This window comes from Aethalodelphis obliquidens, unplaced genomic scaffold (genome assembly GCF_003676395.1).
Source record: "Aethalodelphis obliquidens isolate GAN/ISIS:26980383/991018 unplaced genomic scaffold, ASM367639v1 scaffold36, whole genome shotgun sequence".
NCBI lineage: Eukaryota > Metazoa > Chordata > Mammalia > Artiodactyla > Delphinidae > Aethalodelphis > Aethalodelphis obliquidens.
The window spans coordinates 746,257-890,435 of record NW_020837980.1 but is presented as its reverse complement, the minus strand read 5'-3'; the positions used below and the strand labels follow the sequence as shown (position 1 = coordinate 890,435).

The 144,179-nt window shown below is 36.1% G+C and overlaps 1 protein-coding gene across 1 annotated transcript; it reads right to left on the bottom strand.

The window, feature by feature from the left end:
* Positions 1–46,419: 46,419 nt before the first annotated feature.
* Positions 46,420–123,429, bottom strand: SYT10 (synaptotagmin 10). Its single transcript, XM_027129257.1, has 7 exons — positions 123,076–123,429; positions 100,619–100,976; positions 87,378–87,945; positions 56,778–56,898; positions 52,040–52,211; positions 49,444–49,573; positions 46,420–46,788 (listed from the first exon to the last, which is right to left on the bottom strand). The coding sequence occupies exons 1-7, from the start codon at positions 123,224–123,226 to the stop codon at positions 46,717–46,719; spliced, it is 1,572 nt and encodes a 523-aa protein (XP_026985058.1). The 5' UTR covers positions 123,227–123,429; the 3' UTR covers positions 46,420–46,716.
* Positions 123,430–144,179: the final 20,750 nt, after the last annotated feature.

Genomic DNA, 144,179 nt, shown 5'->3' with positions numbered 1-144,179 from the left:
TAAGGTCATATCTTCTATCATAAAACAGTACTGGCAGTGGCCTCCTGCTCTCCAGGTAAGACAGTGTGATTGTGAAGGCAACTGTTGGAAGTCACTGTTTCCCATATCCCTAGCTTCCTACTCTTCTTGAGAGCAGATCCTTGGACAGACCTGGACAGACATTTGTGATGTGGTTCTAGTAGTTATTCCTAGAAACCCATCCTAGAATCTGCCCCTCCACCTCTAAAATGATTTGGAAGCATTTAATTCCTTTTGGCTTTTATAGAAAGGAGCTCTTTATTGTTTGAAATGTAACTCTGGATGATACAGGGAAGTTGAGGTGCGGATCTCTGCACTTTGAAGCCAATCCGAAGACCTTAAAGGAAAAGGAAAACAGAAACTTCCAAAGAGATGGACTATTGTAATTTGAATACATGGTATAACATGACAATATATAGCATCAAAGCTAGTGTAAAGAGAAAAAATATTGAATTAATAAGCTCTGATTTCAGAGCAAGGTAAAAAGAAATTTTACAAGCATAAATTCATGAGCTTAAGGGAAAAAAGTGAAAAAATTTTCCTATGCTACGTCTTGCCCACTTTGGTGTCTAGATTTTGGTCTTCAAAACTCTTCAATAGAATCAGAGCTTTTAGACAATAGATGATTCTATCTTTAGGATAGGAATATTCAACATAAGTCTACAACATCTTATCATTGTCAAAAACAAGGATGCTTTCATAATTGCTTTTGGGTGGTACATGAAGGGCTAAAAATGCAAGTCTGAGGAGAAACTGCTAGAAGTAGTGACAAATCAAACATCTAAAAGAAAACAATGATTAAAGTAGAACTTGTTTTGTCTGTAAGATGTTCATGATGATACTAGAAGACAAATATTAATTGTATTAGAGAAAACGCCTGTCAAGAACTGTGAAGGCTCTGAGACATCCCTTTTACAAGCTAACACAGTTTCACAGATGCTGGCAGAAGACAGATTCCTGGGTCCAAGACAAAGGACTTTGTTACTCATGGCAGGCAGCATGATTTTCATGTTTGCATTGGTTGTCCTTGCCCTCCACCCCAAGTCCCGTGGTGACAACGCAGAGGCAGGCCCAGATGGATGCTGCACACAGTGTGATTGTGCCACAGCTGAGGAAACCCAAGATTAGGAAGCCCTAATCCTTTGAAGGAGGGGTTGGGGGGATAGCAAACCTGCCCAACTCACCCCACACCCCCACACAGAAAAATTATCTTAATTACCTTGGTCAGGAATCCAATATGTCCTCTGCCCCAAAGGCAGACACTATTTCTATCTTTCAAGTCTGTTTACAATACAGTCATCATTACAGGATTACTTCTGAAAAAAACTCATATGAGACATGTAAAAATGTCATGGAAAATTGCCTCTCAACAAAGTCAAACCTGCAAATGTGAGTATACTGATTGGTGAGTGATTTCCTACAAGGTTGAAAAAGCCAGATTATTCAATTGTTAAAGGAAGGTGATATTCTTTGCTTTATTTGTCTAATACAATCCCCTCTACTCTTCGGGTAGTTCAGTATTTGTTCCAGTATACTTGATATGTAAGTTGAATTGTTGCTGAGTTGTTACTGTGAGAATATGGAATTTCAGTTTAAGGAAGGATTAGGAATTGACTTCAGTAAAGTCTGAATTCTGAACTGCTGAAGGATATTATGCCTGGAAACTGGCCTTGACTTCACTCAGTCCAACAGTAAAAATTCAGGAAAGTTGTGGGCTTATCTCCCACCAGAAAACTACTTGGTAGAAGGGAGATATGATTTTGGAGTCTAGGGTAAGGTAGTGGAGATGTATGAAACATTTGGCAAGAGACTAGGTTGGAGAGTATGAAGCACCCACGAGAATGGCACAGTGAGTTTTGCCCTTGATGGAAACATTGCTCTGTCACTCTACACAGTTGTTAGTATTTAAATCTCTACTGCCCTATGAGTACCTGAGGCCTGGGAAGGCTGCATTTCCTTCTGAGAGTTCCTTCTTTTGTTTTCTATTTTATTTATTCATTACTCTAATTTCTATATTCTTTGCTATGATTTTTACATCTTTATTAGAGTATAATTGCTTTACAATGGTGTGTTAGTTTCTGCTTTATAACAAAGTGAATCAATTACACATATACATATGTTCCCATATCTCTTCTCTCTTGCCTCTCCCTCCCTCCCACCCTCCCTATCCCACCCCTCCGGGCGGTCACAAAGCACCAAGCTGATCTCCCTGTGCTATGTGGCTGCTTCCCACTAGCTATCTACCTTACATTTGATAGTGTATATATGTCCATGCCTCTCTCTCGCTTTGTCACAGCTTACCCTTCCCCCTCCCCATATCCTCAAGTCCCTTCTCTTGTAGGTCTGTGTCTTTATTCCTGCCTTACCCCTAGGTTCTTCATGACATTTTTTTCCCCTTAAATTCCACATATATGTGTTAGCATATGGTACTTGTCTTTCTCTTTCTAACTTACTTCACTCGGTATGACAGACTCTAGGTCAATCCACCTCATTACAAACAGCTCAATTTCGTTTCTTTTTATGGCTGAGTATTATTCCATTGTATATATGTGCCACATCTTCTTTATCCATTCATCCGATGATGGACACTTAGGTTGTTTCCATCTCCTGGCTATTGTAAATAAAGGTGCAATGAACATTTTGGTACAGGAATCTTTTTGAATTATGGTTTTCTTAGGGTATATGCCCAGTAGTGGGATTCCTGCATCATATGGTAGTTCTATTTGTAGTTTTTTAAGGAACCTCCATACTGTTCTCCATAGTGGCTGTACCAATTCACATTCCCACCAGCAGTGCAAGAGTGTTCCTTTTCTCCAAACCATCTGCAGCATTTATTGTTTCTAGATTTTTTGATGATGGCCATTCTGACTGGTGTGAGATGATATCTCATTGTAGTTTTGATTTGCATTTATCTAATGATTAATGATGTTGAGCATTCTTTCATGTGTTTGTTGGCAGTCTGCATATCTTCTTTGGAGAAATGTCTATTTAGGTCTTCTGCCCATTTTTGGATTGGGTTTTTTATTTTTTTGTTATTGAGCTGCATGAGCTGCTTATAAATTTTGGAGATTAATCCTTTGTCAGTTGCTTCATTTGCAAATATTTTCTCCCATTTTGAGGGTTGTCTTTTGGTCTTGTTTATGGTTTCCTTTGCTGTGTGAAAGCTTTGAAGTTTCATTAGGTCCCATTTTTTTATTTTTGTTTTTATTTCCATTTCTCTAGGAGGTGGGTCAAAAAGAATCTTGCTGTGATTTAAGTCATAGAGTGTTCTGCCTAGGTTTTCCTCTCAGAGTTTGATAGCCTCTGGCCTTATATTTAGGTCTTTAATCCATTTTGACCTTCTTTTTGTGTATGGTGTTAGGGAGTGATCTAATCTCATACTTTTACATGGACCTGACCAGTTTTTCCAGCACCAATTATTGAAGAGGCTGTCCTTTCTCCACTGTACATTCCTGCCTCCTTTATCAAAGATAAGGTAACCATATATGTGTGGGTTTATCTCCGAGCTTTCTATCCTGTTCCGTTTATATATCTTTCTGTTTTTGTGCCAGTACCATACTGTCTTGATTACTGTAGCTTTGTAGTATAGTCTGAAGTCAGGGAGCCTGGTTCCTCCAGCTCCGTTTTTCATTCTCAAGATTGCTTTTGCTCTTCGGGGTCTTTTGTGTTTCCATACAAATTGTGAAATTTTTTGTTTTAGTTCTGTGAAAAATACCAGTGGTAGTTTGATAGGGATTGCATTGAATCTGTAGATTGCTTTGGGTAGTAGAGTCATTTACACAATGTTGATTCTTCCAATGCAAGAACATGGTATATCTCTCCATCTATTTGTATCATCTTTAATTTCTTTCATCAGTGTCTTATAATTTTCTGCATACAGGTCTATTGTCTCCTTAGGTAGGTTTATCCCTAGATATTTTATTCTTTTTGTTGCAATGGTAAATGGGAGTGTTTTCTTGATTTCACTTTCAGATTTTTCATCATTAGTGTACAGGAATGCAAGAGATTTCTGTGCATTAATTTTGTATCCTGCTACTTTACCAAATTTACTGATTAGTTATAGTATTTTTCTGCTACTATCTTTAGGATTCTCTATGTATAGTATCATGTCATCTGCAAACAGTGACAGCTTTACCTCTTCTTTTCTGATTTGGATTCATTTTATTTCCTTTTCTTCTCTGATTGCTGTGGCTAAAACTTCCAAAACTATGTTGAATAAGAGTGGTGATAGTGGGCAACCTTGTCTTTTTCCTGATCTTAGTGGAAATTCTTTCAGTTTTTCACGATTGAGGATCATGTTGGCTGTGGGTTTTTCATATATGGCCTTTATTATATTGAGGAAAGATCCCTCTATGCCTACTTTCTGCAGGGTTTTTATCATAAATGGGTGTTGAATTTTGTCAAAAGCTTTCTCTCCATCTATTGAGATGATCATATGGTTTTTCTCCTTCAATTTTTTAATATGGTGTATCACGTTGATTGATTTGTGCATATTGAAGAATCCTTGCATTCCTGGAATAAGCCCCAGTTGATTATGGTGTATGATCCTTTTAAGGTGCTGTTGGATTCTGATTGCTAGTATATGTTGAGAATTTTTGCATTTATGTTCATCAGGGATATTAACTGTAGTTTTCTTTCTTTGTGACATCCTTGTCTGGTTTTGGTGTCAAGGTGATGGTGGCCTTGTAGAAAGAGTTTGGGAGTGGTCCTCCCTCTGCTATATTTTGGAAGAGTTTGAGAAGGATAGGTGTTAGCTCTTCTCTAAATGTTTGATAGAATTCGCCTGTGAAGCCATCTTGTCCTGGGCTCTGGTTTGCTGGAAGATATTTAATCACAGTTTCAATTTTAGTGCTTGTGATTGGTCTGTTCATATTTTCTATTTCTTTCTGATTCAGTCTTGGCAGGTTGTGCATTTTTAAGAATTTGTCCATTTCTTCCAGGTTGTCCATTTTATTGGCATAGAGTTGCTTGCAGTAATCTCTCATGATCTATTGTATTTCTGCAGTGTCAGTTGTTACTTCTCCTTCTTCATTTCTATTTCTATTGATTTGTGTCTTCTCCCTTTTTTTCTTGATGAGCCTTGCTAACGTTTATCAATTTTGTTTATCTTCTCAAAGAACCAGCTTTTAGTTTTATTGATCTTTGCTATCATTTCCTTCATTTCTTTTTCATTAAATTCTGATCTGATTTTTATATTTTCTTTCCTTCTGTTAACTTTGGGGTTTTTTTGTTCTTCTTTCTCTAATTGCTTTAGGTGCAAGTTTAGGTTGTTTATTCAAGATGTTTCCTGTTTCTTAAGGTAGGATTATATTGATAGAAACTTCCTTCTTAGAACTGCTTTTGCTGCAACCCATAGGTTGTGGGTCATCATGTCTCCATTTTCATTTGTTTCTAGGTAGTTTTTTATTTCCTCTTTGATTTCTTCAGTGATCACTTCGTTATTAAGTAGTGTATTGTTTAGCCTCCATGTGTTTGTATTTTTTACAGACCTTTTCCTGTAATTGATATATAGTCTCATAGCGTTGTGGTCGGAAAAGATACTTGATGCAATTTCATTTTTCTTAAATTTACCAAGGCTTGATTTGTGACCCAAGATATGATCTATCCTGGAGAATGTTCAATGAGCACTAGAGAAAAACGTGTATTCTGTTCTTTTTGGATGGAATGTCATATAAATATCCATTAAGTCCATCTTGTTTAATGTATCATTTAAAGCTTGTGTTTATTTATTTTCATTTTGGATGATCTGTCCTTTGGCGAAAGTGGGGTGTTAATGTCCCCTACTATGAATGTTACTGTTGATTTCCCCTTTTTTGGCTATTAGTATTTGCCTTATGTATTGAGGTGTTCCTATGTAAGGTGCATAAATATTAACAATTGTTATATCTTCTTCTTGGATCGATCCCTTGATCATTATGTAGTGTCCTTCTTTGTCTCTTCTAATAGTCATTATTTTAAAGTCTATTTTGTCTGATATGAGACTTGTTACTCCAGCTTTCTTTTGGTTTCCATTTGCATGGAATATCATTTTCCATTCCCTTACTTTCAGTCTGTATGTGTCTCTAGGTCTGAAGTGGGTCTCCTGTAGACAGCATATATATGGGTCTTGTATCCATTTGTATACAATTTGTATACAATTTGTATACAATTTGTATCCATTCAGCCAATCTGTGTCTTTTGGTGGGAGCATTTAGTCCATTTACATTTATGGTAATTACCGATATGTATGTTCCTATTCCCATTTTCTTAATTGTTTTGGGTTCCTTATCGTAGGTTTTTTCCTTCTCTTGTATTTCTTGCCTAGAGAAGTTCCTTTAGCATTTGTTGTAAAGCTGGTTTGGTGGTGTTGAACTCTCTCAGCTTTTGCTTGTTTGTAAAGATTTTAATTTCTCCATCAAATCTGAATGAGATCCTTGCTGGGTAGAGTAATCTTGGTTGCAGGTTTTTCTCCTTCATCACTTTAAATATGTCCTGCCACTCCCTTCTGGCTTGCAGAGTTTCTGCTCAAATGTCAGCTCTTAACCTGGTGGGGATTCCCTTGTGTGTTATTTGTTGTTTTTCATTTACTGCTTTTAATATGCTTTCTTTGTATTTAATTTTTGACGGTTTGATTAATATGTGTCTTGGCGTATTTCTCCTTGGATTTATCCTGTATGGGACTCTCTGTGCTTCCTGGCCTTGATTAACTATTTCCTTTCCCATATTAGGGAAGTTTTCAACTATAATCTCTTCAAATATTTTCTCAGTCCCTTTCTTTTTCTCTTCTTCTTCTGGAACCCCTATAATTCGAATGTTGGTGCGTTAAATGTTGTCCCAGAGGTCTCTGAGACTGTCCTCAGTTCTTTTCATTCTTTTTTCGTTATTCTGCTCTGCAGCAGTTATTTCCACTATTTTATCTTCCAGATCACTTATCCGTTCTTCTGCCTCAGTTATTTTGCTATTGATCCCATCTAGAGTATTTTTAATTTCATTTATTGTATTGTTCATCATTGCTTGTTTCATCTTTACTTCTTCTGGGTCCTTGTTAAATGTTTCTTGCATTTTGTCTATTCTATTTCCAAGATTTTGGATCATCTTTACTATCATTATTCTGAATTCTTTTTCAGGTGGACTGCCTATTTCCTCTTCATTTTTTAGGTCTGGTGGGTTTTTATCTTGCTCCTTCTTCTGTGGTGTGTTTTTTTTGTCTTCTCATTTTGCTTATCTTACTGTGTTTGGGGTCTCCTTTTTGCAGGCTGCAGGTTCATAGCTCCCATTGTTTTTGGTGTCTCTCCCCAGGGGCTAAGGTTGGTTCAGTGGGTTGTGTAGGCTTCCTGGTGGAGGGGACTAGTGCCTGTGTTCTTTTGGATGAGGCTGGATCTTGTCTCTCTGGTGGGCAGGTCCATGTCTGGTGGTGTGTTTTGGGGTGTCTGTGGACTTATTATGATTTTAGGCAGCCTCTCTGTTAATGGGTGGGGTTGTGTTCCTGTTTTGCTAGTTGTTTGGCATAGGGTGTCCAGCTCTGTAGCTTGCTGGTCGTTGAGTCAAGCTGGGTGTTGGCATTGAGATTGATATCTCTGGGAGACTTTCGCCATTTGATATTATGTGGAGCGGGGAGGTGTCTTGTTTACCAATGTCCTGAAGTTGGTTCTCCCACCTCAGAGCGACAGCACTGACTCCTGGCTACAGCACCAAGAGCCTTTCACCCACATGGCTCAGAATAAAAGGGAGAAAAAGTAGAGAGAAAGAATTAGTAGAAGTAAGAAGGAAGAAAGAAAGAAAGGAAGGAAATAATTAAGGAAGGAAGGAAGGAAGAAAAAGAAAAGAAGGAAAGAAAGAAAGGAGGGAGGGAGGGAGGAAGGGAGGGAAGGAGGGAGGGACAGTAGGAGGAAGGAAGGAAGGAAGGAGGGAAGGAAGGAAAAAGGAAGAAAGAAAGAAGATAAAGTAAAATTAAATAAAGTAAAATATAATAAAGTTATTAAATTAAAAAATAATTATTAAGAAAACAAATTTAAAAAAGAAAAAAACGGATGGATAGAACCTTAGGACAAATGGTGGAAGCAAAGCTATAAAGACAAAATCTCATACAGAAGCATAGACACTTACAAAAAGAGGAAAAGGGGAAAAATCAGAAATCTTGCTCTCAAAGTCCACCTCCTCAATTTGGGATGATTCGTTGTCTAAAGGAAGGAAGGAAGGAAAGAAAGAAAATAAAGTAAAATAAAATAAAATAAAATAATTAAAATAAAGAATAATTATTAAGAAATAAAAAATTAAAAAATAAACGAACAGATAGAACCCTAGGACAAATGGTGGAAGCAAAGCTATACAGAGAAAATCTCACACAGAAACATACACACTCACAAAAAGAGGAAAAATGGAAAAAATCATAAATCTTGCTCTCAAAGTCCACCTCCTCAATTTGGGATGATTCATTGTCTATTCATGTATTCCACAGATACAGGGTACATCAAGTTGATTGTGGAGCTTTAATCCGCTGCTCCTGAGGCTACTGGGAGAGATTTCCCTTTCTCTTCTTTGTTCTCACAGCTCCCAGTGGCTCAGCTTTGGATTTGGCCCCGCCTCTTCCTGTAGGTTGCTGGAGGCTGTCAGTTTTTCCCTCAGACAGGACGGGGTAAAGGAGCCGCTGATTCAGGGGCTCTGGCTCACTCAGGCTGGGGGGAGGGAGAGGCACGGAGTGCAGGGCGAGCCTGTGGCGGCAGAGGCAGGTGTGACGTTGCACCAGCCTGAGGCTTGTTGTGCGTTCTCCCGGGCAAGTTGTCCCTGGATCCCGGGAACTTGGCAGTGGCGGGCTGCACAGGCTCCCAGGAAGGGAGGTGTGGATAGTGACCTGTGCTCAGACACAGGCTTCTTGGTGTCAGCAGCAGCAAGCCTCTCCTGCCTGTCTCTGGGGTCCACGCTTTTAGCCATGGCTCATGCCCATCTCTGGAGCTCCTTTAAGCAGCACTCTTAATCCCCTCTCCTCGCGCACCAGGAAACATAGAGGGAAGAAAAAGTCTCTTGCCTCTTCGGCAGCTCCAGACCTTTTCCCGGCCTCCCTTCCAGCTATCCGTGGTGCACTAACCCCTTCAGGCTGTGTTCACGCCCCCAACCCCAGTCCTCTCCCAGTGATCCGACCAAAGCCTAAGCCTCAGCTCACAGCCCCGCCCGCCCCGGCGGGCGAGCAGACAAGCCTCTCAGGCTGGTGAGTGCCGGTCGTCCCCAATCCTCTGTGAGGGAATCTTCCCGCTTTGCCCTCTGCACCCGTGTTGCTGTGCTCTCCTGCATGGCTCTGAAGCTCCCCCCTTCCGCCACCTGCAGTCTCTGCCCGTGAAGGGGCTTCCTAGTGTGTGGAAACCTTTCCTTCTTCACAGTTCCTTCCCACTGGTGCATGTCCCATCCCTATTCTTTTGTCTCTGTTTTTTCTTTTGCCCTACCCAGGTACGTGTGGAGTTTCTTGCCTTTTGGAGGTCTGACGTCTTCTGCCAGCATTCAGTAGGTGTTCTGTAGCAGTTGTTCCATGTGTAGATGTATTTCTGGTGTATCTGTGGGGAGGAAGGTGATCTCCGCGTCTTACTCTTCCCCCATCTTTCCCTCGTCCCCAACATGCAGATTCTTAATGACTGCACAACCATGGAAGTCCCCCTAGCCCAATTTAGAATTACAACCCACCATTCCTAGCACCAGTGATTCCTCCTAATCTGTTCTTTTCATTTAATACCATTATCAGATTCTACCTTATATATTTTATCTATTGATTATGTACAGTTTATTGTCTGACTCTCTGATTAGAATTTAATTACTCTAAGATCTTGTTTATGTTTGTATTTTTGATCACTGATGAATTTTAATTCTGCAGAAGAATGGCTGATATAGAATAACTGCTCAAGCAGATTCAATCTCCAAAATCAACTTGTACCATGCATTTGTGGAATACCTGAAGAGACAACGAATCATTCCAAATTGAGGAGATGGACTTTGGGAACAATGATATATATATATATATATATTTTTTCCCTTTTTCTCTTTTTGTGACTGTGTATGCGTATACTTCTGTGTGTGATTTTGTCTGTAGTCTGTATAGCTTTGCTTTTACCAATTGTTCTAGGGTTCTGTCTGTCCTTTTTTCTTTTTTTGACTTAAAAACTTTTTTTCTTAATAATTATTTTTTAAATTTAATTTAATTTTCTTTTCTTCTTTCTTTCTCTCTTTCTTTGTTTTTGTCTTTCTTTCTTTCTTTCTTTTTCTTCTCCCTTTTATTCTGAGCTGCATGGATGACAGGCTCTTGGCACTCCAGCCAGGATTCAGGGCTATGCTGCTGAAGTGGGAGAGCCAAGTTCAGGATACTGGTCCACAAGAGACCTCCCTATTCCACGTAATATCAAACAGTGAAAATCTCGAGAGATTTCCATCTCAACGCCATGACCCAGGTCCACTCAACGACCAGTAGGATACACTGCTGGACACCCTATGCCAAACAAGTTGCAAGACAGGAACACAACCCCATCCATTAACACAGTGCTGCCTAAAATCATATGAAGGCCACAGACACCCCAAAACATACCACCAGACATGGACCTGCCCACCAGAAAGACAAGATCCAGCCTCATGCACCAGAACACAGGCACTCCACCAGGAAGCCTACACAACCCACTGAACCAACGTTAGCCACTTGGGACAGACACCAAAAACAACGGGAACTATGAACCTGCAGCCTGTGATAAAGAGACCCCAAACACAGTAAGTTAAACAAAATGAGAAGACAGAGAAACACACAGCAGATGAAGGAGCAAGGCAAAAACCCAACACACCTAACAAATGAAGAGGAAATAGGCAGTCTACCTGAAAAAGAATTCAGAATAGTGATAGTAAAGATGACCCAAAATCTTGGAACTAGAATGGAGAAAATACAAGAAACGTTTAACAAGGACCTAAAAGAACTAAAGAGAAAACAAACAGTGATGAAAAACACAATAAACGATATTAAAAATTCTCTAGAATGCATCAATGGAAGAAAAACTGAGGCAGAAGAAAGGATAAGTGACCTGGAATATAAAATAGTGGAAAAAACTACCACAGAGCAGAATAAAGAAAAAAGAATGAAAAGAATTGAGGATAGCCTCAGAGACTTCTGGGACAACATTAAACACACCAACATTCGAATTATAGGGATCCCAGAAGAAGAGGAGAAAAAGATATGGACTGAGAAAGTATTTGAAGAGATTATAGATGAAAAATTCCACAATATGGGAAAGGAAATAGCTAATCAAGTCCAGGAAGCAGTCCCATACAAGATAAATCCAAGAAGAAACATGCCAAGAAACATATTAATCAAACTATCAAAAATTAAAAACAAAGAAAAAATATTAAGAGCAGCAAGGGAAAAACAACAAATAACACACAAGGGAATCCCTATAAGGTTAACAGCTGATCTATCAGCAGGAACTCTGCAAGCCAGAAGGGAGTGGCAGGACATATTTAAAGTGGTGAAGGAGAAAAATCTACAGCCAAGATTACTCTACCCAGCTAGTGTTTCATTCAGGTTTGATGGAGAAATTAAAACCTTTAGAGACAAGCAAAACCTAAGAGAATTCAGCACCACCAAACCAGCTTTACAACAACTGCTAAAGGAACTTCTCTAGGCAGGAAACACAAGAGAAAGAAAAGGCCTACATAACAAACCCCAAAGAATAGAGAAAATGGTAATAGAAACATACATATCGATAATTACCTTAAACATAAATGGATTAAATGCTCCAACCAAAAGACATAGATTGGCTGAATGGATACAAAAACAAAACCTGTATATACGCTGTCTACAATAGACCCACTTCAGACCTAGAGACACATACAGACTGAAAGTGAGGAGATGGAAAAAGATACTCCATGCAAATGGAAATCAGAAGTAAACTAGAGTAGCAATTCTAATATAAGGCAAAATAGACTTTAAAATAAAGGCTATTACAAGAGACAAAGAAAGACATTACATAAAGATCAAGGGATCAAAGCAAGAAGAAGATATAACAATTGTAAATATTTATGCACCCAGAATAGGAGCACCTCAATACATAAGGCAAATAATAACAGCCATAAAAGGGGAAATCGACAATAACACAATCATAGTAGGGGAGTGTAACAAACCACTTTCACTAATAGAAAGATCATCTAAAATGAAAATAAATAAGGAAACACAAGCTTTAAATGATACATTAAAAAAGGACTTAACTGATATTTATAGGACATTCCATCCAAAAACAACAGAATACACATTCTTCTCTAGTGCTCATGTAGTGTTCTCCAGGATAGATCATATCTTGGGTCACAAATCAAGCCTTGGTAAATTTAAGAAAATTGAAATCATATCAAGTATCTTTTCTGATCACAATGCTATGAGACTAGATATCAATTACAGGAAAAAATCTGTAAAAAATACAAACACATGGAAGCTAAACAACACATTGCTTAATAACCAAGAGATCACGGAAGAAATAAAAAAATACCTAGAAACAATTGACAATGAAAACACGATGACACAAAACCAATGAGATGCAGCAAAAGCAGTACTAAGATGGAAGTTTATAGCAATACAGTCCTACTTAAGAAACAGGAAACATCTCAAATGAACAACCTAACCTTACACCCAAATCAATTAGAGAAGGAAGAACAAAAAAAACCCCAAAGGTAGCAGAAGGAAAGAAATCATAAAGATCTGATCAGAAATAAATGAAAAAGAAATGAAGGGAATGATAGCAAAGATCAGTAAAACTAAAAGCTGGTTCTTTGAGAAGATAAACAAAATTGATAAACCATTAGCCAGACTCACAAAAAAAAAAAAAAAAGGGATAAGAGTCAAATCAATAGAATTAGAAATGAAAAAGGGGAAGTAACAACTGACAGTGCAGAAATACAAAAGATCATGAGAGATTACTACAAGCAACTCTATGCCAATAAAATGGACAACCTGGGAGAAATGGACAAAGTCTTAGAAATGCACAACCTTCCAAGACTGAACCAGAAAGAAACAGAAAATATGAACAGACCAATCACAAGCACTGAAATTGAAACTGTGATTAAAAATCTTCCAGCAAACAAAAGACCAGGACCAGATGGCTTCACAGGCGAATTCTGTCAAATATTTAGAGAAGAGCTAACATCTATCCTTCTCAGACTCTTCCAAAATATAGCAAAGGAAGGAACAATCCCAAACTCATTCTATGAAGTCACCATCACCTGATACCAAAACTGCGCAAAGATGTCACAAAGAAAGAAAACTACAGGCCATTATCACTGATTAACAGAGATGCAAAAATCCTCAAGAAAATACTAGCAAAAAGAATCCAACAGCACATTAAAAGGACAATACACCATGATCAAGTGGGGTTTATCCTAGGAATGCAAGGATTCTTCAATATATGCAAATCAATCAACGGGATACACCATATTAACAACTTGAAGGAGAAAAACCATATGATCATCTCAATAGGTGCAGAGAAAGCTTTTGACAAAATTCAACACCAATTTAGGATAAAAACCCTCCAGAAAGTAGGCACAGAGGGACTTTTCTTCAATATAATAAAGGCCATATATGACAAACCCATAGCCAACATTGTCCTCAATGGTGACAAACTAAATCCATTTCCACTAACATTAGGAGCAAGACAAGGTTGCCCACTCTTACCACTATTACTCAACATAGTTGTGGAAGTTTTAGCCATAGCAATCAGAGAAGAAAAATAAATAAAAGGAATCCAAATTGGAAAAGAAGAAGTAAAGCTGTCACTGTTTGCAGATGACATAATACTATAAATGGAGAATCCTAAAGATGCTACCAGAAAACTAGTAGTGGTAATCAATGAATTTGGTAAAGTAGCAGGAAACAAAATTAATGCACAGAAATCTCTTGCATTCCCATACACTATTGCTGAAAAATCTGAAAGTGAAATTAAGAAAACACTTCCATCTACCATTGCAACAAAAAGAATAAGATATCTAGGAATAAACCTACCTAAGGAGACCAAAGACCTATACACAGAAAATTATAAGACACTGATGAAAGAAATTAAAGGTGATTCAAATAGATGGAGAGATATACCATGTTGTTTGATTGGAAGAATCAACATTGGGAAAATGACTCTAATACCCAAAGCAATCTACAGATTCAATGCAATCCCTATCAAACTACCACCAGCATTTTTCACAGAACTAGAACAAAAATTTTCACAATTTGTATGGAAACACAAAAGACCCCGAATAGCCAAAGCAATCTTGAGAAAGAAAAACGGAGCTGGAGGAATCAGGCTCCCTGACTGCAGACTATACTACAAAGCTACAGTAATCAAGACAATATGGTACTGGCACAAAAACAGAAATATAGATCAATGGAACAGGATAGGAATCCCAGAGATAAACCCACACACATATGTTCACCTTATCTTTGGTAAAGGAGGCAAGAATATACAGTGGAGAAAAAACAGCCTCTTCAATAAGTGGTTCTGGGAAAACTGGACAGCTACATGTAAAATTATGAGATTAGATCACTCCCTAACACCATACACAAAAATAAGCTCAAAATGGATTAAAGAACTAAATGTAAGGCCAGAAACTATCAAACTCTTAAAGGAAAACATAGGCAGAACACTCTATGACATAAATCATAGCAAGATCATTTTTGACCCATCTCTTAAGAAATGGAAATAAAATCAAAAATAAACAAATGGGACCTAATGAAACTTCAAAGCTTTTGCACAACAAAGGAAACCATAAACAAGACCAAAAGACAACCCTCAGAATCGGAGAAAATATTTGCAAATGAAGCAACCGACAATGGATTCATCTCTAAAGTTTACAAGGAGCTCATGCAGCTCAATAACAAAAAAACAAACAACCCAATCCAAAAATGGGCAGAAGACCTAAATAGACATTTCTCCAAAGAAGATATACAGACTGTCAACAAACACATGAAAGACTGCTCAACATCATTAATCATTAGAGAAATGCAAGTCAAAACTACAATGAGATATCATCTCACACCAGTCAGAATGGTCATCATCAAAAAATCTAGAAACAAAAAATGCTGGAGAGGGTGTGGAGAAAAGGGAACCCTTTTGCACTGTTGGTGGGAATGTAAATTGATACAGCCATGGAGAACAGTATGAAGGTTCCTTAAGAAACTAAAAATAGAATTACCATACCACCCAGCAACCCCACTACTGGGCATATACCCTGAGAAAACCATAATTCAAATAGAGTCATGTACCAAAATCTTCATTGTAGCTCTATTTACAATAGCCAGGACATGGAAGCATCCTAAGTGTCCATCAACAGATCAACGGATATAGAAGATATATACAATGGAATATTACTCAGCCATAAAAAGAAATGAAATTGAGTTATTTTTAGTGAGGGGATGGACTTAGAATCTGTCATACAGAGTGAAGTAAGTCAGAAAGAGAAAAACAAATACCGTATGCTAACGCATATATGTGGAATCTAAAAAAAAAGAAAAACCTAAGGGCAAGATGGGATTAAAGACACAGCCCTACTAGAGAGTGGACTTGAGGATATGGGAAGAGGGAATGGTAAGCTGGTACAAAGTGAGAGATTGGCATGGACATATATACACTACCAAACGTAAACTAGATAGCTAGTGGGAAGCAGCCACATAGCATAGGGAGGTCAGCTCGGTGCTTTGTCACCACCTAGCGGGATGGGATAGGGTAGATGGAAGGGAGAGAGATGCAAGAGGGAAGAAATATGGGGACATATATATAATTGATATATGTATATGTATATCTGATTCACTTTGTTATAAAACAGAAAATAACACACCACATATTAGAGTATAAAGCAATTATACTCTAATAAAGATGTTTAAAGAAATTAAAATTTAAAAAGAAGAATAGCTGCTCAGTAGATATTTATTGAATAAACTAATGACTAGAGAATTTTCTCCTTTTTCGAAAATCCCTGGCATTTATAGTAAAAAATATATATAAAGCAAAAAAACAATCACGCCAAAATGCATTCTCCTGAAACAGTCACAACTTTATCTTCTTTTAAACTTCTTTCTATGCATCAAAATGTAACGAGCTGGCAGTTGAGACCACTCTACCTGCACTGCTGTGTGCTTATTCTCTTCAGAAGGCAGCTAATATTATAAATCAAATCTTTTGTTTACAATTTCTCTTTAAAATTTATAAAAATAATTTTCTGTTATCATTAAGTATTCTTCTGAAATGTGATTTTTTAGTGCACTATGTGACATAACTTATTTTGCCAAAGTCTTAATTGTCAGACATTCATGCTATTTACTTAATTCAACACTGTTTGATATAAAAATTTGAGGTTTCTAACTTGCTTTGATTAGCTTAACTGATATTTGACCTTATGTTGTCTTGTTTATAATTTATTGTTCTTTAAATCTTTTCTTATTGTTTTCCTTTTTAATGGTCTTTTGCTATATTGACTACTTTGTTTTTTCTCTCTGGTAATTTAGAAAGAGTATTCTTTGTTTTTATTATAGTAATATCTGTTTTTAGGTAACTATAACCAATTATTTTCCATTAATATTTGCATCTAAGCATTTATAAAAACCTCCATGCATTATAGCACATTAAACTTGCCTTTCTTCTGCCAACCCTTCCCCATTTCATTTCCAGATTTTGTTAGTGAAATATGAAATTTGTCTTTCTTATCATTTAATATTTTATATCCTATATTCTTTTTCAAGATATTTTTGTATTATATTAAATTTTATAATAATTTCATATTTATTAAGTTTTTAAAATAGCTTTTTTTCTTAGAGGTAATTCCTTTATACTGTGACTTCTGTATTCTTAAGATCTTTGCTTTTTTCTTCTTTTCTCATTTTGTTAAATTACTTCTTCAAATATTTTGTATTAAGTGTATATATATACTATAGTTCCTGTATACTTGTACATCTAAAAATATCTTTTTCTTGTACTTATAGTTGAATGCAAATTCAGCCTTGTGTAGAATTATTATCTCAATATTTTTCTCTGCAAAACTCAGAGAATATTGTTCTACTTTCTGATCTTAAGAATAAGGTCAATGAACTTTGGGGATACATATATCCTGTACCATACCCAAAATGTGAAGGGTAAGAATGTGCAACTGTTAAAATGTGGTAATTTTTTTAAAGTATAGCTAATCTGTAATGTAAGAGATAAATCATGTTTCCATCTGTTTTGTGACAAGGTGAACACTTGAATATTTTCAGCCAGAAAGCCAATGAAAATGACACAACTGATGTTCTTACTGCCTTCTTACTATCTCTGTCCTGCTTATGTCTTGCATACAGCCTGTTCAAGCATGCTTGCTTGTTTATGGCGACATTGTACAATATTATCATGTGAATACACAAAGTCTCCTAAATTTCAGCTGTGGTTGGATATAATTTATTTCTTGATACCTGTGATGACTTTTAAACTGTGCAATATTTAAACCGTACATAACATTTTCACAACAATTTCTATTCATTCAATTACTAAGTCAAGAATGTAAAACAAACAAATATTTTATTATTATCAAGAAGTTTCCATCTGGTGCAGTATAAGGAGAATACCTTGAGGTTCTAATATGAGGTTATAATTATCTGCTTGTTTTGAAAGTCACGAAAAGAAGAGAGAAATAGTATCTACAAAAGTTTACCTTTAAAACAAGGAAACTTTAAAATAAAACTTGAAATTTTAAAACATCTTCAGATATTTCTCATCATTTTATATGTAAGAGGTAGAAGTCCCTTGTTTGTGTCATTTGTTCTAATAATAAAAATTTACCCACGAAAAATAACTATGATATAAAATATTCTAACAACGTTGGAAATTTTCAGAAAATATAAAGGACATTAAATAATTTTTAAAATCAATACAATTGAGGACTGAATGCCAATTTCATGGTAAAACTATTGCTGATAATTAGAATTATATATTTACAATTATAATTATATTATCTAATCACAACAGGTTAAAATACTAGAATGCACTTGAAATTAATAGTTACTATATTTACTTAGACAACCAAGTCTATATTTAAGAAAGATAATCTACTTCAGAACTATCCCAATGTTTTAGCTTATAAGACAGTATTCCAATAGAATTGTGCAAATTTAAAATAGAATCATAAGGACTAGAATGCTGCATGGCATTGGTAAGTAGATCCTTTTGGATTTATTTAGTAGTTTCTGGTGGAAATATTGGTGTACAAATAAATGACAGATGTCAGTTCATGTAAGACAGTTGAATTAAATATCAAAATTGAAGGAGAGATTCTTAAATTTTATTGTTGTTGAAGGGACAGCTATAAACAACTTAAGAGTTTATTATAATGAGTCAAAGAAATCAAAGTTAATTTAAATAATATCTGTGCTCATAGGTGTGGCATCTATATAAATTTGAATTTTAGTGATGATGTGGAAAATTCATTGTTTAGATTGAACAATGGTGAGGCATTGTAAGGAATTCCAAAATACTCTGCACTTTAAAATATTTTTATGACATTATGCATCTGAGACATGATAGGCATTTTGTTTCCCAAAATATTTGCGAAGAAGGCAAAGGTGTACCATGTAGAAAATAATATTGTTTGTTGGAAACACATTGAATTGTATAACATCATGGGTTATACGAAACAATGTTTCAAAAATGAAACTTGGCTAATAATTGAAGTGATTTGCTGAAATTGGCTTCCAGATTCAGATTTTATCTTTACCTTAAAACTTCTACATCACATTTATTAAGGAGTGGGGATATTGCCTTAAAGCCAATAAATATTTACCTTAAAGTAAATATATAGCCAATCCTCACTTTTCAAAAGGCGAAGCATTGAAGAGAAACATAACCATCGAGGAGAGTAAAGAGGAATTTATGCAAAAAACAAAAAACCCCAACCAACCAAATAAAGAACCAAAAAAACCCACTAAAACTGATATTTCAAAGTTACTAAATCTATAAACAAAATAAAAACTTTTAGACTAAAAATTTTGTGAGATTATTTATAAACTATGTTTTATAATGTAAGAACACTCTCCTCAATCTCTATTCCATCGCTACTTTTGTATGTCAGTTCTTTGGCCAGCAATGCTACTATTTCATTTCCCCATATGATGACTGAGACTGTAGTATAAATAAAATGAAACAGATTTATTCAAAAGGGAATATAGGCATGGGGGACATGGGGACGGTGGGAGAATGAACACAGACATAATTCTTGATCTTGATAGAAGAGAGATATAAAGAGAACAATGCCTATTAATTTTGCATTTACCATTTTAGGTTATAAAATGAAATTTTTATCTCTGTTTAACAGATTCGATTAACCACATTTGATCCACTGATCCAGTTTTGTGACCTGGGAATGTGATATACAACATATAGCAGAATAACTGCTAATTAATGAATTTTTAAATGAATCTCAGTTGCACAGAATTGTTTTAATCATAATGTTTGGCTTGTAGACAAATTGCCTTCATTGGTCCATGCAAGGCCCTCTTTTATGCTTGTTGGTATGGTGAATATACATATTTAGTAGTATAAAGAGCAACTGTGAACTCAAATCTTAAGAACTAGACCATTTCTAGTTATTTATACCTGTACATTTATTCATCCTTATTCTACTCCTCTAGTTCCCACTTCCAAATAAACACTATCCTAAATTTTTTGTTTGTCATTCTCTTTTCTTGGTAACAGTTTTATTGGGATATAATTCATATACAAATCAATTCATCCACTTAAAGTATATAATTAAATGGTTTTTAGTATATTCCCATACTTGTAAAACCAATCACAATTAATTTTATTTTTTTTAAACATCTTAGAGTATAATTGCTTTACAATGGTGTGTCAGTTTCAGCTTTATAACAAAGTAACTCAGTTATACATATACATATGTCCCCATATCTCTTCCCTCTTGCATCTCCCTCCTCCCACCCTCCCTATCCCACACCTCTAGGTGGTGACAAAACACCGAGCTGATCTCCCTGTGCTATGCGGCTGCCTCCCACTAGCCATCTATCTTATGTTTCATAGTGTATATATATCCAAACCACTCTCTCAGTTTGTCCCAGCTTACTCTTCCCCCTCCCCGTATCCTGAAGTCCATTCTCTAGTAGGTCTGCATCTTTATTCCCATCTTGGCCCTAGGTTCTTCTGACCATTTTCTTTTTTTTTTTTTAGATTTCATATGTATGTGTTAGTGTATGGTACTTGTTTTTCATGTGTTTGTTGGCAATCTGTATATCTTCTTTGGAGACATGTCTATTTAGGTCCTCTGCCCATTTTTGGATTGGGTGTTTTGTTTTTATGATATTGAGCTGCATGAGTTGCTTGTATGTTTTGGAGATTATTCCTTTGTCAGTTGCTTCATTGGCAAATATTTTCTGCCATTCTGAAGTTTATCTTTTCATCTTGTTTATGGTTTCCTTTGCTGTGGGGATATTGCCTTAAAGCCAATAAATAGTTACCTTAAAGTGAATATATAGCCAATCCTATTTAAGTTTCATTAGGTCCCATTTGTTTACTTTTGTTTTTATTTCTATTTCTCAAGGAGGAGGGTCAAAAAGGATCTTGCTGTGATTTATGTCATATAGTGTTCTCCCTATGTTTCCCTCCAAGACTTTCCTCCAAGACACCTTGTAAGGTGTCTGGCCTTACATTTAGGTCTTCAATCCATTTTGAGTTTATTTTTGTGTATGGTGTTAGGGAGTGTTCTAATTTCATTCCTCTACATGTAGCTGTCCAGTTTTCCCAGCACCACTTACTGAAGAGGCTGTCTCTTCTCCCCTCTATATTCTTGCCTCCTTTACAAAAGATAAGGTGACCATATGTGTGTGGGTTTATCTCTGGGCTTTCTATCCTGTTCCACTGATCAATATTTCTGTTTTTGTGCCAGTACCGTACTGTCTTTTATTTATTTATTATTATTTTTAACATCTTTATTGGAGTATAATTGCTTTACAATGATGTGTTAGTTTATGCTTTACAACAAAATGAATCAGTTATATATATACATATGTTCCCATATTGCTTCCCTCTTACATCTCCCTCCCTCCCACCCTCCTTATCCCACCCCTCCAGGTGGTGACAAAGCACCGAGCTGATCTCCCTGTGCTATGCAGCTGCTTCCCACTAGCTATCTACCTTACATTTGGTAGTGTATATATGTCCATGCCTCTCTCTCGCTTTGTCACAGCTTACACTTCCCCCTCCCCATATCCTCAAGTCCATTCTCTAGTAGGTCTGTGTCTTTATTCCTGCCTTACCCCTAGGTTCTTCATGACATTTTTTTCCCTTAAATTCCATATATATGTGTTAGCATACGATATTTGTCTCTTTCTTTCTGACTTACTTCACTCTGTATGACAGACTCTAGGTCTATCCACCTCATTACAAATAGCTCAATTTTGTTTCTTTTTATGGCTGAGTAATATTCCATTGTATATATGTGCCATATCTTCTTTATCCATTCATCCAATGATGGACACTTAGGTTGTTTCCATCTCCAGGCTATTGTAAAGAGAGCTGCAATGAACATTTTGGTACATGACTCTTTTTGAATTATGGTTTTCTCAGGGTATATGCCCAGTAGTGGGATTGCTGGGTCATATGGTCGTTCTATTTGTAGTTTTATAAGGAACCTCCATACTGTTCTCCACAGTGGCTGTATCAATCTACATTCCCACCAACAGTACAAGAGGGTTCCCTTTTCTCCACACACTCTCCAGCATTTATTGTTTCTAGATATTTTGATGATGGCCACTCTGACTGGTTGAAATGATATCTCATTGTAATTTTGATTTGCATTTCTCTAATGATTAGTGAGGTTGAGCATTCTTTCATGTGTTTGTTGGCAGTCTGTATATCTTCTTTGGAGAAATGTCTATTTAGGTCTTCTGCCCATTTTTGGATTGGGTTGTTTGATTTTTTTGTTATTGAATTGCATGTGCTGTGTAAAAATTCTGGAGATTAATCTTTTGTCAGTTGCTTCATTTGCAAATATTTTCTCCCATTCTGAGGGTTGTCTTTTGGTCTTGTTTATGGTTTCCTTTGTTGTGCAAAAGCTTTGAAGTTTCATTAGGTCCCATTTTTTTATTTTTGTTTTTATTTCCATTTCTCTAGGAGGTGGGTCAAAAAGAATCTTGCTGTGATTTAAGACATAGAGTGTCCTACCTATGTTTTCCTCTAAGAGTTTGATAGTTTCTGGCCTTACATTTAGGTCTTTAATCCATTTTGACCTTCTTTTTGTGTATGGTGTTAGGGAGTGACCTAATCTCATACTTTTACATGTACCTGTCCAGTTTTCCCAGCACCACTTATTGAAGAGGCTGTCCTTTCTCCACTGTACATTCCTGCCTCCTTTATCAAAGATAAGGTGACCATATGTGCATGAGCTTATCTCTGAGCTTTCTATCCTGTTCCATTGATCAATCTTTCCATTTTTGTGTCAGTACCATACTGTCTTCATTACTGTAGCTTTGTAGTATAGTCAGAAGTCAGGGAGCCTGATTCCTCCAGCTCCGTTTTTCTTTCTCAAGATTGCTTAGGCTCTTCGGGGTCTTTTGTGTTTCCATACAAATTGAGAAATTTTTTGTTCTAGTCCTGTGAAAAATGCCAGTGGTAGTTTGATAGGGATTGCATTGAGTCGGTAGATTGCTTTGGGTAGAGGAGACATTTTTCCAATATTGATTCTTCCAATCCAAGAACATGGTATATCTCTCCATCTATTTGTATCATCTTTAATTTCTTTCATCACTATCTTATAATTTTCTGCATACAGGTCTCTTGACTCCATAGGTAGGTTTAGTCCTAGATATTTTATTCTTTTTGTTGCAATGGTAAATGGGATTGTTTTCTTAATTTCACTTTCAGATTTTTCATCATTAGTGTATAGAAATGCAAGGGATTTTGTGCATTAATTTTGTTTCCTGCTACTTTACCAAATTCATTGATTACCTCTGCTAGTTTTCTGGTAGCATCTTTAGGATTCTCCATTTATAGTATCATGTCATCTGCAAACAGTGACAGCTTTACTTCTTCTTTTCCAATTTGGATTCCTTTTATTTCTTTTTCTTCTCTGATTGTTGTGGCTAAAACTACCAAAACTATATTGAATAACAGTGGTGAGAGTGGGCAACCTTGTCTTTTTCCTGATGTTAGTGGAAATGGTTTCAATTTTTCACCATTGAGGATGATGTTGGCTGTGGGTTTGTCATATATGACCTTTATTATGTTGAAGAAAGTTCCCTCTATGCCTACTTTCTGGAGGTTTTTTATCCCAAATTGGTGTTGATTGTTGTCGAAAGCTTTCTCTGCATCTATTGAGATGACCATATGGGTTTTCTCCTTCAATTTGTTAATATGGTGTATCACATTGATTGATTTGCTTATATTGAAGAATCCTTGCATTCCTGGGATAAACCCCACTTCATCATAATGTATGATCCTTTAAATGTGCTGTTGGATTCTGTTTGCTGATATTTTGTTGAGGATCTTTGCATTTGTGTTCATCAGTGATATTGGCCTGTAGTTTTCTTTCTTTGTGACATCTTTGTCTGGTTTTGGTATCAGAGTGATGGTGGCCTTATAGAATGAGTTTAGGAGTGTTCTCCCTTCTGCTACATTTTGGAAGAGTTTGAGAAGGATAGGTGTTAGCTCTTCTCTAAATGTTTGATAGAATTCGCCTGTGAAGCCATCTGGTCCTGGGGTTTTGTTTGTTGGAAAATTTTTAATCACAGTTTCAATTTCATTGCTTGTGACTGGTCTGTGCATATTTTCTATTTCTTCCTGATTCAGCCTCGGAAGGTTGTGCATTTCTAAGACTTTGTCCATTTCTTCCAGGTTGTCCATTTATTGGCATAGTGTTTCTTGCAGTAGTCTCTCATGATCCTTTGTATTTCTGCAGTGTCAGTTGTTACTTCTTTTTCATTTCTAATTCTATTGATTTGACTCTTATCCCTTTTCATTTTTGATGAATCTGGCTAGTGTTTTAACAATTTTGTTTATCTGCTTAAAGAATCAGCTGTTAATTTTATTTATCTTTGGTATCGTTCCCTTCATTTCTTTTTCCTTTATTTCTGATCTGGTCTTTATGATTTCTTTCCTTCTGCTAACTTTGGGTTTTTTTTGTTCTTCTTTCACTAAGTGCTTTAGATGTGCGTTTTGGTTGTTTATTTGAGATGTTTCTTGTTTCTTAAGGTAGACTTGTATAACTATAAACTTCTCTCTTTGAACTGCTTTTGCTGCATCCGTTAGGTTTTGGGTCATTGTGTTTTCATTGTCATTTGTTTCTAGGTAGTTTTTGATTTCCTCTTTGAGTTTTTCAGTGATCTATTGGTTATTAAGCAGTGTGTTGTTTAGCCTCCATGTGTTTGTATTTCTTACAGATTTTTTCCTGTAATTGATATCTAATCTCATAGCATTGTGTTCGGAAAAGATACTTGATATGATTTCAATTTTCTTAAATTCACCGAGGCTTGATTTGTGACCCAAGATATGATCTATCCTGGAGAATGTTCCATGAGCACTTGAGAAGAAAGTGTATTCTGGTTTGTTTGGATGAAATGTCCTATAAATATCAATGAAGTCCATCTTGTTTAATGTATCATTTAAAGCTTGTGTTTCCTTATTTATTTTCATTTTGGATGATCTGTCCATTGGTGAAAGTGGGGTATTAAAGTCCCCTACTATGATTGTGTCACTGTTGATTTACCCTTTTATGGCTGTTAGCATTTGCCTTATGTATGGGGTGCTCCTATGTTGGGTGCATAAATATTTACAATTGTTATATCTTCTTCATGGATTGATCCCTTGATCATTATGTAGTGTCCTTCTTTGTCTCTTGTAATAATCTCTGTTTTAAAGTCTATTTTGTCTGTTATGGAAATTGCTACTCCAGCTTTGTTTTGATTTCCATTTGCATGGAATACCTTTTTCCATCCCCTCACTTTCAGTCTGTATGTGTCCCTAGGTCTGAAGTGGGTCTCTTGTAGACAGCATATATATGGGTTTTGTTTTAGTATCCATTCAGCCAATCTATGTCTTTTGGTTGGAGCATTTAATCCATTTATTTTTAAGGTAATTATCGATATGTATGTTCCTATTACCATTTTCTTAATTGTTTTGGGTTTATTATGGTAGGTCTTTTCCTTCTCTTGTGTTTCCTGCCTAGAGAAGTTCATTTAGCAGTTGTTGTAAAGCTGGTTTTGTGGTGCTGAATTCTCTTAGCTTTTGCTTCTCTGTAAAGTTTTTAATTTGTCTGTCAAATCTGAATGAGTTCCTTGCTGGTTTGCATAATCTTGGTTGTAGGTTTTTCTCCTTCATCACTTTAAATATGTCCTGCCACTCCCTTCTGGCTTGCAGAGTTTCTGCTCAAAGATCAGCTGTTAACATTATGGGGATTCCTTTTTGTTGTTTGTTGTTTTTTTGTTGTTTGTTGTTTTTCCCTTGCTGCTTTTAATATTTGTTCTTTGTATTTAATTTTTGATTGTTTGATTAATATTTCTTGATGTGTTTCTTCTTGGATTTATCATGTATGGTAGTCTCTACACTTCCTACACTTGATTGACTAATTCCTTTCCCATATTAGGGAAGTTTTCAACTATAATCTCTTCAAATATTTTCTCTGTTCCTCTCTTTTTCTCTTCTTCTTCTGGGATCCCTATAATTCAAAAGTTGCTGTGTTTAATGTTGTCCCAGACGTCTCTGAGACTGTCCTCTCTTCTTTAAATTCTTTTTTCTTTATTCTGCTCTGCAGTAGTTATTTCCACTATTTCATATTGCAGGTCACTTATCCATTCTTCTGCCTCAGTTATTCTGTCATTGATCCCTTCTAGAGAATTTTTAATTTCATTTATTGTGTTGTTCAACTCTGTTTGTTTGCTCTTTAGTTCTTCTAGGTCCTTGTTAAACGTTTCTTCTATTTTCTGCATTCTATTTCCAACATTTTGGATCACCTTTACTACCATTATTCTGAATTCTTTTTCAGGTAGACTGCCTATTTCCTCTTCATTTGTTAGGTATGATGGGTTTTTGCCTTGCTCCTTTATCTGCTGTGTGTTTCTCTGTCTTCTCCTTTTGCTTAACTTACTCTGTTTGGGGTCTCCTTTTCACATGCTACAGGTTCGTAGATTCCGTTACTTTTGGTGTCTGTCCCCAGTTGCTAAGGTTGGTTCAGTGGGTTGTGTAGGCTTCCTGGTGGAGTGGACTAGTGCCTGTGTTCTGGTGTATGAGGCTGGATCTTGTCTTTCTGGTGGGCAGGTCCATGTCTGGTGGTATGTTTTGGGGTGTCTGTGGCCATATTATGATTTTAGGTAGCCTCTTTGCTAATGGATGGGGTTGTGTTCCTGTCTTGCTATTTGTTTGACATAGGGCGTCCAGAAGCGTAGCTTGCTGGTTGTTGAGTGGAGCTGGGTCTTGGCCTTGAGATGGGAGATCTTGGGAGATTTTCACCGTGTGATATTTTGTGGAGCTGGGAAGTCTCTTGTGGACCAGTGTCCTGAACTTGGCTCTCCCACCTCAGAGGCACAGCCCTGACACCTGGCTGGAGCACCAAGAGCCTGTCCTCCACATAGCTCAGAATAAAAGTGAGAAAAAAAGGAAGGAAAGAAGAAGAGAAAATAAAATAAAGTAAATTAAAATAGTTATTAAAATAAAAAAGTATTATTAAGAAAAAAAATTTTTTTAGTAATAAATAAAACAAAACCCAAACCAAAACAAACAAACAAAAAAAAAACTGGACAGAGAGAACCCTAGGACAAATGGTAAAAGCAAAGCTATACAGACAAAATCATACACAGAAACATAATGATACACACTCACAAAAAGAGAAAAAGGGGAAAAAAAATATATCGTTGCTCCCAAAGTTCACCTCCTCAATTTGGGATGATTCATTGTCTATTCAGGTATTCCACAGATGCAGGGTACCTCAAGTTGATTGTGGAGATTTAATCCACTGCTCCTGAGGCTGCTGGGAGAGATTTCCTTTTCTCTTCTTTATTCGTACAGCTCCTGGGGTTCAGCTTTGGATTTGGACCCCCCTCTGCATGTAGGTCGCCTGAGGGCATCTGTTCTTCACTTAGACAGGACGGGGTTAAAGGGGTCGTTGATTTGGGGACTCTGGCTCACTCAGCACGTGGGCAGGGAGGGGTACGGTTGTAGGGCGAGCTTGCAGTGGCAGAGGCCAGCATGACGTTGTACCAGCCTGAGGTGTGCCGTGTGTTCTTCCGGGGAATTTGTCCCTGGATCACGGAACCCTGGCAGTGGTGGGCTGCACAGGCTCCCGGGAGAGGTGGTGTGGATAGTGACCTGTGCTTTCACACAGGCTTCTTGGTGGCTTCAGCAGTTACCTTAGGGTCCCATACTTGTCTCTGGGGTCTGTGCTGATAGCCGTGGCTTGCGCCCGTCTCTGGAGCTCCTTTAAGCGGCACTCTTAATCCCCTCTCCTGACGCACCAGGATACAAAGAAGCAAGAAAAAGTCTCTTGTCTCTTCGGCAGCTCCAGAGTTTATCCCGGACTCCCTCCTAGCTAGCTGTGAGGCACTAGCCCCTGCAGGCTGTGTTCACGCAGCCAACCCCAGCCGACCGAAGCCCGAGCCTCAGCCCCCATCCCCCACCCATCCCGGTGGATGAGCAGACAAGTCTCTCAGGTTGATGAGTGCTGGTCGGCACTGATGCTCTGTGCAGGAATCTCTCCGCTTTGCCCTCCACACCCCTGTTGCTGCATTCTCCTCTGTGGCTCCGAAGCTCCCTGCCTCCGCCACCCACAGTCTCTGCCTGCTAAGGGGCTTCCTAGTGTGTGGAAACCTTTCCTCCTTTACAGCTCCCTCCCACTGGTGCAGGTACCGTCCCTATTCTTTTGTCTCTGTTTATTCTTTTTTCTTTTGCCCTACCCAGGTATGTGGGGAGTTTCTTGCCTTTTGGGAGGTCTGAGGTCTTCTGCCAGTGTTCAGTAGGTGTTCTGTAGGAATTTTTCCACATGTAGATGTATTTCTGATGTATTTGTGGGGAGGAAGGGGATGTCCACGTCTTACTCTTCCACCATCTTGAAGCTCCTCCTCCCACAATTAATTTTAGAACATTTTCATGTGCTCCAAAATTAATCCTGTTCCCTTTGTAGTCACTCCCAGTCTCCTCATCCAAGGCAGCCCCAGTCAACCACTAAACTGCTTTCTGTCTCTATAGGTTTGCCTGTTGTGTACCTTTCATATAAATGGAATCATTACATTTTCTTTTGTAATTGGCTTTTTTCAATTAGCATAACGTTTCCAAGGTTCACCATGTTGTAGTATGCACCAGTACTGTATTTTTATTTATTGCCAAATAAAATTCCATATGTGGATATACCACATTTTACCTTTATATTCGTCAGTTGACAGGCATTTGGATCGTTTCCTCTTTTTTGCTTATTATGAATAATGCTGCTATGAACATTCATGTACAAGTTTTTTTGTGGACATATGTTTTTATTTCTCTTGTGTATATATTTAGGTGTGGAGTTGCTGGGTAATGTGGAACTTTATGTATAACATTTTGAGGAACTGCCAGAAATTTTCCAAAGTGTCTGGCCCATTTTACATTCCTACCAACTGCCAATGAGGATTCCAATTTTTCTACATTTTTGTCAACACTTGTTATTATCTGTCTTTTAAATTATAGACATTTTAGTGGGTGTGAAGTGGTATCTCGTGGTTTTGATTTCTATTTCCCTGATGACTGATGATGCTAAACATCTTTTCCAGTGCTTATTGGCCATTTGTACATCATCTGGAAGAAATGTCTTTTCATATTTTTTGCCTGTTTAAAAAAATGGGTTTGTAGTTTTTATTATTGAGTTATAAGAGTTCTTTATATATTTATTAATAAGATCCTTATAAATACTGGCTTATAGTTTCTCACATTAAGTAAGCTGTGCTTTTAGGCTCTTGATGGTATCCTTTGAAGCATAAAAAGTTTTAATTTTGGTGAAGCTCAGTTTATTATTTCCTTGATTGTCAATGCTTTTGGTTTCATATCTCAGAAACCATTGCTAAATCCAAGGTCAAGAAGATTTACCCCTATGTTTTCTCCTAAGAATTTTATCATTTTAGCTCTTACATTTATGTGTCTGATCCACTTTGAGTTATTTTTTTGTATACTGTGTGAGCTGGGGCTCCAGCTTCATTTATTTGGATGTGGACATCCATTTGTCCCAACACTATTTGTTGCAAAGACTATTGTTTCCTCATTGAATTTTTCTGGCACCCTTGTCAGAAATCAGTTGATCATAAGTGTGAATGTTTATTTCTGGACTCTAATTTCTGTTCCATTGACTTATATGTATATACTTAGTCAGTTATCACAGTTTTAATTTTATTGCTTTCTTAAATTAGTTTGTATGTAGTTTTTGTTTGCAATGATACAACATCCTTTCAAGATTAAAAATTATACAAAAGTGTACACAGAAATTCTTCAGTTTTAAGGTTTCCAGTCAACATTTTGTTACTAAGATTTATCCATGTCATTTGTAACAATAATTCAGTTATTCCATAGTTATGTAACATTTTTTCTTGAATATGCCATACTTTTAAAATCCACCACTTTTCTATAGGTGTGCAGGTCATTTCCTATTTTTATCCCCCCCTATTTTGTACAGTGTTTCAATGTCAATTCTTGATCCTATCAACTAATACACATGGATGAAGTAGTTTCCTCTGGGTATATACTCAGTTGTGGAATTGCTCCAACCTGGATATGTCAGTGTTTAATAGATACTTCCAAATTGTTGGGTTTTTTAAAATTACTCTCCAATCAGAAATGTATTGGAAATTCTATTGGTCTATTGGTCTTCAGAGTTGGGATTGTGAGACTTTGTGAGTTTGTCAATTAATGCCATATGATATATTATCTTATGACAAGCTTGATTTGCATTTCTTAGATTAATGAGGTGGAGAATATCCATAAGTTTATTGCCATACATATTTCCTCCTCCATAAAATACCTCTCATGATTTTCATGTTTTTGCCCATTTTAAATTGGGTTATTTAAGCCCTTATGATTGATTTGTAGGACTTATTTATACAATTTGCAGCTCTTTCTTAATCATATGTGTTGTAAATATCTTATCCTTAATTTTTAGCTTGACTTTTCACTTTTTAAAGGTAATTTTTTAAAGGTAATTTTTAAAGGTTATTTAAGTTTTTTTTTAAAATTGAGGTGTAATGGACATATATTAGTTTCAGAGGTACAACATAATGACTTGATATTTGTAATGTATTACAAATTCTTCACCACAATAAGTCTAGTTAACATCTGTCACCACACATAGTTATATAGGTTTTCTTGTGATTAGAACCTTTAAGATCTCAGCAACTTTCAAATATACAGTATAGTATTAACTATAGTCACCATGCTGTACATTGCATACCCATGACATTGATTTTATAACTGGAAGTTTAATATCTTTTGATTCCCTTCATTAGTTTGACACCCCTTTACCACCACCCCACACCTTCCTCACCTCTGGCAACCACCAATCCCTTCTCTGAGCTTGGTTGTTGTTGTGTGGTTCTTTTTTGTTTGTTTTGGTTTGGTTTGTCTTTAAGATTCCACACATAATTGAAATCATATAGTATCATTTAGCATAATATCCATGAAGTCCAGCCATGTTGTCACAAATTGCAAGATTTCCTTCATTTTTTATGGCTGAATTATATCCATCTATCTGTTGATGAACACTTAGGTTGTTTCCATATCTTGGTTATTGTAAATAATGCTGCAAAACATGGGGGTGCATGAACTTTTCGAATTACTGTTTTTCCTTTGGATAAAAACACAGAAGTGGAATTGTTGGATCATATGGTAATTCCATTTTTAAGTTTTTGAGGAACCTCCATACTTGTCTCCATACATGTCTTCTATCGTGGCTGCACCAATTTATATTCCCACCAACAGTGTATGAGTGTTCCCTTTTCTCCACATTCTGGCCAACACTAGCTATTTGTTGTCTTTTTGATGATAACCATTCTAACAGGTGTGAGGTGATACATGATTGCAGATTTGACTTGCATCGCTCTGATGATTAGTGATGTGTGTGTCTTTTCATGTCCTCTTTGGAAAATTGTCTGTTCAGGCCCTCTGCCAATTTTTAGATTGGATTGTTTGTTTTTTGCTATTGAGTTATATGATTTTTCTCTATATTTTGTATATTAACCCTTTAGATATATGATTTGCAAATATTTTCTCCCATTTAGTAGGTTTCCTTGTCATTTTGTTGTTAATTTCCTTTGCTGTGCAGAAGGTTTTCCTTAATGTAGTCATACTTATTTATCTTTGCTTTGGTTGCCATTGCTTTTGCTGTCAAATTACTTAATGTAATACGATGGGTGTTTTGTTTTAATTTGAACATATTTTGTGTCTTAAAAAAACATTCCCTCCCTCTAAATCATTTATATTTTATAATAGAATTTTGAAAGTTTTTGTTTGATATTTAATGCCATTTGAAGTTGAATTTAGTATGTGAACTGAAAAGGGGATTGGTATTTATGTTTTTCTCTAAAAATAATCATTCTTACAGCTGCCAATTATTAAATAAATAATTCCATTTGTTTTCCCACAACCTAGTATGCCCCTTCTGTCACATGTCTAATTTCCATATGTATTTGACATATTTTTACTCTATTTATTTTGCCAATTTGTCTATCCTCACACAAGTGTCACACTTTTTAAATTACTATAAGTTCAGAATAAACCATATTTTTAGAGTAAGTCTCAACTCTTCCTCTTCCTCTTTCTTTTTCAGCAGGATGGCTGTTCATAGACCTTTACTTTTCCATACACTTTTAAGAATCAGCTTGTCAACTTTCATAGAAAATTTTAAAAACTCATTGGGGGGACTTCCCTGGTGGTCCAGTAGGTAAGACTCTGCACTCCCAAGGCAGGGGGCTTGGGTTTGATCCCTGGTCGGGGAACTAGATCCCACATGCATGCCACAACTAAGAGTTCACATTGCTGCAACTATGAGCCTGCATGCCATAACTAAAGATCCTGCATATTGCAACTAAGACCCAACACAGCCAAAATAAATACATTTAAAAAATAAATATTAAAAAAAAAACCTCATTGGGATTTTAATTGGAGTTGCTTTGAAAAGTTGAGTTGATTTAGATCAATTTGGAGGAATTTTAAATCTTTACATTTTTAAGACTTTCTATATTTTTCCTTGGCTACTTTTAAGAAACAACATCTCAGCCAGTTGTGCTTATACAAAGATCATGAAGATATACTTGGTCTTTCAGAAGTTCTATAGGTTTAACATTTATATTGAGGCCTGATGTATCTGAATTTAACTTTTATGTATGATATGAGGCAGGAGTCAAATTATTATTTTTTCCTTATGGATTTGCAATTGATCCAGTACAATACTTTTCTCCTTTAAGATTCATTTAGGGATTTGTGTAAGGACATGGGATGTACAGAGTTGCATTTCTAGTGGTGGATCTAACAACACTGGATAGTAGAGAGTGACAACTGTGAGAATCTGGAGGTTTCTAAACCAATTATCAAGATTTAAAAAATGTAGATAACAGGGTTCATGGCCTGAACCAGAATAGTGCCAATGGAAAAATAATTTTTATTTATCTATTTAAAAAAATTTTTAAACATCTTTATTGGAGTATAATTGCTTTACAATGGTGTCTTAGTTTCTGCTTTCTAACAAAGTGAATCGGCTATACATATATCCCCATATTTCCCCCCTCTTGCATCTCCTGCCCATCCTCCCTATCCCACCCCTCTAGGTGGTCACAAAGCACCAAGCTGATCTCCCTGTACTATGCGGCTGCTTCCCACTAGCTATCTATTTTACATTTGGTAGTGTTTAAATGTCCACACCACTCTCTCACTTCATCCCAGCTTACCATGTCCTCAAGTATATTCTCTAGGTGTACGTCTTTATTTCTGTCCTGCCCCTAGGTTCCACATGACCTTTTTTTTTCTTAAGATTCCATATATATGTGTTAGCATATGGTATTTGTTTTTCTCCTTCTAACGTACTTCACTCTGTATGACAGACTCTAGGTCCATCCACCTCACTACAAATAACTCACTCTTGTTTCTTTTAATGGCTGAGTAATATTCCATTGTATATATGTGCTACATCTTCTTTATCTATCCATCTGTCGATGGACACTTAGGTTGCTTCTATGTCCTGGCTATTGTAAATAGAACTGCAATGAACATTGTGGTACATGTGTCCTTTTGAATTATGGTTTTCTCAGGGTATATGCCCAGTAGTGATTGCTGGGTTGTATGGTAGTTCTATTTGTAGTTTTTTAAGGAACCTCCATACTGTTCTTAATAGTGGCTGTATCAATTTACTTTCCCACCAACAGTGCAAGAGGTTTCCCTTTTCTCCACACCCTCTCCAGAGTTTATTGTTTGTATATTTTCTGAGGATGCCATTCTGACACGTGTGAGGTGATACCTCATTGCATTTATGATTTGCATTTCTCTAGTGATTAATGATGCTGAGCATTCTTTCATGTGTTTGTTGGAAATCTGTATATCTTCTTTGGAGAAATGTCTGTTTAGGGCTTCTGCCCATTTTTGGATTGGGTTGTTTGTTTTTTTGATATTGAGCTGCATGAGCTGCTTGTATATTTGGGAGATTAATCCTTTGTCAGTTGCTTCATTTGCAAATATTTTCTCCCATTCTGAGGTGTGTCTTTTTGTCCTGTTTATGTTTTCCTTTTCTGTGCAAAAGCTTTTAAGTTTCATTAGACCCCATTTGTTTACTTTTGTTTTTATTTCCATTTCTCTAGGAGGTGAGTCAAAAAAGATCTTGCTGTGACTTATGTCATAGAGTGTTCTGCCTATGTTTTCCTCTAAGAGTTTTATAGTGTCTGGTGTTACATGTAGGTCTTTAATTCATTTTCAGTTTATTTTTGTGTATGGTGTTAGGGAGTGTTCTAATTTCATTCTTTTACATGTAGCTGTCCAGTTTTCCCAGCACCACCTATTGAAGAAGGTGTCTTTTCTCCATTGTATATTCTTGCATCCTTTATCAAAAATAAGGTGACCATATGTGCATGGGTTTATCTCTGGGCTTTCTATCCTGTTCCATTGATCTATATTTCTGTTTTTGTGCCAGTACCATACTGTCTTGATTACTGTAGCTTTGTATTATAGTCTGAAGTCTGGGAGCCTGTTTCCACCAGCTTGGTTTTTCTTTCTCAAGATTGCTTTGGCTATTCGGGGTCTTTTGTGTTTTCACACAAATTGTGAAATTTTTTGTTCTAGTTCTGTGAAAAATGCCAGTGGTAGTCTGATAGGGATTGCACTTAATATGTAGATTGCTTGGTGTAGTATAGTCATTTTCACAATGTTGATTCTTCCAATCCAGGAACATGGCATATCTCTCCATCTGTTTATATCATCTTTAATTTCTTTCATCAGTGTCTTATAGTTTTCTGCATACAGGTCTTTTGTCTCCTTAGGAAGGTTTATTCCTAGTTATTTTGTTCTTTATGTTGCAGTGATAAATGGGATTGTTTCCTTAATTTCTGCTTCAGATTTTTCATCAGTAGTGTATAGGAAAGCAAGGGATTTCTGTGCATTAATTTTGTATCCTACTACTTTACCAAATTCATTGATTAGCTCTCACAGTTTTCTGGGAGCATATTTAGGATTCTCTATGTGTAATACCATGTCGTCTGCAAACAGTGACAGCTTTACTTCTTCTTTTCCATTTTGGATTTCTTTTATTTCTTTTTTTCTCTGATTGCTGTGGCTAAAACTTCCAAAGCTATGCTGTATAAGAGTGGTGAGGGTGGACAACCTTGTCTGTTCCTGTTCTTAGTGGAAATGATTTGTTTTTCACCATTGAGAACGCTGTTGGCTGTGGGTTTGTCATACATGGCCTTTATTATGTTGAAGTAAGTTCTCTCTATGCCTACTTTCTGGAGGATTTTTATCATAAATCGGTGTTGAATTTGTCAAAAGCTTTTTCATCTTTTGAGATGATCATATGGTTTTTGTCCTTCAGTTTCTTAATATGGTTTATCACATTGATTGATTTGTGTACATTGAAGAGTCCTTGCATCTCTGGTATAAACCCCACTTGATCATAGTGTATGATCCTTTTAATGTACTGTTGGATTCTGTTTGCTAGTGTTTTGTTGAGGATTTTTCCATCTATGTTCATCAGTGATATTGGCCTGTAGTTTTCTTTTTTGTGACATCTTTGTCTGGTTTGGGTATCAGGGTGATGGTAGCCTCGTATGATGAGTTTGGGGGTGTTCCTCTCTCTGCTATATTTAGGAAGAGTTTGAGAAGGATAGGTGTTAGCTCTCATCTTAATGTTTGATAGAATTCACCTGTTACGCCATCTGGTCCTGAGCTCTTGCTTGTTGGATGAATTTTAATCACAGTCTCAATTTCAGTGCTTGTGATTAGTCTGTTTATATTTTCTATTTCTTCCTGGTTCAGTCTTGGAACATTTGCTTTTCTAAGAATTTTTCCATTTCTTCCAGGTTGTCCATTTTATTGGAATATAGTTACTTTAGTAATCTCTCATGATCGTTTGTATTTCTGCAGTGTCAGTTGTTACGTCTCCTTTTTCATTTATAATTTTATTCCTTTGAGTCTTCTCTGTTTTTTTTCTTGATAAGTCCAGCTAATGGTTTGTCAGTTTTGTTTATCTTGTCACAGAACCTGGTTTTAGTTTTATTGATCTTTGGTATTGTTTCCTTCATTTCTTTTTCATTTATTTCTGATCTGATCTTTATGATTTCTTTCCTTCTGCTAACTTTGGGTTTTTTTGTTCTCCTTTGTCTATTTGCTTTAGGTGTAAGGTGTTTACTTGAGATGTTTATTGTTTCTTGAGGTAGGATTGTATTGCTATTAACTCCCCTCTAAGAACTGCTTTTGCTGCAACCCATAGGTTTTGGGTTGTTGTGTTTTCATTGTCTTTTGTTTCTAGGTATTTTTTGATTTTCTCTTTGATTTCGTCAGTGATCTCTTCATTATTTAGTAGTGTATTGTTTAGTCTCCATGTATTTGTAATTTTTACAGATGTTTTCATGTTAATAATATCTAGTCTCATAGTGTTGTGGTCAGAAAAGATCCTTGATATGAATTCAATTTTCTTAAATTTACCAAGGGGTTAATTTTTGACCCAAGATATGATCTATCCTGGAGAATGTTCCATGAGCGCTTGAGAAGAAAGTGTATTGTGTTGCTTTTGAATGGAATGTCCTATAAATATCAACTAAATCAATCTTGTTTAATGTATCATTGAAAGGTTGTGTTTCCTTATTTATTTTCATTTGGATCATCTGTCCATTGGTGAAAGTGGGGTGTTAAATTCCCCTACTATGATTGCGTTACTCTCAATTTCTGCTTTTATGGCTGTTAGCATTTGCCTTATGTTTTGGGGTGCTCCTATGTTGGGTGCATAAATGTTTACCATTTTTATATCTTCTTCTTGTATCAATCCCTTGATCATTATGTAGTGTCCTTCTTTGGCTCCTTTCATAGTCTTTATTTTAAAGTCTATTTTGTCTGATATGACAAGCTGCTACTCCAGCTTTCTTTTGATTTCCATTTGCATGGAATATCTTTTTCCATCCCCTCATCTTCAGTCTGTTTGTGTCCCTAGGTCTGAAGTGGTCTCTTGTAGACAGCATATATACAGGTCTTGTTTTTGTATCCACTCAGGCAGTCTATATCTTTTGGTTGGAGCATTTAATCCATTTACATTTAAAGTAGTTATTGATATGTATGTTCCCATTACCATTTTCTTAATTGTTTTGGGTTTGTTAATGTAGGTCTTTTCCTCTTCTTGTGTTTCCTTCCTAGAAAATTTCCTTTAGCATTTTTTTTAAAGCTGGTTTTGTGGTGCTGAATTCTCTTAGCTTTTGCTTCTCTGTAAAGATTTTAATTTCTCCATCAAATCTGAATGAGTTCCTTGCTGGGTAGAATAATCTTGGTTGTAGGTTTTTCCCTTTTATCACTTTAAATATTTCCTGCCACTCTCTTTTGGCTTGCAGGGTTTCTGCTGAAAGAGTATCTGTTAACCTTATGGGGATTCCTTGTATGTTATTTGTTGTATTCACCTTGCTACTTTTAATATTTGTTCTTTGTATTTAATTTTTAATAGTTTAATATGTGTCTTGGCATGTTTCTCCTTAGATTTACCCTGTGTGGGACTCTCTGCCCTTCCTGGACTTGATTGACTATTTCCTTTCACATATTAGAGAAGTTTTCAACTATAATCTCTTCAAATATTTTCTCAGTCCCTCTCTTTTTCTCTTCTTCTTCTGGGACCCCTATAATTCGAAAGCTGGGGCATTTAATGTTGTCCAGAGGTCTCTGAGACTGTTCTCTATTCCTTTCATTCTTTATTCTGCTCTGCAGTAGTTATTTCCACTATTTTATATTCCAGGTCACTTATCTGTTCTTCTGCCTCAGTTATTCTTCCATTGATCCCTTCTAGAGAATTTTTAATTTCATTTATTGTGTTGTTCAACTCTGTTTGTTTGCTCTTTAGTTCTTCTAGGTCCTTGTTAAACGTTTCTTGTATTTTCTGCATTCTATTTCCAACATTTTGGGTCATCTTTACTATCATTATTCTGAATTCTTTTTTAGGTAGACTATTTCCTCTTCATTTGTTAGTTATGATGGGTTTTTGCCTTGCTCCTTCATCTGCTGTGTGTTTCTCTGTCTTCTCATTTTGCTGAACTTACTGTGTTTGGGGTCTCCTTTTCATAGGCTGCAGGTTCGTAGTTCCCATTGGTTTTATCTCTGCCCCAGTGGCTAAGGTTGGTTTAGTGGGTTGTGTAGGCTTCCTGTTGGAGGGGGCTTGTGCCTGTGTTCTGGTGGATGAGGCTGCATCTTGCCTTTCTTGTGTGCAGAACTGCGTCCGGTGGTGTGTTTTAGTGTGTCTGTGACCTTATTATGATTTTAGGCAGTCTCTCTGCTAATGGTTGGCATTGTGTTCCTGTCTTGCTGTTTGGCATAGGGTGTCCAGCACTGTAGCTTGCTGGTCGTTGAGTGGAGCTGGGTCTTAGCGTTGAGATGGAGATCTCTGGGAGAGCTTTCCCTATTTGATATTACATGGAGCCGGGAGGTCTCTGTTGGACCAATGTCCTGAACTTGGCTGTCGCCACTCAGAGGCACAGGCTTGACACCTGGCCAGAGCACCAAGACCCTGTCAGCCACATGGCCATGTATGTCGAGTGTTGCTTGCCTTTTGGGAAGTCTGAGGTCTTCTGTCAGTGTTCAGTAGGTGTTCTGTAGGAGTTGTTCCACATGTAGATGTATTTCTGTTATATTTTGGGGGAGGATGGTGATCTTCACCTCTTACTCCTCTGCCATCTTGAAGGTCTCTCCCGAAAACTAATTTTTAAATGAGATATTATTAGCAGGATTCTATACTCCTTCTTTTCCCATCTTTGCTCTTTTTTCATCAGGTCAGGGTAAATTCAGTATCAGAAGAGAGTTCCTTCTTCTTAGCAAATTGATCTGCAGATAATGCTATCTTATGGCACTTGAAAATATTTACCCCATTCATGGGTTTTAGGTATTAATGATGAGAATTATGTTGGTGATAAAACTAGTGCCTACTATTTGCATAGTGGTTTACATGTTATAAAAATGACATATACTTTAACTAATTGGTAGTTCAGGCAGATACAACTGATCTCAATTTAGGGAAGAGTAAAGGTAATAAAGTTTATACATCTTTCATCTTGGTGATTTATCTAAAGAGGCAAAAAATCCAATTAGCTGTCTTTTTTATTTTTAAAGTGTTATACTGAAAAGCATCAAGTTGCTTATGCTTGTAATTTGAGGCCCAAAGATCTAGATTTGAAGCCCAGTCTCACCATCTACTTTGTGACCTTGGGCTTTCACTTAATCTTTCTTAACCACAATCACCATCTCTGTAAAATTGGAGTGATACAACCCACATGACTTTGGTAAGAATTAAGAAACAGCAAATGTGAAAATATTTTAAAATTCTATAAATATAAGCTTTTACATTTCATGATATGTAGAGAATAAAAGCCCAGACTTACCATTTGATCAAAGCTGTGCTCTGCAGTTAAAAAAAAAAAAATCTCCCCAATTCTTAACTCTAGCTTTTAATTACTGCTTCTGGTTAAGGTACCGCTATAGCTTTCAGTATGCTTTTTCCTTGTTATTCACTAATTTAAGGTGGTTAGATTCATGTGTTGTTGCAGGCACCATTTACATAGAGTAGTGTGATCAATGCCTCTAGGAGTTGTGCAGTTTGGTGGCCTGTTTGTATCTTGTGTTCTCAGTATAATTCTTATCTATTAGTTCCTTTACATCCTGGTTTAAGTTCCTGTCACTGACTCAAGTCTACCTTCTCATTTAAGGTACAATTTTCAGTCATATATGTCCTGGAAATTATAAAAAGCAAACAAACACCACCTCCCCTCAAACCTTGCTCATGAAATGCATACAAGCTAAACAATTAGACTCGCTAAGTGCATTCACAGTTGGGGTTGATTCTGTCCACATAATTTATACTTGTATGTAGAATTTTGGATGATTTTATTTTTCATTTGAAGGAAAAATGAGGTTAAAAAAACATGAAAACTGTTTGGCAAGTGTCCTATTGTGGTTACAGTTCACATTTTTTGTTTTATTTTCTGTAGACATTAATGGATATATCTTCCCTTCATTCTGTATTATTTTATGAAAGTGGATAGATTTGAAACTGTTCAAATCTAACATAAAAATTAATTTAAAAAATAGCATAAATAATGGCTTATCCATGAACTGGATGTCCTCAAATTCTTTCAGATACACTGGTAGTGACAGCACAAAATGATCTAGTATACTGTCAAGATAATAACTCCTGCTTTTTAAGATAAAACACGGTAACTTTTGATTGTACTTTGTATCTCACATATATTTTTATTATATAGTTTTCATTTGTATAGATTATATAAACTGCCTTTACAGATTATAACCTAATATTATATGCCTTCCGCTTTGCAGAATGGAAATCAGTTTGAGATGTGGTCTTATGAAGAATATCTTTGTGTTAAAAAAAAAAAGGAATAAAAACCTCTAAAAAATGAATAAAGGGCTTCCCTGGTGGTGCAGTGGTTGAGAGTCCACCTGCCGATGCAGGGGACACAGGCTTGTGCCCCAGTCCGGGAAGATCCCACATGCTGCGGAGCAGCTGGGCCCGTGAGCCATGGCTGCTGAGCCTGCGCATCTGGAGCTTGTGCTCCGCAACGTGAGAGGCCACAACAGTGAGAGGCCTGCATACCACAAAAGAAAAAAAAAAAAGAATAAAGAAGACAATTCCAACAGAAGAATGAGAAAAGTCTTAAGCAATAAAATTCAAATTTCCAATCAAAATATATGAAAAATGTTTAATACCACTGGATAAAAAATAAATAAAATTAAAACACTGATGAAATATCATTTTTGTTGTGTTTAAATTGGCAAAGATTCAAATAATAATAGTGCCAAGTATTGACTAAGGTAACTGGAAACGCTCATATATTGTTAGTGCAAATATAAATATAAACACTTCCTGGGGAGACATTTAGAAATACTAACAAAAAGTCTTTAAGAGTTGCCATTTGACTAATATTTTTAAGAAGCAACTTAAAAAACTAATCTAAACAGCTTAGATTTCATGTTGGCTCCTCAAACATTTTGGATGTAGGAACTTAAGCAAGGCCAGACAAGTCAGATCATTGACTTCTCATTATCCTGCATTCTAAACAGAGGCATAGACTTATTTATTTGCTTCTTCTTAGGAGTTGTATTTTTTTTAAACAGTGACTCTAGGTACAGAGCATCTGTTTTATCAATGATTATGATTTCCTTTGATTCACTGCTGTGTTGATTGCTTAAAACTAGTTGCTATATGTATAATCCTTATGAAAATATTTTTGAAAATCTGAGGTAAAACAGAACCAAACAAAATAACTGGTATTCCCAACTACTGAATCACCTGCTAAGTTATTTATAGGGAGTTTTTGCAGATGAAAAAAATGTAGCTAAGATGTGTAAATGGCATTTACCTCTCTTAACACTTGACTAATGATTGTTTCATTATACCTTAATGGAAATAATCCAGGACCTTAAGTTTATAATTTTGTTAAAATAATGATATGTATTAAGTGAGTTTTTTAAAGTATATTCAGTTGCTCTAGTTACTGAATTATTGATAAATGAATTACTCTGCTCTCTAATGAGTGCCAAAAATAATGACTATTAAAGAAAGACTTAGCAACATAAATGTCTCAAAATTAAATCTGAAAAAGATGTTTTCTTCAAAGGCAAGAAAAAATAATTTATAATCACTTTATTTTTCAAAATACATATGAAACAGTAAAATTATATTTCAAGTGCTTTCCTTTTTCTTTTACAAAAGTAATCTCATAAACTGTACACTTCACAACAGCTTTGAGGTTTCATTGTTTCATAATTCATCTGAACCTAACAAATATGTTCACACATTTTAAAGAAGACATTGTAAAAATACTGAAATGTGTAACATCTTTTAAAGGTGGTTGCAAAACATTTGTTCTAAGTAATACAATTATATGCTGTCAAATTTCACAAATGGCTGGTTACCATGTACAAAAGCCAGAAACATGAACTTCAAAAGATTAAAAAAATTTTGTTCTATAATACAGAAGTCAAATATTTTGATTTGAACAAAGGCTACATATTATATCACAAACTTCAGTTAAAAAGCCACCTTATGAACAATGACTGAAGGATACAAATATGATGGATCCAAATTATTCAATGTCATGTATGAAATGAAGAATTTTCATGTATTCTGCCAGTTTAGAATAACTGGCAAATATTTTGGAATATTCATTAGTGGAATCACCATATTTACAGTGTGAGATATTTCTATTTGACTCCTTCATTCTTCATTCTTCAATGAGGATCTCACTTCATGTGTTCCATAATTTATCTATATTTTGCAGATGCACCCAATAATTTATCTCAATTGGAAGGGTCAATAAAAAGTTAATGACATAAACTTGAGTTGGACTTTTTTTTATAAAAAAGTATAAATGCAAATATTTTGTATATATAATTGAAATCCACCATCCTGTACAGTAAATAGGGATCCTGTGCATAGCAGACACAAATCACAACAAAATTTCTGAAGAAAATGATCTATTTTTACCCTTTTATGACAAAATCAGGCATAGTTTGCTCTTTGGAGAGGGTATTCATGACCCAGTTGAGCTTCAAAGAAATCATCGTCAGTTTGAGATTAAAACATTTCCATATAAATACTATCTGCAGCTTTAGATCCATTAATGGCAAGTCATTTCCAGTGTTTCAGAAGAGATAAAAATAGGACTATTGTAATCAATTCTCCTTATAGAAGTGTATTTAAATCATTTCAAGCATGAAGAAACCTATCTTTTCTCATATATATCTTCTACTTATTTTTTCAATCACCATTTCTAATATCCAAAATGTTTGCATTCAATAATCTTTAAGTCCCACCTCAGCCCTTAATTTACTGCTTTCTTTTTAAGGTCTCTACAGCATGATATTATCATGCTATTAAGTCAAACCCTGGTTACCGATCTTCATAATGAACAGGGTGGAAATAAAAACAATTTCTTGCTTTGATGAGAAAACCTTTGAACTGAATACTAATTAATTGCCACTGTTCAAATGCACATCCTTTTGGTTAACTGTAATTGCCAGATTACAGGTATTACCAATGCATCTTTAACTAAATTTCTGTTCACTTTAATATAAGATTGAACAAATATAGGAAGTCTTTTAATGAAATAGAAAATTCTTACCTTAAAGAGTATCACTGAATAACATATTGGAAACATTTAGTTTAATTAACTCTCTTTCCCATATAAAATAAAAACTCACTAGTTTCTTTTAAATAATGGGTCTTAGTAGGTTCAGATGAATCACATCCTGAGCCATATCACTGAGTAACTATTAAAATGCTATGTCATGGGTTTTTTGAACAGTGTTAGAGAATTTACTTTCTCCTAAAAGTTAAAATACAAAGCTGGTTTTTGATTTTGCATTCAATATCTTTATTTCCATATGCTTTAACATCTGCATTTAACTGCCATTTAGTTATATAGATTCTTAATTTAAATTATTTTACTTTCCATGCTTTTGTATCATTTCTTTTTGGCAGCCTACAAACTAGAAAAGTTTAAATCAATTAAAGTACATCAGAACAACAAGAGCTGCTTCAAGAACAGATTTAGTTGGAAGATGAATGATTTTCTTAAATCCTCATCACCTCTAGTTTTCTTTCTTTCATTTTTTAAAATTATCAGGTAATTAAATTACTTGGTCATAATTGCAACTAAAGTGGCAAAAAAATCATATGGAAATCCATTCCATGAAAATATATCTGAGACGATATATTCGATATCGAATATTGTTTTTAAAGAGATAAAGAAATAACAATGTTTTCAATGTTAAGATGTTGTGTCCCTTTATTTGCAATAGTCTCTGGCTCTTCTGATAACTCATTCTAAAATGAGTTATATTTTGTTTCATGGATAGTAAAAGTTGAGAAAGAAGTGAAAGTTTGGATTTTTCATTTTTGAAGCAATTAATCATTAAATTAAAGCCTTAAGAGGCTGATAGTTTTTATTGCATTTGCAATTTTAAAATAACAGACATTACAGAAGAATAAAGACAGGTGTCAATTAAATATCACAACCAAGTAGGTTCAAATATATTTTGCTTTTATCTAATACCTGAGTCAGTAGCAATCAGTTGTGAGCTCCCTCCAGTAACTAGAACATGCAATCACTCCCAAAAACTGCATAAGAAAGTGGGTGCTTGGTTCTGTGTTCCCCTCTCTAGTTCCCTGGCACTAGTCCTGATGATATTTTTTACTGAACTATGAATGTATTAACATCCTAAGTTTTATATGTAAAATAAAGTACTAGAAACAGAGCTGACCTGACAAAAAAATTAAAATTGTCCATAAAAGTATTAAGAAACCAGGGTAAAAAAAGCATCAGCTGTTCAGATTTTTGTGAGAAGATTATATACTCCACAAACATTAATATTTTTTCAGACTCAATTTCCTCATTCACCTGATTACTTAGTGAATCAGGTAAAATAAATAAACAAAACAAGAAACAAAACCAAAAAGAACATCAGTGTTGTTATGCTAATTAGTCAACACTTGTTCCTTTTTCTTAGATTTATGTTTGGCAAGTCCCTGAATAAGTCCCTGGAATTAGGTATTCATTATATACCTAAATTGTAACTTCATAATGTGTCAGTGCTGTCATTAAAATGTGATGTTCCACACAAATTAGTGGAGGATATCTGTAACATCAAACCTTATTTTAAATACTGAAATGAAAAACATTCCATCTTCAACCACAGGTAGAAAGAGGATAAGTTATGTTTGTATGGATGCACGACTGTGCAGAGTGATGGTGTATTGTATTGAAAATGGTAGAATTACATTTTTATAATATGAACTACCATTTTAAATGATGCATGAAATCTGAGTTACTAATTTTCTCTCCTTAATCTCTCAAAGATTAACAAATGCTCAGTCATGGTGAGTTTATTCTAATCCCTAGGAAACATTAAAAAAAATTACCTTAAACATTTAATCTACAATAGCCATATTAACGTCTCCTTTTTGGCTGATTGTTTGCATTTTTCATCATAAACATTGACTTTATCTCCATAGGAGGCAAAGAAAAGCATGAATATAAAGCCCTTAAAATATATTTTCAGGTAAAAATAATTATTATACTAAGGAAATAGAGTTGCTAATTAATTGTAAGTTGCAGCAATACCTATAAACAATTGTCTCCAAATATGTTATTTCATTGAATCTTCCCATTTGACAATTTTATTTTCCAGTAAAACAAAGACTTACAAAATGGAAGTGTCATCCTCATTCTGTCTATAGCAAGTGGTTCTTTTAGGCTTGATAAGGTAACCAGGTATGTCCAAAAGGTTTCTTTAGTTATTTTAAATTAGAAAATGTTAACCAGGAATACTTGTTTTCATTAAGATGGCACAAGCATTTTTGAAAAATTTTAGGGAACTGCGTTTGACTTTAAAATGTTAATGTGTAAAATAGTTACATCTTAATTAATAGTAATACCATCATATGAGAGATGCCAACATACAAAATTTCAAGATTTTTGAAACTTTGTATTTTTTAATATTTAAAAATAAAGGATTTTACTAAAATCAAAACTTTGTAATTACTGATAATTTTTTATCAGTAATTTTATCAATGATAAAATTTTCTCATTCTGATGAATATGTTTTTATAGCCTACCTGCAGATTTTCTTGCTTTTTAGTTTTTTTTGGGGGGGTGGGGTTTAACCTTCTCTCTTGGGATAAGCTTGAAATATGCACTATCCATGGTACACATCTCAAAAGTAAGGTTGGGGGTCATTCAATATAGATATATTCCAATAGGGCCCAGAAACAAGACAATAAAAAGTTGACATGATTTAAAGGAAAGTTCTGTCATGTAAAAACATTTGCATAGTTTTTACGACTAGTGACCTGATCCTTGATCCTTATGAAGGCAAATGCCTTTCACAAAAGACTGTGGGTCTGGGCCTTAAGAATTATTTATTTATATTAAATGTTCAAGTTGTATTATTTATGGTATAGTTTTATAATTTGCTGAAAAATGTCATTTTTTTCTTTAAGAAAATACCCACTTCTAAAAATTACTTCTGTTTGAGTTTAAAAGTCCCCATTACTCTGTACAATCCAAACGACAATGAGCACAGACATTTATTGTACCTTTGGTGTCAGTATGCCTATCAGAAATACAGGATCTATGTGATAGCTTTATGTCACAAAATAAACATGTCACAGTACTTGAGAACCTTATGAAGACTCATGAGTTCTGATTCTATTCACTTAGGAATACTAATGCTACATTTGAGATTAAGAGTAATAGAATTTTTAAAATATGAGTTAAATAGTGCTACAGATGTTTGAACTAATGTAACTTTAAGACAATAGAAAATAGTAGCCCAAATAGCTCAATCTCCATTTTCCAGCTACTAAATATTACTTCTTAGTTTATACTCAAAGAGGTTCTTCAAATTATAGTTTTGTTTCTCTATATATTAAAGAACAAGCTTGAAAGAAAAAGTTTTGAGTTTAGCAGAGCCAAACTTCACCAAGAAAAGATTTTGTTGAGAATGAAAGAATATATTATCAGATAAGTAATATTAATTTGATTATTCAAGGATTTAATGCTGTGAGTAAAGTTCAGAATTTCCCTTAAAGTGTATATAGAAACATGTGCACAGCTAGAAATGAACATAGTTTTAATAAAGTCAAAACCATACATATGTGACACGTGCTTCTTTATACAATAGCAGCATTAACTATTTAATTTTAGATAAGTATGGATTATTTTCAAAAAATGTATTCTTTGCTTATGCAAAGAATTCACAACTCAGTGAAAACATTCTTTGTGCTAATTGGCATATGACACAAAGAATAAAAAGCCTTATGTAAGGACCATTTGTATTCAAGTAAAATACATCAAGATGTCCAAAGTTAATAGACAAAAAAGGTAAATAAAAATTGCACATCATTTGTTCATTATCAGGATATATTTTAAATGAGATCAAATCTTCCACTTTTTTTTTTTGATCTGATGAGTACACGGTCCTGGGTCCTTATTATAATGGTCTTATTTTGAAAGCATTATGGTGTGGAAGGTGGTTTCGGAGATGGACAGGATCCTTGACTATCAAAACTGGTTGCCCGGCCAGGTAACTGAAAGATAATAATTTCATAATATATGATCTAGTGTAAAAAATAATAAAGTGGGTAATTGTTGTTACCTTTTAATAGTGAATATTCACCCCTGATATGCAAGCCTCTGAAGAGAAGACATACATAACTACCCATGCCTTTCAAAACTCACCTTCTCAGGTATCATGAGGGGACACAAACATCTAACAGAGATGTAGGTAGCGCATGGTACATAGATGGCATGCAGAGCAACTGCAGATTCATTTCACATTCTATCACAGGCTTTTAGTTCTTATTGTAAAATAACTAATGGTTTACTACAGTCGGGGGCAATTGCTGGGTAAGAACAAGAAGGTTCAAGACACAAGAGACTGCATTCCACTTGCTCTAAGGCAGGAGGTGATTTTTAATAGGAGCAATTAATGAGATGAAAGGGACTGGGAAAATGGGAGCCACGAGTGATAAAGAATAATTTCTCATGGTCTTTAAATATTATGTGTATTTTAAAAGTTTAATTACAATAGAATAAACTTTTGTATCTAGGTACAAGTAGCCAGATTTTCCAAGTGATGCTTTAGTCTCCTCTTACCAACTTACTCAGCTCTTGAATAATTGTTCCCTTCTCATTTTAATCCCTGCTGTGGCAACAAAACATAATTACACATGTACCACATGTACACTTTCCCACAATTCAAAATCCAGCCAGTTGTTAGGTCTCCAGTCCCTATGTTCTGTTTGATCAGTGAATGTAGGTACAGGAGTTGGAAAAAAAGAAGCTATTTGCTAGAGAAAGTATATTTACATAATCTTTTTGGCCCACTTGTCCTCTGATAGTCAGCTGCTAGAGAAATATATCTGGGATATTCTTCTGAGGCCCATATTGTAGCTTATTCTTCCTATATATTCTACGATGACTGAAAAATATTCACAAGTTCTCAGACACAAACACATGCCTATTTCATAGCTCCTCTTCATCATATAAATGTATAACTTCTTATTAAACAGTCATAAGTATAATATGCCTTGGGTCATACAACATCTGTCCTTTCATTAGTTAAAAGTTGTTGGCCACATTATCTCACTTCTCCCTACATCATTCCTATGAACTCTGTAGGGGTGGGCCTTTCTATTTTCATTAAATATGGGAGAATGTAGCTGCAGACAGAGTACGTGGTCTCCCTAGGATTAGAGAGCCAGAGGAGCAAGGGTTAGAATCCATGTCTCCCTTCAGTGTGGTTCTCTGCCCAGAAAAATTTACTCTCATGTCTAGATTCTTAGATTTAATATTCACTTTTCAAACTTTACATGAAAACAAAGATGAGAATCAGGAAATGGATAGTAAAGCAGTAGACTATACTTTAGACAATACACATTGTTGAAATGAAACAACCTTCTCAGGACTCGTTGAGCTATTACTTAGGGGAAAGTGCTGTGTGAATGTGCATTTGCATGTCTGTCTGTCTTTTATGATTTACATTAAATGATGAAGTGAGGTAAAGATTTGGAACATTAATATAATAAAGCAGATATCTTATCTATGGTGACAGTTCACCTCTGTTGTCTGAGCATGTGCTGTTTATACAGTGTTCATCGAATTTTCCCTATAGAGTATTGAGTAACACAGCCAAGGTCACATTTTTGTGATTAAGCTGAACTTAGAACCAAGGCTCACTGACATTTAATTACATTGCTCTGTCTCTCCTATTCAACCCTGTGCTTAGTGACAGAACAAGAAGCAGAATCTTATCCATGGGAGAGATGGCAATGTATCCTTCACTTTCTATGTGGCTATCATAACTTTTTATTAAATTGCATGAATTCCACCCTCTACCATACAACCTTTTATCAACCTGCATTACCTCTCAGTTAATCAGGTCATATAAATGATTTATTTTGAGACTCTTCTCTATTTATTTATTTTGAGACTCTTCAAGAGACTCCCATAGTCTCTGACAACTGCCTTCATGGCTAAAAATCCTGATAGAAACTGGTATTGATACTTCTTCTGGTTAATATAACTATTAATATTAGTTATAATTAGAGCAAACACTGTGCCATACTCTGTACTAAGCACTTAACATTCAGCATTTTATTTAGTTTTACTCTATGAGTTTACTGCTATTACAGAGTGTAATATGTAGTCACACAGCAGAGCCAGGCTTTCAACTCAGACAAAAAATACTTTTAAAAATCTGTGAGCCCTTTTACTTCCTGACCAGAGTCAGTGGATGTATATCTGTCCCCTTACATAGATGAGCTGTATTAGGTGATAGTACCCCTATTTAGGGATTCTGGAGAAGTTTAGGTAGGTGAGGTAGCTGTTTTCACAAAAGAGAAGCAGGAAAATTCAGTTTCCAGTTAGTAATGAATTTACTTGATTGCTCCACCACTCACTGATATAAGTTTTCAGACAATGCAAAGAAAATAATAGGCTTGCAGTTTTTATGGGCTTACTGTAAAGGAATATCAAACTCAGAAAGTTTAGTGGTTTTTAAAAACCAACAAGGCACACAGAACTTTTCATACTGGATGATAGTCTGTGGGGACAAAAGCAAGAACAATATCTATTTTAAAAAATAGGTGAATATACAAAACATTAGTGAAGTGTTAGCAGATAAATAATATTTAAGCAAGAGATAAAGAAGAGAGTAGATGTGAGAGAGTCCCAGAGCTTACCTCCAGCAAGGGGTGCCAATGTGTTATTGGTTTTCGGTGATAGGCCAGCATTTCATTCCAGTGGTCTCGCCCAAGACCCTCAGCGTCCAGTCCTGTTCTACACACTCCTATGACTTCATTGTGTCCTACCCTATGATTTGGAGAATATTTTGCTTTCATTCCAACATTCAAAGATAAGTTTCACACACCTTAAACAGAATTTTAAACTTATGATTAAAAGAGTAGATTTTGTGGTAAGTTCTAGATAATTTTACATATTAAACTACTTCAGATCAAATGAAAAGTCTTAAGTAGGCTAAAATTTACTAAACAGGATCAGCATTCAAAAATGAATCTGTAAAAGGATCACACACAAACCATTTTAGTGCTCTGTAAATTGAGAACATTTCACAATAATAAGAATAGTGTGAATGAGAAATGCCAGCTGGTCCTTACCTACATGATGAGTTTCTTTCTTGGTAGCAGACCCATTAACTTTAAGTGATGTAATTCTAATCTCCTTCTTTCCAAAAGGTTTAATGTTTTATAATGATGCCTACATTTCTTACCAAGAGGTCAATACCCACTTTCTTGTATAAATGACCATAATTAATTGATTCTAAATGATATGTCAGTGAACATTACTGCTTGTATTACAATTAAACAGGGCAGGGCTACATTTTGAACCATGGCATTTGACTTATTATTGCATAGTACCAGAGCATACTGAACAACATTCTTATTTTCTATTCATACCTTGTTTTCATAGCAACAAATCAAAATAATAATGATATTAATATTTTTTAAGAGCTTGTTATGTGCCAGACACTGTTCTAAGTAATTTAAATGTACTGACTCACTTAATCCTCACACCATGGCCATGAATATCATTATCGTCATCTCATTTTACAGACAAAGAAATTAAACACCCAGAAGTTAAGGGACCTGCCTGCCTTTGTACACTTAGTAAGAGACAGAGGCAGGACTTGAATCAAGACAGTTGACTCAAGCATACATATGGTAAGCTGCTTTTCAAGAATGGAATGGAATTTAAAGGCATTTTCTTGAGGATTATTTTGACATACATCTATCTATAAGGAAAGTTTTGAGATGATTTTAGGACATTTCATTACTTTCTTCCTGTCACTGATGTATTAATAGATATGTAGGCTTAGTATCTTTTCTTTTAATATGAAGTTTCCCAAAAAAGCATATTTTAGAAATAACTTTTAATCTTTCTATTTTATATATTGTCAGTGTCCATTTCCCTAAAATTATTTGGGTGACGAATCCTCAGTTGTATTTATCTGCAATCTATGCTGTGAGAAATCAATAGGAGTAATTTTTTGGTAAAGCAGAATAAGGGCTTCTGATGAAAACATTACATTTTTAAAGTCTGCCATTTTAACTAATTCAAGATTTCTCTCTCTCTCTCTTTAAATTGTGTCAACTTGTTTTATAAACTGTGATATAAACTAATTTCAAATAGATGGTATAAATCATTGTATTTTTCAGCGCTTCATTTTTCTAGCTCTAATCCAGAGGATACCATTTTTAATGTCTCTATGTTATAGGGTCTTGGTTACTGCCATTTGCATAATGATATAAAATAGACACTCTTTGAATATTTGTGTATGTGTATTCTGTCCCACTTGTGTTATCATTAGAACAAAATAAGACATTGCCTATGTGCTGATAATTTTGTAGGTTAAACATACAGGATTCCTTTTTGAAAGTCTTATAAAAAGCAAAACAATAAAAAGAAGTATATAGCAAGGATCAAATAAGACATATAAACCTTTAGTGGGACAAAAGTTCAGAGGGAGAAGAGATTGGTTAGCCAAGAAAGACACAGAAGTGGTGCCTTAAGCAGGGCTGTAAAGCATGGGTGAAATGAGATACACAGGTATCTTGTGTAAACGAGATATCTCGCATACACGAGATACCTGTATCTGAAATGTTGATACTGGGCAACATTTCAGAAAAGGAAGGAGTGGGTGCTGCAGCAGGAAGAAGCTTCACAGCTTCACTCGGGAGTTTGCCATTTATTTTGTGAAAGGAGAAGTAATCAAAGTGTGTGAACTGGAAGAACTATCCACAAAGCAATGATTTAAGACTGGTGTGAAAGCCTCAAGGCATAACGCTATGGACACTATTCACCTTCCACTGTTAATACTCACTGATCACAGCTGCACATTACACTGATGTTTTACAAATGGAAAAGTGAATTTCTAAGAGATAACTTGCCCTTTCACAGTGCTAGTTAATGATAGAGCTCAGTATCATGATATTCATATTCCAGCCCAGCTGGGAAAGCAAAATACATTGATTGTAATTTATGTTGTTACTGTAAAAAGACTTCACAAAAGTGCTTCCTATAATGTACCCCATTCTTTCACCATCTGCAGGTATCCTGTCCTTCAACTTAAGAATTATGTCTTTTGGAAAAGATAAAGGATAAATAATAACATAGAATAAAATTAATTTTGAATGAATAATTTTTATTCATTCCAGTTTAAATTAAAACTCTTGTAGCAGTAAATAACCTGAAAAGCTGAATTTGGTCTGCATATGACTAAATGTAGCTGTTATTCAGTGAGTAGAGGGATGAACGTACCTGTCATAATCCATGACTGCAATGGAGAGGCTGACCTGGTCCACATTCTCCGGAGGGATATCAAAAATAATGGCCTCATTGTACACAGGGTTTAGAGTGTTTTTCTTTGTAGTCGTTTTCCTCTTTTTTAATCTTCGACCCTCACACATCAGAGACACTTTGACATAAGGATCTATCACGGGAAGGCAATTTTATTAAAATGAAAGTAATAGTACAAAGCATAAATAAAACTGTGGTTAATTGTTACTAAATAAGAAAAGTAGTATATTAAGTCCTTTAGTGTTACCGGTTTTAAATTCAAATGGCATAATTGGGGGCAATAGACTCTCTAGGACTTCTTACTGAATGGACTAGAAAAGAATTAACTTGATCACTGTGTTTAATACAACAGAGAAAACTCACTAGTTTATCAAGAGCCAGTCTAAACTATAATGCGTCTTTTAGTCACAGCTATTTGAGGACATGTTTTGTCCCAAGTGATTTCTAGGGAATGTAATCCTAACAAGTAAAAATAATTGTATTAAATTTAATTTCCTTCAAAATGATTTAGAATAAGAAGGCTAAAATTTATGAAAGAGCAACATTGTATCTAGATAAGTATATATAATCAGTGAATTGAAATTAGCAAAAACTATGTGGGAATTGTCTTGAATTGTTGGAAAAAGTACTAACCTTAGTACCTTTTTAGTCATAGTGCTTGATAAAGAGTTTGGATTGAAGAAATGATCACTACAAATCATTTATTAAATGCTCAACAGTATACAATGAAAAGGTGATATTTGGTTTACAGATGTTCTCAGGGAAGTTTCCTCATATGAATTGTCTGTATAATGTCAACTGGAAAGGTAAAATTTTAGTCGGGCTATATTTTTATGGGCCAAAGAGGTCAAATAATTGTTAACAAGTTCTGCCCTAGCTGACTGATCTCTACTTTCTTACCCCTGCCACCTTAAGTAGAAAAACTGTTACAGTATTATAGAAAATTATACAATATTTATCAAAAGTTTCTTTAAAAAGCCTTACTTTTTGTATCTTTTTATAAAAAGGAGGCATGGTTTTGGGAGAGGGTATTGGCATTGGGGTGAGTATGCTAGGTGGTCAAAACAATCAGTGTCTGCTCTACCTTCATTTTTTTTTCATTATAGTTACCCTCCAACTGTAGCACCACAACCATCTTTTCTCTCTTTCCATCAATGTAACAAAGTAACAAAACTTATTTCATTAGAATAAGCCAAAAACATGGCAACATTAATTTATTTGAGCAAATGAATGAAATGGTGATTTTTAGGCTCTAGAAAAATGTCTCTGTATATTTCATAAGCATTTGTATCAAGGGGAAAAAACACATTTTATGGCTGGAAATAGGGTATATAGAGGAAAACAAGGTAAAAGGGAAATGTTCAATGGCTGTTTCCTATTTATTTATTTATTTTAACTTTTAATTTTATATTGGAGTACAGTTGATTAACAATGTTGTGTTAGTTTCAGGTGTACAGCAAAGTGATTCAGTTATACGTATACCTGTATCTACTCTTTTACAAATTCTTTTCCCATTTAGGTGTCCCATAATATTGAGCAGAGTTCTCTGTGCTATACAGTAGGTCCTTGTTGGTTATCCATTTTAAATATAGCAGTGTGTACATGTCAATCCCCAAATCCCTAACTATCTGTCCCGCCAACCCTTCCCCTCTGGTAACCATAAGTTCATTCTCTAAGTCTGTGAGTCTGTTTAAATAGAAATATAGATCAATGGAACAGGATAGAAAGCCCAGAAATAAACCCATGCACCTATGGTCAATTGATCTATGACAAAAGAGGCAAGACTATACAATGGAGGAAAGACAGTATCTTCAATAAATGGTGCTGGGAAAATTGGATAGCTACATGCGAAAAAATGAAATTAGAACATTCTTTAACACCGTACACAGAAATAAATTCAAAATGGATTAAAGACCTAAATGTGAGACTGGAAACTATAAAACTCTTAGAGGAAAACATAGGCAGAACACTCTCTGACATATCACAGCAATATCATTTTTGATGCATCTCCCAGAGTAATGGAAATAAAAACAAAAATAAACAAATGGGACCTAATTAAACTCAAAAGACTTTGCATAGCAAAGGAAATGATAAATAAAATGAAAATGAAAATACAATCCACAGAATGGGAGAAAATATATGTAAATGATGTGACCGACAAAGGATTAGTCTCCAAAATTTACAAATAGCTTGTGAAGCTTAATATCATCAAAACAAACTGCCTGATCAAAAAATGGGCAGAAGAGCTAAATAGACTTTTCTCCAAAGAAGACATACAGATGGACAAAAGGCACATGAAAAGATGTTCAGCATCACTAATTATTAGAGAAATGAAAATCAAAACTACAATGAGATATCACCTCACACCAATCAGAATGGCTAACATCAAAAAGTCCACAAACAATAAATGCTGGAGAGGGTATGAAGAGAAGGGAACCCTCCTACACTGTTGGTGGGAATGTAAATTGGTACAGCCACTCTGGAGAACAGTATGGAGGTTCCGTAAAAACTTAAAAATAGAGCTATCTCCTGATCCTCCAATCCCACTCCTGGGCATATATCCAAAGAAAAACATGGTCCAAAAGTATACATGCACCCCGGTGCTCATTACAGCACTATTTACAATAGCCAAGACATGGAAGCAACCTAAACGTCCATCGACAGAGGAATGGATAAAGAAGATGTAGTATATATATACAGTGGAATAATACTCAAAAAAGAATGAAATAATGTCATTTGCATCAACATAGATTGACCTAGAGATATCATACTAAGAAGTGAAGTAAATCAGACAGAGAAAGAGAAGTATCACATGATATCGCTTATACATGGAATCTAAAAAAAATGATACAAATTAACTTATTTATAAAGCAGAAACAGACTCCTATTTACTTTTCAATGTTTTAATAATAGGAAATATGTTCTAAGGAAGAAGCTTATTTTTGTGATATAATTCTATGTATGAGCTTCCAGGCCTAGGCCTCTCATTAACAATGAGAACGAGTCCTAGTTTATTGTTTGCTACTCCCATCATGTCTCTGATGACATTTCTCTACTAGTGACAAGGACAATTTACTGGCTCCTTAGTTGATTCACAAGGCTGTTGTGAAAATTAATGAGGTGATGTTCTCAAAACATGCACTCCTCTGATGAGAAGCTTCATATAAATAAAAAGTAGTCTTGCACTTAATTACAACTTTGATGTTGTTTGCTTGTCTTGAAATTTGGTTCTCTTTTGATACATGGTAGAAAGAGAAAAATAAACAATAATTTGCAGTGTGCGAATTTATTTGCTTTTTTTCTATCTTTATATTTCAACTATGCATTGCAAATTTTAAAAAATGCATAGGAAATTCATGACATAGTTCAAAAATGAGATAGAGGAAGAAGTGCAGTGAGAAGTCTCCCTCCCATCTGTCCCCATACCTCTCCACCACTCAGTTTTTGTGTTATCACTCAAGTATTTCTTCATGCAAATATTAGCAACATAATATATATTCTAAGATTCCTCATTCTTACATAGGAGGGAGCATGATATCCATATTTATGCTGTACCTCTTTTTTTTTTGTGGTACACGGGCCTCTCACTGTTGTGGCCTCCTGTTGCAGAGCACAGGCTCTGGATGCGCAGGCTCAGCGGTCATAGCTCACGGGCCCAGCCGCTCCGCGGCATGTGGGATCTTCCCGTACCGGGGCACGAACCCGTGTGCCCTTCATCGGCAGGCGGACTCTCAACCACTGCGCCACTAGAGAAGCCGTCTTGTACCTCACTTTTTATTCACTTAGTATATCCTGGAGTTCTCTCTACATTAGAACTGAGAGTTTCCTCATACTTTTTGTGATGCAAATTTAGTTTATTTCTTTGTTCTGAAGAACCAAAAAGTTATAGATTCTACTCCCCATGTCATCTTTTACTATATGTCCATTACTATTTCTTATTTGTTTAATTCAACAAATGCTACTGAACTCCCTACTCTGTCTTTATCATTTTTTCTTCCACAGAGCTGTGCCAGAGTTCACCTATTAACTTACAAATAACCCTTCAGAACTGTGGTGATTTAAATGAAGGGATTAAAGAGAATGATGTGATTTTACCTCTTTAACAAAGTTAGCACAAGAGAAATTTCTTCAAGAATATCTTTAAGAAGCTTTAAGGAGTGTTTATTTACTTTATTATTGCTTTCAGTCCCTGTTGTTGTCCAAATTTTTAGTTAGAAAGGTGGTAAGAGAGCAAATGCAAATGGTGGTCTTGGAATGTTGTTATTTCTTTGCAGATCAGGTGAGGGAGATAAATTCAGTCTAAATATGTCTTCCTAGGACTCTTACTTGTAGAGTAACACAAGTTTAAATTGAATGGCTTAAAGTCCAAGGATATTCCTTTATAAGCAACTGACTAGTTGGAAGCAGGGAAGTGTATAGTAAATAATGCATGTTTGAGAAAGAACTAAATCAGTAGAGAAAGAAATAAAAATAAAAACCCAAGTTCAAAGTCTATCTATTTGATAATACTTTTTAAAAATTTCATAATGATAATGTAAACTAAAGAGGTGTTTGGAGCACTTTATTTGGTAATCTCTTTTCTACTTTTATAGTGTCCCACGACAGACAAATGAACTCAGTAATTCAAGAGCCATATATAACTTTGTCTATGTGGAATATTTTATTTGGGAATGAACCCACTAGCCAATTGTGTGCATACCTGATGAGCCGGTGATATCCATAGCTTTCAGATTTCTGCACTTGATGACTGTCAATGTCATACGTCCAGCAGTTGGCAAATAACAAAGGGAAAACATGATTTCACCCAGGTCTATACTTTCCTAGAAAGGCAATTGGTAATGTTAGCAATTTCAAATACCAGATATTGAAAACAAAATATAATAGAGTGAAAAATCGCTTTAGTGGAATATTTGAATGCCATTTTAAATTGTTTTATTGAGGATACAGATTGCATTGCAAAAAAGCTGTAATAGAGTAAGAAAAAAGAGTATATCCCAGTTGCTCATTTGATATATCCACTTGTATTTCTAACAGGAAACTCAAACTTAACACAGTCAAAATCAAACTGCTGATTCTATTCATTCCCAATCATCTTCTGAAACCAATTCCTCTGTCATCTTTCCAAAATCAGGAAATGATATCATAATTCACCCAAAGGCTATAGGCAAAAACCTAGCAGTCACTTTCATTCTTCTTTTTCTCTCACCCTTAACACATCGAACGCATGTCTTGTCTACATTATCTACAAAACATGTACGAAATTACTGACTTTCTTTTCAGCTCTATTACTATCATTGAAACCAATATCACTTCTTGCCAGGATTACTTCAGTAGTCTCTAAAACTGATCTCAAAAGCAAAGTGATCACTTATGAAATGCAAATCACATTATTTCACTTTCCTGCTTAAAACCATCTAAAGGCTCACAACTATATTGGAATAAAATTCAAATTCTTTACCTAGGCATATAAATGGGATAATTATAAATCCTGGTAATCTAAGAAATTGCAGATTTATACCTACTGCCCTGATATAATTATTAAGAATGTCTATTTCCATTATTAAATATGTGTTTGTTTAGATAATGCATTACAAAGTCATACATATAAGGAGGCCCCATGTGATCTGGACCCACCTATCACTCTATTAATCTCTTGCCTCTCCCTCAGCTCACTCTTATGCAGGCACAAGAGATTTTTTTCTGTTATTCAATCAAATGACATTTGTTCCTGCTTTTGACCTTTGCATTTTCTTTTTGTCTCTCATATCTTTACATGGCTGACTCCTCCTCACCATGTAGGACTCAGCTCAAACAGCATCTCTTCAGTGAGGCCTTCCCTCTTCCTATCCTATACCCACCTCATTCACATATCCTTCACATTTTTTTCATAGCACTTCTCATCAACAGAAATTACCTTTTACATTTATTTTTTGTTTCCCCAATTCCAATATATAAGGTCTAGGAGAGCACGGCTCTTATTTATCTTATTTTCACACTTAATGAAGGTACATAGCTGGCCTTCAGTGCAGTTTTTGAAGAAATGAAAAGATTATTAATTAATCTGGATAAAAGCTGACCTGCTTTGTTTCATTTGTAAAATAAAACTGTCCACAGTACCCAAGTATAGATAAATTTGCTGTGAGTGGCTGCATAGATGGTGGACAAATGAAAATGAGTGTGAACAATGCACATTTAGGATGCTTCTCAAAGAGCTGTTTAAAGGAATTAAATCAAATTATTCCTGGTAAGAGCTGGAGGAACTGGGCTCTGGGACTTCAGACTATACTACAAAGCTACAGTAATCAAGACAGTATGGTACTAGCACAAAAACAGAAATATAGATCAATGAACAGCATTGAAAGCCCCAAGATGAACCCATGCACATATGGTCACCTTATTTTTGATAAAGGAGGCAAGAATATACAATGGAGAAAAGACAGCCTCGTCAATAAGTGGTGCTGCGAAAACTGGACAGATACATGTAGAAGAATGAAATTAGAACACTCCCTAACACTATACACAAAAATAAACTCAAAATGGATTAAAGACCTAAATGTAAGGCCAGACACTATAAAACACTTAGAGGAAATCATAGGCAGAACACTCTATAACATAAATCACAGCAAGATCCTTTTTGACCCACCTCCTAGAGAAATGGAAATAAAAACAAAAATAAACAAATGGGACTTAATGAAACTTAAAAGCTTTTGCACAGCAAAGGAAAACATAAAGAAGATGAAAAGACAACCCTCAGAATGGGAGAAAATATTTGCAAATGAAGCAACTGACAAAGGATTAATCTCCCAAATATACAAGCAGCTCATGCAGCTCAATATCAAAAAAACAAGCAACCCAAACCAAAAATGGGCAGAAGACCTAAACAGACATTACTCCAAAGAAGATATACAGATTGCCAACAAACACATGAAAGGATGCTCAACATCACTAATCATTAGAGAAATGCATATCAAAACTACAATGAGTTATCACCTCACACCAGTCAGAATGGCCATTATCAAAAAATCTAGAAACAATAAATGCTGGAGAGGGTGTGGAGAAAAGCGTACCCTCTCGCACTGTTGGTGAGAATGTAAATTGATACAGCCACTATGGAGAACAGTATGGAGGTTCCTTAAAAAACTAAAAATAGAACTACCATACGACCCAGCAATCGCACTACTGGGCATATACCCTGAGAAAACCATAATTCAAAAGGACACATGTACCACAATGTTCATTGCAGCTCTATTTACAATAGCCACGACATGGAAGCAACCTAAGTGTCCATTGACAGATGAATGGATAAAGAAGATGTGGCACATATATACAATGGAATATTACTCAACCAAAAGAAGAAACAAAACTGAGTTATTTGTAGTGAGGTGGATGGACCTAAAGTCTGTCAAACAGAGTGAATAAGTCAGAAAGAAAAAAACAAATACCATATGCTAACACATATATATGGAATCTTAAAAAAAATGGTTCTGAAGAATCTAGGGGCAGGACAGGAATAAAGATGCAGACATAGAGAATGGACTTGAGGACACAGGAAGGGGGAAGGGTAAGCTGGAACGAAGTGAGAGAGTGGCATGGACATATATACACTACCAAATGTAAAATAGATAGCTAGTGGGAAGCAGCCACATAGCACAGGGAGATCAGCTCAGTGCTTTGTGACCACCTAGAGGGGTGGGATAGGGAGGGTGGGAGGGAGACACAAGAGGGAGGAGATATGGGGATATATGTATACATATAGCTGATTCACTTTGTTATACAGCAGAAACTAACACAACATTGTAAAGCAATTATACTCCAATAAAGATGTTAAAAAAATAAATAAATAAAATAAAGTGACATCCTTCAGATAAAAAAAAATATGTATATATTCCTGGTAAGACAAACTGTGGTAGATTTAATATGGAGGGAAATAAGTTTCTATGCATCCAGGTCCATAAAACTGGTTTTTTAAAATTCTTCATGAAGAACTATTAACATTTATTGGACTTATCCTTACAGTTTAGCTTCTGATTTATGTAATTCCCATTTCTTTATTCATGGTCTAGAAGTAGTAGAGCTCAGCAATTAAGAGTATAAATTTTAGAGTCAGTTAAACTTGAGTTGATTCCTGTTTTCTGCTTCTTGGCTGTGAGATCCTAGGAAATTTAATTAAGCTTTGACTCTCTGAAACTTCATTTTCAGATTGAGGAAAATGCTGTCTCCACAGGGGTTTTCAATTGAGATAATGTAAATAAAGTCCAAGGCACATAGTATCTGGCATATGATAAGGCATGCTGTTTTGTTCATTGCTATCACATGGAGCAGGGCCTTACACATATCAGGTGCTCAGTAATACTGGACAAGTGAAAAACTAATAAAAAGCATTATTTTTTGAGAAAAAATAGTAAGAAAATAATTATTTTAAAACAAAAGTATATCCAAATGGGTCTCCTCTGGGCTGTTTGATTGCTGCAGATCCAAAATAGCGAGAAAGATCCAAAAGGAGAAGAGGCCTGAGAAAAAACAGGAAGAGTACAACCTCCTTCTAGTACTCATTCTTTTCATCACCAAGTAAATACTGAGTATTATTTGTTAAGTGCACTGGTAGGTGCTATAGATACCAAAATAGAAATGGCATGATTCTGCCCTTGAAGATCTCAGTTGAGGAGGAAGAGAGTAGGCTATAAAGAGCTAAGAAAAGAAGTCTGAATTTTAGTTTTATCTGATTCTTTATTTCTCTTTCTCTTTTTCCAAGTGTTTCTTTAGGCTCAGTCAATGGACTGAAGTTCTCTATCTGGTAGCCATCCTTCTTTCCCTTACTGGACATTTCACCTCCCTGGAACTATCAATCATACTTTTGTTGAAAGCTGGTAAAATTTAAGGGATCCCTTTATAAATGTAGAACAAGATACCAGTCCCACCAAGAAACATGGTGGGGATGGTGATGGAGAAGCTAGGAAAGAAATAGGAGACATGATCTCAGAGATGAAATACGTAGAAGTCAATAGGAAATGAACTACATATAAGCAGAAAAAAGTACACAAACAGAGACATCTAAAAGGATTAGTAAATACAACATTTTCACATGTCTGACTGATATGGTTTTATTTTTACACATCACACCATCTGTAGAAGTAATTTTTCTGTTTCTTTAGATGTATCACATGTTTACTGGCTGGAACAAAGAAAGTTTGCTATCTTTAGTCTCATCTCTCAAAGATCCTTTCTATGAATTCAGTTGCCACATAATTTTGATTATTAATGAGTATTGGCAAATATAAAGAGGTTAAACTGGGGAGTGACCAAAGAACTAGCCTAAATAAATTGAAAGCAAAGAGCATGATTAAAGGACATCTCTGAGCAACTTCGTATGACAAGCTAGTTGGCTTTTTGTTACAGCAGTAGTAAGAAATCTACTTAAATATTTAAATTCCATACAGTCAGGAGTTTTAAGGAAACTAGAATGAACTGAGTAGGGAAAATTAATGTATAGTATGCATGCATAATAACTGCACAAAAATTTGAATCTTCATTAGAATAATTTTTTTTTTCCTTCAGGAAGTATGAATGTGAAAGAACTAAAACTGCCTACATATGGAAAAGGGCAAAATACTCTCTAGGATAAATACCAATATTCTTCAACTTTTTAAATCTGGAAGAAATATAAGAGATAACTATGAGAAATGAATTTAATGAAGGTAAATGGCTGTATGACCTTTAAAAAGGTCCTATCACAAAAGTAACATCAGAACTCCAGATTTTGGTGACAGTTTTCTGAGCTAAAATGTGCACTGATTTCAGTACCCACCACTGAATCTGTCTGTGTGTTTATAGCCCACCTCCAAGGATGAGGTTGAGTTTTATTTGCCTCTGTCTGCCCCAGATCACTGAAGTTTATAAGGAAAGTCTTAGTTTGAACAATCTGAACCCTCTAATGCCCAGCAAAGAACCAGGAAATAAATTGAAAGTTCTCTGAACATACAGCATAAATATAACAAAGTTATGCAATAAAATTCTCTTATATAAGGAGACTACATCTTCTCTTATTCAACACCCATTTACTACTATTTTATACAAAATTCTAAGAAGAATGTTTACTTGGTATATCAGTCTATAGCAGTTCAAAACACACATGTGAAATGTAAAGATGGGGAAACTAACAGCACTAGGTCTAGCAAAGGCAGAGATAAATGATAGCTACAAAGACACAAAGCGTATAAAAAAGAAGCAAATACTGTATTCTAAAAAGGATAGCAATCTAGAATCATTTTGTATCAAGGGTAACTAACACTAATAACTCCTCAGTAACTTAAAAATGATATTTTATTACAGACTTGAAGAGTAATTGATGTTCAAAATGATGACTGAGTCATCAAGCTAGGGAAAATTATCCTATATGTTTTGTTTAAGAAGGTAGAGAAGTGTACACTATTTTTTAGAGTTATTTTTGTCCAAAACCCTTAAAATGTTTGAAGTGATAATTTTGGCTTCAAGTGAGAAATGCTTTGAGTTTCTGAAAATTATTATATGGGTAATCTCATTTACTGTAATTCGATATAAAAATGAAATTCCCATATTAACTTTGAACAACTTTTGTGCCTTTGGGCAAATAATTATTTGAAAGCCTACTATAAAGTCTAGAATATCATGTTTCATAAAATTTCTTTCAAGTAGGATGACTTTTATTTCATTCTTATACACACCAATGTAATTGGTGAAACATTCACAGTGACAATCTTCTGAATCCATACTTGGAAAAAGGGCTCATGAAAAAAAGCTAACACTGAGGTTAGGTCAGGCACTATATATTTGATTTCTTCAACCTGGTTCCACAGACATAGAGCTGGGGAGATAAAGATCATTTTCTGATGACTGGCTACAGTCAGCCTCACAAACATATTCACAGTTATAAAGTTTTTACACGTACTGTCTCTCCAAAATTAAAATGAAAATCATTGGAAAGATAAATTGATATGCAAATAGTTGCATTACATATCTTATTTCAGGACTAACTGAACAAATAGTGAGCTCAAGATATGGAGAGGAGGCAGTTTAAAGGCTCAAAAACTAGTTATTATAATAACCAAGGGAAGCACTCCTGGAGGGAAATAATCATTACATTGGGCTTTGAAGGATTAAAGAGATTGGATTTTACAGGGAAAAGAGGAATGAAGCTCTATGTGTGTACTATGATTAATACTTAGAAATAAGAATGGGCAATTTATGTTGAGAAATATGGATTTTGGTGACCTGTTGGGGGAGGTTTAAGGCTAGATGCAGTTGGCTTGGTGACTTCTCTGGGCAACAGGGATCCAAAGATTTTGGTAACATGAAAGACTGGGAGCTTGGCAGAATGGAAAGGGCATAGGTTCCTGAGTCAGAAAAGCCAGAGTTGAAATCCTATATCTTCCATGTACTACTTCCCAAGCACATGGCAAAAATACATGACCTCCTTTAACTTCAGTTTGATCACAAGTAAAATGGGGATAATAACATCTGCCTCGCAAGGTAGGTATCATGCATCTAAAGTGCCTGGCATGAACAGACACTCAAAAAAAATAATGATGCTAATGAAAAGGATAGTTTAAAAAATGTTTCTTTATTTTGAGTAGGCTAGATTAGGATGGAAAAAGACAGAAGAGAGGGACCATTGAAATAAACAGGCATAGGAAGGCGTTGGCTGAAGACAGGTTTGAATTCGGAGATATATTAGGAAGAATCACCAAGACTTATTAAAAAATCTTTAAATGAACAATTGGTTGCCATGGTGACAGCAGTCATCACATCCACCTAGCACCCTAAATGCAGCCTGCCTTCCTCACTTCCTTGTTGGTAAGAAAACAGATAGTTTTTCTCACATCGTTAAATGATACGTTATTGGCTAAAATGAGCTTCTTCATTAAGTTACTAAATTACTTCATGAAATGAAGCTACAGTGAAATGAAGACCCAAAGTGGGTCTTCTGAATTCAAACTACAGTAAAATACTTATTTCTCTCTGACCCACACCTCTCATCCACCTGAGAAAATCATGGAACTTAACCTCAATCAATCCATTTAACCCCATTTGGCCTCAGTTTCTTTGGTATAAAATGAGGGTTTTCAAAGAGATAAACTAGTTTATTTTCCAGCTCTAAAACTTTGTAGTCTTAAACACCAGTAAAATGAGGACTAAATAGTATACATAGCTCAGATATGTTCAGGAATGTATGGACAGGCCCTTTTAGTCTTTTTGTGCTACAGAGCTGGCAAAGCCTCGTTGGAAAGACCAGAAAGGATCAACTGGTGCTAATAACTTGATTTCAAGTTCAAGAATAAGTGGTCATAAAACATGGCTATCAATTAAATTTCCAGACAATGTGGCTTAGATGAGGAAGGATCCAATCCTTAAGGCAGAGAGCATAGGGTTGAATTTGTTGGAGATTCGTGAGAAAAGACCATACTGGACAATGAATGTGCAGTGTCATTTATATTGTCCCCTGGCTCTGCTAAAAATTTCAATCGGATTGTGTTTGACTCTCTGATATGTGTTGGACACACAGGACCTACAATACAGTTCATATTCCTCAATATGACACATTTGGTCCCTAACAATTTTGTCCCTAAGTTTTTTCTACCTTCATTTTACAAATTTCTTGTTATACACAACAAACCCCCAAACTCTGCACTCCAGCTGTATCAAATATCTCGTCAATCTGTAAACATTCATTCATTTATTAGCATGCTTATGTTTATTGAGAACATCCAAAATGGCACACACTCTTCTAGCATTGAGGGAACACTGATGATCAAGACAAAATTTTCCTCCTCATAGGGCTTACATGGGATTTTAGACAAGTCACATAACCTCTCAGAACACCACACAATTAACTAGGGGACAAACTGGAATTTGTCTGCTTGATTTTGAAGTACATTTTTTAAAACCAGTGTTGTAAGCATTTTTAAGAGGGATTCTTAGGTTCTAATTATGAGAATAGAGATGAAAAATACTTCATTCTTCCCATGAGGATCTAGGAGGACTTCAGGGGTGGGTGACTTTTAATCTGAATCTTGAGGAATGACTAATGGTAAAGGGAATTAAAAATAGAGGGAGCAGCATATAAAGAAGCTGTGGGGTGAGGCTTTGAAGTATCTAAGCATGACCAGAAGGTAAACAGAGATCACTGGCTCAGGATCCCTTCTCAGGAATACTTACTCAGATCAACCCAGATTTTCTCTGCAGTCAGGATGAGATCCATTTTCATGGCTAATAATAATTACCTGGAGAGGTTGCATTTAGATTTAAAGGGGTTAATAGACAAAGATAATGTATGCCACGGGTCCAGTTTGCAGACTGACACATAGTAGATGTTCAAAAAATACTATTTTTTCTTGTTTATAACAAACTTTCTAGGGTCAGTGACTGGTATAAGGTTGATGCTCAATAAACAAGCATATTGAATGAATAAATCATAAAAATATCAGGCCAGGTCATGACCTCAGGGACAGCAGGGACATCTACTGTTTGAAGAACTGAAGACTACTCAGTAATCAGAGATCAACTGAGCAAAGACACTGTCCATGAATGTTGAGGGCTTTGTGAGTGAAACCCCTAGACGTGTGCAAGGGCATGTCCATATATGGCTCAAAACACTTTTGAGCCATTTAAAGGTACACTAAGGTTTGGGGGGCTGAAGTTACATGATACTTATCTACTAGTTTTATTGAACTTATTTCTTTGTAGATCCCTCTATGCTAGTGTGATCTGGTATTATGTTTGCTATAATTTTATAGTGCATTGGAATTTCAGAATTAAATGTATCCTAAGGTGGACAAATTGTTTCATTTCTTTGTACATCTGGCCATCTCTTCCACTCAGCCAGCACAAGCAGTCTAGTAACTATGGGAAGCAAACAAGAAGGAGGAAGAAGCTTTTTGAAAGAATAAAATTAGGGAATGTAATTAACATTATAATCCTTTTCCAGTTGCTAGCCCACTTCCCTCATTTTCCTCCAAAGAACCAAAATTTTCACACAGCACTTCCTCCCTGCCCTTTATCTTTCTCCCAGTGATGCTGATTAAACCAAATTTCATCATGTTCAATGAATGTGGGGAAGAAACAGCCAGAGGAGGGTCCTATCACAAAACCTAGTTACATTCCTGGATTTTTCCCATCATCTCCACTTAAAAATAGAGAAAATGCTCACCTGGTGTCCTTTAGCAGGACCTGCTAGTATTTCTGCAAGAAGGAAGGAATGACTTTGTATTAAGCATATAATATTAAGCACTGTGCTTGGCCATGGCACAAAGATAAGGTGAAACATTGCTGATGTCAGGGCAGGAATGGGCAGAGAGCGTGGCAGTGTTAGAGATGGGACCATTAGGAACCCTACTGAGCATTAAGTGCTTAATGGTCACAACCAAGAGCTATTATTGCCGGGGATGCTATTTAATAGTGCTATTGTTTCTTCTCAGTGGGAGAATTCTTTTCAGCCCTCAATCTAAGCAGGAAATAACTCTACCTGACACACTGGTTTAGCTCTTATCCTATCCAACACAGCCATAGACTTAGGTACCAGGAGTCATCAAGTGCTCAGGTTGAAGAGATAGAGCTGAGGCCTTAAAACAACCTTTCCTGGGTTTAACAAATCAATTCTCCTAACCACCTGCATAATAAGGACCCTGAAGCAAACAGGCGGTAGCCTAATATAGACACTGGGACAAGAAGAACTTGGGACACAATAAGAGGATACACATTTGATAAGAACTCCTCATTGTACTTGGTTAAGAGATATCATAAGTTTCTTGCTGAGAGGAACTGGAGACTTATTCTCAAACCTTAATCACCATTTATAGATGGGGCATAGAAACTTGTGTAGTAAACTGTGTACAGCAGTCCTTAGTGTGTTTGATGCTTTTAAATATCATTACAAAATTCCTAATTGAAGAAATTCCTCTCAGTATTGCTCTATGTAGATACTTGAACTGGATGAATTTTAAAGAATAAGAAATTGGTTTACTTGGTTCCTCCCCGCCCCCACAAAGTCTATTCCCCACATAGTAGCCAGAGATCTTATTGATAATAAATGAAGCCATGGCTCACCTCTAATCAAAAGCCATCAATGGTCTCACATGTCACTCAGAATAAAACTCAAAGTTCTTTCCATGACTTGAAGTCTCTAGATGATCTGACCCTCATCTATCACTCTCATCAGAGAGGCCTTATCTGACCCTCCTATGAAGAGTGGCCGCACCTCACTGCCACTTCTTGTCTTTTACCCTGCCTCATGTTTCATATAGCACTTCCATTCATTGGACATATTAATATTTCTTTCATTATTACCTGTCTCCTTTTTCTACAAAGTAAGCCTTTTTAGATTGGGGACATTTTATGTCCTAAAACATCCAGAAAAGTGCTTGGTAAATAGGAGAACTAAATAGAAATTTGTTGAATTGATAGATTTAAGATCCTTGGTCTACAAATAGGCATAGCAGGTAACCAGCCTGTGTTACAAAAATGTTCTCTTAGTCATTATTTTTCACTGGATGGGCAATATATCATACTTGTTTCTCTATAAATAAATAGATTATAAATGAAAACATTTTCAGTATACTTGGTATGATAATAGCCCGTTTGGACATAATTTTCTGCTTCTGGTTATCTAAGCTCTTCTCTAGACTGTTATTTCATAGGTGCCTACACTTGTAAAGGATCCCTTTACTTACCGTGGAGTTATGCATAGAATATATAAAAATTTAAAAGTACTCCAAAAACATAAATAAAATTGGTATTCAGTCAGTAAGATCCTTGGTTCAGTGAACTAATTAAATTTATAGAAAGACTTAATGCAGTGTATGCCATAGCACAGTCTTTTATAACTTGTCATGTTTTATTCAATTTAAGATTGAGGATAACAGTAAAGAATATCTCATTCATTTAAAAAATTGTGATGGTAATACATTTAAGAAAGTTAAATATTAAGGTAAGACATTTAAAACATGGAAGGAATTGGGATATTAGTAACCAAGTGGATAACAAATAGCTGTTTTCTTTGTTTGCAAGATTACAGAATGTTGGGGATAACTGAAAATTAGCAACTTTAAATTTTACAGGAACTGCATATTTATTATCTTATTTTATTTTCAAAATTATTCCTGTGGGGTTGATATTATTATAAGCCTCTTTTTTTTGGTTGTGGAAACAAGTTCAGAAATGTTAAGCAATTTCCCCAAAGTGATATGACTTGATGGTAGCAAATCCAGGATTCTAAAGGGAACTCAAATCCATGATTCTAAAGGGCACTCACTTTGAGTTCCTGTGCTTTTCTGCTTTCCTCTGTGACTTTCCCAAATGGAAATACTGCTTCCCATTTTACTAGCCAGAAGAACAAACTCAAATTTGTTTTCATGGCTTTAGATTTCAAAGCTAGCGAATGAAGTACTATATTTCTTACAAAATTTTGTTAAAAATTAGAAAATCAGTTACCTGAATTTTAGTAAGCTATTTAATGCAGTCTATCATAGAGGAAGAGGAGAATATTTTGAACATTCACATTTAAAAATCAACTGCTTATCCTTTTCACTATGTAAGAGAATGTTAAAAATTGAACTAGTTAAATGCAAGAGAGAAAGGAAGTTTTAACTCAACACTACCTGTAGAATTACACTAAATTCCTAAAACTTGCAACAGACTCACATATATTGCTAGAACATCATGGGGATAAAAAGCTTCTCTCTATGTCCTATAACCTCCAAGCATTACAATACAGAAAGACACAACTGATCCAATTAAATTATACTTCTATATGGATTTTTCACCAATTACATCTAAGAAGAAAATTAGCCTAGAAATTTCCTGAAATAACACTGATTCTGACTGCTGTTTTGAATAAGGTGAAGAGTCATTGCTTAGTTCTTCATGCATTTTTGATAAAAGTTGTTAATAAGATGGATCTGACAGGATTATAAATTTTAAAGGTTTTATACCTATATTTTGTCATAAATATCTTTTTAAAAATGTCTTCAATTTATGTATTTTGAAATTTTAATTTTGTAAACCAAAAGTGAACTTCCATGTTAAAAAAATTAATTCTTTTCATATCTTTTTAGCATGTTTCAAGCATGGTAAAAATCTAACATAGTTCAGGGCAAACTACACTGAACTAAGAGTTTAAATCTAGTTTTGAACCTTCTATTAATCAGTTGTGTGAATTTAAGTGATTTTATTATCACTGGACCTCCATTTGTTAACTATAAAATGAAAGGATCACTTGAACTCTCTACAAATTCTAAAATAATATGATAATAAGATCTAGACTTTCAAAATCCTACTCAGAACATACTCATGAACTTTTACGTTAATATAAAAAGACTTCTGACTCATGCGGTTTAATATAAAAACACTTCTGACTCATGCGGTTTACTCTGCGGTTTACTCTGAGAACAAAATCTCGGATCATTATTTAACACATATTGATTTTACTTATATATAATTATTCCAACTTAGATATTTTATTATACAACCTAAAAGTAACAAAATTGGAGAAGTAAGGAATGCAGGAAGCACATATACTTATATGGAGAGAAAATAGTGTAATAGAAGAACAATGGACAAAAATTAAAATCTGCTTTTTAAAGTTACTATCATAATTAATGGTCACAAAGATCACCACTAACAAGGAAAGGTTAAATTATATTCAGTAGCTTCTACTTAAAAAATAGGGATGTGTAGAGCATTTTATGTGTTTCTAGGTTATATTTCTAAAGAAACTGGACTCACAAATATATGTTTTGAAACCTATAAAATTATCATAAATTGGGGCAAGTTTTAGACTATTCTAAATAAACGATTATTATTAACACTGAAATATTGATTTTTAAAAGGCAGAAATTCAGATGCGATGAAATGTGAAATTCCAGTGTAAGGAAGCCCTTGGAAATTCTCTGTGTAAAAAAGATTAGAAAATGTTAGGGTGCCTGCCAGCACCGCCTTCCTCACAGTAGAATCAGATCCTAGGAATGGCCGCTGCTGGTGTCTATGTACCCAGGGTGAACTGCAGCAGTCGCTTTCTTCCCTAGGAGACTCTCCAAGGCCAGCAACCGTGTGGCTGACAGGATCTTTGTACTTCAGCCTGGTGTCAGGCCTGAGCCTCTAAGGCGGGAGAGCTGAGTTCAGGATACCGGACCACTAGAGACTTCCCAGCCCCACATAATATCAACTGGCGAGAGCTCTCCCAGATATCTCTGTCTCAGCGCTAAGACCCAGCTCCACCCAATGGCCAGCAAGCTCCAGTGCTGGATGGCCCATGCCAAACAACTAGCAAGACAGGAACACAACCCCACCCTTTAGCAGAGAGCCTGCTTAAAATCATACTAAGTTCACAGACACCCCCAAATATACCACAAGATGCAGCCCTGCTCACCAGACAGACAAGATCCAGCCCCACCCACCAGAACACAGGCACCAGTAACCTCTACCAGGAGGCCGACAAAACCCACTGAACCAAAATCACCCACTAGGGGCAGACACCAAAAACAATGGGAACTATGAACCTGCAGCCTGTGAAAAGGGGACCACAAACACAGTAAGTTAAGCAAAATGAGAAGACAGAGAAACACACAGAACATGAAGGAGCAAGGTAAAAACCCACCAGACCAAACAATAGAAGAAATAGGCAGTCTACCTGAAAAAGAATTCAGAGTAATAATAGTAAAGTTGATCCAGAATCTTGGAAACAGAATGAAGAAAATAAAAGAAACATTTAACAAGGACCTAGAAGAACTAAAGAGCAAACAAATGATGATGAACCACACAATAAATGAAATTAAAAATTCTCTAGAAAGAATCCACAGCAAAATAACTGAGCAGAAGAATGGATAAGTGACCTGGAAGATAAAATAGTGGAAATAACTACTGCAGAGCACAATAAAGAAAAAAGAATGAAGAGAATTAAGGACAGTCTCAGAGACCTCTGGGACAACATTAAACACTCCAACATCAAATTATAGGGGCCCCAGAAGAAGAAGAGAAAAAAAAGCGTCTGAGAAAATATTTAAAGATATTATAGTTGAAAACTTCCCTAATATGGGAGAGGAAATAGACAATCAAGTCCAGGAAAAGCAGAGAGTCCTAAACAGGATAAATACAAGGAAAAACATGCCAAGACATATATTAATGAAAGTATCAAAACCTATAAACAAAGAAAAAATATTAAAACCAGCAAGGGAGAAGCAACAAATAACATACAAGGGAATCCCCCTGAGGTTAACAGCTGATCTTTCAGCAGAAATTTTGCAAGCCAGAAGGGAGTGGCAGGACATGTTTAAAGTGATGAAAGGGTAAAACCTACAACCAAGATTACTTTACAGAGCAAGTATCTCATTCAGATTTGATAGAGAAATTAAAATTTTACAGACAAGCAAAAGTTAAGAGAATTCAGCACCACCAAACGAGCTTTACAAAAAATGCTAAAGGAACTTCTCTAGGCAGGAAAAACAAGAGAAGGAAAAGACCTACAATAATAAACCCACAACAATTAAGAAAATGGTAATAGGAACATACATATTGATAACTACCTTAAATATAAATGGATTAAATGCTCCAACCAAAAGATATACACTGGCTGAGTGGATACAAAAACAAGACCTGTATATATATATATTGTCTACAAGGGACCCACTTCAGAGCTAGGGACACATACAGACTGAAAATGAGGGGATGGAAAAAGATATTCCATGCGAATGGAAATCAAAAGAAAGCTGGAGTAGCAATTCTCATATCGGACAAAACAGACTTTAAAATAAAGGCTATTACAAGAGAAAAAGGACACTACATAATGATCAAGAGATCGATCCAAGAAGAAGATATAACAATTGTAAATATTTATGCACCCAACGTAGGAGCACCTCATTTCATAAGGCAAATATGAACAGCCATAAAAGGGTAAATTGACAGTGACACAATCATAGTAGGGGACTTTAACACCCCACTTTCACCAATGGACAGATCATCCAAAATGAAAATAAATAAGGAAACACAAGCTTTAAATGATACATTAAACAAGATGGACTTCATTGATATTTATAGGACATTCCCTCCAAAAACAGCAGATTACACTTTTTTTTCAAGTGCTCATGGAACACTCTCCAGGACAGACCATATCTTGGGTCACAAATCAAGCCTTGGTAAATTTAAAAAAATTGAAATCATATCAAATATCTTTTCCGACCACAACGCTATGAGACTAGATTTAAATTACAGGGAAAAAATCTGTTAAAAATACAAACACATAGAGGCTAAACAATACACTACTAAATAACCAAGAAATCACTGAAGAAATCAAAGAGGAAATCAAAAAATACCTAGAAACAAATGACAATGAAAACATGACAACCCAATACCTATGGGATGCAGCAAAAGCTGTTCTAAAAGGGAAGTTTATGGCAATACAATCCTACCTCAAGAAACAAGAAACATCTCAAATAAACAACCTAACCTTACACCTAAAGCAATTAAGGAAAGAACAAAAATAACCCCAAGTTAGCAGAAGGAAAGAAAACACAAAGATCAGATCAGAAATAAATGAAAAAGAAATGAAGGGAATGATAACAAAGATCAATAAAACTAAAATCTGGTTCTTTGAGAAGATAAACAAAACTGATAAACCGTTAGCCACACTCATTAAGAAAAAAAGGGAGAAGACGCAAATCAATAAAATTAGAAATGAAAAAGAAGTAACAGCTGACACTACAGAAATACAAAGGCTCATGAGAGATTACTACAAGCAAACATATGCCAATAAAATGGACAACGTGGAAGAAATGGACAAATTCTTAGAAAAGCACAATCTTTCAAGACTGAACCAGGAATAAGTAGAAAATACAAACAGACCAAACCCAAGCACTGAAATTGAAACTGTGATGAAAATCGTCCAACAAACAAAAGCTGAGGGCCAGATGGCTTCACGGGTGAATTCTATCAAACATTTAGAGAACAGCAATGACCTATTCTTCTCAAATTCTTCCAAAATATAGCAGAGGGAGGAACACTCCCAAACTCATTCTATGACGCCACCATCAACCTGATGCCAAAACCAGACAAAGATGTCACACACACACACAAAACTATAGCCCAATATTACTCATGAACATAGATGCAAAAATCCTCAACAAAATACTAGCAAACAGCATCCAACAGCACATTAACAGGATCATACACCATGATCAATTGTTTTTTTCCCCAGGAATGCAAGGATTCTTCAATATACGCAAATCACTCAATATGGTACACCATATTAATAAACTGAAGGATAGAAACCATATGATAATCTAAATAGATGCAGATAAAACTTTTGACAGAATTCAACACCCATTTATAATAAAAACCCTCCAGAAAGTAGGCATACAGGAAATTTACCTCAACATAATAAAGGCCATATATGACAAACCCACAGCCAACATCATTCTCAATGGTGAAAAATGGCAAACATTTCCTCTAAGATCAGAAACAAGAAAAAGATGCCCACTCTCACCCCTATTATTCAACATAGTTTTGGAAGTTTTAGCCACAGCAATCAGAGAAGAAAAAGAAATAAAAGGAATGCAAATCGGAAAAGAAGTAAAGCTGTCACTGTTTGCAGATGACATGATACTATAAATGGAGAATCCTAAAGATGCTACCAGAAAACTACTAGAGCTAGTCGATGAGTTTGGTAAAAGAGCAGGATACAAAATTAATGCACAGAAATCTCTTGCATTCCTATACACTCATGATGAAAAATCTGAAAGAGAAATGAAGGAAACACTCCCATTTACCATTGCAACAAAAAGAATAAAATACCTAGGAAAAAACATACCTAAGGAGACAAAAGACCTGTATGCAGAAAACTATAAGACACTGATGAAAGAAATTAAAGATTATACAAACAGATGGAGAGATATGCCATGTTCTTGGATTGGAAGAATCAATATTGTGAAAATGTCCATACTACTTAAAGCCAACTACAGATTCAGTGCAATCCATGTCAAACTACCAATGGCATTTTTCCCAGAACTAGAACAAAAAATTTTACAATTTGTATGGAAACACAAAAGACCCCAAATAGCCAAAGCAATCTTGAGAAAGAAGAATGGAGCTGGAGGAATCAGGCTCCCTGACTTCAGACTAACCTCTAAAGCTACAATAATCAAGACAGTATGGTACTAGCACAAAAACAGAAATATAGATCAATGAACAGAATAGAAAACCCAGAGATAAACCCATGCACATACGGCCACTGTACCTTTGATAAAGGAGGCAAGAATATACAATAGAGAAAAGACACCCTCTTCAATAAGTGGTGCTGGGAAAACTGGAGAACTACATATAAAAGAATGAAATTAGAACACTCCCTAACACTATACACAAAAATAAACTCAAAATGGTTTAAAGACCTCAATGTAAGGCCAGACACTATCAAAATCTTAGAGGAAAACATAGGCAGAACACTCTATGACATAAATCACAGCAACATCCTTTTTGAACCACCTCCTAGAGAAATGGAAATAAAAACAAAAATAAACAAATGGGACCTAATGAAACTTACAAGCTTTTGCACAGCAAAGGAAACCATAAATAAGACCAAAAGACAACCCTCAGAATGGGAGAAAATATTTGCAAATGAAGCAACTGACAAAGGATTAATCTCCAAAATATACAAGGAGCTCATGCAGCTCAATATCAAAAATACCAAGAACCCAATCCAAAAATGGGCAGAAGACCTAAATAGATATTTCTCCAAAGAAGATATACAGATTGCCAACACGGGAAAGGATACTCAACATCACTAATCATTAGAAATGCAAATCAAAACTGTAATGAGGTATCACCTCACACCCATCAGAATGGCCATCAACCAAAAATCTACAAAAAATAAATGCTGGAGAGGGTGCGGAGAAAAGGGAACACTCTTGCTCTGTTGGTGGGAATGTAAATTGATACAGCCACTATGGAGGTTCTTTAAAAAACTAAATATAGAACTACCATGTGACCCAGCAATCCCACTACTGGGCATATACCCTGAGAAAACCATAATTCAAAAAGACACATGTACCACAATGTTCATTGCAGCTGTATTTACAATAACCAGGACATGGAAGCAACCTACGTGTCCATTGACAGATGCATGGAAAAAGAAGATGTGGCACATATATACAGTGGAATATTACTCAGCCATAAGAAGAAACAAAACTGAGTTATTTGTAGTGAGGTGGATGGACCTAGAGTCTATCATACAGAGTGAAGTAAGTCAGAAAGAGGAAAACAAATACTGTAGTCTAACACATATATATGGAATCTAAAAAAAAAATAAAATGGTTCTGAAGAACCTAGGAGCAGGACAGGAATAAAGACCCAGACCTAGAGAATGGACTTGATGACATGGGGGTGGGGATGTGTAAGCTGGGACGAAGTGAGAGAGAAGCACTCACATATATACACTACCAAATGTAAAATAGCTAGCTAGTGGGAAGCAGCTGCATTGCACGGGGAGATCAGCTTGATGCTTTGTGACCACCTAGAAAGGTGGCATAAGGAGGGTGGGAGAGAGACACAAGAGGGAGGGGATATGGGGATATATGTATACATATAGCTGATTCACTTTTTTATACAGCAGAAACTAATACAACAGTGTAAAGCAATTATACTCCAATAATGATGTTAAAAAAAACAAAAGATTAGAAAATTTCAACAATGTAATGGTTCTTTTTGTGGTTGAAGGCCTTGTCTTATTATCAAGAATTTAATGGACTAATTTAGCTTCCCTAAAGGTAATAAACACACGAAACATCTTAGACACATGGCATGGTCTAAGAACGTTACAGGAAATTAAACTGTTTGTAATCAGGAATCATTTCCTTTCTTTGTGGTATCATTCAAGGATACAAGAAGAAACAAACGACACACACAAATTAGAGTAATTCCAGAGGGCTTAATGATGGGCCCATCTACAGTGATGTGAGCAGGAAGTATGGAAATCACAAGAGATGGTGTGGTGCCCTGGTGCGGGTAAGAGTAGAGGTGGTAATGACCCCTATGTCTGAAAGGGCAAGGGGGTGGGGACATTTACCTGAATTCAGAAAGAAGTGGTAATAAGAATAGCCTAATTTGAGAGGAACGGTACCCTCAGATAAAGGACATAGCCATCCTGAGGCAATCTCTCAGAGAAAGATCTAAAGAGAATACATATCCAAATGTCATTCTCCTTCTGTCCTAACAGCTCTTGCCAGAACTCAGAGAGCAGAGTTTGCGGACAAATAGGCCAGCCACTTAAGGCACCGAACAGGGTGAAGAATATTGGAAAGGAACATACGGAAGATAACCAGTGTCATTAACTCTTGAGGTTTCATAAGATACACTTTATAAGTGCATGCAGAGGTTGGTGAGGGGAACAAGAGGAGGAGACATGCCCAGTGGGAAAGGAAGAGTCAAGTCAGGTGGGAGATGAGGGGCATGCTAGCTATCAGTGTGAGTATATATATCATAAAAGAAGAAATAGTATCTACTCACTGAATCAGAGCATACAGTAACTAAATAGATTTAAATTATCTCTCACACAAAACTTTCCAACCTAAATAGAAAAGCATACCACCTAAAACTATCTTCACTATTATAATAGGACATAGCCATTTTTAGCACCAAGATCTTCTTTCCTGTTTAATATGTCAACTACAACAACCAAAACCATATTCCAGTGATATCATTCTGTTTATACTTCTTGGCTGCTAATGTATACTGAGCATTTGCAAACGTCTGGCTCTATGCTAGGCACCTATTTAGTCTATTCAACAAACTATGGTTCACCTTCTCATAATCCCCATTTTGCAGATAAGATAATTAAGACTTAGAGAGATCTAGTAACTTGCTCAAAGACATACAGATAAATGACACAGCAAGGATGCAAAGCCATGGTCAGTTTGTTCCAGAGTCCACAACAATGATTATATTAGCCTTTTATTAGCAGTTTAAGTATTACATTCCTGTAATATTCATTACAGCATTCTGCTGCACAAAACAAAAATTCAAAGTTAATGCATATCTAAAAGTTAAATTTTGAATCATAATATTTGAGGTTGTTTAAAAAGCAAGATGATTTTTTTTTGCCTATATTCATAGCATCTACATAATTTCCAATTTAAGTTCCTACATTGTTCTAAATGTAAAGAGTGCAATTGCCATGTAGCTTGTCTACCATTCATGGGCCACTATCTCTCTCTGTCTTTCTCTGTCTCTGTCTCTGCCTGTAGTTAAGAGGAAGTGAAGTCTAGTCACTAAAGAACTTAGGCTTTGGTGATTTATTGAAAATAAAATATTTGTGAGACAAAGTCCCTTTTAACAGTCTGTTGTTAAAAGTTGAGTAGGGGCTTCCCTGGTGGTACAGTGGTTGGGGGTCCACCTGCCGATGCAGGGGACAGGGGTTCGGGCCGCAGTCTGGGAAGATCCCGCATGCCACAGAGTGGCTGGGCCTGTGAGCCATGGCCACTGAGCCTGCGGGTCTGGAGCCTGTGCTCTGCAATGGGAGAGGCCACAACAGTGAGAGGCCTGTGTACCGCAAAAAAAAAAAAAAAAAAAAAAAGTTGAGTAGGTGTTGGGGTGAAGGGCAAAATGGCAGGATAAGAAGACCCTAAGCTCACCTTCTCCCACAGACATACTGAATCTACACTTTACATATACAGTATTTCCTCCAGAAGACCTGAGGACTGATTGAACAGCTACTGCACATAGAAAGACCATATAGAAATGGGTAGGAAAGACAGAGACATGGTATCTATGGGAACCACACCCTCATTGCAGTAACCTGCAGTAGGGGGAGATATTGCTGAGGGGCCCAGGCACATACTCACCTGTTCTGGGATACCGTGAAAAAAATGGCAGTTTAAAGAGCATCTAAACTATATGAAAAGAAAATCCATTTACTAATCCTAGAGATTCTGCCAAATGAGCAGGGCACTACTGGCCCCTCTCTGGGGTCAGAGGTACCAGGGACTCACCATTGTTTGAGTCCCTCTGGGACTCCTCCCAGCCCATACCCACTCCAGCACCAGCCCCAGCCATCCTGCCAAGGTGACATCCAGTGTAGCACTCCCAAAGTACTGCCCTCCAGACTGACCCGAACCAGCTTCAGTGCCCCACCAAAGTGGCCTCAGGCACAGCACTACCCAGAAACCACACTTGGCCTGGACTGCTCCCACTCCAGCCAGCCTACCAAAGCCACTAGGCACAAGCAATATACACAGGAGATTCAGCCACACAGGCAACTCCATCAAGACTGTAGAGAATTAGCTGTTTTGCCTAATTCATAGAAACAAAAACTAAAGTCAAACAAAATGAGGAGACAGAAGAATATGTTCTAAACAAAAGAACAAAATAAAACCCCAGAGAAAACCCTGATGAAATGGGAACAAGTAATTTAACTGAAAGAGTTCATAGAAACAGTCACAAGAATGTCCACCCAACTCAGGAAAAGAATGGGAAAATTCAGTGAGAACTTCACAAAGACTTAGAAAATATAATAATGAATCAATCAGAAATGAAGAGTACAATAAATGAAATAAAAATACACTAGAGGAAATCAACAGCAGATTATATGACAAAGAAAAACAAGCAATATAAAAGATAGAATAGTAAAATCACCCAATAAAAACAGCAAATAGAAGAAAGGATTTTCTTTTTTAAATGAGGAGAGTTTAGGGGACCTTACCTCTAGGATAAAAATCAAGCATTATAACATTTACAGAGTTCCCAGAAAAAGGAGAGAAAGACAAAGAGACGGAAAATGTATTTGAAGAAATAATGGTTGAAAACTTCCCTAACCTGTGCACATCCAGGTATAGGAAGCACTGACAGTCCCAAACAAGATGAACCTAAAGATATCCACACCAAGGCATATTATAATTAAAATGGAAAAAGTTAAAGATAAAGAGAGAATGATCAAGTTGGATTCATTCCAGGGATGCAAGGATGGTTCAATACACACAAATTAATCAATGTGATACACCATATTAACAAAACAAAGGATAAAAATCATATGATCATCTCAATAGGTACTGAAAAACCATTTGATAAAATTCAAAATTAATTTATGATAAAAACTCTCATCAAAGTGGGCCTAGAAGGAGTATACCTCAACATACTAAAGGCCATATATGATAAACCCATAGCTAATATCATACTCAATGGTGAAAAGTTGAAAGCATTTGCTTTAAGATCAGGAATAAGACAAAGATGCCCATTCTTGCCACTTTTATGCAACATAGTACTGGAACTTCTAGCCACAATAATTAGTCAAGAAAAAGAAATAAAAGTCATCCAAATTGGAAAGGAAGAAGTAAAACTGTCACTGTTTTCAGATGATCTGACACTATATATAATGTCAAAGACTCCACCAAAAAAGTAGTAGGACTAATAAAAGAATTCAGTAATGTTGAAGGATAAAAATCTAATATACAGGGGCTTCCCTGGTGGCACAGTGGTTGAGAGTCTGCCTGCCAATGCAGGGGACACGGGTTCGTGCCCCGGTCCGGGAAGATCCCACATGCCACGGAGCGGCTGGGCCCATGAGCCATGGCCACTGAGCCTGCACATCCGGAGCCTGTGCTCTGCAATGGGAGAGGCCACAAGAGTGAGAGACCCATGTACTGCAAAAAAAAAAACCCTAATATACAGAAATCTGTTGCATTTTATACACTAATAACAAACTGTCAGAAAGAGAACTAAAGAAAAGCATCCTATTTAAAACTGCATCAAAAGGATAAAATATCTAGGAATAAATTTAACCAAGAATGTGAAAGATCTTTACTCTGAAAACTCCAAGACTTTGAGGAAAGAAATTGAAGACAATACAAATAAATGGAAAAATATACTGTGTTCATGAATTGGATGAATCAATACAATTAAAATGTCCATACTACCCAAAGCAATCTACAGACTCAGTGCAATACCTATGAAAATACCAATGGCATTTTTTACAGAACTAGGACTAATAACACTAAAATTTTTATGGAACCACAAAAAACCTTGAATAGCCAAAGCAATTTTGGGAAAGAAGAACAAAGCTGGAGGTATCATGCTCCCTGACTTCAAACTATTCTGCAAAGCTACAGTAATCAAAACTGTATGGTGCTGGCACAAAAACAATCAATGGAACAGAATAGAGAGTTCAGAAATGAACTCACACTTAGCTAGGCAATTAATCTACATCAAAGGAGGCAAGAAAATACAATGAGATAAAGCTTCTTCAATAAATGTTGTTGGAAACCTGGACAGCTACATTCAAAAGAATCAAATTGATTCTTTATATGGTGATCACACCATATAAAGAAATAAACTCCAAATGGATTAAAGACCTAAATGTAAGAAACAAAACCATACAATTCCTAGAAGAAAACAGGCAGTAACTTCTTTGATATTGGTTTAGCAATATTTTTTTGGATGTGTCTCCTCAGGCAAGGAAACCAAAAGCATAATTAAACCAATAGGACTAGATCAAACTAAAAAAGCTTTTGCACAGGGAAGGAAACTATCAACAAAACAAAAAGGCTGCCTACTGAGTGGGAGAAGATATCTGCAAATCATATATATGAAAAGGGGTTAATAGCCAAAATATACAAAGAACTCATACAACTCAACATTGAAAAAGCAAACAACGTGATTAAAAATTGGGAAGAGGACATGAATAGACATTTTTCAAACGAAAACATACTGATGGCCAATAAACACATGTAAAGGTGTTCAACATCACTAATCATTAGGGAAATGCAAGTCAAAAACCACAATGAGATACCACCTCACACCTGTCAGAATGGCAATTATCAAAAGACAAGAAAAAATTTTTGGTGAGGACATGGAGAAAAGAGAATACAATGCTGGTGGAAATTGTAACTTGGTGCAACCACTGTAGAAAACAGTGTGGAGGTTCCTTTAAAAAATGAAAAAATAGAACTACCATATGGGCCAGCAATTACACTACTGGGTATTATCTGAAGAAAACAAAAACACTCTTTTGAAAATATATATGCAACTCTATGTTCATTGCAGCATTATTTACAGTAGCCAAGATATGGAAGCCACCTGTTTTCATTGATAGATAAATGGATAAAGAAGATGTGGTATAGATGTATACAATGGAATACTACTCAGTCATAGAAAAAGAATAAAATCTTGTCATTTGCAATAATATGGATAGAACTTGAGGGTATTATGCTAAGTGAAATAAATCAGAAAGAGAAAGACAAATACCATGTAATTTCACTCATATGTGGAATCTAAAAAACAAAACAAACACAACAAAACAGAAATATACTCACAGATACAAAGAACAAACTGGTGGTTGCCGGAAGGGAGGGACAAATAACCGCAAAATTTATATGGAACCACAAAAGACCCAGAATTGCCAAAGCAATGTTGAGGAAAAATAACAAAGCTGGAGGCATAACCCTTCCAGACTTCAGACAATACTACAAAGCTACAGTAATCAGAACAGCATGGTATTGGCACACAAAAAAGACAAAGATCAATGGAACAGAATAGAGAGCCAGAAATAAACCCACATGCCTACAGTCAATCTTCAACAAAGGAGGCAAGAATATACAGTGGAGAAAAGACAGTCTCTTCAGCAAATGGTATTGGGAAAGCTGGACAACCCCACGTAAATCAGTGAAATTAGAACACTCCCTCACATCATACACAAAAATGAACTCAAAATGGCTCAAAGACTTAAATATAAGACATGACACCATAAAACTCCTAGAAAAGAACATAGGCAAAACATTCTCTGACATAAGTTGTAGCAATGTTTTCTTAGGTCAGTCTCCCAACGCAATAGAAATAAAAGCAAAAGTAAACAAATGGGACCTAAGCAAACTTATAAGCTTTTGCACAGCAAAGGAAACTATAAACAAAATGAAAAGACAACCTACGTACTGGGAGAAAATATTTGCAAAGATGCAACTGACAAGGGTTTAATTTCCAAAATATACAAACAGCTCATACAACTCAAAAACAAAAACAAAAACCCACTCAAAAAATGGACAGGAGACCTAAATAGACATTTCTCCAAAGAAGATATGCAAAGAAGACAATAGGCATGTTCTCCACTATGGAGAACAGTATGGAGGTTCCTTAAAAAACTACAAATAGAACTACCATATGACCCAGCAATCCCACTACTGGACATATACCCTGAGAAAACCATAATTCAAAAAGAGTCATGTACCAAAGTGTTCACTGCAGCTCTATTTACAATAGCCCGGAGATGGAAACAACCTAAGTGTCCATCATTGGATGAATGATAAAGAAGATGTGGCACATATATACAATGGAATATTACTCAGCCATAAAAAGAGATGAAATTGAGCTATTTGTAATGAGGTGGATAGACCTAGAGTCTGTCATACAGAGTGAAGTAAGTCAGAAGGAGAGAGACAAATACCGTATGCTAACACATATATATGGAATTTAAGAAAAAAAAATGTCATGAAGAACGTAGGGGTAAGACAGGAATAAAGACACAGACCTACTAGAGAATGGACTTGAGCATATGGGGAGGGGTAGGGTAAGCTGTGACAAAGAAAGAGAGAGGCATGGACATATATACACTACCAAACGTAAGGTAGATAGGTAGTGGGAAGCAGCCGCATAGCACAGGGAGATCAGCTCGGTGCTTTGTGACCGCCTGGAGGGGTGGGATAGGGAGGGTGGGAAGGAGGGAGAGGCAAGAGGGAAGAGATATGGGAACATATGTATATGTATAACTGATTCATTTTGTTGTAAAGCAGAAACTAACACACCATTTTAAAGCAATTATACTCCAATAAAGATTTTTTAAAAAAGAAGACAATAGGCATGTGAAAAGATGCTCAATATCGCTAATTATCAGAGAAATGCAAATCAAAACTACAATGAGGTATCATGTCACATCAGTCAGAATGGCCATTATTAAAATGTCTACAAACAAATGCTGGCTAAGGTGTGGAGAAAAGGGAATCCTCCTACACTGTTGGTGGGAATGTAAATTGGTGCAGCCACTATGGAAAACAGTATGGAGTTTCCTTAAAAAACTAAAAATAGAGGCACCATATGATCCAGCAATCTCACTCCTGGGCATAAATCCAGAAAAGAGGAAAGCTCTAATTTGAAGAGATACGTGCACCTCAATGTTTGTAGTGGCACTATTTACAATAGCCAAGACATGGAAGCAACCTAAACATCCATCAACAGATAAATGCATAAAGAAGATGTAATATATATATATATATATATATATATATATATATAGAGAGAGAGAGAGAGAGAGAGAGAGAGAGAGAGAGGGAGAGAGAGAGAGAGATACACACACACATATATACACGTATAGTAAAATAGGAATAATACTTAGCCATAATAAAGAATGAAATAAAGAGACTGTCATACTAAATGAAGTAAGTCACACAGAGAAAGACAAATATTATATGCTTTCACTGATAAGTGGGATCTAAAAAATAGTATAAATGAACTTTACAAAAGAGAAATATTCAAAAAAATAATATTTGATAGACACTTAGTTAGAAGATAATAGATTCAAGCATTTTATAGCTATAAACCAGGTCAATGTGGTTACACACACACACACACACACACACACACACACACACACACACAACTTCCTCCCTTGAGAATTCCTAAGTGTCTAGAACATAGTTGGTGCTGAAAAAAATGTTATTTGAATAGATGAGTAAATAAATAAATACGCAAAATGAAGTGGTTCTGTTCTAAAGAAGGAAAGCTTTTCCTTATCTATGTAAACTTTCAATGGATTCTTGAGTGTGTATAAGAAAACTACATTTATATATTCAAAATACATTAGTCGTTATTATACAGGACTTTTTGAAAAAATGTTAATTAAAATCTGAATAATATTATTCTCGCATAGTTTAAGCTTAAAATGTATATAAAGGAATATGTTGCAAATCATTCCTTCTCCATATTCATCCAGCTTCTACTTTTTTTGCCAATAGGTTAGCAACTGTTATTAAATTCTTGTGTCTCCTCATATAGAACTTTTTTTGTATATATAACTGAATATGAATATATATTTCTCTTTCCCATTACAGAAGTAGAGGCATAGGGTACACACTGTCCTCCAATGTGATTTTCCCTATGTTGAAGATATTTATGTTAGTTGAAGAGCTGACTGGCTTGCCATATTTGTAATATACAGCTCTAAAGTGAAAACTAATTTTTTGCACAGAATAAAGACACGCCTTTATTGTTTTCTTTTCATTCAACCTGAAATTTAAAAAAAACCTGCTAATTCCTGATAAAAATATTAACCCCTCTTGCATAGAAATAATTTATTGGTAATAAAATTATAAATACATGATACGTGCTTCTTGTTTCAACCATTTAGGATTTTTTAACAATAAATTTAAAATATTTCTGGTTTATTTTACATATGAAATTGTGCTACACACTGAATAATTTTTGCCTACAGAAAGCAGTTAATGTCAACAAATATAACCAAGCATATCAAAAGGTACAACATTGCACTGTTCTTTTTTTCTTCTGGGAGATTTTTACTAACATACATTCTTTCACTTGGCCTTATATGCAAATATGCTAAGTTATTTATTCAACAAGTATTTAGTGAGGGCATATGACTATATTACTTTCTTTCCTTTCTCCTTCTTTCTAGAACATTCTATAATTTCTGTGTGAAATTACTTAAAATTAAAGACGTGTGAGTAGGAAAAGACAGTTTCTTAAGCAAATTTCAACTCACATTATTTTTTTCATTTTTATTAATCTGAGAATATAAAATTGTTTAATAATTTTTCAAAAGCTTAAGAGAAGTTTTAATTAAATACTACTTTAACCATAAAGATGATGCTAGTGTATATTGTGAACTTTGGTCCCGTAGTCAAGAAATTTAGGTTTCATCACTATCTTCGCAACAAAAAAGTCATAAACAGTATCTAGAACAGTGTGTGGCTCAGTGTTCCAGTTAAAGAGAAACGTCGTTTGACTAGAATAATTTAATAATACATTTTATTATCTGCATACTTCCTTTCATATCCAGAATACTGAAATGAAAATGTCTATGCTGTGGTAGGCAGAATAAAGGCATCCCTAAAGATGGCTGCTTCCTAATATCCTGACCTGAGTATGCTACCTACATGGCAAAAAGGACTTTGCAGATGTAATTAAGATTATAAACCCTGAGATGGGAAGCTTATCCTAGATTGCTCACGTGGGCTAAATCTAAACCAAGGAATGCCCGTGACTGCTAGAATCTGGAAAAGGCAAGGAAATGGACCACCTTAGAGGCTCCAGAAAGGAACAGAGTCCTGTCAATACCTTGATTTTAGTCCAATAAGACCTATGTTGGACTTCTAACCTACAGAAATATGAGGTGATAAACTTGTGTTATTTTAAGACACTACATTTGTGGTAATTTTTACAGCAGAAATAAAAATTTAATACTTCAAGCACATGGGAGAGTTGAAAATAAAATTGAAGAATTCATTAATATTTACCAAAAAACCCAGTTTATGTTCTATTAGCAGTCAAAAATTGAAGCTTCCACAAGGGATTCTTACTGTTTTTTAAGGACCAGTATGGAATACAAAAACTTATGAATGTAAAAAAATAATCCACTGTCAATCACCTATAAAATTATGTAAATTTTTAGACTTCATTTAGGGGTTACTTACCTGTACCCAAATATATGAACAAAACAGTTTTTTATGGTAACGTTTGTTGCATCCCTAGTACTTACAGTACATCAAACACAGAGTAGGCAATCAGCAAATAATTGTTGAATGAATAAAAGAAGGACTAATATAAGATTGGCAAATCAAGAGAAATAACCTAATAATTAATAATTATCTGCATTTGTAGAATTCTACAGAAGGTGTCATATATTTAAAACAGTAAAATTCACTCTTCACCACTTTTATCCCTGTAGGAATATAAGTAATAAAGTGAAAAAAAAATGAAATCAAAAGAGCCCCAATGTGCCTTTGAAATATAATCCAGTTTGTTCCCTAATACATTATCATAGTGGAGACCATGAAATAAAAACCCAATAATGAAAATTTAATAACCCTAAATACTGGTTGTACTTAGTAAAACATTAATAAAGGGAAAATACAAAAGGAGCTATTTTGCATTTTAAAAAGTTTTCTTATTTTTTAAATAATCCCTGTCACTGTCCAAAACTTCAACATTTCTAGTTTATAATTTGTGGTAAAACTTAGACAAAAGATGTTAAGACAACCTGGTAGTAAAAAATTAAATGCCTTCATTTAAAAACTAATAAATGAAAAAAATTTAGCAATCTAACCTCCAAAGAGACCAGTTCCCTAATTGTGTTTCTCTAATTCTATTCTGGACAAATATTCTTGAATAAAAAAGAGATTTATGTATAGAGAATGCAACAAATTTTTAGTCTAACAAAATTTATGCCTAATTCAAATGTCCAACAAAAAAAGAATGGTTAGGAAAATGGATCATATATTTAAACATCATGTACTAAAACATATATAGCACAAAAAGAGTGAGTGTGAAAAAATTTAAACTTGGTTTGATCTTAATTATTTTAAAACATTCATAGAAAAAAAAGTAGAAAGAAATATGCCAAGTTTTTACATATAATTCATGGCATTATGGATTATTTAATTTTATGTTTTTTACCCTGTTTCTAAAATTTTCAATATTAAATTATTTTATAATCAGAAAAAGCATTTTGTAATGTAAAGGAAAAGTTCTAATGTAAACAATTACTTCTTGATCATTCAGCGTTTCAAATGCTATAATCTTATCAATTCCACAAAATCTCCTGAAGGAATGGGCTGTTTTAGACCAAATCAAGGAGTTTCCAGTGGCATCAAAGTACGTTTTAGGTTTAATCTGAGGAACAAAATCATCTTAAATAATGAAAGTCAATAATAACTATGAGGAAATTGAGTGCTGATAATAGGTTACAGATAAATATTTTACAAGAGAAAAAGCCTATTTTTGGCAAATTACCAGAAATGTCCAATACAGTGAAGTAATGAATTTCCCCAAACAGGAAGTGTAGAAACAAAGGTTAGATGTTGAAGGAAAAGATTATTTTATTTATACAATCACTAATGTTACCTACATAGTGTTAAGTGTCTGAATTATTATGTATGTATGTAATCACATACTCTGTTTGCAGGTATTTAGGACATAAATTCCCTAATTTGTAGAACTAATGTGGGTAAAAATTAGTTTTATATATCACTGCAGGTCAAATAAAAAGGAATACATTGGTGGAATTATAACTTACTGTGGTAGCACAATGAATATCTTTCCATATTGTGGCTTCCCTGGAGAGATCAGAGGCTTCAAACAAATTATCAAAAATCACTTCCCCAATCATGTCATGTCTAGAAAATCTGTCAAAATCATACACACCGAAATGTAGTTTTCGGTTGCTTAGTTGATCATATGCTACAGGAAACTGAAAAGTTTCATCAAACACAGGATTTAAAGTTTTCCTGTGTACACGGGTCTGAAATTTCTTTTTCCTATCTGGAAGAAGATACATCTTCACGTAAGGGTCAGAAGTTCCTGTGAAGTCTTTAGCAGGGAGATCTAAGGCTTTGATAATTTTAACAACTAGAAGTTCATTTTCATAATCATACTGGAGGGTGAAGTTAAGCTTCCCACAGGTTTTGACATCTTCTTTCTTGTTGCCCTCAGAGTCAACTGATTTCTGTTTGTAGAGCTCTGGTTTTATTCTCCCAATGCTGGTTGTTGTTTCTCCTCTTTGTGAAATGGGTTCTGTGCCCATGCCAAAATCAACACTGGAAACCTGCATTTGCCTTGGTAGGTGTCTTCTGAAGGAATTGTGTCTGTACACACACACATACACACAAAATCGTTTAAGTAGATCATTTTGATGATAATGTTATATACAGTGGCATATAAACTCTACCCCACACCCAGGATAATGGGAGCATTATATCTACAGCAATAAACAGATGGATACACACACACACACACACACACACACACACACACACACACAAACACACACACGAGTTACTTTTGAAAAACCAGGAATGCAATATTCAAAGAAAAACTCTCCTAAAATTATAGAAACACCTAAAACACACATATGTACATTTTTATGAGCTTTTGGTATTTTTATGTACCATAATAAGCACAAAACTTTTAAACACAATTGTAAAGAAAGATGATTACCAAAAAAGTTCAATATTCTACAAAATGTTACCTGGGTGTATCTAGATGTAAATATTATGTAAACAAATCATTCAGATGGCTGATTTCTTTTCATCTGGATATTTTGGTCTTATGAATTTCCCATTTTAGTGATGACAATATTAAAAAACATAAGTCCACATATTCTTATGCTGTGTTATTTCTAATACTTAAGATAACTAGATGAATGTGTATTTTTCAAAAGAATATATAGTTATGACAGAAAAAAATGAGTACATTTTCCTTTTTTCAACATGGAGTGGGCTTCAGAAACTCTTAAGGATTAAAAGACTGTAGAATTTTAGAGTTTGGGGCTAAATAATAGTTCTTAAAATTCAAACTGAATGTCCTATACTCACTGTTACTATTTATCTCTCCAACATTTCCAGAACATTAGGTATATCAGCTTACTAATGGCTCATAAATGTGACTTGCATTAAGATCTGCTTCTCATAGTTTCTCCATGATTTCTAGCGTGAGCTATGTCAACTTATGTGTTTCCTCAAGGTCTGGTTCCAGGTCTTTTGTTCTTTTCTCTTCTCAATCACTCCATCAGACTAATAATCAGTTTTGGGGCTATAATTACTACCTTTAATCTGGTGATTCCCTAGATATATCTCAGATAGACATAATCCTAGTTCCATATCTCTTTGTCTTGAAGGGGGATTTCTAAACAAATGTCCTAATTTTGCCCCAAACTCAAGCAAACTAATTATTTTCTCTATTTTGCTTTCAAACCAGTTCACTCTTCCACAATCTCTGACAATAGCTCTAACATTTTTGTCAGTCACTTATGCTTGGAATCCTGCATTATGCTTGTTTGAATCACTTTTCCTTTATTTCATGGGATTTGCTTAATTTTCTAAGTCCTGTTGATTTTTTGCTTTGAGACATCTCATATAATTGTCCATTCTACTCTATTTCCATTGCTATTTGGTCCATATCCTCATCATCTCATACTTTGCTTTCTACAGTAGCCTTCAGCTTGGCTTTCCTTCTTTCATCTCTCTCTTAAATTCAATGTCTCTCCAGCACTTACTTCAAAATCCTTTATGCTTGTTGTTATACCATTTTCCACTTGATCATAATTGAAAAATTATTTCTATATAAAGAAACAAACTAGGATAACTTTATCTCAGATGAGGGAAGAAGCTCCTAATTAAAACTATACTGAATTTAAGACCCAATATTTTAGTTTCAGTATCTAAGTGAGTATATACGTAAAAGTCTTTGCTAAGTTACTTAAAGCTTGAAGTGATCTGTTTCCCCAGATTGATCCTCAGAGTGACCCCATTTTAATGTATTGAACATGCTATGAAATGTATTTTGATCCTGAATCTATTCCAGATATACAAGATCAGAGGCTTAAATTAGGGTCAGGGAACAATCAGGGAGCATTTAAGAAATAATAAGAATTTAGAAAGGAATACAGGTAGTATGTGTCGCTGTGAATTATTAAAGAGGTCTAGTATAATCCAGTTAATACATTCAATATTCTTAAGAGATTTAGAATATTTTACTAAACAATCTAATATTTCTGCCAAAATCACTTTCACTTATGCAACAATTTTAAATTTTTTTTATTTTTGTGAGCAAAAAGCCCCCAAGAAATTAATTCCTTTTTTAAAATAAATTGATCTATAATTTCACCTCCCTAATGCTTTTCAACATAATATAATTTAAGCTTCTATCCTCTTCCTAAAAATTCAATAATTTATTTCTTATGCCACTGAATCTAAATGGGCAGCTGTAAAGCCCCTTCTAACAAGAATCAAAAAGCAGTAACATTTTTGTTCTAGTAAGCCAGTGCCCTAATTATAGAGTAAATAGTTCATGTTTTAAGTCACAGTTTAGCTAGTCAGTTAAGAGAAGCTTTAATTATTACAATGTTAAACTATTGCCATGACAACACAGATCCTCTTTAACTTCTTGAATTTTTTTTTCTCTTTTGGAATGACAGTGGTAAGTGTCTATTTAGTCTCACACAAATACCAACCAATTAAAGTACAGGCCATTTGACTGTTACTGACCACACTCTTACCCTTCAAACCTAGGAAGGCACTGCATAAGTACTTTTCCAGATGGAGAAGGAGAAACTTTTCCCACCCTACCTGAAACATCTGAGAGTAACTACTAGATATAGTCAATATTATCTGATGCCATAGGAATAAAATGTATTAATATGGTAATTTTCAAATATTTTTTTCACCAACAGATCCTTTCTTTCAAACAAAATCAGAGACCAGAAGTTCAACATGTATGGACAGAGCTGCTTTGGTTAATGTGTGAGTAGAGTCCTGGAATCTCACTGGAAACCGTGCCAAGTTTTCCACACTACCCAGGAGAAAGCGCTTGAAGAGCATTACACTGAGATGAGATTAAAAAAATGCTGGACTGAAATCAGACTATAGTTTGGTCCCAGCCTCCCTATGGAGTAACAGCAACTTTGGGCAAGTCACTTCACTTTTTTGATGTGTACTTTCCTCATCCATAAAACCATCCTTTCATAGTTGTGAAGGTCAAATGAGATATTACAGATAACTGAAACCTACCATTTTTCATACTGCTAATAATTATCATTAGAGTTTAGGACACATGGAGCTGAAGGGCAAATGCCATAATGAACTCTCTGGTTCTGACAATCTCAAATCTAGGTTTCCTGTTTGGGGATACAGAGTTGGCACAAAGTCATTCTTGTGTGAGCATGTCCTGGTCTACCACCCTGGACAACAGATTCCCTCTGACTCTCACTTCTCAGCTGCAGCAGTTCTTTCTTCCTTAAGTGGGAAACCTATATCCTCCTACTCTTACTTGCAGTGTCTTTACTAACTATTAAATTTATCTTAGGTACTGCTTGAGAAATAAGAGGTGTGTTTTATTTGTGTTTTATTAGTTTATTCAATATATTTACAAGAAGTTCATCTCTCTTTCTTTTAATATTAATAATATTTATATAGGAAACTATCACCATATATTAAAAGTTGTAACCCTGTTTTATAGCTAAGGAGGCTCAAATAATAAGACTAAATTAATTTTCTGGTAAACAAAGTTTTCATCTTTATTTGTTTCCTATTTTTTCCATTCAATTTGAAACAATGACAAGAGTGACTCATTCAGCACAAAAATATCTGAGCATATACCATGCAGGGCACTACATATATGAAGGCAGACTAAGTTGTATAATATGCCACAAGGAATTTTTGAAATTAATTCATTGTCTGATGTCAGCACAATCCTCTATATCTTTAATCTCTTCTTTAAATGTTCTTCTCACATTATTGCTTAGTAGAAGCCTGATTCTTCCCCAAGGACAGTTTGCTCTGTGCCCCTCTCATGTGGTGGTTGATATTTTTGCAATAATCCTTGTTCCATTGGTCCTAGAAGTGAAGTTGTCCATTCCTCTTGTCCTTCATTACCACATTCACATCATTCTCCCTGAATACACCACTCCAGGCTCTAAAACTCAAGTCAACAGATCATACCCCCATTACCACTTATTGTTAGTCATTTACTAATACTCAAATCACTCCCTTTAAAGTGATTTTAATCACTTGGTTCACTAACTCTCTTTGACAATGTTTTTGCTTCGATTCCTAGCAGTGAACAAGTTTCTTCCAACTACTTGGCCTCTAGGTTCTTTTAATTTCTCTCCTCTAATGATGTTCTCTATTTACCTCAGTTACTACCATGTGCATAGCCAGATTTCGTCATTATTATTAGCTGCAAACTCTCCACAACCCCAATTTCACACATGCTTCTCTCTCAGCAACACCTCTTTCCAGCTCACACCCTCTTATACTCCAATTCAAATAACTTTTCCAACTCACAAGAACCTCCAATACATTGATTCTATCACTATTTCATAATCCCTAGTTCCTTGATGTCACTTTTCCCTCTTTATCCAGTTTCATTTCCATTGTTAATCAATAGAGCCACTCTCACACATACATTCCCAATTCTCTTGTTGCTCTCTACCTTCTTAGTTGCAGGGCAAAACCACAGTCCTGGTTGAATTCAACTTTCCATCATTTCTATACCTGTACCTGTGCAAGTGAATACAACTAGAGAAGAACATAAAAGAACTCTCAATGTTCCATTTTAAATTCATGACCACATTCCTCATTAAATCCTAACACTGAACAGCAAACCATTCTCCCTCTCAATCTGCTAGATTCACAAGACTATTTCACACCTTCTCACCTTTCTTCAAACCTCTAACACCTTCCTCATTCCCAATCTCAATTAATGACCTTACTTCCTATTTCACTAATGAGGTTGAAGCAAAGAGCAGAAATCTTCCACCTCATCAACCCTGTTATCAGCATCTGTATCCATATGTTTTACCTTTCTGATATGATTAATTACCCATGCTATTATCTAAAGCCAATCCCTCCACTTGTATATTAAATCCCATTTTCTCTCATGTCACCTTCAAGACTGCTCCTCTTTGCTTCCTGCATTATTAAGTCTGCCTCTTTGCTGGATTATTACCATCAGCACAAGAGGATACTGTTATTTCTGCTATCTTATAGGAACCTTCCATTCACTCTACTTCCTCTCTCTGTACTGCTGTTTCTCTAGCACATTTGCAGCAAAACTCCTTGAAAGAGTTGAGGATAGTACATCCACTGTCCAATTTATCTTCTCCCGTTCTATATAAACTCACTCTAACTAGTTTTTCACATACCAATTCTGACATAATAGCTCTTGAAAATGTCAATAATGTCTCCCCAACATTGCTAAACTCAGCGGTCAATCCATGGTCCTCACCCCACTTGACCTTACAATAGTCACCTGACAGTTAATCACTCCTGATTGTTTACATACTCTCTTCACTTGGCTTTCAGGTTATACCCTCCTGGTTTTCCTTCTTCACTAGTCTCGACTTCTCAGTCTACAATGCTGTTCCTGATGTCTTAATATTGGAGTACTTCTGGGATTCATCTCTGGTTTTCTCTTTCTTATCTACACTCACCTCTCTGATGATATCATCTCCTGGCTTTGAACACCATCTCTATGTGGACTCCAAGTTTACGTATGTTTCGCAGATTCTCTCCAGAATTCCAGAGTTATTATCTGGTTGCTTACTCAATTTTTCCACTAAGATTTCTAACAAAATCCTTAAACACAACAGTCCCATATCTCCTGTTTTTGGCTCCCAAACTCACTCCATTCACAGCCTCATGTTTATCAATTTTATCTTTCCAGACGCTCAGGCCAAAACATGCAGTCATTCTTGACTCCTCTTTTCTTACTCATATGCCCAAGCTAATGTGTCATAGTCTGTTTGTTCTATCTTCAAAGTATATCCTGAATCCAGTCAGGGTATAGATATATATATCCATCATTAACTACCATCTCCTTGCTCTGAACCAACATCACTTCTGGCCTGGATTACAGCCTCCATAGTGTTCTTTCTGCTTCTATCCTTTTGCCTCCTTCAATGTATATACCCAAAACAACAGAGTAATCCTTTCAAAACAAGTTAGATCATGGCACTCCTCTGATTAAAAACTTTCTGGTGGCTTTGCATGTTACTCAGAGTAAAAGCCAAAAGTGGTTTGGGTCCTACTACCTCTCTGATTTTTCTCCTAGCATTCTCCACCTGGTTCTCTCTGCTACACCTACACTGGCTTCCTTGCTGTGGTTGGGACACAAAAGGCAGATTCCACCTTCAGGACGTCTGCAGTGGTTCCCTTCTCCACAAGGAAAGTTCTCCACAAACACCAGCATGGACCACCCTTCCATCTCCTCATTCAGACCTACCAACCCCTTTATTTTGCACTATTATTTTCTACAGAACTTATTATCTTCTAAAACATCATGTAACTGACTTAGTTATGTTGTTTGGTTCCTCTCCACAAGAATGCAGGTAGGGAATTTTGAGTTTTGTTCCCTAATGTGTATCAAATGTCTAGAAAAATGCCTGGCACATAACAAGTGTTCTATAAATACTGTTGAATAAATAAGTCAAAAATTTTCCCTGAAGAATTTAGCCATATGACTAACAATCCAATCATAATAAAAGCTGTTTCGAGAAAAAACTGGTTTTCTTCTCAATTATGCAATGTAATGCTTAAAATTAATTTAAGTAACTTATCTTTATTCTATTCAAAGAATTGACAGGAAACTTGTTTTTAATCGTAATTAAGGAAATGAATGTTCTTATTCTGTAAATTCTTGTCCCTTGGCCTTTCATCATGTTAAAAAAAAGGTTTACAAATCATAACAAGAGATGATAAGCAATTGCTTTTGATCCAGCATATATTTAAAGGAATAGAGTATGAAGTAATTAGGTTGGTAGTTTTTGATCTACAAATAAAGTTCTGAGAACATAATATTTTATATTAAAGAAAAGAAGTAATATAAAATGAAGCCTAAATTTAAAAAAACTCAGAATAACTACTTGTCAGAATAATAAATCCAAGAATATTCTGTTTGGTATTGCTAGGTCCCTATAAGGTCTTTTGACCTTAATTATGTATTCTAGCTCTAAATTTCTATGCTCAATTTGTCATTTAGGCCTTCCCTTACTTGGAAGTATGTTGCTGGCTATCATGAGCCTCTCTCCTAGAGAGGTCAGCTAGGATTTGAAGAAAAATGTTGTAGTCCTCCAACTGAGTTGACCTACCACCTTGGGTCCCTCCTTCTGTTCCTGCACATCTCCTTGAGCATACTGTAAAGAGTGTATTGAAATCACTTGTTTCAGATGTACCTTCCAATCCCCAACCCTTCTACTAGTAGTCTTTATAATAGCATAACTAAATATTATTAATCTTTTCATGAATTTCATAATAAACACATGCTGGGATTCAAGAAATGTCTGTTGGAGTTTGTATGAAATAATTTACTACAAGATTCTTGTGACTAATAAAAGTCAACTTCCCAAGAATTATTTGTACTATGAAGAAGAAGGTCCTAATCAATTTATAATTAGTGCTTGTAAAGAGGAGATAATATTTATCAGTGCCAGAAAACAAACTCTCCAAGTTTGAATACATTTTATAAGGTTTTATCTCTGACCTTGGATCAAAGAGCCACCCCATTTCAGAAGTTAGTTTATATACCAAATACATATGTTTCATAGCGGAGATTATTTAACCACCTCAAGCACCGGCACAGCATGTTTTATGAACTTTTATTTCAAGGAGTTAGATCTCAGGTTCTCTATTGTTCTGGCCAAGCACTGCTTCTTGATATCCTAGCTGTTTAAATACCATTTAAATTCTTCCTTTGTGTAACATCTTGTCTTCCACTCCTTACAGTATCTTGGAATGAAAATTGCAATTTTTGCTATCTTTTGAGAAGGACTTAACCTTTTAAAAAATCTGAAAGAAAACTATGCACTCTAGTATTACATATTTTTATGTAATTCTTCATTTCTCTTTCAACAATCTACATTGAGTGCTCTTTCTGACTTTATGTGTGATGATATTAAGAATTACTTTTCTAAACAACCATAGCTAAATTGTAAATCCATCAGCACATATGAGTCAATGATTTCTTTCCATGTCATGCTTTTGTTCATGTTCAAATGGATCTGTCACTAGGTTTCCAAATTATTTTCAGTAGATACTTAGAATCCTCTCTAACAGTGGCTAACCTACATGATTTCTCATCCTCAACAAATATTTTGCCGCTTACAATTCACCTCATTTCACACTATTAATGAATGCACAGAAAATAGGTCCTCATACTCATCCTTGGGAGTATACCATCATTAACCTTCTCCTAATATTAGCACTGTTTATCTCACCATCTGATGCTGTCTTTAAAGGAGCAAAGCAAAGTGGAGAGATCATCAGTCAATCCAAATCACTCACTTGATGCTTATTATGCACCTACCCAGTGAAGAAATTAGGAGCACATTAAAGTGGGTTATACAGACTTGTTCTTTGAGAAATTAACATCTCAGGTCTGGCACACAGCTAGAGCTCAACATTAAGAAAATAAATAATTGCTAGACTGTAGCTATGGCTTTAAAGGACAATAGCTTATAATTGGACAGAAAAAGATGCATTTTCCTTAAAGATCTTATAGTGGATAAAAAAGAGTTTATCATTCTAGACAAGGGAAGCAGCATAAGCAAGGAACACAGGCAGAGAGTTGAGGTCTACAGGAGGATGATAAAAAGACCAAGCACCCTTCTAACTGGCAACCATGAAAGATCCATTTGGATAGATAAAATGAAGTCATCAAATTCATTTACTGATTTTTTAAAATTCAACAAATATACCCTGAGTTCCTACAGTGCTTTGTCTAGGTATCAAGATCAGTACAGAAATAAAATCGGCAGGTTTTCTGCCTAAGAAGGGAGTGTAGAGCTATATGTGTGGGGCAGTATGGACTCAAAATGTTATAAGATTTTTATCATGCCTGAACTACTATATTACTTTCAAAATAGATGCCTTTTTCTATGGTCTGTCCTACAAACTGTTGTCAAATTAATTTTCCTAAAACACAGCTCTTTATCCAAGGGACTCTTCTGCTGCAAATATTTTTGACAGGACAGACCTTGAACAATTTTGGCCATGATTCCAAGGCCTCCTCAGACTTTAATTCCAGCTGACTTTATCTTCCATTATTCCTCCACTGACAACTATTTTCTGATCAAGGCAACGTACCTGCTGTTTTCATGATAAGATTTGCTGTTCTGTGTCTTTTCACATAAAATATTTCCATCCGGAATGCATACCCTTTTCCAATTGTCTTTACATGAATTCCTAGTTTCCTTTGGTCTCAGTTTAATGGGACTTCTCCATGCCTCAGCTAAAAATGATTTTTCTAATTATCTTAATTCCACATTCTCCACCACATAGTTTGCACTTGTAGTTCCTTATATTGAAGTTGGTATCTTATCTCTCTGCATTATGTTGTGGATTTTTTTCCAGTTCACTAGAGTTTGCAGAGTGGACAGAGTATGTAGAATACACTGACTATACCTAAAAGTTATATCTGCTGACTGTATCTACTGAGTAAGGCTATTGGATGAATCAACAGTCAATCAAGACAGATGTGAGAATAATGTTAATAATAAGAAAAACACAGACGTCTGTTGGGTTGTTTGGCTGCCAGCAGGCTGATGGGGCCGAATGTCCGGGTATTTGAAAAGGAAGATGAGAACTTGGGAAATGTGGCAGTTTCCAGCAATGCTGTTAACTAATCAAGATGCTGCTTAAGAATAGTGACAAGTAAAACTTGAGAGGATATGTCATCTATTGTCTGAGCCAAATAAAATGGAGTCCCAACACCAGACTAGAGCTAGGATATATTAATAAGGTGAGGAAACTAAGCAGTAAAGTTATATTTACTGTGTGTGCGTGTGTGAGTGGTGGGGTGGTGGGCAGGGGGCGGTTCTGATTTGCTAGACCTCAATGAAAAGTTAGCATTTGAGCAGAATAATCTGATTTATAATGATGTGCCCTGGATCTCTCTGTCTGCATAATAAACTCAGCAATTTCCCCTTCCTCTCTATATAAAGGTAATTTTTAGTATGATGAAGTAATTATATAGATGAGGGGTTTTGAGAACTAGGAATAATCAAGTTTTCTACAAGGAATTCATCCCAAGGCCAAATAGATTAAACTCATGACCCTTGTTATTCATGATAACCACATATAATTCCACATTTCTAACTGAGCAGAATGAGCAGGAAGTGGCCCTCATTCTCCAACCTCCAAACTACCTGTCCGCAGCAGACTTTAACAATCTTTGGTTGCAAAAATCCATATTCCCTTGGCTTTAACTCTTAAAACATGTTCCATCAATCTGGATAAATCTGAATTCTAACTTTCACAAGTTGCATGGCTTTAGGCAATTTTTAAACTCTCTCTGGGCTTCAGTTAACTCACAAGTAATGGGGATAATTAATAATACTTACTTCATACAGGCTGGCAGAGGATTATCAGGAAGGATGCCTGGCACAGTGACTAAATTGCAGGCACTCAAAAACAATACTTTTTTTTCTTCCTTCTTCAGCCACTCATAAACAAGGAAATTCAAAGAGGTCAATGAAATTATATCAAAGTTCTAGCAGAACTATGAATTTGTATTCCACTTTTTCTCTTAAGAAAATATGAGATGTACATGTACAATCTAATTTTTAAGATTGAGAGAAAAGTTTTTTTTCTGATTTCTTCAATTTCATGTAATAACTGAGAAATCCAGGGCTAAAATGACCTGTTGTCATTCCCTATTGCATTTCATTTCTAGAAACCAATTCTGCAACCAAAACCAAGTCTTCACACATGTGTTCTCAGTATGTATTCTTTCATTCTCCCCTAGCTAGGGATAATCAGATAAGCTGTATGTTTACATTCAGCAAATAATATTTTGGAGATAGTACTTCATTTTTCTGAGGTTTCCAAAAAAAAATCTGCACAAAGAAAGGCAAGCTATTTTCATAGCTTACCTCAATTTGTCTTCATTAATTGAGTGTCCTTATGTAGGGTGCATTTATCAACTAAAAGAGCTGAATAATTCTGAATACTAAGTTGATATATTGTCATAGCCATTATCAATATTTTAAAAAAATGTTTTGTAGGTTAATTGAACATTTTTACCCTGAAATTTCTGGGTATGTTAAGGCTTCATTAAATACCATAGTTGGCCACAGTTTTCAGTTCTGATAGTAACGACAATCAAGTAACCAACCACATGAGATAATTTTGAAGCAGTTTTTCCTATAAATATGAAGAAGTGACACATGGGATAACTATTTTATAGTTAAATATCCATAAATAAATTTAAATGAATGTATACTGGATTATAAAAATGAACCCAAATGCAGTGCTCAGGAAAACTTGTCAACATAATAACTAAATATGAGGCATACCTTGGTTATAAAATTTAAATAGCTCAGAAAAGTAAAAGACCTCCATCCATCCTCCTTACCCCAAAGTTTCTCATCCCCGAAGTAACAATTATTCTTACTCATCCCTCTGGAATTTATTTCAGAAGAAGACAAGTTATTTATAGATACAATCCTTTTTTATTTTATAAAAGATATATTGAATATTCTTTCAATCCTAGTAGCAAGCATGACCCATGAAGTTTTTCAACTTGATAGATTTCCAAACCCACAAAAAGTATGTCATGTCAGAAAGCTTGGATGCATCTTTGATTTAGAGAAATAGGAAGGTAAGATTAGGAAGTCAATCAGTTAGCAGAAAACAGCACTCACCCCCATTGCTATTGATTTTTACCCTGTCCTAGTGTAAAACTAGTTGCTACTTCTGGGAATCAGAGAAACACTGCTACTAACATGTTTTTCATGTTAAAGATTGAAGACCATACTTAGTAGAAAAAATGTTTTTTCACAAGAATCTTTTTCCCTTTACAGTTAACACAGTTCAATACACACCACAGCAAATTATTTTCCTTCAAGCAAACTTCTGCTGATTTTTCCAGGATGAGTTAAAATGCACTTCCTTAAAATGTATCTCCTTAAGGAGGTCTCCCTCTTCCTTCCTTTCACGTACACGCCTTGCTATGCTCGATATTCACCAAAGCTCTTGTGGAACTTACCATACTCTCACCAGTATAAGAGTTTGGTCTATGTGAGTTCAAATAAGCAATGAAATTTTCCAGCAGTTTATGGGGTAGGTGCTAAACAACTGTAGACGAAACATTAGTCTCTGTTACTCAGTTTTGACTGTGAACTTGTGGATGATTTCATGAAACGCATTGCAAATGGCTGTTTTCTTGATATTTATTGGTTGTTTTAAACTAAATTGGAAGACTGCAAATAGCAATGATCAAACAATGATATTTCAAAGGAAAAAGTCAATAAATAATAATCTCGGGCTTCCCTCGTGGCACAGTGGTTGAGAGTCCGCCTGCCGATGTAGGGGACACGGGTTCGTGCCCCTGGTCTGGGAGGATCCCACGTGCCACGGAGCGGCTGGGCCCGTGAGCCATGGCCACTGAGCCTGGGCGTCTGGAGCCTGTGCTCCGCAACACGAGAGGCCACAGCAGTGAGAGGCCCGTGTACCGCAAAAAAAAAAAAAAAAAAAAATCTCTAATTAGATGATTTTAATGAAAGCTCAAATTCCAGTAAGCCTCTTTCATGGTACTGCTCTCTGTTTGGCTTCTTTGTCCTTAATTTCTGTCTCTTCATCCCTATTTATTCTGTCCTGCCAATTCCCTCCTTATTCTATTATCTGTTTCCTGTGTCTTTCTCATTCTCCTGTTTGTCTTTTCTTTTCTCCTTTCCCACCTCAGTTTTTCTCTTAGAAAATCACATACAACACACACACACACACACACACCACAAATAGTTTTATATATTTGATCTTTCCTTACCGGGATGAAGATGTAGGCTCAGTAGTTTGTCTTTGCACACGTGCGTGTTTAATTAAATGTTCTGTTAAAGCAGTTTGGACTTCTGCTGGGATATCAGGGGAAGTGTGGCTGATTTTTATTGCAGGCTCAATAGCTTTTAGTGCTGGTTCTCCATTTTCTTTAACCTCTTTTTTCTCTTCAGTCTCAAAAACTTCAGTGGGAGCACTTGACATGCTCTGTGGAAGGGTACTGACATTGGAAGTCACAGGTTTGCTCTTCCAGCAAGGCCAGCACAACTTCCAGAAGACAAAAAGTGAAACAACCAACAAGGCCAGGCCACAAAAGCTGACAACAACTGCTAACAGGCTGACTGAAATATCTGGAAAAAATTACAATGTAAAGAAATAGTAAGTCATTGATAGTGTATGTAATAGGGCAGCAACAGTGGGATAATTTGATATTATGGTTATTATTAATAGTTTGCTGATTTAGAGTTTCAAAAATTTACTTTTAAGTATCTTTGTAGGGAGGAAATATTAATAATTATGTTTGGAAATTCTCAAAGGAGACAAAAATTTCTTTCCCAGAAAGTTTCCAATTGTATACAAGAAAAGCATGATATGTACATATCATTTCCAAGTATAGTACAAACATTCCAAGAGTTTGCAAAATGAAGGTTAGCTACATGCAACCTGCCTTGAAGTCATGAAGCTTAAGATGCTCTGAAACTGTATACAACTAGAAAGGCTTCTGTTTGCTTCATGTTGGATCTAAAGATGCAACCTTCTTACTCTCTAAGCAGGTAATGTTAAATATTTGTATAAACTGCTTTCTATGGTGTAAATGAGAATAACACATTACTAATAGAGAATGGGTACACAATTATTTGTATTTTCAAACTCCATAGGTCCTTTCTAATAAGCTTTCATGCTCCTAATTTCTAAAGTCCAAAATTGGTTGATGATTTCTTATCTAAGTATCTTTAAAATATTCTTATTTAAAAATAATTACAAGGACTTCCCTGGTGGTGCAGTGGTTAAGAATCTGCCTGTCAATGCAGGGGACACGGGTTCAAGCCCTTGTCTGGGAAGATCCCACTTGCCACGGAGCAACTAAGCTTGTGTGCTACAACTACTGAGACTGTGCTCTACAGCCCATGAGCCACAACTGCTGAGTCTGAGTGCCACAACTACTGAAGCTCTTGTTACTAGAGCCCATGCTCTGCAAGAAGAGAAGCCACCACAATGAGAAGCCCATGCACTGCAATGAAGAGTAGCCCCCTCTCCCTGCAACTAGAGAAAGCCCATGTGCAATAATGAAGACCCCAATGCAGCCAAAAATAAGTAAATTAATTAATTTTTTAAAATTAAAATAATTACAAAATTAATATATGCTTACTATGTAAAATAATTAAAAGGGATATAGTAAAAAAAAAAGTTAATGATTGTATAAATAAACAAATGGCAGAGAAGAAACAAATCTCTCATACAAAAGCATGCCAAAAAATTTATGTGGATATTCTGCCCTCAAGGAAGTGGAGCATAGCTCTCCACTCCCTAACTGTGGGATGCACAAAGTGACTTTCTCCTAAAGAGTACTTGTATGGAAAGGGGCAAAAACGATGTAACTTTACACAGAAGAAATCTGAAAAATACTAACCTCACCCAGGTGATCAAAGGGAACATCAACAGTGACAAATCATGTTAATACCCTTGATAGGATGTGATGAATATGGCACTTTATCTTTGTGGTCTTCCTCCCCAAACCAACAACCTGAATCTAATCATGAGAAAAACAGAAGACAAATTCCAGTAGAGGGACATTCTACAAAAAAACACCAATGTTGTCCAAAAAAAAGGAAGTCTGAGAAACTGTCATAACCCAGAGACTAAGGAGACATTACAACTAAATGCAATGTGGTATCCTAGATGGAATCCTGGAGTTAAAAAAAAAAAAAGGACATTAGGTAAAAACTAAGGAAATCTGAATAAATTATGGACTTTAGTTAACAGTGTATCAATATTAGTTCATCAACTGTAACAAATGTACCATACTGATGTAAAATGTTAATAATAGGAGAAACTGGGTGTGGGAAATATGGGAACTCTGTAGTCTTTTCCTAAATTTTTCTGTACATCTACAATTGTTTTAAAAAGTAAAAGCATTAAAAAATGTTAAGAATATCCCCCTACCCACTTCCATTTTCACCTTCCTAAAATAACCAATGTTAGCAACCTGGTGTTATAGCACTCTTAAAGTTTGGAAGACCAAATAGATTTCCCATGAGGGGAAATTTTTCTAGATTTAGATAACCTTATACTTTTCTTTTACAACTTTGTTTAGCATCAGTGCCAAATATGAAACCAATTTCTTTTGTTTCTTTGTTTTAAATAAAGATGTTAGAAATATGTTATATGCTTAATTGTGTCTGTCCCTCCATCCCCTCCAAATTCATAAGTTAAAGTCCTAAACCCCAGTACCTCAGAATGTGTATTTGGAGATAGAGGCTTTTAAATTAGTAATTAAGGCAAAATTAGGTCATATGGATGAGCCCTAACCCAATATAACTGGTGTCCTTATAAGAAGCGCAGATAAAGACAAAGACAGTCACAGAAGGAAGACCATGTGAAGACCCAGGGAGAAGGCAGCCATCGACAAGACAAAGAGAAGAGGACTCAGAAGAAATCAACCCTCCTGACACCTTTATCTCAGACTTCTAGCTTCCAAAACTCTGAGGAATAAGGTTCTGTTGTTTAAGCCACCCAGTCTGTAGTACTTGATTATGGCAGCCCTAGAAAACTAAAGAATAAATCCAATTTCCTTTAACCACCATTGTAAATCCAGGAGGTCCCACCCCTCCTACAAAGCAACCACTAACCCCCGTTTGGTGTGTGTCTGTCCGGCCCAAGCACTAATAAAAACAAATATCTCTTAAGTAACTATAAAATATAGAATTATTTAATACAATTTTTTAATATAAATGGCTACTGCATATTTCTTTATTCAGTTTGCTTTTTTTTATTCAATAATACTTGAGGTCTAATTTCATGTCACAGCATTCCATAATACCTCATCATGATGGATATTTGGATTATGCCCACTGTTTGCTATTACAACATAGCTACAATGAGCATCCTTGTACTCTTGTCCCTGTGCATATTTGTGAATATTTATCTAAAGTAAATATCTAGAAATAGAACCACAGGGTCACATGTTATGCACATTATTTAGCTTTACTAGGTATTTCCAAAAAGAACCCCAGACTGACTAACAAAAAACATCATATAAGTTTACTAGTTCCTACAGTTTCAGAGAAATATTGTTGTATTTTAATTTTCACTGACCTGATGGGGAAATGATAGGTTGTTTATTTCTCTGATTAGTGAGATAAAATGGTTCTGGTTAAACTCTCAATTTGTAGCTGATGGAAATCCATTAAGAAATTGAAATAATTCCAAGTTTTTATTGCTACTTAATTATAAGAATAAAAATTAATTTTGACATGCTATGATACATAGACACTAATATTTTCCTTTATTTTTCAATTGCTAGCTAAAGCTACATTGAATATATTTTCCATTTATATTCCATTGGTGAGGAATGTGTGATCATATTTTATATTTTGTAGTTTATTTTTACATTTTAAAATTATCCATTAGCACCATACCTTGAGGGAAAGAGAAAAATTATAAAATGAATGTGCTTCCTGATTATTATTATTATTTTAAACTACAGTTTTAAAATGGAGGAAGCCAATGATGGCTTCATAACTTTCGTGTATTTTCAGCTCCACTTACATTATATTTTTCTGGATATTTTAACTCAATTAACTTCTTCAGTGGCTAACTTCAACTCAGTTGGAGCCAAAGCCAAGATATAAGGAAACTGCAGGACAATGTGGGATAGAGGAAAGGACAGAAACAGTTTTCAGTCTATAACTGAAAATGCCCCCTGTTTTTAGGTTCTTTGACCCAGTTTCAACTTGTGTGTGTGTGGGGGGCGGAATTCCCATACCACTAACAATTCTCTGGATACCAACTGGGTGTTCTTACAGTTCAACTCAATTCTGACACCTGCCTACCAGAGGTAGCATTAGATTCCACAGGTTAAGGGTTCAGTCCTACATAACTGCCCCCCTCCCTTCCGATGCCAGTAGCAAATCCAAGTTGTTATCTGTAGTTTTCTGACCAACCGGCAAAAAATTGGAGGTTCCCACGACCCCTCCTTGGGTTTAATCAATTTGCCAGAGCAGCTTACAGAACTCAGGAAACTAATTTCTTTACCAGTTTACTATAAAAAGATATAAGGATATATTATAAAAGGATTACCAGTTTATTATAAAAGGATATAACTCAGAAATAGCCAGATGGAAGAGATCATAGGGCAAAGTATGGGGAAAGGGTATGGAAGCTCAGAGCACAATATTCTCAAATTTCTGCATGTACAACCCAGAAGCTCTCAAACCCCATCCTTCTTGGTTTTTATAGAGGCTTCATTACATTGGCATGATTGAGTAAATAATTGGCCACTGGTGACTGATTCAACCTCCAGCCCCTTTCCCTTCTCAGGAGGTCAGCAGGGGTGGGACTGAAAGTTCCAACCCTCTAATCATGGTTGATTCTTCTGGAAAACAGCCCTCATCCTTAGGTGGGGTCCAAAAATCACCTCATTAACCTAACAAGACATGGCTCTCATCACTAAGGAAATTCTAAGGGTTTTGGGAGCTGTGAGCCAGGAACTGTGGAAGAAGACTAAATATATATGCACAATATCACATCTCCCTTCTCACTAATGTGGTTCATAAAATACTTCATCCAAACCAAGTCACTTTTGAAAGTGAAAGGCTGTACTATCAACTGTACCAGAGTAGCAGGAATCAAGTCATATTCTGGAAACTTAGTAAATGGTCATCTTACCTCTTTTAGCCTAACATCCTTCCAAATTACCCAATCTGGTCAAATCTAAACTTTGCATGGCATTCCACAGTGTGTTTGTGATTTGAGCCCTGGCTATTGACCCAACTTCATTCTTCTGCCACTCTCCTACCTATTCTCCTTCTCCTGACCACAAGTTACTCTCTCACGATTTTTGTTCGGGCTGTTTCAAATAGTTCCAGGGTGTTTTTACCTCCTGTCTGGGTGCCTGGCAAATTTGTATTCATGCTTCAAAAACTAGATCCAGTAGTACCTCTTCCCTGAAGCTCTCTCTGCCTCCTCTGTCCCTAAGGGCCTTTAAAGTACACCCACTACCATAGCACTAGTAATAATTTATTGGCCTATAATCTTTTATCCCAAACACTTAGGACATGATGGTTTCAAAAATTATTTTCTTTTGGATATTGGAAAGGTAGTATGGTATACATTATCTGGGATAACATCTAGTAACCAAACACATTAATATATATGTAATGAAATGTATGGATCAGTTACACTGAGTGGGATCACTGAAGACTGTAAGCAACTTAATGCCAATTTAGGTAACGTGTTGGTGCCAAATTGGACAACTTTTTAAAAATTTTATTTATTTTTGGCTGCTTTGGGTCTTCCTTGCTGCACACAGCCTTTTTCTAGTTGCGGTGAGGGGGGGCTACTCTTCGCAGCAGTGTGTGGGCTTCTCATTGCGGTGGCTTCTCTTGTTGCAGAGCTTGGGCTCTAGGCCCGTGGACTTCAGTAGTTGCAGCACGTGGGCTCAGTTGTTGTGGTGCACGGGCTCTGGGGTGCGCAAGGTTCAGTAATTGTGGCTTGTGAGCTGTAGAGCGCAGGCTCAGTAGTTGTGATGCACGGGCTTACTTGGTCTGTGGCATGTGGGATCTTCCCTGACCAGGGATCGAACCTGTGTCCCCTGCATTGGCAGGCGGATTCATAACCACCACGCCACCAGGGAAGTCCCCAAATTGGACAATTTGCAAAATAATTTTCAGGTTTCAGAGGTTTGGAGGTTTCATAATTGTGGACAAGGAATTGTGGATGTCTATTTATTTTGCTTCTCCAAATGCTCCCATCCTACCAATACACTTACTCCTTTTATTTACCTTTTTATTTTTAGTGTCTAGTATATATCACAAGGTCAAAAAATATTTATGGAGCTACTGAATACACATTTGGGGAATTATCTGAAAAGACACTCAAATGTCTGTGAACTTCAAGATGGCTAAAAGTTCAGTGATATGCAGGGAATATGTAGAAATTCTTATACTAGGAAAATAGTATAATATAACTTATACTGTGAAACCACTTAGACCTGGGTTAAAATGTCAACTCCACCACTGTGTGACTTGGGCAAATTGTTTAGACTTTAAGAGTCTCAGTAAAATGGGGGAATTTATATTTATTTCATAGGAATGTTGTGAGTTTTATATAAGGAAATGTATGTAAATTATTTAGCATCATAATTTGCATAAGTGCAACAATAGGTTGCTACTATTGTCAACTATTTTTTTTCTTTAAACAAGAGTACCTAGGGGAAAAGAGGAATAGGTATGGATTGAGTATGGATTGAATGGTGATTCACAGATTAGTTAGAAGAGAAACACATCTTCTAATGCTATTTAGTACTGAAAGGAGTGAATTTGCTTATAATGGAGACCAAAATTTCTAAGTAAATATTAATGTTTCAGGAAGTTAATAAATAACATTCTATTTTCCTACTCAGTTGTGCTCAGAGAAACAGTTCAAGCAGGTAGCAATTAAAAAAAAAGTGAATATCAGCTTAGGTCCATTAGAAAGTGGATTTGCTAATATATCACCTTGAATTAACTAGACTAGCCCATACAGTCACAGTCCTGGCTGGACAACCACATGTGTTCCCCATGGGTACTTGACCCTATAAAATTTACTACACAAAGGAGTAGAGAATATTTGTTTCCTGAGGATATCAAGGTTATAACTCAAAGAAAAGGGGGAAACATGTAAGTCATTTCTTAGGGATGGGGTAGGCCAAGATTCCATGATTATCCTATTTGTAGCTCCTTCCATCCAGAAATGTAAAGCAAGGGGGGAAGAGATTTCCCCACAACAGCAAGAAGTGAAAGAAGTTGCATCAGTTAGAATTTTATTGAGAAAAATAAAACTAAAATTATAAAAAGAAGCTTATTGTATTACACACTTTTTACGTTGCTTATTATTGAAATTATGACTAATTATTAAAAGTATTTAAAAACAAAACCAATAGTTTAATTCTTAGGTCTTTATGACTTTTTTTTCAACAAAATTTGTTTAACAAGATAAAAAAAGAATCTGACTCTCAAAAGATTAAGGGAGGATCTGTGAGAATTTATAAAGTCATCAAAACGTTTAAAATGAGTTTTCATGATTCAGTATTTAGCTATGACATGAAGGATGTTATGAGTTTGGACTTAGTTCAAATTCAAATAAGTAGTCCCAGGAACATTTTTAAGTCAAGGTATGAAATGGTTGAATATGTATATCAGAAATAACCTTCTGGCTAGGGAGAAGATAAGAGTGGAGGCCAGCTAGAAGATGAAAAAATAGTTAACAGATTATAGTAGTCATCCACATGAGAGATTATAGTGGTTCTGAACAAGGGTGGCTGAAATGGGAGACAGAGCACATTGGGAAATCAAGGCTCTAGTGAAAGAGTGTGAAGATTGAAGGACAAGAATGTGATTCACTGGGAGACAAACAGGTTGTTGAAGTGAGGAAGACAATGACTTCAGCTTCGGCTGTGCTGGGTTTGGAGTACATACCCAACATGCAAATAGAAATTTTGAGTAAGCTGTTGGTCACTGCAACTCAAGATAAAATTGAAGGACTTTCTTAAATAGTAGAATCTGAATCCATGAAAGAGAAGATAAAAGCCCCTTAACAGATTCCTGATGACACTGATAATAAAAGAAAGATAACTTTAAAGAAGAAAGAGCCTGCATAGAAGACTGGGAAAGAGTAGAAGTATGAAAAAAAATGAGGCCAATGTGCTTTCATAGAAGTTTAGAGAATATTTTAAGAGTGGTAAACAGCATAAAAAGTTAAAGTAAGTTCAATTAAAACAAAGGTTGCTAAGTATCCATTAACTTTAACAAGTAGGTCTTTAGTGCATTCAAGGAGACTACTGAAGCAGAGACTGTTAAACAGATGAATGTGGTTTAATGAATGAATGGGAGTGAGGATGTGAATTCTGTGAGTGTAGATAGTTCCTTCAGGACATTGTATTTAGGGAAGAGGGAAACAGTAGCACATGGAATTGATGATGTTTGGATGTGCAATATTTTAGCATATTTTAAAATTTATGGGAAGGAATCAGTAGACAAGAAGAGATAGAAAATTAAGCAGAATGAATAATTAATAGTAAAGTCTAATAAAAGGTGACCACGGGTGGAGTCTGAAGCAAAGGTGAAAAGATTGGATCATGTCTTCCTTTGTAAGAAAACAAGGATGGGCAGGAGACCTTCAAGATGGCAGAGGAATAAGACATGGAGATCACCTTCCTCTCCACAAATACATCAGAAACACATCTATATGTGGAACAACTCCTACAGAACACCTACTGAATGCTGGCAGAAGACCTCAGACTTCCCAAAAGGCAAGAAACTCCCCGCGTACCTGGGTAGGGCAAAAGAAAAAAGAAAAAACAGAGACAAAAGAATAGGGATGAGACCTGCACCTTGGGGAGGGAGCCGAGAAGGAGGAAAAGTTTCCACACACTAGGAAGGCCCTTCACTGGCGGAGACAGGGGGTGGTTGGTGGGGGGAACTTTGGAGCCACAGAGGAGAGCACAGAAACAGGGGTGCAGAGGGCAAAGCAGAGAGATCACCACACAGAGGATCACTGCCAACCAGTACTCACCAGCCAGAGAGGCTTCTCTGCTCACTTGCCGGGATGGGTGGGGGCTGGGAGATGAGGTTCCAGCTTTGGAGGTCAGATCCCAGGGAGAGGACTGGGGTTGCCTGTGTGAACACAGCCTGAAGGGGGCTAATGCACCACAGCTAGCCAGGAGGGAGTCTGGGAAAAAGTCTGCACCTGACCAAGAGGCAAGAGACCATTGTTTCAGGGTGCGCGAGGACAGGGGACTCAGAGCGTCACCTAAATGAGCTCCAGAGAAGGGCACGAGCTGCGGCTATCAGCGCAGACCCCAGAGATGAGCATGAAGATCTAAGGCTGCTGCAGCAGCCACCAAGAAGCCTGTGTGCAAGCACAGGTCACTATCTGCACCTCCCGTCCTGGGAGCCTGTGCAGCCCACCACTGCCAGGGTCCCATGATCCAGGGACAACTTCCCCGGGAGAACATACAGTGCACCTCAGGTTGTTGCAATATCACACTGGGCTCTGTCACCACAGGATTGCCCTGCATACTGTACCCCTCCTTCCCCCCAGCCTGAGTGAGCCAGAGCTCCCTAATCAGCTGCTCCTTTAACCCTGTCCTGTCTGGGCGGGAACAGATGCCCTCAGTCGACCTATACGCAGAGGCAGGGCCAGTACAAAGCTGAACCCCAGGAGCTGTGCGAACAAAGAAGACAAAGGGAAATTTCTCCCAGCAGCCTCAGGAGCAGTGGATTAAATCTCCACAATCAATTTGATGTACCTTGCATCTGTAGAATACCTGAATAGACAATGAACCATCCCAAAATTGAGGTGGTAGACTTTGGAAGCAACTGTAGACTTGGGGTTTGCTGTATGTGACTGACTGGTTCCCAGTTTTATGTTTATCTTAGTTTAGTATTTAGAGTTTATTATCATTAGTTGATTTGTTTAGTGATTTGGTTGCTCTCTTCCTTTTTAAAATTTATTTATTTTTTTAAAATATAGATATATATATTTAAAAATTTTTTTCTCTGTAAGTGTGTATGTGTATTCTTCTTTGTGTGATTTTGTCTGTATAGCTTTGCTTTTACCATTTGTCCTAGGGTTCTGTCTGTCAGTTTTTTCTTTTTTCTTTATTTTGTTTTTACTATTCTTTTTAGTGCTTGTTATCATTGGTGGATTTGTTTTTGGTTTGGTTTCTCTCTTCTTTCTTTCTCCCTTTCTTTCTCCCTTTCATTCTCCCTTTTCTCCTCCCTTTCTTCCTCCCTTCCTTCCTTTCCCTTCCCTTCCCTTCCCTCCCTCCCTCCCTCCCTCCTTTCTTTCTTGCTTTCTTTCCCCCTTTTCTTCTGAGCCGCATAGCTGACAGAGTCTTGGTGCTCTGGCAGGGTGTCAGGCCTGTGCCTCTGAGGTGGGACAGCTGAGTTCAAGACATTGGTCCACCAGAGACCTCCCAGATCCACATAATATCAAATGGCGAAAGCTCTCCCAGAGATAGCCATCTCAATGCTAAGGCTCCATTCAACAACCAGAAAGCTACAGTGCTAGACATCCTATGCCAAACAACTAGCAAGACAGGAACACAAAACCACCCATTAGCAGAGAGGTTGCCTAAAATCATAATAAGGTCACAAACACACCAAAACACACCAACAGACATGGTCCTGCCTATCAGAAACATAAGACACAGCCTCATCCACGAGAACACAGGCACTAGTCCCCTTCCCCAGGAAGCCTACACAGCCCACTGAAAAAACCTTAGCCACTAGGGGCAGACACCAAAAACAATAGGAACTACAAACCTGCCGGCTGCAATAAGGGGACCCCAAACACAGTAAGGTAAGCACATGAGAAGACAGAGAAACACACAGCAGAAAAGGAGCAAGGTAAAAACCCACCAGACCAAACGAATGAAGAGGAAATCGGCAGTCTACCTGAAAAAGTATTGAGAGTAATTAGTAAAGAGGATCCAAAATCTTGGAAATGGAATGAAGAAAATACAAGAAACGTTTAACAAGGACCTAGAAGAACTAAAGAGCAAACAAACAATGATGAACAACACAATAAATGAAGTTAAAAATTCTCTAGAAGGAAACAATAGCAGAATAACTGAGGCAGAAGAATGGATAAGTGACCTGGAAGATAAAATAGTGGAAATAATTACTGCAGAGCAGAATAAAGAAAATCAGAATGAAAAGAATTGGAGAGAGCCTCAGAGACCTCTGGGACAACACTAAATGCACCAACATTCCAATTATAGGGGTCCCAGAAGAAGAATAGAAAAAGAAAGGGACTGAGAAAATATTTAAAGAGATTATAGTTGAAAGCTTCCCTAATATGGGAAAGGAAATAGCCAATCAAGTGCAGGAAGCACAGAGAGTCCCATACATGATAAATGCAAGAAGAAATATGTCAAGACACATATTAATCAAACTATCAAAAACTAAATACAAAGAAAAAATATTAAAAGCCACAAGGGAAATACAACAAATAACATACAAGGGTATCCCCATAAGGTTAATGGCTGATTTTTCAGCAGAAAATCTGCAGGCCAGAAGAGAGTGGCAAGACATATTTAAAGTGATAAAAGGGAAGAAATTACAACCAAGATTACTCTACCCAGCAAGGATCTCATTCAGAGTCGACAGACAAATTAAAAAACTCAGAGAAAAGCAAGAGCTAATAGAATTCTGCATGACCATACCAGCTTTACAGCAAATGCTAAAGGAACTTCTCTAGGCAGGAAACACAAGAGAAGGAAAAGATCTACAATAACAAACCCAAAACAATTATGAAAATGGTAATAGGAACATACATATCGGTAACTACATTAAATGTAAGTGGATTAAATGCTCCCACCAATAGACAAAGTCTGGCTGAATGGATACAAAAACAAGACCCATATATATGCTGTCTGTAGGAGACCCACAGGGATACATACAGACTGAAAGTGAGGGGATGGAAAAAGATATTCCATGCAAATGGAAATCAAAAGAAAGCTGGAGTAGCAGTATTCATATCAGACAAAATAGACTCTAAAATAAAGACTACTACAAGAGACAAAGATGGACACTAACTAATGATCAAGGGATCAATCCAAGAAGATATAACAATGGTAAATATTTATGCAACCAACATAGGAGCACTTCAATACATAAGACAAATGCTAAGAGGCATAAAATGGGAAATCGACAGTAACACAATCATAGTAGGGGACTTTATCACCCCACTTTCACCAAAGGACAGATCAACTAAAGTGAAAATAAATAAGGAAGCACAAACTTTAAAGGATACATTAAACAAGGCAAATCTAATTGATATTTATAGGATATTCCATCCAAAAACAACAGAATACAATTTCTTCTCAAGTGCTCATGGAACATTCTCCAGGATAGATCATATCTTGGGTCACAAATCAAGTCTTGGTGAATTTAAGAAAACTGAAATTGTATCAAGTATCTTTTATGACCACAATGCTATGAGACTAGATATCAATTACAGGAAAAAAAAAATGGAAAAAATACAAACACATGGAGGCTAAACAATACACTACTTAATAACCAAGAGATCACTGAAGAAATCAAAGAGGAAATAAAAAAACCTAGAAACAAATGACTATGAAAACACAATGACACAAAACCTATGGAATTCAGCAAAAGCAGTTCTAAGAGGGAAGTTTATAGCAATACAATCCTACCTCAAGAAACAAGAAACATCTCAAACAAACATCCTAACCTTACACCTAAAGCAATTAGAGAAAGAAGAACAAAAAAACCCCCAAAATTAGCAGAAGGAAAGAAATCATAAAGATTAGATCAGAAATAAATGAAAAAGAAATGAAGGAAACAAGAGCAAAGATGAATAAAACTAAAAGCTGGTTCTGTGACAAGATAAACAAAACTGACAAACCATTAGCCAGACTCATCAAGAAAAAAAGGGAGAAGACTCAAAGCAATAGAATTAGAAATGAAAAAAGAGAAGTAACAACGGACACTGCAGAAATACAAAGAATCATGAGAGATTACTACAAGCAACTATATGCTAATGAAATGGACAACCTGGAAGAAATGGAAAAATTCTTCAAAAAGCACAACCTTCTGAGACTGAACCAGGAAGAAATAGAAAATATAAACAGACCAATCAGAAGCACTGAAATTGAGACTGTGATTAAAAATCTTCCAACAAACAAAAGCCCAAGACCAGATGACTTCATAGGTGAATTCTATCAAACATTTAGAGAAGAGCTAACACCTGTCCTTCTCAAACTCTTCCAAAATATAACAGAGGGAGGAACACTCCCAAACTCATTCTACAAGGCCACCATCACACTGATACCAAAACCAGACAAAGATGTCACAGAAAAAGAAAACTACACAACAATATCACTGATGAACATAGATGCAAAACTCCTCAACAAAGTACTAGCAATCAGAATCCAACAGCACATTAAAAGGATCATACACCATGATCAATTGGGATTTATCCCAGGAATGCAAGGATTCTTCAATATGTGCAAATTAATCAATGTGATAAACCATATTAACAAGTTGAAGGAGAAAAATCATATGATCATCTCAATAGACGCAGAAAAAGGTTTAGACAAAATTTAACCCCATTTATGATAAAAAAATCCTCCAGAAAGTAGGCATAGAGGGAACTTACCTCAACATAATAAAGGTCATATATGACAAACCCAAAGCCAACATCGTTCTCAATGGTGAAAAACTGAAACCATTTCCTCTAAGATCAGGAACAAGACAAGGTTGTCCACCCTCACCACTATTATTCAACATAGTTTTGGAAGTTTTAGCTATAGCAATCAGAGAAGAAAAAGAAAGAAAAGGAATCCAAATCGGAAAAGAAGAGGTAAAGCTCTCACTGTGTGCAGGTGACATGATACTATACATAAAGTATTCGAAAGATGTCACCAGAAAACTATTAGAGCTAATCAATGAATTTGGTAAAGTAGCAGGATACAAAATTAATGCAAGGAAATCTCCTGCATTCCTATACACTAATAATGAAAAATCTGAAAGAGAAATTACGGAAACACTCCCATTTATCATTTCAGCAGAAAGAACAAAACACCTAGGAATAAACCTACCTAAGGAGACAAAAGACCTGTATGCAGAAAACTATAAGACACTGCTGAAAGAAATTAAAGATGATACAAACAGATGGAGAGATATACCATGTTCTTGGAAGAATCAACATTGTGAAAATGACTATACTACCCAAAGCAATCTACAGATTCAATGCAATCCCTATCAAACTACAAATGGCATTTTTCACAGAACTAGAACAAAAATTTTCACAATTTGTATGGAAACACAAAAGACCCCACATAGCCAAAGCAATCTTGAGAAAGAAGAATGGAGCTAGAGCAATCAGGCTCTCAGACTTCAGACTATACTACAATGCTACAGTAATCAAGACAGTATGGTACTGGCACAAAAACAGAAATATAGATCAATGGAACAGGATAGAAAGCCCAGAGATAAACCTACGCCCATATGGTCACCTTATCTTTGATAAAGGAGGCAAGAATATACAATGGAGAAAAGACAACCTCTTCAATAAATGGTGCTGGAAAAACTGGGCAGCTACATGTAAAAGAATGAAATTAGAACACTCCCTAACATCATACACAGAAATAAACTCCAAATGGATTAAAAACCTAAATGTAAGGCCAGAAAGTCTTAGCAGAAACATAGGCAGAACACTCTACGACATAAATCACAGGAAGATCATTTTTGACCCACCTCCTAGAGAAATGGAAATAAAAACAAAAATAAACAAATGTGACCTAATGAAACTTCAAAGCTTCTGCACAGCAAAGGAAACCATAAACAAGATGAAAAGGGAACCCTCAGAATGGGAGAAAATATTTGCAAATGAAGCAACTGACAAAGGATGAATCTACAAAATTTATAAGCCACTCATGCAGCTCAATATCAAAAACACAAACAACCCAACCCAAAAATGTGCAGAAGACCTAAACAGACATTTCTCCAAAGAAGATATACAGATTGCCAACAAACATATGAAAGAATGCTCAACATCATTAATCATTAGAGAAATGCAAATCAAAACTACAATGAGGTATCACCTCACACCAGTCAGTAAGGCCATCATCAAAAAATCTACAAACAATAAATGCTGGAGAGGGTGTGGAGAAAAGTGCACTGTTGGTGGGAATGTAATTTGCTACAGCCACTATGGAGAACATTATGGAGGTTCCTTAAAAATCTAAAAATAGAACTACCACATGACCCAGCAATCCCACTACTGGGCATATACCCTGAAAAAAACATAATTCAAAAAGAGTCATGTACCACAATGTTCATTGCAGCTCTATTTACAATAGCCAGGACATGGAAGCAACCTAAGTGTCCATCGACAGATGAATGGATAAAGTAGATGTGGCACATATACACGATGGAATTTTACGCAGCCATAAAAAGAAACAAAATTGAGTTATTTGTAGTGAGGTGGATGAACCCAGAGAGTGTCATACAGAATGAAGTAAGTCAGAAAGACAAAAATAAATACTGTATGCTAACACATAAATATGGAATCTAAAAAAAAAAAATGTTCTGAAGAACCTAGGGGCAGGGCAGGAATAAAGATGCAGAGGTAGAGAATCGATTTGAGGATACGGGGATGGGAAAGGGTAAGCTGTGATGAAGTGAGAGGGTGGCATGGACTTATATAAAGTAACAAATCTAAAATAGATAGCTAGTGGGAAGCAGCCCTATAGCACAGGGAGATCAGCTCGGTGCTTTGTGACCACCTAGAGGGGTGCGATAAGAAATGTGAGAGGGAGACGCAAGAGGGAGGAGATATGGGGATATATGTATATGTATAGCTCATTCACTTTGTTATAAAGCAGAAACTAACACACCATTGTAAAGCGATTATACTCCAATAGAGATGTTAAAAAAAAGAAAAGAAAAGGAGGATGGTTCTGGAATCAGGTAAGTTTATAGGTATAGGCAGGAAGACATGGGAATTCTTTTTGGTAAGTACAATTTTCTCTGCAAAATAGGAGTTAGGGTCAACTGCCAGTTATTTTGGGATACTGGGGAATAATTTGGAATATTTAAACAGAGTGTGGAAAATCTGATATATGAACTTTAGAGAACAGGAGAAAATTGAATAGGAAAACAAAGGATGTCTGGTCAGAATTGAGGGTTCTTTTGAAATTGGAGACTAAGAGTGATACTTGTCTGCCTGGTTTTAAAACCTCCTAAATATTGTTTCTTTGGTGTAGGAATAGAGAAGCAGATGAATTTATCCATGAATGAGCACCCCCTACCCTCCCAGGAGAATGTGATAAACCTCAAAGGAGAAAATGATTGCGATGATGAAATGATGTATCGTAAGTATGATGCAATATTTGTTGACAGGGAATTCACACAGAGGTAGAAAACTGAATGGAGTTTCCAAATGAGAAAGATAAAAGCATAGGAGCTCTTCGTTGGGGCTCAGAATATTTGAATTTATAATTCTAAAATAGTACTGTTTAACATAATGACTAGTGTTTGAGCATGATCATAAAAGAAATGAGGTAAGGTGGAGAGGAGGAGAAGATCACTGGAGCAAAGGGGCCAACCATTCTGAGGCCAGGGTGATGAATATGAGTGGTTTGCCTTCACACAGACTTTGAAATTGCCCATTTTAATGAGGAAGCTTGATGAGTAGGATCTCTCTAGCTCAAAATTTTAATGTCTCTGGATAATTAAAAAGAATCCATTATATGCCATTCACCCAATTAGATCTTGGTAAAATTAGAGTAAATGAAATTTCAAAAATTAGATTAGACTCAAAGATAATTAGGTTTAAAATTGCTCAAACTCTGATTTGACTACATACATATGCATAACTATTGCTTCCACCGATATGTATCTACTTATCTATCTGTCTGGTTGGCTGACTCTATATCTCTGACTGATTTGTAGCCATAAAGATCTTACTCTTTTATCATGTCTTAATATCTCAAAATAAAGTGACATTGTTATAAAAAAACAGGAAAGACCACTCTCATCAGAAAATAGAATAAGCCAAAAATTGCTAATTCCTCAGAATCTTTTAGTAAAACAGAACTTTGCTAAAGTCTAACATTTGCATGGTCTTAATTACTATGGATTGTAAATACTGTTAGGTCTAATTACCTATTAACCATGCAGATGGCTACGATGCAGAAAAGCATAGGCCAATTTGTATGCTCTCAATTCCAATTACTACTGCCTTAGTTGATAATCTTTCTGTGTCTTTCTGCATCATTTTTTTAAATTTTAAAATTCTAGTTTTTTAATTTCTCAAAATGTACAAAGAAGTAATTTCTCAATTAATCAGAAATTATAATTTCTTGTATATTCCAAGTTTTTTGTTTCTTTGGTTGTCCTCATTTTTGCCTGATGACGACCATGTTTATGGCAACATTCTGCAGAGAACAAGAGGTAATAAAACTCAAACCAACAACTCTTATTCAGAGAAAGCTGAGGAAAGCTGCCTCTAAAACGAAAATTTGGAATTATCTTTGAAGTTAACTTATTTATACTCTTCATATGGTGTTATTATTATAATGGGGCATAATTCTGATTTCTACAATAAGGGACCAAAAAAATACTGACTTAAACAAGATAGAAGTTTATTTCTCTCTCATTTAATTAATTGGCTCAGCATAAGAAAGCAGGGCAAATACATCAGCTTCAGGTGTTTGGAATCCTGGTTTCTTCCATATTTTTGCTTTTCTATTCAAAGGTTTTTGCTTTCTCGTTAAAGTCCAAGATGGCAAGCTTAATGTCTACGTTCCATGCAGCTGGATGAAGAATAACAAGCTTGTTACAATTGCTAATAGCTATTAAGTAAGTGTGTCATAGTTTTCTCTGTGTACGTGCTAAAGCAAATACATCAGCATCAGAAGTCGCAGAATGAGTCTAAATTGGCTTGGAAGAAAATACTGGAGAAAATAGCGAAACAGACCCGTAACCCTCATAAGCCAAACTTTTGTTGGGTCAGATGAGTTTGGCAACATTGCCAACATTCGACATAACTGTACAGCTAGCTTTAGAGCACAACAACACTAGATTTTATATCTTATGAATTCCTGTGTGGAAAAAAGTGCATCATTACTAGTCTTGACAGCATTCTTGATGGCAAAGAGTCCAATGATGAAAGGATAAACAAAGGTATCACCAAGTCTCAATCAAAAAGCCATTCAGAAGAATCAGACTCAAAACTTTAATTTTTAAATTATTTTAACCTATATGTCTTTTATACTTTCCTTTTTATATTTGTACAAGAGTGATATATGATATTAAAAATTCATGTCTAACTTTTAGAAGTTTTTCCATAAGTATAAAATAAAAAATTCTATGTGATAAGAAAGCATAATTTAATTTGCATCCTTCTTTTTCCTTTTTTGGTATCATATAAAATAATGTTGTGTCTTGTAATCAATAGCATCTTAGATTCAATAAAATATGGTATCAAGTATAGTACCAAATATCGTATTAAATTAGCCAAATTTATTGGCTAATTTGTTGACAGGGAATTCACACAGAGGTAGAAAACGGAATGGAGTTTCCAAATGAGAAATCTTTACATATATTTGTAATTGAGTAAATGATTTATAAATGATTTATAATCTGTGATTGTATATTAATTCTATATTTACATTAACTTGAACAACTGTGCACAACATTTAATTAATGGTACCAGTACCATTCTTATTAGTCAAGTAACTTCAGTGAAAGTGTTTGCCATATAAATACCTGCTTGCTCCCACATCTAAGAAATTGAAGAACACACATATGAATTTAGAATAATTTGTTTAAATGTTTATTTTAGAATTTTTACTACTAAATTAAAAGTGTAAAAGTGAAAATTTATAACATTAATGAATTAAATGTTTATTTAAAATATTTAAATTATGGTTAGGTCTATACAGTTGTGATGCGACTATGAGCTTAAGTGGGTTTGATTAGCTGCATTTATGAGGTCTGCTTTTCAAGCAACAAAGTTTCCTAAAACCTCATAGGGATTTGGATATGGAGAAGCAATTAAAGACTGACCAGAAATGAACTCAAATGAAGTTCAAAAACTCTTATGTATATTCAATCACAGTATGTATGAAAAATCACATTTAAGGCCAATATATTGTTTTGTATTTTCCCTAAGCATTATAGCATTAAGTCCTATTATATCAATAAATTAATGAATTTAGTGGGTGATCTATCTATTTAGGGGGACAGGGAGAATCAGTGGCAAAAAGACTGCAAAAATCTGATTTTCTAAAAAAATAGCACATGATGAACTTTCCAGTGTACTAGTAATGCTGGCATCAATAATGTCTCTAAAAAAACTATTCCAAAAGAGTAAATTAACTAGTGTTGCCATCTGCAGTTAAGTTTTTGTAAAGTTTACTAAAATATGGGATCTGTCGACTTAATTGCTTGATCCTCAAGTCAATAACACTGCTGCTGCTTCTGCTACTGCTGTAGTAGTAAATGGTAAAGAGAATGGTGAAGCTGCTCCTTACTGGCATTAAAAAAAACATTAGGAGAATATCTTATTTATATATATGATTCATGACTTCTTTAAGGTAGAATAACTTTAGGATTACAGTCAACCCTCTGTATCCATGTTCCATATCCATGGGATCAAGCAACCACAGGTTGAAAATATTTTTTAAAAAAAGAAAAATTCCAGGAAGTTCAAAAAACCAAAACTTGAATTTGTTACACAGGCTACTATTTACATTATGTTTACATTGTATTTACAACTATTTACATAATCATTTACATTGATTTAGGTATTAAAAGTAATCTAGAGATGATATAAAGTATATGGGAGGAAGCGCTGTAGGTTACATGCAAATACTACATCGTTTTATATAAGGAACTTGAGCATCACAAATTTTGTTATCTGTGGGGGCTCCTAGAACAAATCCCCCATGGAGACCAAAGGAGGACTACACCTGCACTTCTCTGCCTTTACACTTATATGAAGGAATCTAAAAATATACACAATCTGGAAGCTTGCAATTGTCACTGCAACCTTAGAATAACTGACACCATCTGGGCAGTGCTGAAAGTAAAAAACCACTGTACCATTCAATGTCCATGTCCTCCTACCAATAATGTGTTTCTCTTTAAACAAACAGTGAGTAGAAGGCTCGCCTACTGTAAGTGTGTTTACGTAGGGATCTTTAATAAAGGACACAAGTACATAAGTTATAAGAAAGTTTACTTTAAAGAACAAAGTGAAGCTGAGTGGCTAATTAATATAATTAAAGACTTGGTAAATAATCTTTGATCCGTTTCATAGATATATATTGGTATTGGGAGTATATTTGCAGATTAAAGTATTGTACTTCTAATTGTTGCATAGATTTACAAATGGAAAATGTAAAGCAATCTTGTGCATCTTTATATCTCATACACAACCTAGTAGGATGTCTTTTCTAGTGACAGCCATTGAATAAATATTCATATATTAAATTGAATACCCCATTTGAATAGTACATATTTTCCCCTAAGGGCAGAAAAATATCCATGTAATGGTTTTAGACTATGTTTTGTCCACTTTTTGTTCCCAAGGGAAAGTCCAAAAGGAATTAGGATTACAACTACTTCTTGTAGTGCTTAGGACGGGCTCAGAACCCTTTCTACGATTCATATACTGTGCTTTACCTTAAGCTGATAATTGTGTATTTATAAAGATTTAAGAGCTAGTGTTTGTTTTCCAACCTTCAAATTTTCCTCATTATCAATCAATTTGAGACCCAGGAAACCACTATTTGGTGTATGATCACAAGGGGTAGTGGTGGGGTGGTGGTGGAAATCAGTAGTTTTGTCCACAGTATCAAATGTTAAATGACCAAAGTACAGATCTTTAAACTTAAATACTCTCATTTCTTTCACTTCACCTCCTTCTCTTAGTCTTATCTTTAGCAAGTGTATCATCAAAGACATTTCAGAGCAACTTATCCATTCACCACACAGGATTTTAAGTTCACTCTATTTTGAGTGTTTATCTCATGCTTAGCTACCATACACAAGACAAGCATATACACAATGTTCACCCAGTGCCTTCCAATAGTAGTTGAGTTTCATACATTCCTAGCAATTTAACACCTGATGAACAAATGGAAGACTCTGTTGTGTTTATAAAAATTCACAAAATGTCTACGTTTCCAGCATATGTACAGAAGCAATTATGTATCATTCCGCTCCAGGGCCCAAATAGCAACAACTCCTCAGGTTCTGCCAAGTGCATACAGAAGCCTCTCGTGGTTCCTATTGCCAAGATCAGAGAATTTTAAGAGTGCAAATATTCCACTTAAATAATGGTACGCAAAGACTAAACCACATCTCTCCTCCACCTCCATCCCCTCTCCCTTTGTCTTTGGTGGTAGTGGATGAGGGGATCACTAACTGTGCCCTCTTTTCCTCCTCCCCAGCACAGAGCTCTCCACCGTCACGTTCACACTGAGCTACGGTCCAGCTCTTACCTGTTGCCTTGGTTACCCTCAACCCACGAAGCCCTGTCAGGTGACTAAAATGACGGGAAAGTAAGGGGAAAGATACAAGACCCTACAGAAGGAATGATAACCTTCCAGCCCGATGACGAAAATCCCCAACCAGTGTTCGTCTCCCAAAGCAACAAGTGACCCTCTCACAAGGGACTCTTAAAACCACGCGGCCAGCAACTCCCAGAATCCATCTCGCCCACGTCAACAGCACAACAGGCTGCACATAGCGCAGGTCGTAAAAAACCCTTTCCCCCAAGCATGACCAAAACAGTGGCTCTGATACGCTCCCCACACCCCTTTGAGAAAAATCTGTCACCTGAGACTTCTTTCCACCTCCAGATTTCTGAAGGTCGATGTGTTTCCTCCATCCCACCCCGTTTTTTTCCCCCAAGTTTCTTGAAGGAGCAGAGAGGGTGCCTGTGTTGGGGGGTATATGAGCACGTGTGTAGAAAGGATTTATAACCCTTTGCCTCTGTTCCACGTAAATCTGTATGTGCGCTGAGCCTTACCTGTCGCGTCAAAAATGGGATCCATAATCCGTGCTGTTGGGCCAACGTTGTCATGAAGCCCTATAAAGTCATATGTATTAAAGGGCTTTGCACACTGTCAAATGCTAGACAGCTTGCGGCCGCGGGTTATCCCTACAGGGATCCTTTCTGCTCTCGGCGGCCAAGGCAGCCCCATTTCCAACGCGGCTCTTTGCGTCCACGCCCGGATTCTTCCGCCTGGCCCCCTCCCCAAGCCGCGACCCACCACCTGCGGGACAAGCTAGGGCAACCAGAGTCCGGGTGGCGAATGGCCCCCGAGGGCAGCGCTCGGCTAATGGTCGGACGCCGCCGCTCGCGCTCGCCCCTCCACTCCGGGAGGGAGATCGGAGGCGTGGGAAAACTCAGAGAGAGGGGGTGCAGGCGCCTGGGAGCGAGAGACGGCGCCGGCGGGTATGGAGTGGACCAGAGAAGTGGAAGAAGCCGGGCAGATGGAGGCGAGGAGACAAAACCCGAAGAGTCCACGCTGGAAGTCACCAGGAGCTGACCAGAAGGAAGGAGCGAGGTAGGATAGGAAAGCGCGGCGTCCCAAAGATGCGCCGGCGCCGCACTGAAGGCTCAGGACCCGGGAGCTTAGAGCCGAGAGGACGCGGGTCCCAGACGACTGGGAGGTCGCGAGCGGAGCCCTCCCCCAATTACCTGTGCTACTTCCGCCCTGGCTGCCCCTGTCCGTGGGGAAGATGCTCGAGCATTTCTCCCACTCCACCTGGCCCGCGAAGCACAGCTCGGTGACGATATGCAGCGCCTTCTGGCACAGGCTGCTCACTCCGTCCTCCTTTTGGAAACTCATCGTTTGGCCTTGTTTCCCCCAATTAGCCGTCCTTTCCCCTTCCCGTTACCTCTGTGCTGGCCCCTCTAGCGCCGTAAACCATAACCGGCCCTCGAGGACTTTGGCCGGAGAGCGCGCAGCTAAAAGGCGGCAATTTAGGAGCCCCATGTTGGCCCCATGGCGGGAGCGGAGGGCTCGGGAGAAGGGGGAGAGGCTGGGGCGGTAATCGGGGCGAGGCGGGGGCGGCAGCGGCGGCTGCGAGGTTTTTGCCAACTCTCACGCGGCGCGAACGAGCCCGAGCGAGCTGGAGAGAGACCCGGCATGGAGTGCGGAGGGGAGGGAGCGGGGGACGTAAAAAAACTAAAGCCCTCGACTGCTGCAGCGCTTGTGTTTCAGGCGGGTGCCTGACGGAGGCGCTTCCAATCGCAGCCTGGCGCCGGCCCGGTGACCCCCAATAGAACGCGCCGTCCCCCTTCTTTAGTCCCCGGGGGAAGGGGGAGACCATGGGGGAGGGGCGGCCCGGCTCCCCTGCTGGGTCGTCCTGCGGAGGCTGGGGATGCTCTTCTAGGGGCACAGGAGGGCGAGAAATCTTGGTTTTCTCTGTACCTTTTTCAGCCTCCGTACCCCAATCCCCTCTTCTCTCCAACGTGACTACGGATGTGTTCTATCCGGTTCTACTTTTCTGAAAAGTCATTCCAACTGAAAACAAACTGAAAAAGTTAAATTGAAAAAACGAGTAGATGAGTAATAAAACTAGATGTCTATAGAAAGAAGACATCCCAGGAAAGCATTTTAAAAATGATTTCTAACTATGATTGTTTAGAGACAGAATATTCAACCCAAGAGGTCTTTTTATTACTAGTAGTGAAATTCACCATGAGGTGCATTTACTGATTACCCAGTTCAGTTTTTCTTTATGCATAAACAAACTGAATAGTCAAATTTTAATTTATTGCCTTTTTGATTTTTTTCTTTATTAAACTTAGGAGATCACAAAACAAAATATGTTATTTGTATTAATATTCAGTTAGGATTCTGTCCACTAATCTGGAATTGGCAATTGAGACTGCATAACCTGAACCTGTTTATCACCCTTTCAAGTGACTTAAATACTGAAAAAGACAAGCCACAGTTGTTAAAGGGGAGGAGGGTTAATTTCAAATCTGTCACACACACCACTGTTTAACCTGAGGAAATGTTTTCAGGTGTTTATCTCAGTCGAGAAGATGACTGAGGGGCTTGGACTCATAATTCTCTAATGCAAATGAGTGCTAATCACTAATGGAGCTAAAGCTACAAAATAATGCTAATAAACATGTGCCACAAGTTTACAGGAAATGCATTTACATTGCTTTTAAATTGTTTTCAGGCAGAGTTTGATCCCATATTATAACCTGAAGATTGATTTAACCTTTGTTAGGTAAGGATTCTTTACTTTAGAAGTGGAATATCCTGAATTTGTTCTTGTTGAGGAGGAAGAAATTTCCCCCTACCCATCTTGATTCTTCAGGCTGGTCTAAGAATTAAATTTATTTGAAACAAATCAACAGGAGAAAAAAATATATATATAACATGTATACAGTGGGAGAGACTCAGGAAAAATGAGTAACTCACCAAAATGGCTGCAGCCCTCACCTTAAAAGCCCTCTTCAGCTAAAGGCAAAAAACGGTGTTGGGGGTAGTGGTTTGGTACCTGGAAGGGGAGGAAGGCAATTCACATGGAGATGGGAAAGCAAATGCTTGGTAAACAAATGTGTTCTCGGCCACATGGAGACAAGAGAAATTTTAACAAAGAGACCTTGCTAGGTTCCTCCCAGTCTACACATCTAGTTCATACAATAGTTACCTATGATGATAGCTCCCTTCCTGAACAGCTCTATCTATATATTTTTAGGCAGCTAGGAGGAAGGTTGAAGTTTTCTTCCTGAGTCTTTTTGGTACTGTTGTTTTCAGCTCAAAATAATCTACATGCCAAAGAGACATTTTGGGGCAGCAGGTTTTGCTCCTGTAGAATAGATTGTTTTATTTTAAACTGTTTGACAGTTTGTGATAAATTATTTCCTCTGTAAGAACACCGGTAAAGCTTACTATAAATATTCAGCATAACATCCCAGGAGGGGGCATTTATTAGTTGAATCATTTTGACCTGATTCATAGGACAATTGGTATAACTAGGACTATTTTTATCATGAATTAAGAGAAAGTAAAATCTGCAGGCTTCATTTCCTTTTTTTTTTTAATGCACATCAATTTGGGGATTTTTTTAGATCAGATTGACTAAAGAAATAATTTCACTGTCATTTAAAAATCTTGAATATCCACTATGTTTAAAGATAAGTGTTACTGAACAAGGGCTCCTGTGCCCATGTTACAGAAAGCCAAACTCTAACAGTGGGTGTTTGCAGCAAAGTAAGGATTTATTTGCAGGGCACCAAGCAAGAAGAACAGGCAGCTTATGCTCAAATGGCTTTCAGGCAAGGGTTTTTAAAGACAGTGTTAGGAAAGAAGGTCATATGTTTTGTGATCAGCTTGTGGACATTCTTCTGATTGGTTGATGGTGAGGTAATAGGCTGATGTTTTGGAAACCTCAACCTTCTGGTTCCAACCAGTCTGGGGCCTACATGCTTGTGGTGAGCATGTAGTCACCATCCTCCACCTTGGTGGGGGGGGGTGTCTTAGTTTCTACAGAATAACTCAAAGATACACATCAGATTGTATATCTATCTTCAGGAGGAACTAGCAGTCCTGTGACTCTATTGTCCTAATCATTAACTGCTTGAGCCTTCTCTTTGGAACTCAGTGAAGACCTTGAAGACTAATGCCTTTTTTTTTACAATCAAGAAATTGGGGGCAGAGAGGAGATTCTGTACTCAGGAAGGCCCCTCAGGGTCCTGCTGTAACAGATTTTAGTAAGGCCCTTTCCAATTGTCCTTGCCCTCCAGTCCTCCACACTCTAGACAGACCCATATGAAACAACTTGTAATGTAATGCTGTGTTTTCATATTTACTATATGAGCTCTTGTGTGGGATGACCAAATCAGTGATTTTATACTACTTACTTGCTTATGTGGGGTAAGGCAGAATGTCTCTCTAATGACCCTCTTATGTTTGATTTCAGTGTTAAATATTATTAAGTAAGCAAATTCTGAAAATAACTTTCCTGGTATTTGTTTATGCTGTTCCTACTATTTGGTTGTTTATTACTATTCCTACTGCTGTGTTTCCACAACAAGCAGAGTTAATTTCACTTGGATATTCATTTTTCTGAAATATTTTTGCTTTCTTCTAAAATTAATACCATAAGGATTTGATTTATTTTAGGCCATCTAGAGATGGCATCTTTAGGCCATCTCACAGTTCATTAACAGGTGGGTCAAGTCAGGATTTTATGTCACTTATTAAAGCTCAGGTAAGAGTTTTGGGAAAGTAGAAACTGCAGTGAAAGTCATTTTTTTTTCAATGATTAAGGATAAGATGACAAGAATTTAAACTCACAGTCTTTAAATTTCTTTGCCAACTATTTTAATAAGAGCCTAATAAACCATGCAATACAGATTTTCATATACTTCCTCACCAACACTCTGAAGGAGTTGCTAAAGTAGTAAGGAATGGGAGAACAGGTTAGGCTGACACTGAACACCATTTGCTGTGCTAATGTGAGACATTGATAGTCAAAAAGTATAGGCTGTAAGGGTCTTTGTCACAGCTTCATTCTGAGTGACCTTTGCATTAAGTAGAGGAGGAATTGGTTTGGGGGGGAAGATCCTATGAGAATTCCTGTGTAAGCTAAACTAGCCTCTTGAGTGGTAATTTTGGACATTCAGTACTCCCTGATATCCCTGCTTGCTCAATGCTTTTCCAATTCTTTCTTTTTCCTCTTCCCATACCCCTTTCAAAATATGGAGGAGAGGGAGTTATCTTCTTGGGTAGAGATCTACCTGAGGTAAGGGGAACTTGTGAATCATTCCTGAAACTATCGTCGACTGAAAAAAAGAAAGCACAACCTAGAAGTTGAGAGTTACGTTTTATTTGGTGGATTTTCTGAGGAATTCAAGCCCAAGCCTGGGAGACAGGACTCTTAGATCACTCTGAGGGACCACTCCAAAAAGGTAAGGGAGGATTCAGGATATATGGGAGTTTTTGCAACAAAAACCAGGTAGTCTGAACATAAAAAGATTACTGTTAAAGAAAACCAGATAGCTTAAGTTAAGGAATTTAGCACTTTTCTATATATGGGAAGATGCAAGAGTCTGGGCTCATTGAAATCATTCCTTTGATATGCACCTTAACTATGTGGGTCCAATATCCTGTGCTTTCCCATCCTGAGTCTCCTCAGGGTGCACCTTTGCGAGGATTGCTGCAGTGATTGACTGCTTAATGGCAGGCATTCTGTTTCTATCCTGAGTTCCCTCAAAGGCTCACCTTTGGGGTGGCTGCAGTGTGATGGCTTGATGGCTGCAACACCCTTTGTTTACTGATATGGCAGTCAACATTTTTTTTCATTCAAATAATTTCAAATATTACTTGACCCCAAAGACAGGAAGTAAGAGAGTGAGCAAATATCAAAACAGCTGAGCTCACTCTGAAAATGAAGATCAGAGGCAAATATTACATTTTAATTTACTTAAATCTTTACCACATTCCTTTTCTGTGTTCTATAGTAGCTCAGGTTCATAAGGGCCCAATTCTAACTTCCTGTACATGCTTGAGCCTTTTCTATATTTCTTAATTTGGAGAATGGCATTGTCATTCACACCCAAGTGGTGATGATGATGACCAGATTTCTGGCTTGCAGGCATGGGTATTGCTGTTGAGAAGTCCTATTCTATTCTGGCTCCTATTCTATTTTAATCAATCTGATTCATCACTCTGGAAGATTTGGTGTCTTCTCTTTTCCATTGTGTTCACGTTTTCATTTATCCTGACAGATATTCAGTGAACATTTCAGAGACTCAATTTTGAGAAATTCTATTGATTTATTCCTTTGATAATCCTTTGCCTTCTATTTTTCTATTTCTTTCTATTTCTTGCATCTGTCTAGAACTCCTTTATGTTGGATTTCGGACCACCAGGATTGAATCTTTTATTTTGTTATTCTTCTGCTTTCCATCTCTACCACCCCCTACTCTTTGCAGTTGAAATTTTGGGAAATTTCCTTGATTTTCTTTTCTTTCTTTTTTTTTTTTTGCGATATGCAGGCCTCTCACTGTTGTGGCCTCTCCCATTGCAGAGCACAGGCTCCGGACACACAGGCTCAGCGGCCATGGCTCACGGGACCAGCCGCTCTGCAGCATGTGGGATCTTTCCGGACCGGGGCACAAACCCGTGTCCCCTGCATCAGCAGGCGGACTCTCAACCACTGCGCCACCAGGGAAGCCCTATTTTCTTTTTTTTAAAAGAAAATTGAAGTATAGTTGATTTACAATGTTATGTTAGTTTCCGGTGTACAACAAAGTGATTCAGATATATGTATGTGTATATATATATTCTTTTTCATATTCTTTTCTATTATAGGTTATTACAAGTTATTAAATGTAGTTCCCTGTAGTATATAGTAGGACCTTGTTGTTTATATATTTTATGTACAGTAGTTCATATCTGCAAATCCCAAACTCCTAATTTATCCTCCCCCTTTCCTGTTTGGTAACCATAAATTTGTTTTCTATATCTGTGAGTCTGATTCTGTTTTTTTTTTTTTTTTTTTTTTTGTGGTACACGGGTCTCTCACCGCTGTGGCCTCTCCCATTGCGGAGCACAGGCTCCGGACGCGCAGGCTCAGCGGCCATGGCTCACGGGCCCAGCCGCTCCGCGGCATGTGGATCCTCCCAGACCGGGGCACGAACCCGTGTCCGCCGCATCGGCAGGCAGACTCTCAATCACTGCGCCACCAGGGAAGCCCTGATTCTGTTTTATAAATAAGTTCATTTGTATCATACTTTAGATTCCACATATAAGTGATATCATATGAAGTTTGTCTTTCTCTGTCTGATTTACTTCATTTAGTATGATAATCTCTAGGTCCACCCATGTGGCTGAAAATGGCATTATCTGATTCTTTTTTTATCGCTGAGTAGTAGTCTATTGTAGACATGTACCACATCTTCTTTATCCATTCATCTGTTGATGGACATTTGGGTTACTTCCATGTCCTGGCTATTGTAAATAGTGCTGCTATGAACATTGCGGTGCTTGTATTTTTTGAATTAGAGATTTATCTGGATATATGCCCAGGATTGGGATTGCTTGATCATATGGTAACTATTTTTAATTTTTTAAGGAACCTTCATACTGTTCTCCATAGAGGCTGCACCAATTTACATTCCCACCAACAGTGTAGGAGGGTTTTTTTTTCTTCACACCCTCTCCAGCATTTATTATTTGTAGACTTTTTGATGATGGACATTCTTAACTATGTGGGGTGATAACTCATTGTAATTTTGATTTGCATTTCTCTGGTAATTAGTGATATTGAGCATCTTTTCATGTGCCTATTGGCTATCTGTACGCTTGACTTTCTTTTATGAACTTTCTATTAAATTTCTACAATTTCAGCTATTATAGTTTTAAGATATGCATACTTTTTTTTTTTTTTACACAAACCTCCAACATTCAGTGGAAGGGCGATTTGGGAAACACGTATCTTTATTTTATTTATTTATTTGGTTGTGTTGGGTCTTCGTTGTTGCGCGTGGGCTTTCTCTAGCTGCATCGAGCGGGGGCTACTCCTCGTTGCCATGCGCAGGTTTCTCATTGCAGTGGTTTCTCTTGTTGTGGAGCTCGGGCTTTAGGCGCGCAGGCTTCAGTAGTTGTGGCATACGTGCTCAGTAATTGTGGCTTGCGTGCTCTAGCATGCAGGCTCCGTAGTTGTGGCGCGTGGGCTTAGTTGCTCCGTGGCATGTGGGATCCTCCTGGACCAGGGATCGAACCCATGTCCCCTGCATTGGCAGGTGGATTCTTAACCACTGCGCCACCAGGGAAGGCCCCATACTTTTTATTGATTGTTTTTGTTTCTTATTTCATGGACATATAGTCTGTACTTTTCTTCGGACCATGTTAACTGTTATATTTAACTTTCTTTCACTGCTTCTGTCTTGTGTCTTTTCCCTCTGAATAACTTCTTTTTGCTCTAGTTTTATTGAGATATAATTGATATATAACATTGAATAAGTTTAAGATGTACAACATAATGATTTACGTGTACATTGTGAAATGATCACCACATTTTAGTGTATCATGAACTGTAGCAATTTAAGTGTTAAAATACCAAAAGTGTGGATTAAAGAATACCATTCCCTCAATAGAAAAGAGAAAAAAGAAAACTACAAATAGGGATTTGGACTTCGAGCTGTGCTTTCATTTTGTGAAACTGGTATGTCAATAAACCAAAATTCATGCAGATCAAATGAGAGACCTAGAATTATCCATTAATTATTTGCAAAACAATGGCTTGTCATCTATTACACTCTCATTTTAGTAAATGATCATCCAGGGGTTCTTCCATCCAAAAATTTTACTACCTCTGAAATTTATTTGTTCTGTCACTAGAGAACTCTGACTAACGCACTCTCTTAATCTCATCTCAGGTGGTCTGTCTCCTAATCTTGATGAGCTACTCTGGTCCCTTTAATCTTGCCTAAGGTGGTTTCTTGGCTGCTCCTCTCTTGATTAGCATCTGCTTGAATCTGCCCTTTGGAACTCAGGGAAAGTCATGGAGGCTGGAGTCTTGCCTACAAAGAAATGGGGGACAAAAAGGCCTCCATGCCGAGGAGCCCCACAGGGCCCCACTTGGTTTCATTACCCCCTTTTCTTTGATACTCCTCAATCTTGAGGAGAACAGATGTTGGACAAGAAAGGAAACAGTCATTTTGGATAATAGAGATGTTAATCATAAACTTGGCAGAGGAAGTTGGTTTTAGGGGGACTTGATTTTAATCCCCATTTCAGTTTTATCTTTCCCAAATCTTTGAGGGAATGGGGTGATGACTGCTGTGACTACTTCCTGCTGAGATGCGGTGTAGTCCTGCCTAAATTTGGAGGAATAGATACTGAATTAGAAATATTTCAGTTCCAAGTCCCAGATCTAAGTCTTATATGATTAAGATCTCAGTCCCTTAGGAATAAGCCTGAAACCTAGTCCAGGCTTGGCACTTTGGAGAGACTTAGAGCCAGTTGTTTTCAAACCATTCCCTGTATGGGGAAAACCCATTAAGGCAATCCTGAAGACCTGGAAATAGGAAGCTGACCACATATCTAGCAGTTAAAATTATTGAAAGAATCAGTATATGAATCTATAGTTTTGTAGTAAAAGGTATGAGAAAGGATAAGAAAACAGAACTTTCATTCCATTTGTCAAAACAAACAATTTCACAAAGGGTGAGATGTCTGCTTCTTGGGAGTCTGCTCACTGGCTGTAGGCAGGCTTGGCTGGTTCGTCTCTGGTAATCTTCTTACTCCAGTGTGATGTACCCACAGTTTTACTCCATGCAATTTTAGAGAAGCTTGACTAGTAATAAGAACATCATAGAGTCCCTTCCATTTTTCTTCAAGCTGCTGCTCAGGTCATTGCTCTTTTTCACACTTTCAGCAGCATCTTTTCTGCCAGCTTTGGAGGGATGCAAGGAAGTTTCCAGGTGAGGGGAGACCCAGATTCTGGCAGAGGTCACAACATAAGATGCTATCTTTTCTGCTTCCCCAAAATAATTTCTTGGAGGAGGAAGTCTAGGGTGGTCCAGGCAGGAGGAAGAGAGGAACATCCTCAAGGCAAAAGTGCAGCTGCTAGGGCTGTCCCTCTTCCATCATCTATTCCAACCTCAGAGTCCAGCTGCTGGAGTGTTGGACAGGGTATGATTGGGGCTCAGCCTTTCCAGGCAAGGGTCCAAGGTGATCTGGCCTTCAGGGACACCCCTGGAACCATCCCCAAGTTGGTCCCTTCATGGTTGCCAAAACCGTTACCCAAAGCTCAGCCTCTCTGTACACTGGTGCCAAATCAAATCTTGGAGACAGAGTTTTGGGTGAAGTAGAAAAAGATAGCTTTATTGTTTTGCCAGGCAAAGGGAGACACACAGGGCTTCTGCCTGTAAAACTATGTGTCCCTGAATAACTTTTGTTTGTTTGTTTGTTTATTTGTTGTTTTTCATGTTGTGGGATTTTCTCAGGTGTCTGCTGATAAAAATGACTAGATGTAAATGCTCTCTATTTCTATTTAAGAACACTATAATATGGAGTTGAAATGCATTAATAAGGCTTACAACCAGTGAGCTTCACTGAAGGATGATTCAGCGTACTTTTGAAGTGGAGCATCCCAAAATATCAGAGAAGGACTATCTAATCTTTCATTAGAGATGTGGGATAATAATTAAAGTCTGTCTGCTTTTACTTAACCCTCCTTTTTCTCGTGCCTCAATCTGCCCTCTTGAAATCCTATTGTCTTGTTTCTGGAGCCTTTCTATCTCCAGGGAAAAACACTTTTATTTGCAAGATTGGAGAAGTGTAATCACCTGACCATAAGAATTTTATGGGTGCAGACTTGAGCCTCAAGACACTTAGAGAATTACACTAACTCCTAACCCCACCTTTTTTAGCCTTTCACCCTACCCCCAACTTCTGCAGAATCAGTACAAGTATCTTCATATTTGCATTTTTCTGAGGCTCTGTGAGGTGGTGCACTAACTTCTCATTTTTTATCTGCCTCTAGAGGTTTAATCTCCCTCTACTCAGGAAGGCAGTTACTACTCCACCTTCTTCTATCTTGTAAAGCTATTGACATTTTTTGTCAACTCCTGTGTCCTCTCCTATTCTTTTTGTCCTATTGGATTTATAGCCTTTCATTGCTGTATTGTCATTTCAGTGTCATTTCAAGAGGGGCAGGAAAACACATCTTCAATCCATCATGTTTAACTGTTTAAAAGGAAAGTTCTGATTATGTCATCCCATTGCCTTCCCATTGTGCTTTAGATATATAGAATACCTTGCATATGGCCTGTAAAGCCCTACCTGACTTGACCTCTGCCTATTTTCTTTGTTCTCTACTGAATTCTTTGACTTTGTGCTTTCTTTTTATTCTCTGTCATAATTTAAATTGAATAATTAATTTGATATAAACTCTAGTACATAGAGAACTTTTCTTCATTCATTACTGCTCTTTTCCAATTGCCTTGTGCTGTGCCAGCAGTAACAGTCATTTGATAAATATGAATGAATGAATAACTTAATGTATGTCATTTGTTAGCCCTATTGCCTTCTTTCTAGTTATCAGAAATAAAAGTCTTTAATTACCTGTTTCAGAAATACCACAGTAGAAAAGGTATTCCATGCACATGGAAACAACAAGAAAGGTGGGGTAGCAATACTTATATCAGACAAAATAGACTTTAAAATAAGACTTTAACCAGCGACAAAGAATGACATTACATAGTGATAATGGGATTGAACCAATAAGAAGATTTGATAATTGTAAATATATATGCACCCAACAGAGGAACACCTAAATATACAAAGCAAATATTAACAGACATAGGGAGAAAATGACAGTAACACAATAGGAGACGTCAACACCCCACTTACATCAATACAGATCATCCAAACAAAAAATCAATAAGGAAACACTGGCCTTAAACAATACATTACACAAGATGGAATATATATATAGAGAGAGAGACAGAGAGAGACAGAGACAGAAGACACAGAGAGACAGAGACAGAGAGAGGAGAATATTCCATCCAAAAGCAGCAGAATACACATTCTTTTCAAGTGCACATGGAGCATTCTCCAGGATACACGACATGGTAGGCCATAAAACAAGTCTCAGTAAACTTAAGAAGACTGAAATCATATCAAGCATCCTTTCTGATCAAAACACTATGAGACTAGAAATAAACTACAAAAAAAAAACAACTGCACAAAACACAAACGTGGAGGCTAAACAATATGCTACTAAACAACCAATGGATCACTGAAGAAAACAAAGAGGAAATAAAAAAATACTTGGAGACAAATGAAAAAGAAAACATAATGATCCAAAATCTATGGGACCCAGCAAAACAGTTCTAAGAGGGAAGTTTATAGTAATAAAAACCTATATCAGGAAACTAGAAAAATCTCAAATAAATAACCTGACCTTAAACCTAAAGGGACTAGAAAAAGAGGAACAAACATAACCCAAAATTAGTAGAAGGAAAGAAATTATAAAGATGACAGAAGAAATAAATGAAGTAGAGACTAAAAAAAAGAAAAAGAATAAAAAAAGATCAGTGAAACTGAGAGTTGGTTCTTTGAAAAAAAATAAACAAAATTGATAGACCTTTATCAGGACTCATCAATAAAAAAGAGAGAGCGCAAATCAATAAAATCATAAATGAAAAAGAAGTTATAACCATGACCACAAAAATACAAAGATCATAAGAGATTACTGTGATCAATTATACACCAATAAAATGGACAACCAAAAAGAAATGGACAAATTTCAAGAAATGTACAATAGCCCAAAACTGAATCAGGAGAAACAGAAAATATGAACTGACCAATGGCCAGTAATGAAATTGAATTGGTAATCAAAAAAAACTTCCAACTAATAAAAGTCCAGGACCTGATGGCCACACAGATGAATTCTACCAAACATTTAGAGAAAAGTTAACACCTAACCTCAAACTATTTCAAAAAATTGCAGAGGAAAGAATGCTTCCACACTCATTTTATGAGGACAGCACCATCCCAATATCAAAACCAGACAAGGATGTCACACAAAAAAGAAAATTACAGGCAAATATCACTGGTTAACCTAAATGCAACAATCCTCAACAAAATATAAGCAAACCAAATTCATCAATACATTAAAAGGATGATACAACATGATCAAATGGGATTTATCCCAGGGATGCAAGAATGGTTTCATATATGCAAATCATTCGATGTGATATACACTATTGACAAACTGAAGAATAAGAATTGTATGATAATCTCAATAGTTGCAGAAAAAGCTTTTGACAAAATTAAACATTTGTGATAATAACTCTCAACAAAGTGGATATAGAGTGAACATACCTCAACATAATAAAGGCCATATACAATAAGCCCACAGTTAACATTATATCTGATGGTAAAAAGTTGAAAGCATTTCCTCTAAGATAGGAAGAACACAAGAATGCTCACGCTTTTATTCAACATAGTATTGGAAATCCTAGCCACAGCAGTCAGACAATAAAATGAAATTAAAAGAATCCAAATGAAAGGAAAAAGTAAAACTCTCAGTGTTTGCAGGTGATGTGATACTATGCATAGAAATCCTAAAGAAATCATTAAAAAAAACTACTAGCACTCATCAATGAATTCAGTGAAGTTGCAGGATACAAATTTAATATAGAGAAATCTACACACTAACAATGAACTATCAGAAAGAGAAATTAAGAAAATAATCCCATTTACAATCTTATTAAAAAGAATAAATCTAAGTAGGGAGGTAAAATACCTGTACTTGGAAAACTATAAGAAACTGATGAAAGAAATGAAAGGTGATGCAGGTGGAAGGATATGTCGTGCTCATGGATTAGAAAAAATGTTGTTAAAATGACCATGCTACCCAAAGCAATCTACAGATTCAGTGCAATCCATATCAAAATACCAAGGACATTTTTCACAGAACTAGAAAAAATAATCTAAAATTTGTGTGGAAACACAAAAGACCCCAGGTAATCAAAACAATCTTAAGAAAGGAGAACAAAACAGGAAGTATAATGCTCCCTGAGTTCAAAATATACTACAAAGCTGTAGCCATCAAAACAGTACTGGCACAAAAACAGCCACATAGATCAATGGAACTGAATAGAGAGCTCAGAAATGAACCCAAAGTTATATGGGCAACTAATCTATGACAAAGTAGTCAAGAATATACAGTGGGGAAAAGACAGGCTCTTCGATACATGATATTGGGAAAACTGGACAGCTACTTGTGAAAGAATCAAACTTTTGCACACCATATACAAACATAAACTCAAAATGGATTAAAGATTTAAATGTAAAACCTGAAATGTAGGCAGTATGCTCTTTAACATTGGTCTTAGCAATATTTGTATAGCTGTGTCTCCTCAGGCAAGGGAAACAATAGGGAAAATAAGCAAATTGGACTACATCAAACTTAAAAGCTCTTGCACAATGAAGAAAACAATCAACAAAATGGAAAGACCACCTGCTGAATGGGAGAAGATGCTTACAAATGATATATCCAACAAGGGTTTAATATCCAAGATATACAAAGAAGTCATACAACTTAACGTCAAAAAAAAAAAAAAAAACAATTTAAAAAATGGGCAGAATATCCGCATAGACATTTTTCCAAAGAGGACAGACAGATGGCCAATAAACGCATAAAAAGCTGCTCAACATCACTAATCAGAGAAATTCAAATCAAAACCACAGTAAGATATCCCCTCACACCTGTTAGAATGGTATTATAAATAAATAAACAAACAAATGAATAAATAAGTTGGTGAGGATGTAGAGGAAAGGAAACCCTGTGCACTGCTGGTAGGAATGTAAATTGGTGCAGCCACTATGGAAAACAGTGTGGAGGTTTCACAAAAAAATTAAAAATAGAGCTAAAGAAAATTAAATAGAACTATTTTTATGATCTAGCAAATCCTCTCCTGGGTATTTATCTAAAGAAAATGAAAATACTAATTAGAAAAGATATATACACCCTGTGCATTGCACATTATTTACAATAGCCAAGATATGGGAGCAACCTAAGTGCACATCAATAAATGAATATATATATATAGGTATGTTACTTAGCCATGAAAAATAATGAAATCTTGCCATTTGCAACAACATAGATGGACCTAGATGGTAGTATACTAAGTATAATAAGTCAGACTCAGAAAGACAAATACTGTATGATTTCACTTATATGTGGAATCTAAAAAACAAAACCAATGAACAAGCATAACTAAACAGAAACAGAACTACAGTTAGAGAGAAGAAACATTGGTTGCCAGAGGGGAGGGGTATGGAGAAAGGAGAGAAATAGGTGAGGGAGATCAAGAGGTACAAACTTTCAGTTACCAGAAAAATGAGTGACAGGTATGAAATGTACAGTGTGGGGAATATAATCAATAATTATGTAATATCTTTGTATGGTGACATATGACAACTAGACTTATTATGTTGATCATTTAAAAATGTACAGAAATATTGAATCACTACGTTATGGGCTAGGAACAAACATAGTGTTGAAGGTCAATTACAATTCAGAAACAAAGTGTAACCAACTAACTAACTAACTCATAGAAAAAAAGCAGACTTGTGGCTAGCAGAGGCAGAGGGTGAGGGGAAGAGGTGTTGGAGGAAGGCAGTCAGAAAGTGCAAACTTCCAGTTACAAGATAAATAAGTACTAAGGATGTACTGTATGATAAAGATAATTAATACTGCTGTAAGTTATAAATGAAAGCTATTAAGAGAGTAAATCCTAGGGTTCTCAACATAAGGAAAAACATACATGTTTTTCTATTTCTTTAATTCTGTATCTATATGAGATGATGGAAGTTCACTAAACCAATTGTGGTGATTATTTCATCATGTATGTAAGTCAAATCATTATGTCATACACTTTAAACTTACACAATGCTGTATGGCAATTACATATCAATAAAACTGGAAGAAAAAAGAAATGAAACACCAGAGTATAGCAGAAACTAATAAACTGTTATATTCCCAGGGAAGTTGAGAGAATAGGTGTTAGAAGAAAGAGCATGTGATAGTAGTGGAATATGTCCTTTGAGAAGAAAGAAGGTGGTCACTTGCATTTTAGGAACAATTCTAACTTTTGAGCACCTGCTTTGTGTCAAGACTTTTATACATTTTATTTTTTAATTTAATAGTAATGTTAATTAAATAAATTAATAATTTATAAATAAATAAAATGAAACACTTTGTAAGCAAATAGTAACTCATATATTAACTCATTTAGAACAGTGACAGGCATAGTTTAATCTTTTCACATATATTAACTTAATTCTCACAACAAACTTATGAGATAGGTGCTATTTCCCACTTTACAGATGAGAAAGCTGAGCCACAGAGCGTTAAAGTTGCCTTCCTTAAGCGATATAGCCATTAGTAGTTGAACCTAGATTTGGAGTAAGTCCTTAAGGTTGCAGAATTTGGGTTCTTAACTACTGCAGTATGCTGCTGCTTCTCACCTATCCTCATGAGATGCTTATGGGGTAGGAAAATGAGATTAAAAGACTATTAAACGAGGCAGGTGTATTGATAAAAGCATATAATGATAAAAGTATGACCTTTCTCTACCTCTCCATTCACATTAGCAACCAATACTACCCCCAATAGTTATACAATTTAAGAACTTAGTATACATCTTGTCACATTCTTCTCCTCTCTCATATGATTTAATAAGTATATGGATAGACATGTATAAACAGATGTTCTAGCATTGTCTATTACCCAGAAAGGTAGAGTTCTTACCCAACTGTAATTAATGAAAATTCCTTCACTTCAACTGGGTAGCTTTAATTTTAAGTGACAATAAATTTTTCAATGTGATGATATACCATAATTTATTCAGCAATTTCCCTACTGATGGAAATTCACTTTACTTTTAGTTATTCGTCACTATGGATCCCTCTATAATGCAGTGACACATTGTAGCAGTGTGTGGTGTATGTTGCAGTGAACTTCCTAGATCCTTACATACTGAAAATTTCATTTATATTACCTAGGTTCCCAAAGAAGAGAATTCTGCTATATGAAATCACATTTAAAATCACATTTCTACCAGAAACATATAAGAATATAATTTTCTTTGCATCTCTTGCTTACAAAAATAGAGGTTACTACTTTAAAATTCTTGCCATTAATTTGAGTGTATTTCAAAGACTTCACTAAAAAAAAGACTGATATGGTCATTTTTGTAAATTTTTATATCATGTGTGTATAAATGAATTTAAATTTAAGTGTAAAACATTTTTATTTAAAAAAGGGATGTAGGAGTAGCCATTAATTATCTTTTAAATTAGTGATCTCAAAGCTTAGCATGAATCAGAATCATCTGCAGTGTTCGTTAAAACACAAACCCTGGCCCACACTCTCAGAGTTTCTGAATCAGTAGGTCTGAGGTGGGGGTATAAAAATTTGCATTTCTAAGTTCCTGCTGGTCCAGGTACCACATTTGGAAAACCGTTGTTCTTTGTGCCCTCTTTAAAACCAAGAATTATTTCTAAGACTTTATACCAGAAGTAAGCCCCCGAATAGTCCCACCTAATTAATAGTCAAGTAACTACAAAATTTAGTAATATGATAATCTTTTTTAAAAAGTGATAAGACCCAATGTAGGCCAGATTTGGGGGGGAAATGGGTAATTGTGTACACTGCTAGTAAGAAGATAAATTGATATATATTTCTCTAAAATTAGTATTGCATACTTTACTTAGAAATTCACTTCTAAAGGTTTATCCTAAGGAAAATATTATAAATGTGTTCACTGATTTAGCAACAAAAATATTTATTGAAACATTGTTTGTAATATTAAAAATGTTGGAACTGTCTGCATTTCTAAATAGGGGATTTATTAGATCAATTGTGGTATATCCATAAAATTGAATATGACTCAGCTATTCAATAAAAAAATAATCAGATTATAGAGATGCACAAACTTACTGATTTATAAATATTAAGAAAAAGCAACAAATGCTCACAGTGGTTATGTCAGATGGGCTTAGCAGCTATGATGGCTGGTGCTCAACACCTCTTCCAACCTCTTCTCAGATGCTTTCCTATTCTGTAGAGACTAGAAAGTTAGAAATTCCATTCCTTAGGCTCCATTGCAGCTTGGGCTCTGTATCTGTTTAACACCCACAAACCCCATGTTATTGCAGGAAACTTGGAAGGTGCAAGTGAGGCAGTAGATATACTTTTGTTACTTCCATTTCTTCTCACAAGCATAGTCATAGAATCATTTGATTTTTTGCTACATCATCAAAGGGGTCCCAATGTTGAGTCACTTGTAATGTGATTGTCAAGAAGCTGACCATGGGACATCCATTTTGCCGTTGTGTAGTATAGAATGCACAGAGTAGATTGTGGAACAGTTTCCCAGTCCTGGTAGTGATGGCATTATTTTGAATTCTAACTTCTAATCATTTAAGAATCAGTAATTCCCTGTGGTATGGCTCCGGCATTCTTTCTGACAGCACAACCTAGAATCTGTCTCTTTACTCTTTACAATAATTCTGTAAGCCATTTAGTATTTAGTAAAATCTCTTTTGGTTTAGAGTGGTAGAAAAGATTCTGTTCTCAAAAAAAAAAAAAGATTCTGTTCTCTGTAATTGAACACTGAGCACTGATAAGATTAGATAGTTTCATTCTGTATTATCTAATTATTTAACAACCATGTATTACTATTGAATATGAAAAGGCTATTTATATAATAATAATAATATTGTTTAGAATGAACCTAAAGTTTACAAAGGGGCTTATTTTAAAATTACAATAATAGGGGCTTCCCTGGTGGTGCAGTGTTTAAAGGTCCGTCTGCCGATGCAGGGGACGTGGGTTCGTGCCTCGGTCCGGGAGGATCCCACATGCCGCGGAGCGGCTGGGCCCATGGGCCATGGCCTCTGGGCCTGTGTGTCCGGAGCCTGTGCTCCGCAACGGGGGAGGCCACAGCAGTGAGAGGCCCGCGATCCGCAGGGAAAAAGAGAAGAAAACACCAAAACATAAAGTTACAGTAATATTTTGAACAAAGTATGATAGTTGAGTAGTTAAGAGTTTGGGTTTTAGAGGCAACCTAAATTTAAATCCCAGCACTGCCACTTCCTCCTTTAGCATTCTTGATCAATAAAGCTTCTAAAATCTCAGAATCATTTGCTATAAACCTGAGGATTATAATACTTTATCTATGATGTGACGATTAAATGAGATAATGTATGTAAAGCTGAGATCCCAATGCTTAATATTTTACAGGAATTAAATAAATGGTGGCAGTCTTGCTGTCTCCCTTAAACTTTCATAGAGTTCACATTTTTCCATCCTGATTGTAAGAACATCCAAGCATCTCTTTTTATCAATGCTTTGCTTTGAACTGCATCTCATTATACAGCATCAAAATAAATTTAGATAAATATCCTACTATCATTTAAATTAGATGCAAGAAACATGAAAATATTAAATGAAAATGATTTCTCCATGTGAGCCTATATTTCATTATCATTGACATTATTTAAGAAAACAAATTCTACTTTATAGTTAAGTGGTTTTAGAATTCTTTCAGCTCACCGATTGTTTCAAGGTGAAACAAGTGCTGACCTGGTGTTCAAAATACAGCAACACATCAATATCTGATAATTAAGAAATTATTGTTTCCTTGCATTCACATGCATAACCCTTAGTAGCATTAATAGTGAATGAGAACACAACGAATTTCTTACGAATTTAAAATAGGAACAGCTTCCAATTTGTTTTTACTCAAGTATCTGGAGTACATAGGGCAAATATTACCTTTAAATATACACCCAAATATTGTGTGATTACAGATAGAACTCTGAAACTGTCAACAAGCTTGAAGCACCTTGTCTAGTAGAGCTATTTGTTTCTGCTAATGTAGTTGCAATCACTTTATTCTTTTACAGTGTTCAGTTGCCTAGAGAGAGGAATGTAATATGTGCCCACTGCATAAACAAATAGAAAACCACCTTTTATGAGGTTCAATCTTATCACCTTGTTTTTTTTTCTTTTCTTTTCTTTATTATTATTATTGTTATTATTATTATTTGGCTGTGTTGGGTCTTTGTTGCTGTGCACAGGCTTTCTCTCACTGCGGCAAGTGGGGGCTACTCTTCCTTGAGGTGCACAGGCTTCTCATTGAGGTTGTTTCTCTTGTTGCAGAGCATGGGTTCTAGCATGTGGGCTTCAGTAGTTGCGGCTCATGGGCTCAGTAGTTGTGGCACACAGGCTCAGTAGTTGCAGTGCATGGGCTTAATGGCATACAGGCTTAGTTGCCCCATGGCATGTGGGATCTTCCTGGACCAGGGATTGAACCTGTGTCCCCTGAATTGGCAGGCAGATTCTTAACCACTGCACCACCAGGGAAGTCCCTCACCTTGTTTTTATTAGTATATACACTAACAAACTGAGATGATATTAGTAAGTTTTAATTATGAATAAATGATAATATATATTATATATATACTTTTGTTACTCCCACCATTTCTTCTCATGTTACTTTGAATGTGTAATTCCTGTATTCTTAAGTGATGCTCATGAGGATTATTTCTTGAGAAAACATGTGCTCCTGAGTTGTAGGTAACTATCTAAGATTCTTTTCTGCTTTAACTAAAGAGAATGAGATTAGGAATGCCTCCTTAAAACCTCTTCTTTTAAATAAGAGCTTGTCACTAATTTGAGAGAAAACTTGTTAATAAGTACAAGACCTATGTTCGTTCATTTATTCACTCATTCAGTATCTATTTATTGAGACCTACTATGCAATAGTCTGAGTGCTGGAGATACAGCAGTGAACAAAATAAACAACAGATATAAATGATGCAACCCCTTTGGAAAACATTTTGAAAGCTCCTAAAAGTGTTTAACATTGGGTTACCATATGACCATAAATTCCATTCCTAGGAATACACCACCAAAGAACTGAAATATGTTCACACACAAAAATTGTATATTGATATTCATAGCATCATTATTCCTAGTAGCCAAAAAGTGGTAACATCCATCAACTGATGAATGGATAAACAAATGTGGTATATCCTTATAGCATAAACAAAACTGGAATTGACTCTAAAAATTTATTACAAAATAAGTTCTCTTCTTCAGTTAATTTCTCATTTTTAACTGAAATGAAATGTAGAGGGGAAAAATTATCTGGTATGTTAGTCTGTGCAGTGTAACAACATTGTTCCTCAGGTGGGTTTCTTACATCTTCTGGGGAGAAGTATGATCCTTTAGGGGAGAATTTAGTTGTTTACAATCACTTGTAGCCTAAAAAATTTAAGATGTTCAGTCTTGGTTTAACCCATTCATGATTATATTAAAAGAAAATGATAAATCCCTTTAAAATTTTTTATAATTTTTATATAATTAAAAATTTCTTAGATACTATAATACTATATGCTTGACTTCCAATAAAATGTACTAGAATACATAGAATAAGATCCCTTTAAAAGACATTTGCTTAAGAAATTTTACTACTTTTTAAATTCTACTAAGTAGATTTTGAGGAAACATAAAGACAATTGTTAAAAGGACAAGCTTGGGAAATAATTTGATTATATTATAGAATTCAAAGGTTTAGCAAAGCTTGTCAATAGTCTAGATCCCATAGAGAATATCTTCATAAGTAAGTTGTAAATACAAGTAAGAGAATTATTTCCATTTGTAATTCATGTATTTTGTCTTAATAGTCTGTTATTTGTTTTGTATAAATCATATAAAAAATACATTACAAGAGTGACAACATGGAAAATGGCAAAGCAGGGAGCTCACTCTACTGGAACAATCATTAAGCTGGCAAAACTGACAAAGAGAATTGGAGCAAGGTGGCATAATAGAAGTATATGGAGCTCACTGCCCCCCTTAAAAACATCAAAAATACATCTATGTGTGGAAAAGTTCTCACAGGGAACGAACTGGAAACTGGCAGAAGCATACCTATGCAAACAAAGCTCAAAAAAGACTTCCACATAACCAGGTAGGATGGAAAAGAGATATAGCATCAGAACCTCCACCCCCAGAAAAGATCTGAAAGGAAAAGATGGTCTATATGGGTGGACCCTCATTCTGGGGAGTGAGCAGGTCAAGCCACAGACTGAGCATCCCATTTGCCACGTGGTGTTCCAGAGATCTACACAGAGGAGACATGGCTACTAGGAGAACTACTGGGACAGATTCAAGGGCTGGAGAAGCCTAGACCCCACTTACAAAGAGGGTGCAAGTGCTGGCTTGCCAACAAATAGG

Coding starts and splice junctions, on each gene's coding strand:
- SYT10 (XM_027129257.1), bottom strand. CDS start 123,226: ATGAGTTTCCAAAAGGAGGACGGAGTGAGCAGCCTGTGCCAGAAGGCG. Junction 52,212..56,777: donor GGATATCACCGGCTCATCAG/GTATGCACACAA, acceptor TTCCCGTGATAG/ATCCTTATGTCAAAGTGTCT. Junction 49,574..52,039: donor GCAGTCATGGATTATGACAG/GTACGTTCATCC, acceptor TCCAAATCATAG/GGTAGGACACAATGAAGTCA.